Source organism: Lithobates pipiens, unplaced genomic scaffold (assembly GCF_037356315.1).
Source record: "Lithobates pipiens isolate NorthernLeopardFrog02 unplaced genomic scaffold, aLitPip1_a1.2 Scaffold_16, whole genome shotgun sequence".
Classification (NCBI taxonomy): domain Eukaryota; kingdom Metazoa; phylum Chordata; class Amphibia; order Anura; family Ranidae; genus Lithobates; species Lithobates pipiens.
The window spans coordinates 2,117,808-2,245,639 of record NW_027507748.1 but is presented as its reverse complement, the minus strand read 5'-3'; the positions used below and the strand labels follow the sequence as shown (position 1 = coordinate 2,245,639).

At 53.5% G+C, this 127,832-nt stretch overlaps 2 protein-coding genes across 3 annotated transcripts; both read right to left on the bottom strand.

The window, feature by feature from the left end:
• Positions 1-21,970: 21,970 nt before the first annotated feature.
• On the bottom strand, positions 21,971-80,313 carry TRAPPC10 (trafficking protein particle complex subunit 10). Its single transcript, XM_077479469.1, has 22 exons — positions 80,154-80,313; positions 69,554-69,635; positions 68,182-68,317; positions 59,933-60,129; positions 55,863-56,058; positions 53,652-53,763; positions 53,283-53,530; positions 52,942-53,203; positions 52,778-52,854; positions 52,608-52,699; positions 52,093-52,233; positions 48,572-48,684; positions 44,381-44,892; positions 43,988-44,129; positions 43,524-43,682; positions 43,105-43,310; positions 42,933-43,033; positions 42,090-42,207; positions 40,669-40,839; positions 28,041-28,218; positions 25,071-25,262; positions 21,971-23,602 (listed from the first exon to the last, which is right to left on the bottom strand). The coding sequence occupies exons 1-22, from the start codon at positions 80,227-80,229 to the stop codon at positions 23,364-23,366; spliced, it is 3,750 nt and encodes a 1,249-aa protein (XP_077335595.1). The 5' UTR covers positions 80,230-80,313; the 3' UTR covers positions 21,971-23,363.
• Positions 80,314-95,352: 15,039 nt separating this feature from the next.
• On the bottom strand, positions 95,353-126,175 carry AGPAT3 (1-acylglycerol-3-phosphate O-acyltransferase 3). 2 transcript variants are annotated; one of them, XM_077479468.1, is made up of 9 exons: positions 125,919-126,175; positions 106,332-106,563; positions 105,818-105,987; positions 104,850-105,011; positions 104,035-104,188; positions 103,139-103,241; positions 99,635-99,710; positions 97,429-97,627; positions 95,353-97,340 (listed from the first exon to the last, which is right to left on the bottom strand). In XM_077479468.1, exons 2-9 carry the CDS (start codon positions 106,507-106,509, stop codon positions 97,252-97,254), a joined length of 1,131 nt encoding a protein of 376 aa, XP_077335594.1. In that variant the 5' UTR covers positions 106,510-106,563; positions 125,919-126,175; the 3' UTR covers positions 95,353-97,251. The 2 variants fall into 2 exon arrangements, with proteins under 2 accessions (XP_077335594.1, XP_077335593.1); XM_077479467.1 differs by lacking the exon at positions 125,919-126,175 and adding an exon at positions 120,940-121,252.
• Positions 126,176-127,832: the final 1,657 nt, after the last annotated feature.

The window sequence follows — 127,832 nt, the reverse complement described above, 5'->3', positions numbered from 1 at the left end:
TGAGTTCCCGGGGTCTGTACATCCGCTGTGCCCATTATGAGGGGTTATGAGGGGTTCCCACCATCACTATGCTGAGTTCCCGGGTCTGTACACCCGCTGTGCCCATTATGAGGTGTTCCCACCATCCCTGTGCTGAGTTCCCGGGTCTGTACACCCGCTGTGCCCATTATGAGGGGTTCCCCCCATCCCTGTGCTGAGTTCTCGGGTCTGTACACCCGCTGTGCCCATTATGAGGGGTTCCCACCATCCCTGTGCCGAGTTCCCGGGTCTGTACACCCGCTGTGCCCATTATGAGGGGTTCCCACCATCCCTGTGCCGAGTTCCCGGGTCTGTACACCCGCTGTGCCCATTATGAGGGGTTCCCACCATCCCTGTGCTGAGTTACCGGGTCTGTACACCCGCTGTGCCCATTATGAGGGGTTCTCACCATCCCTGTGCCGAGTTCCCGGGTCTGTACACCCGCTGTGCCCATTATGAGGGGTTCCCACCATCCCTGTGCTGAGTTCCCGGGTCTGTACACCCGCTGTGCCCATTATGAGGGGTTCCCTCCATCCCTGTGCCGAGTTCCCGGGTCTGTACACCCGCTGTGCCCATTATGAGGGGTTCCCACCATCCCTGTGCCGAGTTCCCGGGTCTGTACACCCGCTGTGCCCATTATGAGGGGTTCCCATCATCCCTGTGCCGAGTTCCCGGGTCTGTACACCCGCTGTGCCCATTATGAGGGGTTCCCACCATCCCTGTGCTGAGTTCCCGGGTCTGTACACCCGCTGTGCCCATTATGAGGGGTTATGAGGGGTTCCCACCATCCCTGTGCCGAGTTCCCGGGGTCTGTACACCCGCTGTGCCCATTATGAGGGGTTCCCACCATCCCTGTGCTGAGTTCCCGGGGTCTGTACACCCGCTGTGCCCATTATGAGGGGTTCCCACCATCCCTGTGCTGAGTTCCCGGGTCTGTACACCCGCTGTGCCCATTATGAGGGGTTCCCACCATCCCTGTGCCGAGTTCCCGGGTCTGTACACCCGCTGTGCCCATTATGAGGGGTTCCCACCATCCCTGTGCTAAGTTCCTGAGTCTGTACACCCGCTGTACCCATTATGAGGGGTTCCCACCATCCCTGTGCTGAGTTCCCGGGTCTGTACACCCGCTGTGCCCATTATGAGGGGTTCCCTCCATCCCTGTGCCGAGTTCCCGGGTCTGTACACCCGCTGTGCCCATTATGAGGGGTTCCCACCATCCCTGTGCCGAGTTCCCGGGTCTGTACACCTGCTGTGCCCATTATGAGGGGTTCCCACCATCCCTGTGCCGAGTTCCCGGGTCTGTACACCCGCTGTGCCCATTATGAGGGGTTCCCATCATCCCTGTGCCGAGTTCCCGGGTCTGTACACCCGCTGTGCCCATTATGAGGGGTTCCCACCATCCCTGTGCTGAGTTCCCGGGTCTGTACACCCGCTGTGCCCATTATGAGGGGTTATGAGGGGTTCCCACCATCCCTGTGCCGAGTTCCCGGGGTCTGTACACCCGCTGTGCCCATTATGAGGGGTTCCCACCATCCCTGTGCTGAGTTCCCGGGGTCTGTACACCCGCTGTGCCCATTATGAGGGGTTCCCACCATCCCTGTGCTGAGTTCCCGGGTCTGTACACCCGCTGTGCCCATTATGAGGGGTTCCCACCATCCCTGTGCTGAGTTCCCGGGTCTGTACACCCGCTGTGCCCATTATGAGGGGTTCCCACCATCCCTGTGCTGAGTTCCCGGGTCTGTACACCCGCTGTGCCCAATATGAGGGGTTCCCTCCATCCCTGAGCTGAGTTCCCGGGTCTGTACACCCGCTGTGCCCATTATGAGGGGTTCCCACCATCCCTGTGCTGAGTTCCCGGGTCTGTACCCCCGCTGTGCCCATTATGAGGGGTTCCCTCCATCCCTGTGCTGAGTTCCCAGATCTGTACATCCGCTGTGCCCATTATGAGGGGTTCTCACCATCCCTGTGCCGAGTTCCCGGGTCTGTAGACCCGCTGTGCCCATTATGAGGGGTTCCCACCATCCCTGTGCCGAGTTCCCGGGTCTGTACACCCGCTGTGCCCATTATGAGGGGTTCCCACCATCCCTGTGCTGAGTTCCCGGGTCTGTACACCCGCTGTGCCCATTATGAGGGGTTCCCACCATCCCTGTGCTGAGTTCCCGGGTCTTTACACCCGCTGTGCCCATTATGAGGGGTTCCCACCATCCCTGTGCCGAGTTCCCGGGTATGTACACCCACTGTGCCCATTATGAGGGGTTCCCACCATCCCTGTGCTGAGTTCCCGGGTCTGTACACCCGCTGTGCCCATTATGAGGGGTTCCCACCATCCCTGTGCTGAGTTCCCGGGTCTGTACACCCGCTGTGCCCATTATGAGGGGTTCCCACCATCCCTGTGCTGAGTTCCCGGGTCTGTACACCCGCTGTGCCCATTATGAGGGGTTAATTTTGTTTTATTGAAAATCTTACAAACAACAACTTATATACAATAAAAACATAATAAATAAATAAAAACATATTTACAAAATAATTGAATATAATTATACAAACCAGAAAGAACAAGAACAAAATAAACAGTGCAAAAACAAATTGCGCACAACATAATCCCTATGGGAGAGCCAGACTAAGGAACATCACCGTCACCATGCATGTAGCCTTTTATCAAAATTGTATTTGATCTGAAAATCTAAGGGAGTGAAAGAAGAATACAAAGAAAGCCGCACACCACGAGATCAACAGGCAGCCGCTACAGAGTCCTGATATTCCTCCACGCCTTTATCCAGGCCTCCTGCTGCCACCGGTCTTTCTCAAGACCCCGAATCTTCCCAACCTCACCCAGAATGTTCTGCACCACCACTTCCACAGGGAGGATTTTACCCCGTAAGGATACCTGACACCGTGCACTCCACGTGAAATAACGGACTACTAAACTAACTAAAAAAAGTGTTTCCAAATCATAATCCCGACGAGTCTGGAAAGCCCCATACACCCACTCTGCATAACTCATATGGGGGAGGAAGGGTATACTCAGAGCCCTCCCCACCCTCTTGTACACCTCTATATTAAAAGGGCACTGAAGTAGAAAGTGATCCATGGACTCCACCACTCCTCCACACTCCACTCTCGGGCAGCCCCGATCACTCATGGAAAGAAACTTCAAGTTGCCCTTCACATATAGTTTTCCATGAAAGGCAAGCCAAGCCTGATCCCTAAATTTCATTGGGATTCTCTCCAAATTAATCAACCGCAAACCCACCCCCAAAACCAGGCTTGGGCAATCCCTCAAGGCCAGTGGCTCGCAAAAAACAGAGCTCATGATCCGCTTCTCAAGAAGTTTCCTTGGAAGAGATCTGACTTCTCCTGCCGTTACTTGCCACTGCCGAAGCATTTTCAAACACGGGGCAACATAAGCCGGGAGCTTATCATGCTTGACCCTCAGGCTTTTCACTGGCCCACCATTTTCCCAGTCTCGCAGAAAGGGCCTAAACCAGGACTGGAAAATACCAACCCACCCAGGCGGTCTCTCTGCCAACATGTTACCAAGATTGTACTTCACAAACATCAGAGAGAAAAAGACTACAGGGTTGATCATCCCTAGACCACCCTCCCGCCTAGAAAGGTAAGTCACATTCCTTTTGACAAGGTTTATTCTGTTCCCCCATAACAGCTGGAAGAAACAAGTATAGACCCTGGTATAGAGAGAAGCTGGCAAAACGCAAACAAAACTGACATATAGAAAAATCGGAATCAGGTAAGTCTTGATCAGATCAACCTTTTCCCTCAAGGAAAGCTGCCAACCTTTCCAGCTTGCCACCTTGGCATCGGCATTCTCCAGCCTGTTCACCCAATTTGCATGACCATAGTCACCTGGGCCAAATTCAATGCCTAGAACTCTAATTTTTTGCTGGGGCTCCGGGAAGTCATCCGGGAGAACAAAGCTCTCACCTTCCACGCCCATCCAGAAAGCTTCACACTTGTCCTGGTTGACCTTTGAACCTGATGCCTCTGAATACTGCGTTATCACTGAGACCACCTCCTGCGCCTCCCCAGTCCCAGAGACAAAAACAGAAACATCATCAGCATAGGCCACAACCTTCAAAGGAGGCTCACCAGCGATGCCCAAAGGTACCCCACACAATGGCCCATTCTCCAGCCTTCTGACGAAGGGGTCGATTGCAAATGCATATAACAGAGGACTCAATGGGCACCCCTGACGCACACCTGAGCCAACCACAAAGGGTTGCCCGACCCAACCATTAACTAGCGGAAAGCTTTCAGCCCCTTTGTACAAAATCTTGAGCCAATCAATGAAACCCCCCCCCAGGCCATATCTGCCAAGAAGGAGCCATAAGTACTCATGATTAACCCTATCAAAGGCCTTAGCCTGATCCAATGTCAGCAAAAATTTACCCCAACCAGCAGCCCTACAACGCTCCAAGGCCTCCCGGACGGCTAACACTGCTGAGAAAGTGCTTCTACCTTGGACCGAACAGTGCTGGTGGTGGGATAACAAACTGCCTGCCACTGGCGATAATCGCCAGAAAAAAATCTTTGCCAGTATCTTTCTATCGACATTAAGAAGGCTAATGGGGCGCCAATTCTCAATCATCGAAGGATCTTTACCCTTTGACAGAAGGATCACTGCAGATTGCCTCATGGAGGGAGGGAGAGAACCCTCATGCAAACAGCTATTAAAAACCTCCGCAAGGTAGGGAGCCAGGATCGTCTTAAAACATTTATAAAACTCAGCTGTCAACCCATCTGGCCCTGGCGTTTTCTTGATGGCCAGTTTATCAATAGCCTGGACTACCTCATCTGCAGTGATTTCATCTGTCAAATTCATCAAAGGAACATTACTCTCCAGTCCTGGTGTAGAGTCCAAAAAACCCAACATCCTTGTCCGATCAAGGTTCCTTCCTCCCAGGAGATCGGCATAGTATGACCTGACAACCTCCAGGATCCCTGACCTAGACTTCGTCAGAGAGCCCGTACTGTCCTTCAGGCCATGGACCGTCTTAACTGCTACGCTCTGTTTACAGTTCTGGTAAGGGTCAGGCGAATGGTATTTCCCGTAATCCCTCTCCTGAACCAAAGAGGCGTGCCGGTCATATTCATGTCTCCTAAGGAGGAGCTTCACCTCAGAGATCGCCCCAGAATCTCCTCCATTCGAAACAAGACGGTCAAGTTTCCTCCGCAAACGCTGGTAGGTGATATACTTATCTCGCTGCTTCTTTCTTCCTATGGCCTTGAAAAGCCTAACAGTCCGCTGTTTTACAAGCTCCCACCATTCTGACTTGCTGTTGCAAAAGTCTAGGATCGTTACCTGTGCTTGAAAAAAGTCCTCAAAGGATTGTCTTACTCTCTCGTCTTCCAGGAGGGCCGAATTCAATCTCCAGATACCCCTCCCCCTAGGTGGCATGTCTGAGGCATTCAGAGTCACAGATAGAATACAGTGATCAGAAAACTCCACTGCCCGACACACAGGTGCCGAAAAAGCAGAGTCTCCCTTTAAAAAAAACCTATCTATCCTACTCTGACTACTACCTCTCTGAAAAGTGAACCCCGTGCTGTCTGGGCAACGCTTAATGTGCGCATCTACCAGACCTGCTTCCCTAACTATCGCATTGAGAAAAAGGGTGTCATAGCCCAGCTTATCTCTGAAACCTCTCCTGTCTTTAGACCTAGTAATGGTGTTGAAATCACCTCCAAAGATAACCTGCTGGGCCGTAAAAAGAAAAGGCTTAATCTTTGTAAAGAGGCATTTCCTGTCCCACTTCGTCTGGGGACCATAGATGTTAATCAGGCGCAAGTCCTGCCCCCCTACAGAGACGTCCAAGACCATGCATCTCCCAATCTCTACCTCAATTACCCGCCGGCACGTTACCATACCAGAAAAAAGGACTGCAACCCCGCTGTAAGGCTCGGCCGCAAGAGACCAAAATGAGGGACCACGTCTCCACTCCTTCTTTGCCAGATGTATATCAGCCAGACTACTCAGATGGGTCTCTTGTAAAAACAAAATGTCAGCATCAAACTCGCTGAGCAAAAATAAGGCCATATGACGAGCGCTTACTGATCTCAAGCTGGCAACATTAATGGTTGCCACTTTTATCGGAGTGGGAACTGCCATTAGGGTAATTGAGGCAGACGTTTCTTAGCCTGACTACTCCCTCTGCCTGGAGAACCAGCACGCTTTGTTGCGCCCTGGCACTCATCATCCATGGAGGACGCTGAACTGAACGAGTCCCAATCATCATCATCATCATCGTCCGACAGGACCTTAAACTTATTTTCCAAAGGCAAAACTACAGGATTTAAGGGAACTGAACCCCTTTTTTTCCTTCTTTTGCCCCTCCTCCTCCTATCCTCCAACCACTCCATATCATCTTTGGATAAACCACAACCAGCCTCCCCACACCTATCCTCCCCTTCAACCCCCTCCCCCCCACTCTCCCTTCCCTTATCTACCACCAGGCCAGCCTCCCCACTATTTTCCCCACTCCTCTGGCCCCCACGATCTGCAATAGGAACCCTGCAGCGTCGGGGGAGGGGGACTGGCACCACACCTGATGCACCAGCCTCAGCACCTCTTGCTGCCTCTGCAATTTTAGAAGACACAGAAGGATTGGAAACAGAAGGATTGGACACATTCTTGGCAACTGAAACTTTACATACAGGCTGGGCGGACACAGACACATTGGGTACTGGCACAGACTGGGAGGACACAGACACATTGGGTACTGGCACAGACTGGGGAACCACAGACTGGGGAGACACGGACCCATTGGGTATGGGCACAGACTGGGGAGACACAGACACATTGGGTATTGGCACAGACTGGGGAGACACATTGGGTATGGGCACAGACTCCGATGGAATCACAGGCCCTCCAGCTGATGAGCTCTGTGCATCCTCCATGTCCAGACGGAAAAACTCCCTCATGAGCTCAGGCTTATTGTGCATTGCCTCAGGACACTGACTATAAGGATGTCCCACTGCATTGCACAGATTACATCTTATAATGTTACAATCCTTTGCCAAATGTCCTATACCCTGACACAGGGAGCACTTCATCACTGGACAGGAGGATGCAAGATGCCCTTTATCTCCACATTTATTGCAGAGCTTTGGCTGGCCCGGGTAGAAGATGGTCAGCCTGTCCCTCCCCAGGAAAGCTGAGGATGGCAGATGCTGGACGACATTATCAATAACCTTTAGTTTCAGCTGCACAGACCATCCCCCTGTCCATATTCCCCGATCGTCCAAAATCTTTCTCAGGGGGCTCAGGACGTCCCCATACCTCCTCAACCATACAGTCAGATCCCCTTGGGGTATAGATTCATTGCGCACAAGTATTGTCACCATCTTAATGAGGGGCTGGCGGGATATAAGTTTGGGGATGAGCCCTTTCCAGTCCGGCAGGCCCCTACACACGTGTTCAAACTTCTCCCAAAATATGTCCAGAGACTCGGGACGGATAAAGGACAAATCATATTCATAGGAACCTGCCGGACTGATCAGGGCGAAGATATCCGCAGGCCTAAACCCCATCTGCAGGATTTTATCCACCACCACCCTCCTATGTGGGGGGTTTCCATCGCCTTCCCATTTCAATTGTACAACATTCCTCCTTTTAAACAGGGAGAAAGATAAAACGTCCCCATGCTCCTTCCCTGCTTGTTCCCCCTTCCCAGATCCTGTGGCAGCAACACCAGCATAAGTTTTTCTTCCAGCTTTTGCAGTCTTGTCCTCAGATACATTCAAACCTGCTGGCAGAGAGTCTGAATCAGCTGGGATAGCAGTCTTCTGATTAGCAGGACCCACCCCCTCCCCCGAACACTCAGCTTCAATCCTGGGAGCCGTCACAGTCTTGGCTGCTGCAGACTCCTGGAGAGCTGTAGTACTACTGCTCCCAGCATCACCTCCACCATTCACAGGAATAGCCGCTGTGCCTGGTCCAGGCAAAGTCACTGTATTGTCCATGGACCTCTCTGCAGACTGAAGCTGACAGTTATTAGCAGATGTTATTGCTTGCTGTACATTGTCTATGGGTCTGGGCTGACTGTCTGCAGTACCACAACCCTCAGCAGGCCCATTGTTATTAAAGATCCCACCATCCTGCACACACACAGTACCTGCAGCTGCTCTCTCCACAGGAATAGGAACGGTGTCCATCTTCTCCTCACCTTCCTGGGGAGCTGAATCTGGACTGGCCTCCAGTTTGCTGATCAGATGCAGCATGTCAGAACCTTCATCCTCCGGCTCAGATGTTCCACATTGCTGGGGGGGGAAGGGGACAGAGGCCTCCGCCATTGAGGGCTCAGCAGGTGTCTGAGATGTTGAACAGCTGGGCTCATCCTCCGGGCCCACTTTCTCACTCTCTGCTTCCATCTCCTCGCTCTCCATGCAGGAAGAAGCTCCTTTCCTCATTTGATTAAATCGCTCCTCATTTTTATATTTTTCTTTAAAAGCTCCACTATTCTCCTTCAGAGAACTCACCAATTCCTTCTGCTTCCGCAGAGCTTGTTCCAGGTCCTTCAATTCAGGCCTTAGAGCCGGTCTCTTCTTACTGAAGACTTTGGCACAAATCTGCTTCTTCTTTTTAAATTCAGCTTTCAAAGCTCCCAACTTCTCCTCCTCCTTCTCAATCCGCTTCAGCGTTTCCACAATCCTCCGTCTAAAGGCAGACAGAGATTCATCCTTCCTTGGGCCAGGCCCAGAATCTTCCGCAGGTTGAGGCCTATCCAGGGGGCCCCCGCCAGGGTCCTCCCCAGGATCCAGCATCCTTCCTGGGGCAGAGGAGTAACTCTAGCCCCTGGTCTCTGGAAGCACAGGAGCAAAGGAACTAGCAACCTCTCACCTCGCTGTCAAGGAGAGGAATGGCAGTTTCCCACCATCCCTGTGCTGAGTTCCCGGGTCTGTACACCCGCTGTGCCCATTATGAGGGGTTCCCACCATCCCTGTGCTGAGTTCCTGGGTCTGTACACCCGCTGTGCCCATTATGAGGGGTTCTCACCATCCCTGTGCTGAGTTCCCGGGTCTGTACACCCGCTGTGCCCATTATGAGGGGTTCCCACCATCCCTGTGCTGAGTTCCCGGGTCTGTACACCCGCTGTGCCCATTATGAGGGGTTCCCACCATCCCTGTGCTGAGTTCCCGGGTCTGTACACCCGCTGTGCCCATTATGAGGGGTTCCCACCATCCCTGTGCTGAGTTCCCGGGTCTGTACACCCGCTGTGCCCATTATGAGGGGTTCCCACCATCCCTGTGCTGAGTTCCCGGGTCTGTACACCCACTGTGCCCATTATGAGGGGTTCCCACCATCCCTGTGCTGAGTTCCCGGGTCTGTACACCCGCTGTGCCCATTATGAAGGGTTCCCTCCATCCCTGAGCTGAGTTCCCGGGTCTGTACACCCGCTGTGCCCATTATGAGGGGTTCCCACCATCCCTGTGCTGAGTTCCCGGGTCTGTACACCCGCTGTGCCCATTATGAGGTCGTTCCCACCATCCCTGTGCTGAGTTCCCGGGTCTGTACGCCCGCTGTGCCCATTATGAGGGGTTCCCACCATCCCTGTGCTGAGTTCCCGGGTCTGTACACCCGCTGTGCCCATTATGAGGGGTTCCCACCATCCCTGAGCTGAGTTCCTGGGTCTGTACACCCGCTGTGCCCATTATGAGGGGTTCCCATCATCCCTGAGCTGAGTTCCCGGGTCTGTACACCCGCTGTGCCCATTATGAGGGGTTCTCACCATCCCTGTGCTGAGTTCCCAGGTCTGTACACCCGCTGTGCCCAATATGAGGGGTCCCACCATCCCTGAGCTGAGTTCCCGGGTCTGTACACCCGCTGTGCCCATTATGACGGGTTCCCATCATCCCTGTGCCGAGTTCCCGGGTCTGTACACCCGCTGTGCCCATTATGAGGGGTTCCCACCATCCCTGTGCCGAGTTCCCGGGTCTGTACACCCGCTGTGCCCATTATGAGGGGTTCCCACCATCCCTGTGCTGAGTTCCCGGGTCTGTACACCCGCTGTGCCCATTATGAGGGGTTCCCACCATCCCTGTGCTGAGTTCCCGGGTCTGTACACCCGCTGTGCCCATTATGAGGGGTTCCCATCATCCCTGTGCCGAGTTCCCGGGTCTGTACACCCGCTGTGCCCGTTATGAGGGGTTATGAGGGGTTCCCACCATCCCTGTGCTGAGTTCCCGGGGTCTGTACACCCGCTGTGCCCGTTATGAGGGGTTATGAGGGGTTCCCACCATCCCTGTGCTGAGTTCCCGGGGTCTGTACACCCGCTGTGCCCATTATGAGGGGTTCCCCCCATCCCTGTGCTGAGTTCTCGGGTCTGTACACCCGCTGTGCCCATTATGAGGGGTTCCCACCATCCCTGTGCCGAGTTCCCGGGTCTGTACACCCGCTGTGCCCATTATGAGGGGTTCCCACCATCCCTGTGCCGAGTTCCCGGGTCTGTACACCCGCTGTGCCCATTATGAGGGGTTCCCACCATCCCTGTGCTGAGTTACCGGGTCTGTACACCCGCTGTGCCCATTATGAGGGGTTCTCACCATCCCTGTGCCGAGTTCCCGGGTCTGTACACCCGCTGTGCCCATTATGAGGGGTTCCCACCATCCCTGTGCTGAGTTCCCGGGTCTGTACACCCGCTGTGCCCATTATGAGGGGTTCCCTCCATCCCTGTGCCGAGTTCCCGGGTCTGTACACCCGCTGTGCCCATTATGAGGGGTTCCCACCATCCCTGTGCCGAGTTCCCGGGTCTGTACACCCGCTGTGCCCATTATGAGGGGTTCCCATCATCCCTGTGCCGAGTTCCCGGGTCTGTACACCCGCTGTGCCCATTATGAGGGGTTCCCACCATCCCTGTGCTGAGTTCCCGGGTCTGTACACCCGCTGTGCCCATTATGAGGGGTTATGAGGGGTTCCCACCATCCCTGTGCCGAGTTCCCGGGGTCTGTACACCCGCTGTGCCCATTATGAGGGGTTCCCACCATCCCTGTGCTGAGTTTCCGGGGTCTGTACACCCGCTGTGCCCATTATGAGGGGTTCCCACCATCCCTGTGCTGAGTTCCTGGGTCTGTACACCCGCTGTGCCCATTATGAGGGGTTCCCACCATCCCTGTGCCGAGTTCCCGGGTCTGTACACCCGCTGTGCCCATTATGAAGGGTTCCCACCATCCCTGTGCTGAGTTACCGGGTCTGTACACCCGCTGTGCCCATTATGAGGGGTTCCCACCATCCCTGTGCTGAGTTCCCGGGTCTGTACACCCGCTGTGCCCATTATGAGGGGTTCCCTCCATCCCTGTGCCGAGTTCCCGGGTCTGTACACCCGCTGTGCCCATTATGAGGGGTTCCCACCATCCCTGTGCCGAGTTCCCGGGTCTGTACACCCGCTGTGCCCATTATGAGGGGTTCCCACCATCCCTGTGCTGAGTTCCCGGGTCTGTACACCCGCTGTGCCCATTATGAGGGGTTCCCACCATCCCTGTGCCGAGTTCCCGGGGTCTGTACACCCGCTGTGCCCATTATGAGGGGTTCCCACCATCCCTGTGCTGAGTTCCCGGGGTCTGTACACCCGCTGTGCCCATTATGAGGGGTTCCCTCCATCCCTGAGCTGAGTTCCCGGGTCTGTACACCCGCTGTGCCCATTATGAGGGGTACCCACCATCCCTGTGCTGAGTTCCCGGGTCTGTACACCCGCTGTGCCCATTATGAGGGGTTCCCTCCATCCCTGAGCTGAGTTCCCGGGTCTGTACACCCGCTGTGCCCATTATGAGGGGTTCCCACCATCCCTGAGCTGAGTTCCCGGGTCTGTACACTCGCTGTGCCCAATATGAGGGGTTCCCACCATCCCTGAGCTGAGTTCCCGGGTCTGTACACCCGCTGTGCCCATTATGAGGGGTTCCCACCATCCCTGAGCTGAGTTCCCGGGTCTGTACACTCGCTGTGCCCATTATGAGGGGTTCCCACCATCCCTGTGCTGAGTTCCCGGGTCTGTACACCCGCTGTGCCCATTATGAGGGGTTCCCATCATCCCTGTGCCGAGTTCCCGGGTCTGTACACCCGCTGTGCCCGTTATGAGGGGTTATGAGGGGTTCCCATCATCCCTGTGCTGAGTTCCCAGGTCTGTACACCCGCTGTGCCCGTTATGAGGGGTTCCCACCATCCCTGTGCTGAGTTCCCGGGGTCTGTACATCCGCTGTGCCCATTATGAGGGGTTCCCACCATCACTGTGCTGAGTTCCCGGGTCTGTACACCCGCTGTGCCCATTATGAGGTGTTCCCACCATCCCTGTGCTGAGTTCCCGGGTCTGTACACCCGCTGTGCCCATTATGAGGGGTTCCCACCATCCCTGTGCCGAGTTCCCGGGTCTGTACACCCGCTGTGCCCATTATGAGGGGTTCCCACCATCCCTGTGCTGAGTTCCCGGGTCTGTACACCCGCTGTGCCCATTATGAGGGGTTCCCACCATCCCTGTGCTGAGTTACCGGGTCTGTACACCCGCTGTGCCCATTATGAGGGGTTCCCCCCCATCCCTGTGCTGAGTTCTCGGGTCTGTACACCCGCTGTGCCCATTATGAGGGGTTCCCACCATCCCTGTGCCGAGTTCCCGGGTCTGTACACCCGCTGTGCCCATTATGAGGGGTTCCCACCATCCCTGTGCTGAGTTACCGGGTCAGTACACCCGCTGTGCCCATTATGAGAGGTTCCCACCATCCCTGTGCCGAGTTCCCAGGTCTGTACACCCGCTGTGCCCATTATGAGGGGTTCCCCCCCATCCCTGTGCTGAGTTCTCGGGTCTGTACACCCGCTGTGCCCATTATGAGGGGTTCCCACCATCCCTGTGCCGAGTTCCCAGGTCTGTACACCCGCTGTGCCCATTATGAGGGGTTCCCACCATCCCTGTGCTGAGTTCCCGGGTCTGTACACCCGCTGTGCCCATTATGAGGGGTTCCCTCCATCCCTGAGCTGAGTTCCCGGGTCTGTACACCCGCTGTGCCCATTATGAGGGGTTCCCACCATCCCTGTGCCGAGTTCCCGGGTCTGTACACCCGCTGTGCCCATTATGAGGGGTTCCCATCATCCCTGTGCCGAGTTCTCAGGTCTGTACACCCGCTGTGCCCATTATGAGGGGTTCCCACCATCCCTGTGCTGAGTTCCCGGGTCTGTACACCCGCTGTGCCCATTATGAGGGGTTCCCACCATCCCTGTGCCGAGTTCCCGGGTCTGTACACCCGCTGTGCCCATAATGAGGGGTTCCCACCATCCCTGTGCTGAGTTCCCGGGTCTGTACATCCGCTGTGCCCATTATGAGGGGTTCCCACCATCCCTGTGCCGAGTTCCCGGGTCTGTACACCCGCTGTGCCCATAATGAGGGGTTCCCACCATCCCTGTGCCGAGTTCCCGGGTCTGTACACCCGCTGTGCCCATTATGAGGGGTTCCCACCATCCCTGTGCTGAGTTCCCGGGTCTGTACACCCGCTGTGCCCATTATGAGGGGTTCCCATCATCCCTGTGCTGAGTTCCTGGGTCTGTACACCCGCTGTGCCCATTATGAGGGGTTCCCACCATCCCTGTGCTGAGTTCCCGGGTCTGTACACCCGCTGTGCCCATTATAAGGGGTTCCCATCATCCCTGTGCTGAGTTCCCGGGTCTGTACACCCGCTGTGCCCATTATGAGGGGTTCCCACCATCCCTGTGCTGAGTTCCTGGGTCTGTACACCCGCTGTGCCCATTATGAGGGGTTCCCACCATCCCTGTGCTGAGTTCCTGGGTCTGTACACCCGCTGTGCCCATTATGAGGAGTTCTCACCATCCCTGTGCTGAGTTCCCGGGTCTGTACACCCCCTGTGCCCATTATGAGGGGTTCCCACCATCCCTGTGCTGAGTTCCCGGGTCTGTACACCCGCTGTGCCCATTATGAGGAGTTCTCACCATCCCTGTGCCGAGTTCCCGGGGTCTGTACACCCGCTGTGCCCATTATGAGGGGTTCCCATCATCCCTGTGCCGAGTTCCCGGGGTCTGTACACCCGCTGTGCCCGTTATGAGGGGTTCCCACCATCCCTGTGCCGAGTTCCCGGGGTCTGTACACCCGCTGTGCCCATTATGAGGGGTTCCCCCCATCCCTGTGCTGAGTTCCCGGGGTCTGTACACCCGCTGTGCCCATTATGAGGGGTTCCCACCATCCCTGTGCTGAGTTCTCGGGTCTGTACACCCGCTGTGCCCATTATGAGGGGTTCTCACCATCCCTGTGCCGAGTTCCCGGGTCTGTACACCCGCTGTGCCCATTATGAGGGGTTCCCACCATCCCTGTGCTGAGTTACCGGGTCTGTACACCCGCTGTGCCCATTATGAGGGGTACCCACCATCCCTGTGCTGAGTTCCCGGGTCTGTACACCCGCTGTGCCCATTATGAGGGGTTCCCACCATCCCTGTGCTGAGTTCCCGGGTCAGTACACCCGCTGTGCCCATTATGAGGGGTACCCACCATCCCTGTGCTGAGTTCCCGGGTCTGTACACCCGCTGTGCCCATTATGAGGGTTCCCACCATCCCTGTGCCGAGTTCCCAGGGTCTGTACACCCGCTGTGCCCATTATGAGGGGTTCCCACCATCCCTGGGCTGAGTTCCCGGGTCTGTACACCCGCTGTGCCCATTATGAGGGGTTCCCACCATCCCTGTGCTGAGTTCCCGGGTCTGTACACCCGCTGTGCCCATTATGAGGGGTATCCACCATCCCTGTGCTGAGTTCCCGGGTCTGTACACCCGCTGTGCCCATTATGAGGGGTATCCACCATCCCTGTGCTGAGTTCCCGGGTCTGTACACCCGCTGTGCCCATTATGAGGGGTTCCCACCATCCCTGTGCCGAGTTCCCGGGTCTGTACACCCGCTGTGCCCATTATGAGGGGTTCCCATCATCCCTGTGCCGAGTTCCCGGGTCTGTACACCCGCTGTGCCCGTTATGAGGGGTTCTCACCATCCCTGTGCCGAGTTCCCGGGTCTGTACACCCGCTGTGCCCATTATGAGGGGTTCTCACCATCCCTGTGCTGAGTTCCCGGGTCTGTACACCCGCTGTGCCCATTATGAGGGGTTCCCACCATCCCTGTGCTGAGTTCCCGGGTCTGTACACCCGCTGTGTGCATTATGAGGGGTTCCCACCATCCCTGTGCTGAGTTCCCGGGTCTGTACACCCGCTGTGCCCATTATAAGGGGTTCCCATCATCCCTGTGCTGAGTTCCTGGGTCTGTACACCCGCTGTGCCCATTATGAGGGGTTCCCACCATCCCTGTGCTGAGTTCCCGGGTCTGTACACCCGCTGTGCCCATTATGAGGGGTTATGAGGGATTCCCACCATCCCTGTGCCGAGTTCCCGGGTCTGTACACCCGCTGTGCCCATTATGAGGGGTTATGAGGGATTCCCACCATCCCTGTGCTGAGTTCCCGGGTCTGTACACCCGCTGTGCCCATTATGAGGGGTTCCCACCATCCCTGTGCTGAGTTACCGGGTCTGTACACCCGCTGTGCCCATTATGAGGGGTTCCCTCCATCCCTGAGCTGAGTTCCCGGGTCTGTACACCCGCTGTGCCCATTATGAGGGGTTCCCACCATCCCTGTGCTGAGTTCCCGGGTCTGTACACCTGCTGTGCCCATTATGAGGGGTTCCCACCATCCCTGTGCTGAGTTCCCGGGTCTGTACACCCGCTGTGCCCATTATGAGAGGTTCCCACCATCCCTGTGCTGAGTTCCCGGGTCTGTACACCCGCTGTGCCCATTATGAGGGGTTCCCACCATCCCTGTGATGAGTTACCGGGTCTGTACACCTGCTGTGCCCATTATGAGGGGTTCCCACCATCCCTGTGCTGAGTTCCCGGGTCTGTACACCCGCTGTGCCCATTATGAGAGGTTCCCACCATCCCTGTGCTGAGTTCCCGGGTCTGTACACCCGCTGTGCCCATTATGAGGGGTTCCCACCATCCCTGTGCTGAGTTCCCGGGTCTGTACACCCGCTGTGCCCATTATGAGGGGTTCTCACCATCCCTGTGCGGAGTTCCCGGGTCTGTACACCTGCTGTGCCCATTATGAGGGGTTCCCACCATCCCTGTGCTGAGTTCCCGGGTCTGTACACCCGCTGTGCCCATTATGAGGGGTTCCCACCATCCCTGTGCTGAGTTCCCGGGTCTGTACACCCGCTGTGCCCATTATGAGGGGTTCCCACCATCCCTGTGCTGAGTTCCCGGGTCTGTACACCTGCTGTGCCCATTATGAGGGGTTCCCACCATCCCTGTGCTGAGTTACCGGGTCTGTACACCCGCTGTGCCCATTATGAGGGGTTCCCTCCATCCCTGAGCTGAGTTCCCGGGTCTGTACACCCGCTGTGCCCATTATGAGGGGTTCCCACCATCCCTGTGCTGAGTTCCCGGGTCTGTACACCCACTGTGCCCATTATGAGGGGTTCTCACCATCACTCCCCAGGTAGGGTCTTTACCTGTATTGTGGGGGTAGATAACTCCGCCCACATTCGTTTCTCAGAGCCTGGCACCCACTGCCCTTGTGCTATCTATATGGTGCCCAACAGCCTGCAGGCGGTATGTTGGGGGTAAAAATCCCAGGAGATTGTCAGATCCAGAAATACATCAGTCCCATCCGGTCATCTTGCCCCAGCGATCATCCCAAGGTCACAAATGAGATCACATCTCTTCCCCCACAAAATGATCTGATGTGTATTGTGTGATTTTAGGCACAGCCTCGCTGCCACTGATTGGATGATTAGATGATGACATAGAGGAGCCCTCTACAGTCCATGAAAAGAAATGCAGTCCTCATCTGTGGCATGCGTCGTAGAGAGCAGTGTAGAGCCGTCAAGCAGCCGGGTTCCCTGTGGGACACACGAGGCTGATGGCATCGGTGGGGAGAGAGGGGTGGTAACGCGTTTCGCATATGACGAGGGAGCCGCACATGTTCTGAAACGCATTACCGACCCTCTCTCCCCACTGACGCCATCAGCCTTGTGTGTCCCGCCATGAATACCGACTTCCCTGCTGCCTCCTCTCCAACACGTACGAGAACGCTTTACTTCTGCTGGACGGCTCTACGCTGCTCTCTACCACCGTCCCCGAGGACGGAGACCGGCCACCGATGAGGACTCCTCATTTTATAATGTTTTTTTAACGCTCACCAATCTTGTACGTGCTTTTAACCCTTTGTACACTTTATTAAATTTTGCATACTGCGCCTTTCTTTTTATATCTTCAGTTGCTTCTCCTCTAAGCAAAGTGCTGCCACAAGTGCCATTTCATCACTATCATCCCTCTGACCAGCTATCCACCAGAGCGCCCTTATCTCCTCCGTTTTATACCTCTGCAATCCGTGGGTGCCTCCTAACGCCCTCTACAATCCGTGGGCGCCTCCTAAAGCCCTCTGCAATCCACAGGTGCCTCCTAATGTCCTCTACAATCCATGGGCGCCTACTAAAGCCCTCTACAATCCCTGTGCGCCTCCTTACGTCCTCTACAATCCATGGGCGCCTCCTAACGCCCTCTGCAATCCGTGGGCACCTACTAAAGCCCTCTACAATCCCTGTGCACCTCCTAATGTCCTCTGCAATCCGTGGGCGCCTCCTCAAGTCCTCTGCAATCCGTGGGCGCCTCCTCAAGTCCTCTGCAATCCGTGGGCGCCTCCTCAAGTCCTCTGCAATCCGTGGGCGCCTCCTCAAGTCCTCTGCAATCCGTGGGCGCCTCCTAACGCCCTCTGCAATCCACGGGCGCCTCCTAACGCCCTCTGCAATCCACGGGCGCCTCCTAACGCCCTCTGCAATCCACGGGCGCCTCCTAACATCCTCTACAATCCATGGTTGCCTTCTAACGCCCTCTGCAATCCCGGGGCACCTCCTAACGCCCTCTGCAATCCACGGGCGCCCCCTAACACCCTCTGCAATCCCGGGGCGCCTCCTAACGCCCTCTGCAATCCCGGGGCACCTCCTAACGTCCTCTGCAATCCACGGGCGCCTCCTAACGTCCTCTGCAATCCACGGGCGCCCCCTAACACCCTCTGCAATCCCGGGGCGCCTCCTAACGCCCTCTGCAATCCCGGGGCACCTCCTAACGTCCTCTGCAATCCATGGGCACCTCCTAACGTCCTCTGCAATCCACGGGCGCCCCCTAACACCCTCTGCAATCCGTGGGCACCTACTAAAGCCCTCTACAATCCATGGGCGCCTACTAAAGCCCTCTACAATCCGTGGGCGCCTACTAAAGCCCTCTACAATCCCTGTGCGCCTCCTAATGTCCTCTGCAATCCACGGGCGCCTCCTAACGCCCTCTGCAATCCATGGGCGCCTCTTATTGTTCTCTGCAAACCCTGGGTGCCTCCTAATTCCCAGGTTCCTCCTAATTCCCGGGAGCCTCCTAAAGCCCTCTACAATCCCTGTGCGCCTCCTAACGTCCTCTACAATCCACGGGTGCCTTCTAACGCCCTCTGCAATCCCTGGGCGCCTCCTAACGCCCTCTGCAATCCGTGGGCGCCTCCTAAAGTCCTCTGCAATCCGTGGGCGCCTCCTAAAGTCCTCTGCAATCCGTGGGCGCCTCCTAAAGTCCTCTGCAATCCGTGGGCGCCTCCTAAAGTCCTCTGCAATCCGTGGGCGCCTCCTAAAGTCCTCTGCAATCCGTGGGCGCCTCCTAAAGTCCTCTGCAATCCACGGGCGCCTCCTAAAGTCCTCTGCAATCCACGGGCGCCTCCTAAAGTCCTCTGCAATCCACGGGCGCCTCCTAACGTCCTCTACAATCCATGGGTGCCTTCTAACGCCCTCTGCAATCCCGGGGCACCTCCTAACGTCCTCTGCAATCCATGGGCGCCTCCTAACGTCCTCTGCAATCCACGGGTGCCCCCTAACACCCTCTGCAATCCGTGGGCACCTACTAAAGCCCTCTACAATCCGTGGGCGCCTCCTAAAGCCCTCTACAATCCCTGTGCACCTAACGCCCTCTGCAATCCATGGGTGCCTCCTAACGCCCTCTGCAATCCACGGGCGCCTCCTAACGTCCTCTGCAATCCACGGGCGCCTCCTAACGTCCTCTGCAATCCACGGGCGCCTCCTAACGTTCTCTGCAATCCATGGGCACCTCTTCTTGTTCTCTGCAAACCCTGGGTGCCTCCTAATTCCCAGGTGCCTCCTAATTCCTGGGAGCCTCCTAACCCCCTCTGCAATCCATGGGCGCCTCCTAACGTCCTCTGCAATCCATGGGCGCCTCCTAACGTCCTCTGTAATCCATGGGCGCCTCCTAACGTCCTCTGCAATCCATGGGCGCCTCCTAACGTCCTCTGCAATCCATGGGCGCCTCTTAAGGTCCTCTGCAATCCATGGGCGCCTCCTAAGGTCCTCTGCAATCCATGGACGCCTCCTAACGTCCTCTGCAATCCATGGACGCCTCCTAACGTCCTCTGCAATCCATGGACGCCTCCTAACGTCCTCTGCAATCCATGGGCGCCTCCTAATTACCTTTTACAATTGATGGGAGCCTCTTAACGTCCTCTGCAATCCATGGGCGCCTCCTAACACCCTCTACAATCCCTGGGCGCCTAACGCCCTATGCAATCCCTGGGCGCCTCCTAACGTCCTCTGCAATCCATAGCGCGCCTCCTAACATCTTCTGCAATCCATGGGCGCCTCCTAACGTCCTCTGCAATCCATGGGCGCCTCCTAACGTCCTCTACAATCCCTGGGCGCCTCCTAACGTCCTCTGCAATCCATAGCGCGCCTCCTAACATCTTCTGCAATCCATGGGCGCCTCCTAACGTCCTCTGCAATCCATGGGTGTCTCCTAACGTCCTCTGCAATCCATAGCGCGCCTCCTACCGTCCTCTGCAATCCATAGCGCGCCTCCTAACATCTTCTGCAATCCATGGGCGCCTCCTAACGTCCTCTACAATCCATTGGCGCCTCCTAACGTCCTCTGCAATCCATAGCGCGCCTCCTAACGTCCTCTGCAATCCATAGCGCGCCTCCTAACGTCCTCTGCAATCCATGGGTGCCTCCTAACGTCCTCTGCAATCCATGGGCGCCGCCTAACGTCCTCTGCAATCCATGGGCGCCGCCTAACGTCCTCTGCAATCCATGGGCGCCTCTTATTGTTCTCTGCAAACCCTGGGTGCCTCCTAATTTCCGGGAGCCTCCTAACCCCCTCTGCAATCCATGGGCGCCTCCTAACGTCCTCTGCAATCCATGGGCGCCTCCTAACATCCTCTGCAATCCATGGGCGCCTCCTAACGTCCTCTGCAATCCATGGACGCCTCCTACCTTTTACAAATCATGGGAGCCTCCTAACCCCCTTTGCAATCCATGGGCGCCTCCTAATGCCCTCTACAATCCATGGGTAAATACTGCTTCCCTCTAAAATCCATTGGTGCTTGGAGATTGTTAAAGTACCATCGTTTGTTGCCACTCCATGAACACGGGCAATTTTAAAGTGTGACATGTTGGGTATCGATTTACTCCACGTAACATCATCTTTCACATTATATTAAAAAGAAAATTGGGCTAACTTAAATTTTTTTTTGCTTTTTTTTTTAAATTCACTAAAGTGTATTTTTTTTTAAAGAATTGCGTTTCAAAGACCACTGCGCAAATACCATGTGACATAAAATATTTCAATGACCGCCATTTTATTCTATAGGGTCCCTGCTAAAAAAAAAAAAAAAGATATATATATATATATATATATATATATTTAAAAAAAAATATATATAAATATATATATATTTGGGGGGTAATAAGTCATTTTGTAGCCAGAGATACCGATTTAAACTTGTAAACAAAGTTCCAGAAAGAGCCGGGGGGTCTTCATGTGATTAGTAGGGGCTCCGAAATGAAAAGCTCAGTGAGGTCCCATTCACTTGTGTGACTTGTCCTAGGACTTGGGACTGCAAAGTCACATGACAAGTCTCTCTCCCCCGCCCCCTCAAACGTGATTTTCAATGAGTACCGCCCATATCTTTGTGACTTCATAGTAGTCCTTGTACTACTTTGGTCCGACTTTCAGGTTGCACAAGTGTGAATGGGGCTTAAAAGAAGCATTTCATCAATTAGAGCAAAGATCTCCAAACGACGGCCCTCCAGCTGTTGCAGAACTACACGTCCCATGAGGCATTGAGAAAAAAAAAAAAAATACGTGACATTCACAGACAAGACTGGGCGTGATGGGACAAAACGCTGGATAGCCGCACACTGGAAAACAAAAAAAAGACTTGAAATCCCATCTTTAATTGAAGCGACGTGGGTCACATCAAAACAAAATAAAAAAAATCCACAGCAAAAGAATAACAGGGTACAGAAATAACGGACGCGTTTCGCACCGTAATCAGTGCTTACTCTGGGATTTTTCTTGATCTGGGAGCTATGAGTAAGCACTGATTACGGTGCGAAACGCGTCAGATATTTCTGTACCCTGTTATTCTTTTGCTGTGGATTTTTTTTGATGTGAGCCACGTTATTTTAATTAAAGATGGGATTTCAAGTCTTTCTCCAGTGTGCGGCTATCCAGAGTTTTGTCCTGCTTGTTTGGGGTGTGTGTGTGTGTGTGTGTGTGTGTGTGTGTGTGTGTGTGTGTGTGTGTGTGTGTGTAATGGTCAGCACCCGGGGCTCATCAATAGGAGACAGAGCTTCAGTCCTCGAGGATTACTTTGGAGCGGTGGTTCATCCTTTCTATGGGCATGATGGGAATTGTAGTTCCTGAACAACTGGAGGGCCGTAGTTTGTACACCCCTGGATTAGAGTAAAGCTGTAGAACGCTCGGCTCCTGGACATCCGATCCGGTGACCTCCAGCGGATAGAAGCCTTTCAGAGACACCAATGTCTGGAGACTTCGATAGGTCACCATACAGGAAGTGCGCACACAGAGACCCTTCCCCCCAGGAAACATGCGGTGCACAGACAGTAAAGACACAAAGCACGGTGGTAAAACACAATTTATTATTTCGGGGTACTCGGAATACTAGCGTCCACGTTCTCTTCAAGGTACAGTATACCAAAAAATAAATAGTGCTGTTACCTTAAAACCCCATCGTATGGCAGCGAGCGGCGCCCGGCCCGCTGAGAACCTGTCCCCTCCCCCCCTCCCATCGGTCTGATTTATAGAGGAGACCGGTAGAAGAGCTCGCCGTCCTCGTATAACCGCGGCACCATCTCTGGGAAGGACCCGAAGACTGGAGAACTGCACTCGTATAGCAGCAAGGAAACCTCCGGAGAGGTGAGCAGAGTAGTGTGTACAGCGCCCCCCGGGGGACCGATCCAACCAATCAGATACCATCTGCATAGAACCCGCAAGAATAGGAGACCACGCATGGAGCAGATGCCTCCGCCATTTTTAAAAATCATTTTTTAAAGGGACAACTCCATCGACACCCACCCCCCATGGCTCCTTACCTCTGTAAAAGGATCACATCCCACTGAGACCTCAGACTTGTGTGGGGCCATCCTGGGACACGGCTCTACTACAGAGCTAAAGAAAATGGGGGGGGACTTAGAGGAGTTGTCCTTCATAGAGAACCTATTTGTAGCCCATCCCCCCCCACTGCTTCTTATGTCTGTTATAACCCTGGTCTACTTCCTGTGTACAGTCGCCTTTCAGAGCTTACACATGTTAATGGCCTCCCCCCCTCCCCCAAACAAAGTGCTGAGGCCAGGTGATTGGCTGAAACCCTGGGAAGGAGTGGAGGACATCACATGGGCTCCCCCATATTTAGAAGTTCTGAGTATCTCCAATGATGAATATCAGCGGGTCGGGGGCGGAGCTTTCAATGCGCCCCCTGATTGGTTGAAATGACAGATTCTCTTTAAACCCAGAAGGTGCGGAGAAGGAGATGGACCAGGCCACTGACCAGACCTGGCTTCAGTCCAAGGCTTAGGTGTCTGACCAATCACAGACCTCAGAACTGTCACTCAGGAAAGGTGCGGGGCAAGTTCCTGAGATGCAGACGACACAGACCGTGGCGAAGTACAATCTGACATATGATGTGCGGTCCAGTATGACCCCCGATGGAGTATTGTGCTCTGGTGGTAGCGGTCAGCAGAGAGCATTGCCCAGCCCCCTCTCTGCTCAGCGTGGTTCCTCTCTCAGAACCGGGGCCATCACCAGAGGGAAGGGACCCAGCAGATAAGAACATGCAAGAGATGGACCTCCGCAGAGTACAGCGGCCAGAGAGGCGGGGATTGTCAATGTCTGGCGGAATATTGCACTATAGGAATCATGTCCGACCTCAGTCCAGACCCCCCCCCCCACACCCAATATATACATAATACAGGTTTGGCTCCTCCCACCCCCTTCCGCTACAGCCGGGCGCTGTGTCATGTGACATTGACCTCCAGCACATGGTCGTCCATACTGGGAATAACCAGGATCTGCTGCCCCATGCTGCTGTTGCTGATCTGCCCGGCGTGGAACGGTTGTAGCCGAGGCATGAGAAGTCCTTTCTGTTCTGATGAGGGGCCTAGGGGCCCCGGAGAGAGAGAGCTGCTGGGAGCCCGGCCACTAGGGGCCTCGCAGGGGTCTTCCACCGACACCGAGTCATTCTCCATCCAGCTATCTGCAGAAACACAAGATCAGAAGACAAATCACCAACCGGGCTCTTCTCCATCATGGAGGAAGAAAACCAAACCGGTCCAATGTGAAGACAGCAGAAAGACAAGAAATATCCGAAATCAATTAAGTACCCCAGATCAATCAATGAAATACCCCAAATCAAGAAAAATCCCAAATCAAGAAAAATCCCAAATCAAGAAAAATCCCAAATCAAGAAAAATCCCAAATCAAGAAAAATCCCAAATCAAGAAAAATCCCAAATCAAGAAAAATCCCAAATCAAGAAAAATCCCAAATCAAGAAATACCCCAAATCAAGAAATACCCCAGATCAAGAAATACCCCAGATCAAGAAATACCCCAGATCAAGAAATACCCCAGATCAAGAAATACCCCAGATCAAGAAATACCCCAGATCAAGAAATACCCCAAATCAAGAAATACCCCAAATCAAGAAATACCCCAAATCAAGAAATACCCCAGATCAAGAAATACCCCAGATCAAGAAATACCCCAGATCAAGAAATACCCCAGATCAATCAAGAAATATCCCAAATCAATAAAAATGACAGATCAATAAATCCCGCCACGCTTAGTAAACAGCCCCAATCACATCTCCCCGCTCAATAAAAGCTCAGAAACCTCCAAGTGTCACCAACCAGCTGAGGTTGGACAACCAGAAGGTAAGTTTCTTTAGGTTCTCTAAGAAGTCCACCATATGGAATGGAATGCCCCACCCCCAACACACACAAAGCTCCGCCTCCTGCATACTATCCTCAGCTCCATCAGATATCGGCCAGCCCCACCCACCATTAGACGCCATGTAGATATCTGCTGGCACTGGTCACCATCAGACACAAGGTGTAGATATTTGCCAGTCGCTCGGCCTATAGAATGTGCCGGTCCTTTCCGCCATTAGATGGCGTGCAGATATCGGCCCGCACCTCCAGCCTCAGCCGAGCATCTGCCGGTGTTCTGCCATATCGGGTCCGCCGTCTAGAAGTGTCCGCCCCGTACTGTGCAGGCGCAGCGCTTGTGCAGCACGGAGATTCGGAAAATCTCCGAAGATGAACGGCGCCTGCGCACTGATTCGAGGTGCGAGCCCCACCATCCACGTGGACATCGGGCTGCACATATTAGAGGGCCCCTCGCCACGCTTCGGGCTCCGCCTCGCTTGGCTCTTTTTATTCCTACTCTATGTCCACTTGGATGGTGGGGAGAGAACCTGGACTCATCTTCGGATATTTTCGGAATCTGCTGGTCATGTGTACTGCGCATGTGCACTACACGGGGGACACTATGCGACGGGGGACACTATGCGACGGGGGACACTATGTGACGGGGGACACCGGCAATATTTGTTCTCCACACAGGCCTCAATCCAACACCAGAACCATCAAGCTGGATTGTCTTCTCACCTCTCAGCGGTTGGCATAAGGAATGTATTGGTTGTGTGAGCGCAGGCGGTACTCACCGGAGTCCAGTTGCAGGGAGTGCGCGTGATGCGGAAGGTATCGGAAAAGCTGTACATCGGGGTACGGTAAGTGTCCAGCAAACAGGGGCATAACCTCCATCCGCACGGTGTGGCAGGCTCCTCGTCTGACCGGCATCATCACCACACCAGAACTCCGCCCACATACCGCCCAGTTACTTCCTCCATCCACCACTGAAAACAAAGTGTAAGCCATCAGTCACAGCCGTCTGTCCCCGCCCCCGAGATCACACAGCCATCCGTCCCCGCCCCCGAGATCACACAGCCATCCGTCCCCGCCCCCCGAGATCACACAGCCATCCGTCCCCGCCCCCGAGATCTCACAGCCATCCGTCCCCGCCCCCGAGATCTCACAGCCATCCGTCCCCGCCCCCGAGATCTCACAGCCATCCGTCCCCGCCCCCGAGATCTCACAGCCATCCGTCCCCGCCCCCGAGATCTCACAGCCATCCGTCCCCGCCCCCGAGATCTCACAGCCATCCGTCCCCGCCCCCGAGATCTCACAGCCATCCGTCCCCGCCCCCGAGATCTCACAGCCATCCGTCCCCGCCCCCGAGATCTCACAGCCATCCGTCCCCGCCCCCGAGATCTCACAGCCATCCGTCCCCGCCCCCGAGATCTCACAGCCATCCGTCCCCGCCCCCGAGATCACACAGCCATCCGTCCCCGCCCCCGAGATCACACAGCCATCCGTCCCCGCCCCCCGAGATCACACAGCCATCCGTCCCCGCCCCCGAGATCTCACAGCCATCCGTCCCCGCCCCCGAGATCTCACAGCCATCCGTCCCCGCCCCCGAGATCTCACAGCCATCCGTCCCCGCCCCCGAGATCTCACAGCCATCCGTCCCCGCCCCCGAGATCTCACAGCCATCCGTCCCCGCCCCCGAGATCTCACAGCCATCCGTCCCCGCCCCCGAGATCTCACAGCCATCCGTCCCCGCCCCCGAGATCTCACAGCCATCCGTCCCCGCCCCCGAGATCTCACAGCCATCCGTCCCCGCCCCCGAGATCTCACAGCCATCCGTCCCCGCCCCCGAGATCTCACAGCCATCCGTCCCCGCCCCCGAGATCTCACAGCCATCCGTCCCCTCCCCCGAGATCTCACAGCCATCCGTCCCCTCCCCCGAGATCTCACAGCCATCCGTCCCCTCCCCCGAGATCTCACAGCCATCCGTCCCCTCCCCCGAGATCTCACAGCCATCCGTCCCCGCCCCCGAGATCTCACAGCCATCCGTCCCCGCCCCCGAGATCTCACAGCCATCCGTCCCCGCCCCCGAGATCTCACAGCCATCCGTCCCCGCCCCCGAGATCTCACAGCCATCCGTCCCCGCCCCCGAGATCTCACAGCCATCCGTCCCCTCCCCCGAGATCTCACAGCCATCCGTCCCCTCCCCCGAGATCTCACAGCCATCCGTCCCCTCCCCCGAGATCTCACAGCCATCCGTCCCCGCCCCCGAGATCTCACAGCCATCCGTCCCCGCCCCCGAGATCTCACAGCCATCCGTCCCCGCCCCCGAGATCTCACAGCCATCCGTCCCCGCCCCCGAGATCTCACAGCCATCCGTCCCCGCCCCCGAGATCTCACAGCCATCCGTCCCCACCCACAAGATCTCACAGCCGTCTGTCCCCGCCCCCAAAATCCCACCACAGTCTGTCCCAACCCCGAGATCTCACATCAATCCGTCCCCGCCCCCGAGATCTCACAGCCATCTGTCCCCACCCCAGAGACTCCACAGCTGTCTGTCCCCACCTCCATATGCCCCCTCCCCCAAGACCCCCCATTCATCTGTCTCCCCCCCCCCCCCCCCCGAGACCCCACGGCCGTCTGTCCCCCCCCCGAAACCCCACGGCCGTCTGTCTCCCCCCCCCCGAAACCCCACGGCCGTCTGTCCCCTCCCCCCCGAAACCCCACGGCCGTCTGTCCCCTCCCCCTCGAGACCGTCTGTCCCCTCCCCCTCGAGACCCCACGGCCGTCTGTCCCCTCCCCCCCCCCCCGAGACCCCACGGCCGTCTGTCCACGCCCCCCAGCCACCTGTCCACGCCCCCAGCCGCCTGTCCACGCCCCCCAAGACCCCACGGCCGTCTGTCCATGCCCCCCCCCCCCCCCCGATACCCCATGGCCGTCTGTCCACACCCCTCGAGACCCCCACGGCCATCTGTCCACACCCCCCCCCCCCGAGACCCCACGGCCATCTGTCCACACCCCCCCCCCCGAGACCCCACGGCCATCTGTCCACACCCCCCCCCCCCCCCGAGACCCCACGGCCATCTGTCCACACCCCCCCCCCCCCGAGACCCCACGGCCATCTGTCCACACCCCCCCCCCCCCCCCCGAGACCCCACGGCCATCTGTCCACACACCCCCCCCCCCCCCGAGACCCCACGGCCATCTGTTCACGCCCCCCGAGACCCCCACGGACGTCTGTCCCCTCCCCCTCGAGACCCCACGGCCGTCTGTCCCCTCCCCCCCCCGGGACCCCACGACCGTCTGTCCCCTCCCCGAGACCCCACGGCCATCTGTCCACGCCCCCCCGGCCGTCTGTCCACGCCCCCCAGCCGCCTGTCCACGCCCCCCCCCCCCCGAGACCCCACGGCCACCTGTCCACACCCCCCCCCCCCCCGAGACCCCACGGCCACCTGTCCACACCCCCCCCCCCCCCCGAGACCCCACGGCCATCTGCCCACGCCCCCCGAGACCCCACGGCCATCTGCCCACGCCCCCCGAGACCCCACGGCCATCTGCCCACGCCCCCCGAGACCCCACGGCCATCTGCCCACGCCCCCCGAGACCCCACGGCCATCTGCCCACGCCCCCCGAGACCCCACGGCCATCTGCCCACGCCCCCCGAGATCCCACAGCCATCTGTCCAAGATCCCACAGCCATCTGTCCACGCCCCCAAGATCCCCCAGACATTTTTCCCCGCCCCCAAGCTCCAGGTAGATCGTCTTACCCTGGTAGAAGAGCTGAGTGCTGCTGTATCCCTCACATTCTGTCAGAGTCTCCTCCTTGTCACCCTCCAGATGGTCACAGAGACGAGTGATGCAAACTTCCAGCGAGCAAAGGGAACCCATCTTACAAAGGTCAGAATCTGCAGCCGGAGAGATTTCAGCACGCACCGTGTACAGCGTCTGGAAAGGAGGACATTGCGGTTATACCTGTCCATTAGGCAGAGAGGTCATGGGGGGAGGAGCACTCAATCATACAGCAGATGTAGAATTATGAAGACTGGGATTTTTGTACTTCTAAACCATTTCTCTGTGTTCATTGAGGGAAACAAACTCAGAGACTGTCGGGTTATACTGCTGCCTACAAGAGAATTTGGACACTGGCCAACAATTGTATTAGTGTAACCCTCACCAATCCAAGCACGCCATTCCCTCACCAATCCAAGCACGCCCAATCCCTCACCAATCCAAGCACGCCCAATCCCTCACCAATCCAACCACGCCCAATCCCTCACCAATCCAACCACGCCCAATCCCTCACCAATCCAACCACGCCCAATCCCTCACCAATCCAAGCACTCCCATTCCCTCCCCAATCCAAGCACGCCCATTCCCTCACCAATCCAAGCACGCCCATTCCCTCACCAATCCAAGCACGCCCATTCCCTCACCAATCCAACCACGCCCAACCCCTCACCAATCCAACCACGCCCAACCCCTCACCAATCCAACCACGCCCAATCCCTCACCAATCCAACCACGCCCAATCCCTCACCAATCCAACCACGCCCAATCCCTCACCAATCCAACCACGCCCAATCCCTCACCAATCCAAGCACGCCAATTCCCTCACCAATCCAAGCACGCCCAATCCCTCACCAATCCAAGCACGCCCAATCCCTCACCAATCCAAGCATGCCCAATCCCCTCACCAATTCAAACACGCCCAATCCCTCACCAATCCAAGCACGCCCAATCCCTCACCAATCCAAGCACGCCCAATCCCTCACCAATCCAAGCACGCCCAATCCCTCACCAATCCAAGCACGCCAATTCCCTCACCAATCCAAGCACGCCCAATCCCTCACCAATCCAAGCACGCCCAATCCCTCACCAATCCAAGCACGCCCAATCCCTCACCAATCCAAGCACGCCCAATCCCTCACCAATCCAAGCACGCCCAATCCCTCACCAATCCAAGCACGCCCAATCCCTCACCAATCCAAACACGCCAATTCCCTCACCAATCCAAGCACGCCAATTCCCTCACCAATCCAAGCACGCCAATTCCCACGCCATTCCCTCACCAATCCAAGCACGCCATTCCCTCGCCAATCCAAGCACGCCATTCCCTCGCCAATCCAAGCACGCCATTCCCTCGCCAATCCAAGCACGCCATTCCCTCGCCAATCCAAGCACGCCATTCCCTCGCCAATCCAAGCACGCCATTCCCTCGACAATCCAAGCACGCCATTCCCTCGACAATCCAAGCACGCCAATCCCTCACCAACCAAGCACGCCAATCCCTCACCGATCCAAGCATGCCACAGTTTTGTGGAAAAGTAGTATCAAAAGCATGATTACAGACACATAGGGGTGGGACTCGAGTCCCTTGATGGACTACAAGATATAGATTTTACATTGGTCACAAAAACAGGATTTTTTGTACTCGCCGTAAAATCCTTTTCTCTGTAATTCACTGACCGACACAGCTCCTCTCTGTAACAAAATGGGTTGTCAGCCCTATCACTGGAGATTACTAGGCAAAGTTGTAATACAATTCTTCAGAACTTTTAGTTTCGCCCAGGGGGCGGTCCCTAGACTACAACCCCCCACAGCCTGCCCTAGCAGACTCAGTAGGTCAACAAGCAGCATAATGTAAAGATAAAAAAGGAGGGGCGGTGCTTGTCGGTCGGTGAATTACAGAGAAAAGGATTTTACGGTGAGTACAAAAAATCCTATTTTCTCTTATATTCACCGACCGACACAGCTCCTCTCTGTAACTAAATGGGACGTCCCCAAGCAGCGCCAAACGAGGGGTGGGAAAAAACAGCATAAAAACTTCATCCACCATGGCAAGTGGGAACTAGTGAAACTAAACCCACAAAAAAAAAAAAAAAAAAAAAAAAACAGCAGTGTGAGAAAAAAACAACACCACCACATAACCGGGTATCCTTAACAGGAGTGACCCCCAAGACCGCAACCAATTGTGGAAGTAATGCAACAGTGCATTAACATAACAGTACTGCGTTTTTACTGAAAAAACAGGAAAAAATAAAAAATTAAATTTGCATATTTAATTGCAACTACACGGCCACCTGCAAAACTTTGCGGCCAAAACAGGTATCCGCCGATGCACCGACGTCTACCTTGTAGAACTAGGTAAACGTATGGACAGCCGACCAGGTCGCCGCCTTACACACCCGAGCGTCAGACGCCACTGAAACCACCTTCGGAAGAAAAGATGGTTGTGGACGCAACACCACCTTATCCCCGTGGATGACCAGATAAGGCGACTTGCAGGCCGCAAATTCCGAAAACCCTCCTGGTCGATGTGATGGCCACCAGAAAGACCACTTTCTGGGAAAGAGTCAACAGGGGAATCTCCCTAATATTTTCAAAAGGCAGTTTTTGAAGCGCCAACAATACCAGGTTCAAATCCTATGGGGGCAACGGTGGGCGCACCGAAGGGACTATATGTCGTACCCCCTGAACGAAGGTACCCACTAAGCGGTGCGATGCCAGGGGTCGTTAAAAAAAAAAAAAAAAAAAAAAAAAGCCAGCCAAGGCTGAGATTTGCCCCTTGATGGTGCTCAATGCCAATCTCTGGTCTACTCCTCGCTGGAGAAACAGCAGGATCCTCGCTATGGAAAAGGAACGCGGATGCCAACCTTTCTCCTCTCACATGGAGATGTAGGCCTTCCAGGTACGATGGTATATCTTCTGAGAAGAAGATTTCCGTGCCCTCAACATAGTCCCACAGACCCCGGTTCTTCAACACCTGGCTCTCAATAGCCATGCCGTTAAAGCCAGCGATGGTAAAGCAGGATGAAAAATTGGACTTTGAGATAGGAGGTCCTCCCGCAACGGCAGTCACCAGGGAGTGTCTGCCACCAGATGCACCAGATCTGTGTACCAGGGACGCTGAGGCCAATCTGGGGCAACCAGGATTACTGGGATCCCCTCGGCTTCCACACTGTGAAGCAGACGTGGCAACAATTTCAGTGGAGGAAAGGCGTAGATCAGCTGGTACTGATCCCACGGAGCCACCAGCACGTCTGCCCACGGATCTCTTGTCCTGGACACAAATTTTTGCACCTTTCCGATTGAGACGAGAGGCCAGTAGATCCACATCTGGTGTGCCCCACTTCAGGCACAGCCGCCTGAATATCTCCGGATGCAATGCCCATTCTCCTGGGTCCAGCATCTGTCGACTCAGATAGTCCGCCTGCCAGTTCTCCCCTCCCGGGATGTAAATGGCCGACAGGGCCGGTACGTGTCGCTCTGCCCACCGAAGTATGTGAGCAACCTCCAGAGCAGCGGCTGAGCTTCGTTCCACCTTGGTGATTTATGTACGCCACAGCCGTGGCGTTGTCAGACTGTATCCTGGTCGGGACGCCCTTGAAGACACGTCGACCACGTGTGGAGGCACAGCCTGATCGCTCTCAAATCGAGCAGATTGATCGGCAACTTGGATTCTTCCGTCGACCAGAGGCCCCGAGCTGACTGAATCCCCATCACTCCACCCCAGCCAGACAGACTGGCGTCCGTAGTGATCACCGTTCATTTCAGAGGAAGGAACAATTTTCCGGACTGAATCACCGGGGACCTCAACCACCAGATCAGTGGGTCTCTGACTGACTGGCTCACCTGGATCTGCCGATACAGGGACAACTGAGACTTGTCCCATGTTAACAAGATCTCCTTCTGCAGGACTCTGGTGTGGAACTGGGCATAAGGCACTGCCTCGAAGGACGATACCATGAGTCCAAGCACTTGCATGCAAAACCGGAGCAATGACCACTTGCGGTTCATCAGCAGTTTTACCACGGACCTAAGAGTCTGCAATTTGTCTGAGGGGAGAAAAACTCTCGCTTCCCTGGAGTCCACCAGTAAACCTAGGTACTCCAGACGCTGGGTCGGCACAATCACTGACTTTTTTAGGTTCAACAGCCACCCAAATTCTTGCAGGGTCTGCATGGTGATCGCCACATCCTCCTCTAATTCTGAGGCGGAAGCAGCTCTCAGGAGGAGATCGTCTAGGTAACCCACGTTCGCGATCCCACGTTGTCTCAGCAACGCCAATACTGGAGCCAGTACCTTGGTAGAGACTCGGGGGGCTGATGCCAGACCAAAAGGAAGAGCCACAAATTGGTAATGGGCTTCCCCGACTGCAAAAAGCAGAAACTTTTGATGCCAAAGTCATATGGGTATGTGCAGGTAGGCATCCTGAATGTCCAAGGAAGCCAGGGAGCCCCCTTGATGGATTGCAGCGACTACTGAGCGAACCGATTCCATTCTGAACCTCTGCACTTTTACAAAGTGATTGAGGGCTTTCAAGTCTAAGATCGGACGTACCCCTTCCTTCTTGGGAACCACAAACAGATTTGAGTAGAATCCCTGAAGCGTTCTGATTCCGGAACTGGTACAATCACCCCGCGATTCAGCAAGTCCCTTACCACCCCCAACAGGGCCTCCAGGCGAACCGGGTATACGTTTATGCTGGAGGGGAAGAATCTGTTTGGTGGCCGAGAGAGAAACTATCTTGTAGCCTGTGGAAATCAGATCGCAGACCCATTGGTCGGATAACCGGGAGGTCCATCGGGCTGCAAACTCCCGAAGGCGACCCCCCACCCGATATGTGAGTGGGGGCAAACCTTCATGCGGTAGCACTTTTATTCGCAGGCTTGCGGTTCCAGGGACATTTTTGACCGTCCGTTGGCATTCTGTTGGGCTGGGGACGTTTTGTCGAAGCATCGGGCAGACGAAAAAGCCGATTGTGAGCGCAAAAAGAGTGCCCTTGCCTGCGGCGTGGCTCCTTAGCCTTCCTGGCCTGTGAGAGTAGAGTACTCTTACCACCAGTGGCATTTTTAATAATGTCATCCAACGAAACTCCAAAGAGCCATTCACCAAAGGAAAGGAAGACCAGTTTTTTTTTGGATGCCTGGCCAGCAGACCAGCATTTTAGCCAAATCAGGCACCTCAGCACCACAGCTAACACTGAAGCCCTGGATAACAGGGGGAGAGTATCCAGGGCCGCGTCACAGACGTACTTAAGGCCTTGAACTAGTTGGTCTGCTAGTTCCACGCAGACAGGAGAAGCCTGTTGCTCTCCCAATTCGCGGTGCAAACGTTTTGCCCACTCAGTCAGGGTCTGCGACACCAGTGCGGATGCCAGTACAGGTCGCACGGCTGACCCCCACAACCATAAACAAGAAACGAGCCACTGCCTCAGCCTTCCTGTCCATGGGATCCTTGAATGCAGGAGTCCCCTCAACCGGGATCGTGGTTACTTTATTTAACCTGGATACTGGGGGAGTCCAGGACCGGAGGAGCCGACCATTGCTTGAGAAGACTTTCCTCAAAGGGGTAACGGCACCGCTATGTATTTGGGGACCGCAAGGGTCCGTTGCGGGCGACCCCATTCCCTGTAGATGAACTTGTCAAAATAAATCAGATACGGGAACACCTTAGGTGAACGTGCTGGCTTGCGGGACCCAAAAGGGACCAATACCTTTTTAACACCTTTCTTCCTACATACCGCCTCTATCTTGGCAACAATCAAATTGAGGACCGCCGTAAGGGTGTCCCGGTTGCAATTGCCTGGATTTCGGGGGAAAAAAAACACCAGTTTCTGAAGCCATGCTGACCCTACCCTGTCTGCCACCCGAAGGGGACTTAGGACAGTGACAGTCCCACCCTCCTGCTGCCGCTGACTGAGGGGTTCTAACCCGCTGGACTCACCGCCCTGAGCAGTTCTGCGCTGTATTACAGCAGTGCCTGCAGCTCCCCAGCGCTCCCAGAGGCAGAGGTACCAAAGCTGTGTCAGCGGCAGGCCGACAGCACAATCGGTGGCCGATCGGTGAGCGATCTGAAACACGTGTCCGGATTCACAGGAAAAACTTCCCAGCGCTCTGTGATGACCAAACAGGAAGCTGAAGGCACAGGGGCTGCTGCTAGAGCACAAAAAACACGGTTCGGCTACAAGAAAATTGCCACCAGTGTTCTAATAGAGAATCACCAGGAAAATGGCCGCTTGAAGCCAGAAGCATGTCTGACACTTGCCCACACTTAAAATGGCCGCCGGCCAGCGCCATGAGAGGCATAGAGAGAACATGTGGCAGCACAGCGCCGCACTAACACAGGGGCAGACCTCACAGGCATCCATCGGGACTAAGCTGCAGGACCCAGGCACCCCAGTACAGCTAAACCCCCAGGTAAGAGCCTAGGGCACACGCACACACCGCTCAGTCTCACAGCCCCCCCATGTGGGGGGGGGGGGGGGGGGGGGGAGGAGGGGAGTTGGGGACAGAGGAGAGAAGAGAGGGGGTGAGGGGGGGCCCCGGAATCGACCTCCCAGGGAATGCCCAGCCGCTCCACCCTGCCGAGACAGGGAGAGCTGTACTTACCAGTCCTGAAGAGCTGGGGGACATTCCATGGTAGTCAACTACTGTTCAGTACAGGGAAGACTATTGGCCCCGGCATACTGTGACGCAGACATCAGTAGCCCGGTCATATTTATGCCCCGGAGCAAAAAAGCTCACCGACCACCTCTGGAGCCGAGTTATGTCTTGGCCTGCCGAGCCGTAGCTGCGACCTGCACACGCTCGATGGCCGGACTGGGGAGACTACAAGGATAAGTGAACCAGCCTGTCACCCAGCCGGCTGTTGATAGAAGATCTCCGGATCATTTATCTCACGCAAAAAGCCAAGCTTCTGCATCAAAAAAACACGGACCTATGGGCCCAGAGGGTTCCTAGGTCTTATCTCCTTCACTAGGCAAAATAAAACGAAGTCTGCTGGGGCAGCTGTAGGGGTTGTAGACTAGAAGTTCTGAAGTGTTGTATAACAACTTTGCCTAGTAATCTCCAGTGATAGGGCTGACAAGCCATTTTGTTACAGAGAGGAGCTGTGTCGGTCGGTGAATATAAAGAGAAAATCCCATTTTCTTTATCGCTCATCGAAGGAAACAGGAATTCAGAGACTGCTGGGACATTGAAAAGCAGCCCAAAACCAGGGGTGAGCAAAGTAACTAAACACCAACAGGCCCAAAAAGAGAAAAATGGACAACCTGCAGCTCAATTTGCCACCTAGTTCCACATTATGGGTACCATCAAATATAACAAAGTGGGAACCAGTCTATAGGGAAGCAACAGCTGCAATGTAGACACACAAAGCAATCTCCTTCCTTATCAACTGGAGCTGGACAGAGATGTGAGAACGATGTTCTGTTTAAGATGAAAAAGCCCAAACTGCCTTAGGTAAGAAAGACGTTCTGGGTCCCAAATTGTGTAAACAAACCAGAGAGAGCTTTTTACAGGATAAGACCACAAGCTTAAGCACTGACCTGGCGCCACGAGGAACGCAACCTTCTCAGTAAGAGTGCAATATCCCTGGTAGGTTCCCAAAGGCAGTTTTTGCGGGCAGAGGAAACCAAACTGGGATCTAGAGCTGCAAATAACTATTCATTTGTCTGTCGACTAAACTAACGATTAGTCAACGACTATCCGATTATTTTTTATTTATTTTTTTAAATGAATCTTGTGGGTTTTTTTGATTAGCTAATTAATCCTTTGGACCTTACAAAATATAATAAGAAAAAATATAATATGATAAGTACATAAAAAAAAAAAAAAAAAAAAGTAAGAAGAGAATATAACTAGTACATACATATATACATACACTATATATATATATTATTATATTATTATTATTTATATATATATATATATACATATACACATACATATACGTATACACACACACACACACACACACACGTATGTACTTATATTCTTACCTTTTTTTATGTACTTATTTTTTGTAAAGTTAAGATAAAAGAATATAAAAAAAATAATTTAAATATATATATATATATATATATATATATATATATATATATATATATATATATATATATATATATATATATTATATTATATATATATTATAATATATATATATATATATATATATATATATTATAATATATATATATATATTATAATATATATATATATTATAATATATATATATATATATATATTATATATATATATATATATATATATATATATATATATATATATATATATATATATATATTTTTATATTCTTTTATCTTGACTTTATATTTTCTGTTCAGAATTTCATGAATGTTTATAATTTATTTTTTGCAATGCTCTCTTTTTAAGGGGGAGGGTGTGTGGGGACAGTGTCGGTATGGTTTTGTTATTATTTTTTTTATTATTTATTGCAATTTTTTATCAGCCCTGTTGGGGGGGCTATGGTGAGATATCGGGGGTCTTAGCAGAGCTCTGACATCTCCCATTTGAGACAGGGAAAGGGACTGGGGACAGAGATTCTCCGGTCCCTTTCTCTGCAGCACTGATAATGAATGGAGAGGAGACAGCGGCTTCTCTCCATTCATTAACTGAGACATGGTAATCACAGGAGGTTACGTTTCAGTTATGTGAATGGACAGTCGGTGGTCAATGACTCTGTCCATTCTGAAAACGAAGGAGCCGGGTTTACCGACTCCTACCTCTGTATCTCAGGATGGAGAGCGGAGGGGGACACAGAAGAGAGGGGGGCGGCGGCGGCACGGAGGGGGAGAAGAGAGAGGGGGGCGGTGGCACGGAAGGGGGAGAAGAGAGAGGGGGCGGCGGTACGGAAGGGGGAGAAGAGAGGGGGGGGCGGCAGCACCGCGGGGGAGAAGAGAGGGGGCGGCAGCATGGAGGGGGACAGATTCACGGAGGGGGAGAAGAGAGGGGGGCGGCGGCATGGAGGAGAGCGGGAGATACTGAGCACTGTGACGGGATGTATCTCGTGGAGAAATTCTTGCCTTGCACCATGTGAAGTACGTCTTTCATGTGTGATGATGGACCTTGTGGGGGGAGTAGACCTCCTAGATCTGAGCATCTGGGATCAGCCATTCGGAGATACTTCTGTCTTTTAAAATTTGAGATTGAACAGCCATGGCATTAAAGCCAGCAACCAAGAAGCTGAATGGCAAGTGCTCTCTACACAAGAACTGGACTTTGGAAGAGCCACAGTCCACCAGAAGCCTGATCAGATCCGAGTACCAGATACGTCTGGGCAAGTCCAGAGCTAAGAGGGTCATCAGAATGCCCTTCACCTCGATCCTTTGAAGCAGACGAGGAAAGGTATAAATGAGGGAAGTTCTGATCCCACAGAGCCACAAGAGATTCCACTGATACCACTAGAGGATTCCTGTACCTGCAGGCAAGCCTGTCCAATTTGCTGTTGAACCTGTAGGCCAGGAATTCCACATGCAGCATGTCCCTCTGGTGACACAAACTCTTGTAGGCCTCCAGGTGTAGGGACCAATCTATGGAGTCCAAGCACTGCCAGCTGAGGAAGGCTGCCAAATGTCCACGCCTGGACTGTAGACAGCATAAAAGGCTACGTTTTTACCAGAACAGGATCTGTATTACCTCTCTCACTGCGACCCGACTTTCAAACAAACTCCGCAATCAAATATGCTATTTTGGTGTAATTTAGGCCATAAAATCCTGCAGGACTGCAATGAAATCCTCTCAGGATGGACCGGAGGAGGCAGCTGCACCCAATGGAGTAAAGGAAGACTCCAAGCGTGGCATAAACTCTAGCAGGCTGTCATTGTCAGGCATCTCAGGGGGTACACTGGGGACAGCACCCTGTACAGCACGACTGTCCACATGTGTCTAGAGCTAGGCATGGTGCACCCCAAGACGGAATGCAACTTAGATCACGATGCAAGGCTAGGCCTCAAATACTCTCAAACTCAGCTGCTAGATAGCAAGATTAGGATCAGACAGCCGTAGGTGACCAGGTCACCACAGGCAGGCAGCAGAGATGAACTAAGGAAAGTTTCACATCAATTGCAAACAGCAGCAGCAGGAAGGTGGAGGGGAAGGAAGCAAGTGCACATATTACATCCGGTGTCAGTCCCTCGGGGGTTAACCTCTTCTTCATGAACCAAATATAAGGGAGAATTTCAAAATGGCGCTCTGCAATTGTGAGGTAGCTCCCAAAGCTTGGTCTGCATGACCTACTCAAAAAGTGAGTCTGCAGAGACAGGGTCACACTTGGGGTTAGGCCATGGTACATGGCCACAGTACACTACAGTCTGGAGCGCTCCACAATGCACAGCCCAGAGCTGTACAATGTCAAAGTACGGCACTCCAAAGTAAAGCTGAGGAAAGACCAATCCAAACAGCTGCCCATAGAGACCAGCTCCAGCATGGATGTAGTGAGGAATCTTTATTGAAGAAAAACATTGAAGAAACTATTCTGAAAAGATCTGTTGAAGTTTCTACAAACTGACACAAGGACACGGGCACAAGGACACGGGCACAAGGACACGGGCACAAGGACACAGGCACAAGGACACGGGCGCCATGGATGGACACAATGACACCATGGATGGACACCAGGGCACCATGGATGGACACAAGGACACGGGCACCATGGATGGACACAAGGACACGGGCACCATGGATGGACACAAGGACACGGGCACCATGGATGGACACAAGGACACGGGCACCATGGATGGACACAAGGACACGGGCACCATGGATGGACACAAGGACACGGGCACCATGGATGGACACAAGGACACGGGCACCATGGATGGACACAAGGACACGGGCACCATGGATGGACACAAGGACACGGGCACCATGGATGGACACAAGGACACGGGCACCATGGATGGACACAAGGACAGGGGCACCATGGATGGACACAAGGACACGGGCACCATGGATGGACACAAGGACAGGGGCACCATGGATGGACACAAGGACAGGGGCACCATGGATGGACACAAGGACAGGGGCACCATGGATGGACACAAGGACAGGGGCACCATGGATGGACACAAGGACAGGGGCACCATGGATGGACACAAGGACAGGGGCACCATGGATGGACACAAGGACAGGGGCACCATGGATGGACACAAGGACAGGGGCACCATGGATGGACACAAGGACAGGGGCACCATGGATGGACACAAGGACAGGGGCACCATGGATGGACACAAGGACAGGGGCACCATGGATGGACACAAGGACAGGGGCACCATGGATGGACACAAGGACAGGGGCACCATGGATGGACACAAGGACAGGGGCACCATGGATGGACACAAGGACAGGGGCACCATGGATGGACACAAGGACAGGGGCACCATGGATGGACACAAGGACAGGGGCACCATGGATGGACACAAGGACAGGGGCACCATGGATGGACACAAGGACAGGGGCACCATGGATGGACACAAGGACAGGGGCACCATGGATGGACACAAGGACAGGGGCACCATGGATGGACACAAGGACACGGGCACCATGGATGGACACAAGGACACGGGCACCATGGATGGACACAAGGACACGGGCACCATGGATGGACACAAGGACACGGGCACCATGGATGGACACAAGGACACGGGCACCATGGATGGACACAAGGACACGGGCACCATGGATGGACACAAGGACACGGGCACCATGGATGGACACAAGGACAGGGGCACCATGGATGGACACAAGGACAGGGGCACCATGGATGGACACAAGGACAGGGGCACCTTTCAAGACTGACAGATACTTAGTAGAATTTCATATTAACCAATATTTTATGTTATTCATATTATTATTATATAGTAGTGGTCTTATCAATATTATTCAAAATGTAAAGCAACAATTCTTCTTCTTTAATAATGTATACTACGTTTTCCATAGATTTAGAAAGATTTCATTTTAAATGTTGAACTTTATAGATAGCCTCTGCTTCTTTCTCATACTTTTTATAAGATAGTTCACTGGGTGAAAGTTCATTAGAATATATTGAAGTTATATAGAATTGTCTGAGACAGATAAGAAAACAGGTGGATAAAATAATGAGGTGGAATACGGGAAAGTTAAGTACAGAACATGAAGTTTAACAGGGTCAAACAAAGGTCTGTTTGTGCCCTCATTAAAACTGTTAAAATCCATACATATCGTGAGACATACAACACATCATAAATCTGTCACCCTTGAATTGAAGTCAAATCTTATGAAGATGAGGATGATAACACAGCTGGGTGCCAGACGGGCTCTACACGGGTGTCTTTAATTGGACAACAGCAATTATATATATATCCCTTTAATGAACATATAGGAATTCTGGGAATAATTAAGTTTATCTGGTTATAGAACTTTCACTTTGGTTAGGGAATAAGAACACCTATATCTAATATGCTTGCATAAGAAACTGTATAATTAAACCTGTAATGTTATCAGCTGTTAATAAACCTTGTTCGATACTTTACTGCTCTACTTCATATAAGCAGACCACACAATAATCTGCAGACCCCGGATAAAGGACAAACATGGCTGTATGAAGCCGACTCACATAAAAGTGCTCCAAGTGGAAGAGGTAGGGGAAGGGCTGGAGATCTGCACAGCTCTGGGGAAGAGGCAGGGGGTAGAAGCTGACTGAGAAGCTGCAAGGTAGAACCAGCGGCAGGTCCTTGTTCCACGTCACCTCCCACACGTAGAAGAGACATTGCTGACTCTGGATGTCCTGCATAAAAACACAAGATATGACAAAAAGTGAGAGCAGGCTGATGACCTTACAGGGGAGATGACTGGAGACCAGAAGATCAAGGGAATCTCCCCACGGGTGAAGTGGTGGAAGCATTTTATGGGGGAGTGGTGGTAATGGCTCTTGAGGAAAGTGAAGGTGACGGGAAGTCAGGGAGGTTATGTGAGACCTCTCTGGGTTAGAGGAGGTGATGTGAACAGGGCCGTCTTTAAGGCAGGGCAAAAGGGGCAGCTGCCCTGGGCCCTGTCATTGTTGTGAGGCCCAAAGCAGCTGCCTCATACTTGCCAACTATCCCAGTTTACATTCCCTTGTCCCTTGAGGTTTTAGTCCTGTGCTGCTCTACTAATGCTGCCCAGCTCTGCCCTATTGTTGTGTACAGGTGACTCACCTGCAGACCTGTGTTTACATGTAAATACTGGCATTCATATGTAAATAGCAGTGACATGCATATGCAAATAGCAGAGGCCAACTGCACTGATATGTAAATAAAGGCAGCATTCATAAGTATATCATGCCCCCCTGCACTTAGGAGAAGATGTGCTGTAACCTATAGCAACCAGTGAGCAGTATTACTCTACAGCAATCTCTAGCAGCCAATCAACAAGCAGAAATGTGCTGTAGCATCTAGCAACTAATCAGTGAGCCTTAAGGAGTGCTGTAACCTCTAGCAACCAGTCAGTAAGCAGTAATGATATGCTGTAACCTCTGGCAACGAATCGCAATCGCTGCCTGATCTGATACAGTAAACTGATTTTAAGTCTAGCTGCTATTTATTGTATGTCTCAGAGAAGGTGGAGAGCGAAATTGCATGGGGGGAGGGGGGCCCTAAGAAATCTTTTGCCCAGGGTCCAATCAATATTAAAGACGGCCCTGGATGTGAGTTTGAGGGAATGAAGTTAATGGAAGGCTAGGGGAACCTTTTAGAGTGAGAGAAAGTGACAGGAGACTGGTAGACCACTGTAGGGGAGAAATGGTGGAATGCTGGTAAACCACCCCGGAGGAGAAGAGGTGATGGAAGGCTGGTGGACCACTCCAGGGCATGGGAGGAGATAAGGGGTTGGTAGACCACTCCAGGGGAAAGGAGGTGACAGAAGGCTTGTAGGCCACTCCATGGATGAGGATGTGACAGGAGGCTGATAGACAACTCCAGGGGAGAGGAAGTAATTGAAGAAAAGGCGACACAAACATCTAAAAGGACACATAAAGGGGGGCCACAGTGCCATTATTACCTGGCTGTCTTGAGAGTGGAGGGGGAGGAACTGCAGATCCCAGGAAGAGGTGAGGCAACTATTCGATAATTGGAAGTTGAAGTCACAAATGTTCTCCACACGAATCTGGATAAATTTTCTGAAGGAACGGAGAGAGAGATCACAACACAGTAGATCCAAAAACATAATAGGGAGCAGCGTAAGGGACTTAGAATGGGGAGTCCAGTAGTAGGAACAGCTCACAAAGCGGGATAGATTGGACATGGAGGGCAGTGAGGCACAGAGGGGCAGGCAGCGGGGGTAGAGGCTGGGGGACAGCGGGGGTAGAGGCTGGGGGACCGCGGGGCTAGAGGCTGGGGGACCGCGGGGCTAGAGGCTGGGGGACCGCGGGGCTAGAGGCTGGGGGACCGCGGGGCTAGAGGCTGGGGGACCGCGGGGCTAGAGGCTGGGGGACCGCGGGGCTAGAGGCTGGGGGACCGCGGGGCTAGAGGCTGGGGGACCGCGGGGCTAGAGGCTGGGGGACCGCGGGGCTAGAGGCTGGGGGACCGCGGGGCTAGAGGCTGGGGGACCGCGGGGCTAGAGGCTGGGGGACCGCGGGGCTAGAGGCTGGGGGACCGCGGGGCTAGAGGCTGGGGGACCGCGGGGCTAGAGGCTGGGGGACCGCGGGGCTAGAGGCTGGAGGACCGCGGGGCTAGAGGCTGGAGGACCGCGGGGCTAGAGGCTGGAGGACAGCGGGGCTAGAGGCTGGAGGACAGCGGGGCTAGAGGCTGGAGGACAGCGGAGCTAGAGGCTGGAGGACAGCGGAGCTAGAGGCTGACCTCCCCCAGGAGGTGGGACACACCCTCACACTCCTGCACCGCTCACCTTGTTCCGGAGGACAGTAAGGCGTGCTGGGCTCTCAGCGGGAGGTGAAAGGTCAGACTGATGATGGTGGAATAGATGGACCACGGACAGTCCACAGACACCTTTGGAAAATAAAGAAGTGTCAGTGCCATTGAGGACTCCCGAGAGTTACGTGTAAGACGTTGTCACTCACCCGCTGCTCCGTAACGTTCCCCTGGGAGTCCTGCGCATCCTTTCCCCTACGCGGAACTTCGCCATTCAACAGACGTCCCGCTTCTGGTAACAGACACACCACGTCCAGCTCAAACTCCATGAGATGATAAGGGGGGGCTGGAGGGAGAGCGATGCTGGTCACTTTGTCCGATCGATGGATGGTCAGAGGACTTAATGACACATCACCTGGAAAGACAAAAGACAGACTGAGAGGTGAACAGGACTGTTCAGGATGATTACCCAATGTAATGGCAGATGGAGAGACACGCCCACCATGACCCGGAGAACCAAATCTGGAACAAGCGCTTCACTCCCATTGATCTATAAGATCACAGAAGGAAGGTCAGCAGTGGTACAGGCCACGCCCCCTGGGGGCCCCAACAGGACCGATATACTCACCATGACTGTTCTGGTAGATGGAGGCCTTGGTGTCCGGTGCCGGAATAATGGGCATCATATCGGCATTACTAAGCTGCAGGGTGTCCCCCTCCTTCACCCGATAATGTCCAGTTGTCACCGTAAACTTTAACTTTTGAGGAACCCCGGCCAGGAGGAAATCTACAGGGAGGAAAAGAGCAGTCAGTGAAAAATCCAGACACATGTATCTGTATGAGCAGACGGGTCACGTATGAACTGTGTGTGGGGGAGGGGACTATAGATTAGTACGAGGGGATAAGCAAGTAACAGAGGGACCTACCTCTGTCCGATATGTTATGATGAGGCAGATGCCATCTTTGTGGCAGAAGCGTGGGGGGAGTAAAATTTTCCAGACCGTGATGGAGGGGGGATGAAGGTGAAGATTCATTCTGCACCAACATTAATCATGGAAGATGGCGCAGCACTGGTGTACAAGGCTCACTTACCGCTCAATGGCTCCACCTTCAGTTGGGGCTCCTGAGAGTAGACGTCATATTGCACTATGGGGTAGACGTGCGGCAGGAGCAGCTGCACATTGCCAAACGACGCCGCCAGCTGGCGTAATGTGTAGGTGCCGGCCTCCTGCGCCTGGAGAGACAAGATTACAGTCAGCCCCCTCCCACATCCTGTGCCAGAGGAGCTTACACTCCAATGTCCCCTCCCCCACAGTCACACACTATTGTTATACATTTATATAGCTCTGACATATACCGCAGTGCTGTACAGGGATGACTGAGCCAATCACATCAGTCTCTGTAAGACCTGCCGATCCTCTTGGTTTCCTATCACACTGATTGGCCAGCCATGTCATGTGATCAGCATACAGTAGTCTACATTACCTGGGCTTGGAAGGTCAGGTGATTGACCCCGGGCTGCAGGGTGACCCGGCTACACTTGACAGTGTGTGCCCCATCGTCCAGGTTTAGGGTGGAGTGTCTGTCCATGGGGGAGGATGTGCTGGAGTCCTGCGCCCGCAGCAACATGTGCACATTTTTGCAGATGACCCCCGTGCTCACCAGCCCCCCCTCTGACGGGCTTTTTTCATGCATTTCTGCCAGTTCTAGTGCCGGCGGAGGGCCCGGAATTCCCAGTGCGCCTTCCGTCTGAAAGCGGACAGTGCCTCCGGCGGGCTTGTGGCGGGTCAGCCATTCTGCCGTTTTTCGGTAACTGTTCTTATCCAAACTATAATGAAGGTGTCCTGAGAGGTGATCCAGGTGGAAGGGTTCAGGCATCAGGCTGAGAAGGGTTAACTCCATACAAAGAGACCCGCCCACGTGAATCACCGCGTTGGGGGGATCAAACCGCAGCGATGTCAGCCGAGCAAACGAGCCAAACGGGAGGTTAAAGTGACCTGGAGAGGAGAGAAGAGCGTTAACATGGTGGACCAGGCACAATGTGACCAATGAAATGCATAGAGGTTTTGTGCACATCCTATTCTGGGCGGAGCCAACACACATTTTTTGTCAAATATGAACGATACCAAACTTTAATAAGCTAACATTTGCTCAAGCCTCCATCTTGGATCTGCTTTGCCTGCTGTAAAAAGAGCTCAATAGCTCAAGCTGCAAAATTAAATGCAGAAATGAGTCAGATAAGCAGCGACTCCTCAAACCCTCACCCCCCAAGCCACAACGCATCAAACCCTGCGACTCCATAACCCCTCGCCCCCCAAGCAGCGACTCCTCAAACCCTCGCCCCCAAGCAGCGACTCCATAACCCCTCGCCTCCAAGCAGCGACTCCATAACCCCTCGCCTCCAAGCAGCGATTCCATAACCCCTCGCCTCCCAAGCAGCGACTCCATAACCCCTCGCCTCCCAAGCAGCGACTCCATAACCCCTCGCCTCCCAAGCAGCGACTCCATAACCCCTCGCCCCCCAAGCAGCGACTCCATAACCCCTCGCCCCCCAAGCAGCGACTCCATAACCCCTCGCCCCCCAAGCAGCGACTCCTCAAACCCTCGCCCCCCAAGCAGCGACTCCTCAAACCCTCGCCCCCCAAGCAGCGACTCCATAACCCCTCGCCCCCCAAGCAGCGACTCCATAACCCCTCGCCCCCCAAGCAGCGACTCCATAACCCCTCGCCCCCCAAGCAGCGACTCCTCAAACCCTCGCCCCCCAAGCAGCGACTCCATAACCCTCGCCCCCCAAGCAGCGACTCCATAACCCTCGCCCCCCAAGCAGCGACTCCATAACCCTCGCCCCCCAAGCAGCGACTCCATAACCCTCGCCCCCCAAGCAGCGACTCCATAACCCTCGCCCCCCAAGCAGCGACTCCATAACCCTCGCCCCCCAAGCAGCGACTCCATAACCCTCGCCCCCCAAGCAGCGACTCCATAACCCTCGCCCCCCAAGCAGCGACTCCATAACCCTCGCCCCCCAAGCAGCGACTCCATAACCCTCGCCCCCCAAGCAGCGACTCCATAACCCTCGCCCCCCAAGCAGCGACTCCATAACCCTCGCCCCCCAAGCAGCGACTCCATAACCCTCGTCCCCCAAGCAGCGACTCCATAACCCTCGTCCCCCAAGCAGCGACTCCATAACCCTCGTCCCCCAAGCAGCGACTCCATAACCCTCGTCCCCCAAGCAGCGACTCCATAACCCTCGTCCCCCAAGCAGCGACTCCATAACCCTCGTCCCCCAAGCAGCGACTCCATAACCCTCGTCCCCCAAGCAGCGACTCCATAACCCTCGTCCCCCAAGCAGCGACTCCATAACCCTCGTCCCCCAAGCAGCGACTCCATAACCCTCGTCCCCCAAGCAGCGACTCCATAACCCTCGTCCCCCAAGCAGCGACTCCTCAAACCCTGCGAATCCTCAAACCCCCGTCCCCCAAGCAGCGACTCCTCAAACCCTCGTCCCCCAAGCAGCGACTCCTCAAACCCTCGCCCCCCAAGCAGCGACTCCTCAAACCCTCGCCCCCCAAGCAGCGACTCCTCAAACCCTCGCCCCCCAAGCAGCGACTCCTCAAACCCTCGCCCCCCAAGCAGCGACTCCTCAAACCCTCGCCCCCCAAGCAGCGACTCCTCAAACCCTCGCCCCCCAAGCAGCGACTCCTCAAACCCTCGCCCCCCAAGCAGCGACTCCTCAAACCCTCGCCCCCCAAGCAGCGACTCCTCAAACCCTCGCCCCCCAAGCAGCGACTCCTCAAACCCTCGCCCCCCAAGCAGCGACTCCTCAAACCCTCGCCCCCCAAGCAGCGACTCCTCAAACCCTCGCCCCCCAAGCAGCGACTCCTCAAACCCTCGCCCCCCAAGCAGCGACTCCTCAAACCCTCGCCCCCCAAGCAGCGACTCCTCAAACCCTCGCCCCCCAAGCAGCGACTCCATAACCCCTCGCCCCCCCAAGCAGCGACTCCATAACCCCTCGCCCCCCCCAAGCAGCGACTCCATAACCCCTCACCCCCCCAAGCAGCGACTCCATAACCCCTCACCCCCCAAGCAGCGACTCCATAACCCCTCGACCTCCAAGCAGCGACTCCATAACCCCTCGACCTCCAAGCAGCAACTCCATAACCCCTCGACCTCCAAGCAGCAACTCCATAACCCCTCGCCTCCAAGCAGCGACTCCATAACCCCTCGCCCCCAAGCAGCGACTCCATAACCCCTCGCCCCCAAGCAGCGACTCCATAACCCCTCGCCTCCAAGAAGCGACTCCATAACCCCTCGCCCCCAAGAAGCGACTCCATAGCCCCTCGCCCCCAAGCAGCGACTCCATAACCCCTCGCACCCAAGCAGTGACTCCATAACCCCTCGCCTCCAAGTAGCGACTCCATAACCCCTCGCCTCCCAGCAGCGACTCCTCCTGCTCTGGACACATTGGTCTGTAGGGTTTCTCTTTTTATTGGAGGTCCACATTTGATGTCCCCTACCTGCGACACAGGTTCTGGAACATCTTCGGGTGAAGAGACGACTCCTTGCTGCCAGCTGAGGAAATCTGCCTGCCAATTGCCTACTCTTTGAAAGTACATGGCTGACAAGGCCAGAACATAAAGTTTTGTTCAGGACGGAATCAGATCAACCCTCTTACCACAGCAAGACTTCTGGTTCTTCCCTGATGATTTATGTAAGACACTACTGTGGTGTTTTCGGAATCCCTGACCTGCATGTGAGATGGTCTAATGTTGCAGTGACAGACAAATTTCCCAAAGTTCATGAATGTTATTTAGGAGATTAGATTCCCTTGACAACCAAGAACGTGCTCAAAACTTCTCCCTAGAAGAAGGGCCTGCATCTATTATGAGGATCCTCCAAAAAAAGACCGGAAGGAATGACTTCCCCGTCTCCAGAGTCAGATTTCTGAGCCACCAAGCCAAGGACTACCCTGGTCCTCAGCAACAAAGAAATTGGTGTGTTCAGACTGAATCGATTTGCTCCACGAAGGCAGAATGTTGTGTTGCAGAAGTCTAGGAGGCTATCATCAGACCTGGAGCTCTCATGTAAAAATGGGGAGTTAGAGGACGCCAGGACTTATGAGTCTGAATCTGGGACTGAAGATTGTGAAGTGGAAGGCACACACTCAGGCCTGAGCTGTGTCCAGGATTAGACCAAGAGGGCTTGATGGATATTTACCAATCTGTACAGTGATACAGGAAGGATGCAGGGGAGAAAATGAGGGGCAAGGAAACTCCAGTTTGCAAAGGTTATCAAATCTCCATTGACTGCAAAACACTTCCCCCTATGTTATGGAGAGGGGGAGGTGTATATAGTCCTAACAACGCTGCTCCTCCTAGATACAGTATGGTTGTCACCCTTGGATAGGAATTGTGATCTTGGTACAATCACCAGGGAAAAAAAAAAAAAATCACCAAGGGCCTCCTTCCATCTCTAGGATCCCCCCCACCTAGAGGGCCCCCCTTAGCTCCCCTAACCTCCAGGCCACTATATCTCCAGGATCCCCCAACCACCAGGGTTCCCCCACCGTCAGGGTCCCATAACCTATAATGCCCATCCAGCTCAAAAATCCCTATAACCAGGGCCCCCAATGCCAAGGCCACCCCCCCCCGGGATCCCTCCACTTCTAGGACTCCCTACCTGCAGTGCTGGGGCGCTTCTCAGAAGACGTCAGGATTTCATGACAGTAGGTGACACGCTCGTCCTGAGACAGGTTGGTGTCAGCGGCCAGGAGGCTGCAGGTCTGAAGGTATCTGTAGGAGCGTTAAGGATGATGCGACTTCTTCAGTGGACTAAGGAACAGGAGATGGGACAGGCGAGTATTACTGATCTGAGGAAGTGGTGGTGGGACAGGCGAGTATTAATGATCTGAGGAAGGGGTGGTGGGACAGGAGAGCATTAATGATCTGAGGAAGGGGCGGTGGGACAGGCGAGTATTAATGATCTGAGGAAGGGGCGGTGGGACAGGCGAGTATTAATGATCTGAGGAAGGGGTGGTGGGACAGGCGAGTATTAATGATCTGAGGAAGGGGTGGTGGGACAGGCGAGTATTAATGATCTGAGGAAGGGGTGGTGGGACAGGCGAGTATTAATGATCTGAGGAAGGGGTGGTGGGACAGGCGTGTATTAATGATCTGAGGAAGGGGTGGTGGGACAGGAGAGTATTAATGATCTGAGGAAGGGGTGGTGGGACAGGCGAGTATTAATGATCTGAGGAAGGGGTGGTGGGACAGGCGAGTATTAATGATCTGAGGAAGGGGTGGTGGGACAGGCGAGTATTAATGATCTGAGGAAGGGGTGGTGGGACAGGCGAGTATTAATGATCTGAGGAAGGGGTGGTGGGACAGGCGAGTATTAATGATCTGAGGAAGGGGTGGTGGGACAGGCGAGTATTAATGATCTGAGGAAGGGGTGGTGGGACAGGCGAGTATTAATGATCTGAGGAAGGGGTGGTGGGACAGGCGAGTATTAATGATCTCAGGAAGGGGTGGTGGGACAGGCGAGTATTAATGATCTGAGGAAGGGGTGGTGGGACAGGCGAGTATTAATGATCTCAGGAAGGGGTGGTGGGACAGGCGAGTATTAATGATCCGAGGAAGGGGTGGTGGGACAGGCAAGTATTACTGATCTCAGGAAGGGGTGGTGGGACAGGCGAGTATTAATGATCTGAGGAAGGGGTGGTGGGACAGGCGAGTATTAATGATCCGAGGAACGGGTGGTGGGACAGGCAAGTATTACTGATCTCAGGAAGGGGTGGTGGGACAGGCGAGTATTACTGATCTCAGGAAGGGGTGGTGGGACAGGCGAGTATTACTGATCTCAGGAAGGGGTGGTGGGACAGGCGAGTATTAATGATCTGAGGAAGGGGTGGTGGGACAGGCGAGTATTAATGATCTGAGGAAGGGGTGGTGGGACAGGCGAGTATTACTGATCTCAGGAAGGGGTGGTGGGACAGGCGAGTATTCATGATCCGAGGAACGGGTGGTGGGACAGGCGAGTATTAATGATCTGAGGAAGGGGTGGTGGGACAGGCGAGTATTAATGATCCGAGGAACGGGTGGTGGGACAGGCGAGTATTAATGATCTGAGGAAGGGGTGGTGGGACAGGCGAGTATTAATGATCTGAGGAACGGGTGGTGGGACAGGCAAGTATTACTGATCTCAGGAAGGGGTGGTGGGACAGGCGAGTATTACTGATCTGAGGAAGGGGTGGTGGGACAGGCGAGTATTCATGATCCGAGGAACGGGTGGTGGGACAGGCGAGTATTAATGATCTGAGGAAGGGGTGGTGGGACAGGCGAGTATTAATGATCTGAGGAAGGGGTGGTGGGACAGGCGAGTATTAATGATCTGAGGAAGGGGTTGTGGGACAGGCGAGTATTAATGATCTGAGGAAGGGGTGGTGGGACAGGAGAGCATTAATGATCTGAGGAAGGGGCGGTGGGACAGGCGAGTATTAATGATCTGAGGAAGGGGCGGTGGGACAGGCGAGTATTAATGATCTGAGGAAGGGGTGGTGGGACAGGCGAGTATTAATGATCTGAGGAAGGGGTGGTGGGACAGGCGAGTATTAATGATCTGAGGAAGGGGTGGTGGGACAGGCGAGTATTAATGATCTGAGGAAGGGGTGGTGGGACAGGCGTGTATTAATGATCTGAGGAAGGGGTGGTGGGACAGGAGAGTATTAATGATCTGAGGAAGGGGTGGTGGGACAGGCGAGTATTAATGATCCGAGGAAGGGGTGGTGGGACAGGCGAGTATTAATGATCTGAGGAAGGGGTGGTGGGACAGGCGAGTATTAATGATCTGAGGAAGGGGTGGTGGGACAGGCGAGTATTAATGATCCGAGGAAGGGGTGGTGGGACAGGCGAGTATTAATGATCTGAGGAAGGGGTGGTGGGACAGGAGAGCATTAATGATCCGAGGAAGGGGTGGTGGGACAGGCGAGTATTAATGATCTGAGGAAGGGGTGGTGGGACAGGCGAGTATTAATGATCTGAGGAAGGGGTGGTGGGACAGGCGAGTATTAATGATCTGAGGAAGGGGTGGTGGGACAGGCGAGTATTAATGATCTGAGGAAGGGGTGGTGGGACAGGCGAGTATTAATGATCTGAGGAAGGGGTGGTGGGACAGGCGAGTATTAATGATCTGAGGAAGGGGTGGTGGGACAGGCGAGTATTAATGATCTCAGGAAGGGGTGGTGGGACAGGCGAGTATTAATGATCTGAGGAAGGGGTGGTGGGACAGGCGAGTATTAATGATCCGAGGAAGGGGTGGTGGGACAGGCAAGTATTACTGATCTCAGGAAGGGGTGGTGGGACAGGCGAGTATTACTGATCTCAGGAAGGGGTGGTGGGACAGGCGAGTATTACTGATCTCAGGAAGGGGTGGTGGGACAGGCGAGTATTAATGATCTGAGGAAGGGGTGGTGGGACAGGCGAGTATTAATGATCTGAGGAAGGGGTGGTGGGACAGGCGAGTATTACTGATCTCAGGAAGGGGTGGTGGGACAGGCGAGTATTCATGATCCGAGGAACGGGTGGTGGGACAGGCGAGTATTAATGATCTGAGGAAGGGGTGGTGGGACAGGCAAGTATTACTGATCTCAGGAAGGGGTGGTGGGACAGGCGAGTATTACTGATCTCAGGAAGGGGTGGTGGGACAGGCGAGTATTCATGAGCCGAGGAACGGGTGGTGGGACAGGCGAGTATTAATGATCTGAGGAAGGGGTGGTGGGACAGGCGAGTATTAATGATCTGAGGAACGGGTGGTGGGACAGGCGAGTATTAATGATCTGAGGAAGGGGTGGTGGGACAGGCGAGTATTAATGATCTGAGGAAGGGGTGGTGGGACAGGCGAGTATTAATGATCTGAGGAACGGGTGGTGGGACAGGCGAGTATTAATGATCTGAGGAAGGGGTGGTGGGACAGGCGAGTATTAATGATCTGAGGAAGGGGTGGTGGGACAGGTACTGAACACAATGCTGCTGTTATATATTAGTACCCACAGGGAGGAACGGGTTATCTTCTTGCACAGGGTGGCAGCACGTGGGGTGGTAGCTTGGATCTGAGGGACCTTACATGAAATAGGACCTCTCTCATCCTCATCCCCGGGTGACAGGGACTGGCAAAGAGGCTGAATGGGTGTTAGAGAAGGATACGGCTCAGTCTGTCCCAGCAGCTTCTGGCACTCTGCCAGTTGTTTCCTGGTGTGGGTGAGGGGCAGAGACCACCCCTCTGACTGGTACATCCGTAGCGCCCCCTGCAGGTAGGGCTCGGCTTTCTGTGGCAAGGATTTCCTCCTGGAGAGAGAAGAGAGAGATCAGATCACAGACCATAAAACAGCCCCATATACCTTCTCTGTGGGACCCCCATACAAAGAGTATACAGGGGACTGAGCAGAGAGATCAGATCACAGACTGCCCCCCTGTATACTCCCCCTCCATCTCTGTACCCTTCAACTGGGTGACCCTATACATAGAATATACAGAGAAAGAAGAGAGTCCGGGTACAAGTCAGGGACAACCCCAACCAACACTCTTATATTACACAGCTGTGTACTCTAAATGCCTCCTCTGGCATCATGTGATGGCACCCGAGGGGTGAAATATGTTATACACAGCTTTGTATCAGTTCTCCTTGCATTTGGTTTATTATGAACATTTGGAAGATTTACATGTAAAACTCGGCCAGATCCTTCCCCACCAGCTTGGCGGAGCGCGTTCTGCTGATGGTGTTGTACATCTGGATGGTGGCGTGGGCGAGCTCCTGCGGGCAAAGAGGGCGCAATCAGAAAGATGCAGAAATAGTCACACGATTTACCATCAGAGGACATGAACCACTCACCAGATAATGCTTCTCAAAGGCCTCCTCTGAGGACAGCGCCTCCTGCAGCTTCTTGTAAGGACTCTGCGCTGTATTGGCTGTGGGGGAGGGGAGACAACACTTAGTATATATCACATGTACAGAGCACAGGAAGCCTCACATCTATAGGCAACATTTATTCTCACCAGTCTCCGGCCTCTCCGCTCCCAGTCCAGCCAACAGGTCCACTGTCCTCTGAAGATCCTCCGAGCATGGACCACCTTCCGAGACCAGACCACACAGGGAGCCCAGAGACTGCAGCTTCTCCATGGCGTAGCTCCAGAGCCCCACGGTGTGGGAGATGTTGGCCTCAAGCTGAGGCCGCTCACAGCAGCCTTCTATCCTCTGCAGAACCTCCAGACAACTCAGGAAGACCCAGCAATCCAGAGCCCCCGGGGGGACAGAGACCTGCAGACAGGAAGGAGAACATAATGGTGGGATGGACCTCACACCTCCCTGAGCTTCAGCACTGGTGACATGGACTTACCTCCAGTAGGCGCAGCTCCTGAACGCAGTTATGAAGAAGCTCCAGGGCCCGGTTGGCCACCTCCCAGGGCCTCTGCAGGAAGAGGAGTAAAGTGCATTGCCGCGAGAACAAGTAGCTGCGTAATTCCAGGAGATTGGCTCTCCTCTTCTGGATCATATCCCTCTTCTCCATGTCTATGGGCTTCCGTAAGGACAGGCCATCCCAGCTCTGAACCGGCTGGCAAAACGAGCTCAGCCAATTGGCTCCATCTAGGTAAAACGGACAGGAGAACAAGGGAGGAGGTCAACGTGACAGACACAGAGGCTTTGCCAGCCAATCACATCTCCAATCAGCACCAAATCCACCTATTCTGCCCCCGACATCACTCACCGCCAGCTCCGAAGTTCAGCACATACTGCGAGAAGAGAGCGTCCAGCTCATCGTACTGAACCAACGCATCTTCAAACTGCTGCAACATTTCAAAGACAAAGGCCAGCTCCTCCTGAGACAATAAAAAGTCCAAGGTGATAGATGCTACAACCAACAGAAGTCAATGTGCAGCACAGGGAGGAGGGGAGGACCTGTGGTGCAGAGAACTGTATATATTCCTATGTGCAGCACAGGGAGGAGGGGAGGACCTGCGGTGTAGAGAACTGTATATATTCCTTTGTGCAGCACAGGGAGGAGGGGAGGACCTGCGGTGCAGAGAACTGTATATATTCCTATGTGCAGCACAGGGAGGAGGGGAGGACCCGCAGTGCAGAGAACTGTATATATTCCTATGTGCAGCACAGGGAGGAGGGGAGGACCTGCGGTGCAGAGAACTGTATATTTTCCTATGTGCAGCACAGGGAGGAGGGGGAGGACCTGCGGTGTAGAGAACTGTATATTTTCCTATGTGCAGCACAGGGAGGAGGCGAGGACCTGCAGTGTAGAGAAATGTATATTTTCCTATGTGCCGCACAGGGAGGAGGCGAGGACCTGCGGTGCAGAGAACTGTATATTTTCCTATGTACAGCACAGGGAGGAGGGGAGGACCTGCGGTGCAGAGAACTGTATATATTCCTATGTGCAGCACAGGGAGGAGGGGAGGACCTGCAGTGCAGAGAACTGTATATTTTCCTACGTGCAGCACAGGGAGGAGGCGAGGACCTGCGGTGTAGAGAACTGTATATTTTCCTAAGTGCAGCACAGGGAGGAGGGGAGGAACTGCGGTGCAGAGAACTGTATATTTCCCTATGTGCAGCACAGGGAGGAGGCGAGGACCTGCGGTGTAGAGAACTGTATATTTTCCTATGTACAGCACAGGGAGGAGGGGAGGACCTGCGGTGTAGAGAACTGTATATTTTCCTATGTACAGCACAGGGAGGAGGGGAGGACCTGCGGTGTAGAGAACTGTATATTTTCCTATGTACAGCACAGGGAGGAGGGGAGGACCTGCGGTGTAGAGAACTGTATATTTTCCTATGTACAGCACAGGGAGGAGGGGAGGACCTGCGGTGTAGAGAACTGTATATTTTCCTATGTACAGCACAGGGAGGAGGGGAGGACCTGCGGTGCAGAGAACTGTATATTTCCCTATGTGCAGCACAGGGAGGAGGCGAGGACCTGCGGTGTAGAGAACTGTATATTTTCCTATGTACAGCACAGGGAGGAGGGGAGGACCTGCGGTGTAGAGAACTGTATATTTTCCTATGTACAGCACAGGGAGGAGGGGAGGACCTGCGGTGTAGAGAACTGTATATTTTCCTATGTACAGCACAGGGAGGAGGGGAGGACCTGCGGTGTAGAGAACTGTATATTTTCCTATGTACAGCACAGGGAGGAGGGGAGGACCTGCGGTGCAGAGAACTGTATATTTTCCTATGTGCAGCACAGGGAGGAGGCGAGGACCTGCGGTGCAGAGAACTGTATATTTTCCTATGTGCAGCACAGGGAGGAGGGGAGGACCTGCGGTGCAGAGAACTGTATATTTTCCTATGTGCAGCACAGGGAGGAGGGGAGGACCTGCCGTGTAGAGAACTGTATATTTTCCTATGTGCAGCACAGGGAGGAGGGGAGGACCTGCCGTGTAGAGAACTGTATATTTTCCTATGTGCAGCACAGGGAGGAGGCGAGGACCTGCGGTGCAGAGAACTGTATATTTTCCTATGTACAGCACAGGGAGGAGGGGAGGACCTGCCGTGTAGAGAACTGTATATTTTCCTATGTGCAGCACAGGGAGGAGGGGAGGACCTGCGGTGTAGAGAACTGTATATTTTCCTATGTGCAGCACAGGGAGGAGACGAGGACCTGCGGTGCAGAGAACTGTATATTTTCCCATGTGCAGCACAGGGAGGAGGGCAGGACCTGCGGTGCAGAGAACTGTATATTTTCCTATGTGCAGCACAGGGAGGAGGGGAGGACCTGCGGTGCAGAGAACTGTATATTTTCCTATGTACAGCACAGTCTGGTGCAGGAAGGAACGCAGTGCCCTCTATAGGTGGAGACGGCTTTGTATAGGGAGATATAGATGATATAGGAGTCTGGAGTACGGAAGTAACCCTGTGTCCTCTATAGGAGGAGGAGATGTCATGTGATGTAGAGGGGCGGTACTTGTACCTGCACCATGAAATAGTCACAGAAGCTCCACCCCGGCTCGGTCCTCTTCTCTCGCAGAGTCCTCATCTCATCCTCAAAGTGTCCCAGGTTTCGGGTGAAGGACGTCAGCAGCAATGTGCGCAGTTTGGACAGGAAGAGAGACCAGGACTCCTGGGAGCGGGAAGTTTCCTTCAGGGGGTCCACCAGAACCATACACCTGAGGAGACAAAGAAATCCTTGTGTCCTCCTCCACAACTACCCACAGAGCTTCACCTCCCACCACACCTACCCACCAACCACAGAGCTTCACCTCCCACCACACCTACCCACCAACCACAGAGCTTCACCTCCCTCCACACCTACCCACCAACCACAGAGCTTCACCTCCCACCACACCTACCCACCAACCACAGAGCTTCACCTCCCTCCACACCTACCCACCAACCACAGAGCTCCACCTCCCTCCACACCTACCCACCAACCACAGAGCTTCACCTCCCACCACACCTACCCACCAACCACAGAGCTTCACCTCCCTACACACCTACCCACCAACCACAGAGCTTCACCTCTCACCACACCTACCCACCAACCACAGAGCTTCACCTCCCTCCACACCTACCCACCAACCACAGAGCTTCACCTCCCACCACACCTACCCACCAACCACAGAGCTTCACCTCCCTCCACACCTACCCACCAACCACAGAGCTTCACCTCCCTCCACACCTACCCACCAACCACAGAGCTTCACCTCCCTCCACACCTACCCACCAACCACAGAGCTTCACCTCCCTCCACACCTACCCACCAACCACAGAGCTTCACCTCTCACCACACCTACCCACCAACCACAGAGCTTCACCTCCCACCACACCTACCCACCAACCACAGAGCTCCACCTCCCTCCACACCTACCCACCAACCACAGAGCTTCACCTCCCTCCACACCTACCCACCAACCACAGAGCTTCACCTCCCTCCACACCTACCCACCAACCACAGAGCTTCACCTCCCACCACACCTACCCACCAACCACAGAGCTTCACCTCCCTCCACACCTACCCACCAACCACAGAGCTTCACCTCTCACCACACCTACCCACCAACCACAGAGCTTCACCTCCCACCACACCTACCCACCAACCACAGAGCTCCACCTCCCTCCACACCTACCCACCAACCACAGAGCTTCACCTCCCTCCACACCTACCCACCAACCACAGAGCTTCACCTCCCTCCACACCTACCCACCAACCACAGAGCTTCACCTCCCACCACACCTACCCACCAACCACAGAGCTTCACCTCCCTCCACACCTACCCACCAACCACAGAGCTTCACCTCTCACCACACCTACCCACCAACCACAGAGCTTCACCTCCCTCCACACCTACCCACCAACCACAGAGCTTCACCTCCCTCCACACCTACCCACCAACCACAGAGCTTCACCTCCCTCCACACCTACCCACCAACCACAGAGCTTCACCTCCCTCCACACCTACCCACCAACCACAGAGCTTCACCTCTCACCACACCTACCCACCAACCACAGAGCTTCACCTCCCACCACACCTACCCACCAACCACAGAGCTTCACCTCCCACCACACCTACCCACCAACCACAGAGCTTCACCTCCCACCACACCTACCCACCAACCACAGAGCTCCACCTCCCACCACACCTACCCACCAACCACAGAGCTCCACCTCCCTCCACACCTACCCACCAACCACAGAGCTTCCCCTCCCTCCACACCTACCCACCAACCACAGAGCTTCCCCTCCCTCCACACCTACCCACCAACCACAGAGCTTCACCTCCCACCACACCTACCCACCAACCACAGAGCTTCCCCTCCCTCCACACCTACCCACCAACCACAGAGCTTCACCTCCCTCCACACCTACCCACCAACCACAGAGCTTCACCTCCCACCACACCTACCCACCAACCACAGAGCTTCACCTCCCACCACACCTACCCACCAACCACAGAGCTTCACCTCCCACCACACCTACCCACCAACCACAGAGCTTCACCTCCCACCACACCTACCCACCAACCACAGAGCTTCACCTCCCACCACACCTACCCACCAACCACAGAGCTTCACCTCCCACCACACCTACCCACCAACCACAGAGCTTCACCTCTCACCACACCTACCCACCAACCACAGAGCTTCACCTCCCTCCACACCTACCTAGCAACCACAGAGCTTCACCTCCCTCCACACCGACCCACCAACCACAGAGCCTCACCTCCCTCCACACCGACCCACCAACCACAGAGCTTCACCTCCCACCACACCTACCCAGCAACCACAGAGCTTCACCTCCCACCACACCTACCCACCAACCACAGAGCTTCACCTCCCACCACACCTACCCTCCAACCACAGAGCTTCACCTCCCTACACATCTACCCACCAACCACAGAGCTTCACCTCCCTCCACACCTACCCACCAACCACAGAGCTTCACCTCCCACCACACCTACCCACCAACCACAGAGCTTCACCTCCCACCACACCTACCCACCAACCACAGAGCTTCACCTCTCACCACACCTACCCACCAACCACAGAGCTTCACCTCCCACCACACCTACCCACCAACCACAGAGCTTCACCTCCCACCACACCTACCCACCAACCACAGAGCTTCACCTCCCTCCACAACTACCCACCAACCACAGAGCTTCACCTCCCTCCACACCTACCCAGCAACCACAGAGCTTCACCTCCCTCCACACCTACCCACCAACCACAGAGCTTCACCTCCCACCACACCTACCCACCAACCACAGAGCTTCACCTCCCACCACACCTACCCACCAACCACAGAGCTTCACCTCCCTCCACACCTACCCACCAACCACAGAGCTTCACCTCCCACCACACATACCCACCAACCACAGAGCTTCACCTCCCACCACACCTACCCAGCAACCACAGAGCTTCACCTCCCTACACACCTACCCACCAACCACAGAGCTTCACCTCCCTCCACACCTACCCACCAACCACAGAGCTTCACCTCCCTCCACACCTACCCACCAACCACAGAGCTTCACCTCCCTCCACACCTACCCACCAACCACAGAGCTTCACCTCCCACCACACCTACCCACGAACCACAGAGCTTCACCTCCCTCCACACCTACCCACCAACCACAGAGCTTCACCTCCCTCCACACCTACCCACCAACCACAGAGCTTCACCTCCCTCCACACCTACCCACCAACCACAGAGCTTCACCTCCCACCACACCTACCCACCAACCACAGAGCTTCACCTCCCACCACACCTACCCACCAACCACAGAGCTTCACCTCCCACCACACCTACCCACCAACCACAGAGCTTCACCTCCCTCCACACCTACCCACCAACCACAGAGCTTCACCTCCCTCCACACCTACCCACCAACCACAGAGCTTCACCTCCCTCCACACCTACCCACCAACCACAGAGCTTCACCTCCCACCACACCTACCCACCAACCACAGAGCTTCACCTCCCTCCACACCTACCCACCAACCACAGAGCTTCACCTCCCACCACACCTACCCACCAACCACAGAGCCTCACCCCCCACTACACCTACCCACCAACCACAGAGCTTCACCTACTACCACAGAGCCTCATATAACACTCCTACCCACCAACCACAGAGCCTAATAAACCACACCTACCCAACCACAGAGCCTCATACACCACACCTACCCAACCACAGAGCCTCATACACCACACCTACCCAACCACAGACCCTCATATACCACTCCTACCCAATCACAAAGTCTCATTTATCACACCTACCAGCCAACCATAGAACTCCACCAACCAGACTTTCCCCTACCACATCTACCCACCAACCACAGAGCATCACCACACCTACCCACCAACCACAGAGCTTCACCTACCACACCTACCCTCCAACCACAGAGCTTCACCTACCATACCTACCCACCAACCACAGAGCTTCACCTACCATACCTACCCACCAACCACAGAGCTTCAAGCCTACCTCTCACCTAGCATAACCCTTAACCACTTATCCAGCAGGAATCTGCCCTCACCTGTCACTCTGCTTGTTACAGAAGTCACTACGGATCTTGTCGGCGATGGAGGTCCGCGGGAGGATGTTGGTTTTGTTCTTCTTCTTCGCTTCACTCTCAACAACCACAATCAGCCAGTCGGTGGAGCCGTGAGCCCGCAGAGCATTCTGCCACTTGGTGATGTCATCCTTGGTGGAGGCTTTATATACCTCTGTGTCCTGAGCAGTGGAGGTATCTTATTAGGGAACATTCTACGTACCGACCAATCTTCTACATATACATTTCATACAATCTAGAAATTTTATATATATATATATATATATATATATATATATATATATATATATATATATATATATATATATATATATATATATATATATATATATATATATATATATATATATATATATATATATTTCAGAGATCTTCCTATATACACACACACACACCTCACTGTATACAGAGTCAGAGATCTTCCTATATACCAATATACAGAACTCCTGAATATACACAGCTCACACCTCCTATATACCAGTATACAGACCTCCTGTATATACACAGCTCACACCTCCTATATACCAGTATACAGACCTCCTGTATATACACAGCTCACACCCCCCATACATCAGTAGACAGACCTTCTGTATATACACAGCTCACACCTTCTATACACCAGTATACAGACCTCCTGTATATACACAGCTCACATCTTCTATATACACACCAGTATACAGACCTCCTGTATATACACAGCTCACATCTCCTATATACACACCAGTATACAGACCTCCTGTATATACACAGCTCACACCTCCTATATACACCAGTATACAGACCTCCTCTATATACACAGCTCAAACCTCCTATATACACCAGTATACAGACCTCCTGTATATACACAGCTCACATCTCCTATATACCAGTATACAGACCTCCTGTATATACACAGCTCACACCTCCTATACACACACACACACACACACACACACACACCCCAGTATACAGACCTCCTCTATATACACAGCTCACACCTCCTATATACACCAGTATACAGACCTCCTCTATATACACAGCTCACACCTCCTATATACACACACCAGTATACAGACCTCCTGTATATACACAGCTCACACCTCCTATATACACCAGTATACAGACCTCCTCTATATACACAGCTCAAACCTCCTATATACACCAGTATACAGACCTCCTGTATATACACAGCTCAAACCTCCTATATACACCAGTATACAGACCTCCTGTATATACACAGCTCACATCTCCTATATACCAGTATACAGACCTCCTGTATATACACAGCTCACACCTCCTATATACACACACACACACACACACACACACACACACACACACACCCCAGTATACAGACCTCCTCTATATACACAGCTCACACCTCGTATATACACACCAGTATACAGACCTCCTCTATATACACAGCTCACACCTCCTATATACACCAGTATACAGACCTCCTGTATATACACAGCTCACACCTCCTATATACCAGTACACAGACCTCCTGTATATACACAGCTCACACCTCCTATATACACACACACACACACACACCCCAGTATACAGACCTCCTCTATATACACAGCTCACACCTCGTATATACACACCAGTATACAGACCTCCTCTATATACACAGCTCACACCTCCTATATACACCAGTATACAGACCTCCTGTATATACACAGCTCACATCTCCTATATACACACCAGTATACAGACCTCCTGTATATACACAGCTCACACCTCCTATATACACCAGTATACAGACCTCCTCTATATACACAGCTCAAACCTCCTATATACACCAGTATACAGACCTCCTGTATATACACAGCTCAAACCTCCTATATACACCAGTATACAGACCTCCTGTATATACACAGCTCACATCTCCTATATACCAGTATACAGACCTCCCGTATATACACAGCTCACACCTCCTATATACACACACACACACACACACACACACACACACACACACACACCCCAGTATACAGACCTCCTCTATATACACAGCTCACACCTCGTATATACACACCAGTATACAGACCTCCTCTATATACACAGCTCACACCTCCTATATACACACACCAGTATACAGACCTCCTGTATATACACAGCTCACACCTCCTATATACACCAGTATACAGACCTCCTCTATATACACAGCTCACACCTCCTATATACACCAGTATACAGACCTCCTGTATATACACAGCTCAAACCTCCTATATACACCAGTATACAGACCTCCTGTATATACACAGCTCACATCTCCTATATACCAGTATACAGACCTCCTGTATATACACAGCTCACACCTCCTATATACACACACACACACACACACACACACACACACACACACACACACCCCCCAGTATACAGACCTCCTCTATATACACAGCTCACACCTCGTATATACACACCAGTATACAGACCTCCTCTATATACACAGCTCACACCTCCTATATACACCAGTATACAGACCTCCTGTATATACACAGCTCACACCTCCTATATACCAGTACACAGACCTCCTGTATATACACAGCTCACACCTCCTATATACACACACACACACACACCCCAGTATACAGACCTCCTCTATATACACAGCTCACACCTCGTATATACACACCAGTATACAGACCTCCTCTATATACACAGCTCACACCTCCTATATACACCAGTATACAGACCTCCTGTATATACACAGCTCACACCTCCTATATACCAGTACACAGACCTCCTGTATATACACAGCTCACACCTCCTATATACACCAGTATACAGACCTCCTCTATATACATAGCTCACACCTCCTATATACACACCAGTATACAGACCTCCTCTATATACACAGCTCACACCTCCTATACACACACACACACACACACACACACACACCAGTATACAGACCTCCAGTATATACACAGCTCACACCTCCTATACACAGACCTCCTGTATATACACAGCTCACACCCCCTATATATAAGTATACAGACCTCCTGTATATACGCGGCTCTCCATACAGATCTCTGCCCAGTATGGAGGTATTAAGGACACAGTCTGCTCCTTTATACATGAAGTGACGCCAACGGTACGTCACTGCCAGATCCTGCATCCCCTCGCCCCTCCCCCCATCCTGACCTCACAGGAGACTCCTGACCCCCACGACCCAAACTGCGGGAATCCCAGAGACGCAGCCCACCCTGGTGTGGGAAACTCCGGAGCTCAGATACACAGAGATGCGATCTGCGTGGTTATATGCTGTGCACACAGATTACTGCTGGAGATTCATCCCGGTAGCCTCCATAAACGACATTACATGGTCTGACACCCAAACGATACATCGAAGGCATAGCACTGGGGGGGTCTCATGACTTGGCATGAAGACATAACCAAACAGGTCATGGTGAGGTGGGCTCATCAGAACCAAACACCCTCCAGTGATCATGGCGAGGCCCAGTACAGAGGATTCTTATACTGTATCAACACGTCCCACTTCCGCAACAAATCTGAAGAACAGAAGATTTCCTGGTTTTAGCATAGTGGGGGGGGAGTCATGTAAACCGTTCCTGAAAGGTCCCAACTAATCTGGACTTGTGGGGCGCCTTAGAACTGACAAAACTGCCATTCTTCTATTTTTGTGGGAATCTCATTTATTGGCCAGTTTTTTACATATTTCTACAGATGTGAAAATAACCAATAGCCAACCACTCCGATATTTGTATGGATGACATCTCTGGAGAGACCCAGGGTTCCACAGGATGGAGGACATCTACAGAGAGACCCATGGTTCCAAAAGGTGGGGTGCCATCTCTAGAGAGACCCAAGACAGCGCCAGATGGTAAACATTTCTGGAGAGACCCATAGTTCCGCAGAATGGAGGACATCTCCAGAGAGACCCATGATGCCCCGCAACGGATATCTCTAGACAGGAACCCATGATTCCTCAGTATGGATGACATCTCCAGAGAGACCCATGATGCCGCACAACGGATATCTCTAGACAGGAACCCATGATTCCTCAGTATGGATGACATCTCCAGAGAGACCCATGATGCCCCACAACGGATATCTCTAGACAGGAACCCATGATTCCTCAGTATGAATGACATCTCCAGAGAGACCCATGATGCCCCACAACAGATATCTCTAGACAGGAACCCATGATTCCTCAGTATGTATTACATCTCCAGAGAGACCCATGATGCCCCACAACGGATATCTCTAGACAGGAACCCATGATTCCTCAGTATGGATGACATCTCCAGAGAGACCCATGATGCCCCACAACGGATATCTCTAGACAGGAACCCATGATTCCTCAGTATGGATGACATCTCCAGAGAGACCCATGATGCCCCACAACGGATATCTCTAGACAGGAACCCATGATTCCTCAGTATGGATGACATCTCCAGAGAGACCCATGATGCCCCACAACGGATATCTCTAGACAGGAACCCATGATTCCTCAGTATGTATTACATCTCCAGAGAGACCCATGATGCCCCACAACGGATATCTCTAGACAGGAACCCATGATTCCTCAGTATGGATGACATCTCCAGAGAGACCCATGATGCCCCACAACGGATATCTCTAGACAGGAACCCATGATTCCTCAGTATGGATGACATCTCCAGAGAGACCCATGATGCCCCGCAACGGATATCTCTAGACAGGGACCCATGATTCCTCAGTATGGATGACATCTCCAGAGAGACCCATGATGCCCCACAACGGATATCTCTAGACAGGAACCCATGATTCCTCAGTATGGATGACATCTCCAGAGAGACCCATGATGCCCCGCAACGGATATCTCTAGACAGGAACCCATGATTCCTCAGTATGGATGACATCTCCAGAGAGACCCATGATGCCCCACAACGGATATCTCTAGACAGGAACCCATGATTCCTCAGTATGGATGACATCTCCAGAGAGACCCATGATGCCCCACAACGGATATCTCTAGACAGGAACCCATGATTCCTCAGTATGGATGACATCTCCAGAGAGACCCATGATACCCCACAAAGGATATCTCTAGACAGGAACCCATGATTCCTCAGTATGAATGACATCTCCAGAGAGACCCATGATGCCCCACAACGGATATCTCTAGACAGGAACCCATGATTCCTCAGTATGTATTACATCTCCAGAGAGACCCATGATGCCCCACAACGGATATCTCTAGACAGGAACCCATGATTCCTCAGTATGGATGACATCTCCAGAGAGACCCATGATGCCCCACAACGGATATCTCTAGACAGGAACCCATGATTCCTCAGTATGGATGACATCTCCAGAGAGACCCATGATGATGACATCTCTTGACAAGAACCTGTCATCTCACATGGATGGCATCTCCAGGGGGCATCGTGATTCCTCCAGACATCACAGAAGAACATGATGTCTCAGGGCAGATGTCATCTTTGAGACTCATGACTCCTCGAGACAGATGACTACTCCAGAGAGCCACATGGATTACTCAAGTCAGATGACATCTCCATAGAGACCTATGATTCCCACAGGATGGATGACATCTCTAGAGAGACCCAAGACAACACCATGATGGATGACAACTACTTATGATGATATCTCAGGACATAGGACATCGGCAGTGGGCTACTGTACATTCTCATGAACCGGCATGAACTGATAACTTCCCTTCTGCTAATTTTGTGGCAACCTCATTTGTTTGGCCAATTTTTGACATATTTCCACATAAGTGACAATAACCAAAAACAAGCAGATATTTGTAGAAACATCTCACAAACCATAAAGACCTCCTACCCGTGTTTCTACTAAATACATTGTAATATTTTCTATGGAGAAATCATCATTTTGGTTCTTTTAGCATCCAGTATGAAGACGCCTTACTGCCCATATGTGAAAGTCTGATGGACGTTTCAATGTACAATGACAAAACAGGTATGAGTAGGACCTCAGTGTAGAATATATACATGGGTGATTAACAGTGTCCAGCAGAAGATATTCTCTTCCATGATACATACCACATGGATGTGTAGTATTGTATACTTGTATCAATGTCCTGCTACTTACTGTGCAACCACAAATTACTCCACAACATTTCTGGAGACACCTATGATTTCTCAGGACACATCACTGGAAAGAACCGTGATATCTACCGTAATTATGTATGATATTCCTAGAGAGTCCCATGTCGTCTCAGGATGGACAACATCTCTGGGAGGGACACATTCCTCAGGATGGAGTACATCTCCAGAGAGACCCCCGATTCCTCAGGACAGATGAATCCCCAGAGAGACTCCCGATTCCTCAGGATGGATGACGTCTCCAGAGAGACTCCCGATTCCTCAGGACGGATGACGTCTCCAGAGAGACCCCCGATTCCTCAGGACGGATGACGTCTCCAGAGAGACCCCCGATTCCTCAGGACGGATGACGTCTCCAGAGAGACTCCCGATTCCTCAGGACGGATGACGTCTCCAGAGAGACTCCCGATTCCTCAGGACGGATGACGTCTCCAGAGAGACTCCCGATTCCTCAGGACGGATGACGTCTCCAGAGAGACTCCCGATTCCTCAGGACGGATGACGTCTCCAGAGAGACTCCCGATTCCTCAGGACGGATGACGTCTCCAGAGAGACTCCCGATTCCTCAGGACGGATGACGTCTCCAGAGAGACTCCCGATTCCTCAGGATGGATGACGTCTCCAGAGAGACTCCCGATTCCTCAGGATGGATGACGTCTCCAGAGAGACTCCCGATTCCTCAGGATGGATGACGTCTCCAAAGAGACTCCCGATTCCTCAGGATGGATGACGTCTCCAAAGAGACTCCCGATTCCTCAGGATGGATGACGTCTCCAGAGAGACTCCCGATTCCTCAGGATGGATGACGTCTCCAGAGAGACTCCCGATTCCTCAGGATGGATGACGTCTCCAGAGAGACTCCCGATTCCTCAGGACGGATGACGTCTCCAGAGAGACCCCCGATTCCTCAGGACGGATGACGTCTCCAGAGAGACTCCCGATTCCTCAGGACGGATGACGTCTCCAAAGAGACTCCCGATTCCTCAGGATGGAGGACGTCTCCAGAGAGACTCCCGATTCCTCAGGATGGAGGACGTCTCCAGAGAGACTCCCGATTCCTCAGGATGGAGGACGTCTCCAGAGAGACTCCCGATTCCTCAGGATGGAGGACGTCTCCAGAGAGACTCCCGATTCCTCAGGATGGAGGACGTCTCCAGAGAGACTCCCGATTCCTCAGGATGGATGACATCTCCAGAGAGACTCCCGATTCCTCAGGATGGATGACATCTTGAGAAGAGATCACAATTACTCCAGTGAGATAACATCACCAAGGAGCCTCACGATGCCTCAGGATGGATGTTATCTGTGGAGAGATTCACGACACCTCAATATAAATGATTACTCCAGAGAGATTCATAAAGCCTCAGGACAGATGACATCTCCAGAGAGACCCACAACTAGGCAAGACAAATTACATCTTCAGAAAGACTCATAACGTATCAGGACAGATGACATCTCCAGAGTAGCCCACAAGGCCTCAGGACAGATGATATCTCTGGAGAGACTCTTGATGCCCATGGACAGATGACATATCTGGAGAGAGACTCTTGATGCCCATGGACAGATGACATATCTGGAGAGAGACTCTTGATGCCCATGGACAGATGACATATCTGGAGAGAGACTCTTGATGCCCATGGACAGATGACATATCTGGAGAGAGACTCTTGATGCCCATGGACAGATGACATATCTGGAGAGAGACTCTTGATGCCCATGGACAGATGATATCTCTGGAGAGACTCTTGATGCCCATGGACAGATGATATCTCTGGAGAGACTCTTGATGCCCATGGACAGATGATATCTCTGGAGAGACTCTTGATGCCCATGGACAGATGATATCTCTGGAGAGACTCTTGATGCCCATGGACAGATGATATCTCTGGAGAGACTCTTGATGCCCATGGACAGATGATATCTCTGCAGACACTCCCGATGCCTGAGAAAAGAGGACATCGCCACATAGTCTCCCGATGCCCGAGGGCAGATTATATCTCCTGAGAACCCCGATGTCCCAGAACAGATGACATCCCTATACCACTATATATGATGAGTGATGTTAAACATGTAGCTCCCTCTGTCATTTGCCCTACAACACTCATGCTGCACCCCATCATGACTTACACAACATTCAGTCCAGTAGATGTGTAGAAAAGGAAAGGTGAGCAGCGCTTTGTTTCCCTCCTTCGGAAGAAGCTCCTCCTTAAACTGGACAAAATTTGACTCTAGGTGGATCATCTTTGGAGCACGTCCATATGACCTGGAGAAAAAATAAAAATGGTGAGAAGATCTGAGCAAAGAGATTTAGTCTCTTTTAGATTTAATTGTGGAGATGGGGGAGGGAAGATGGCATACAAGAGAGGGACCCAGCGTGGGACAGCGAGAGCAGAGGGGGGGGGGACCCCAGCGCGGGACAGCGAGAACAGAGGGAGGGGGGACCCCAGCACGGGACAGCGAGAGCAGAGGGGGGGGGACCCCAGCGCGGGACAGCGAGAACAGAGGGGGGGGGACCCCAGCGCGGGACAGCGAGAACAGAGGGGGGGGGACCCCAGCGCGGGACAGCGAGAACAGAGGGGGGGGGACCCCAGCGCGGGACAGCGAGAACAGAGGGGGGGGGACCCCAGCGCGGGACAGCGAGAACAGAGGGGGGGGACCCCAGCGCGGGACAGCGAGAACAGAGGGGGGGGACCCCAGAGCGGGACAGCGAGAACAGAGGGGGGGGACCCCAGCGCGGGACAGCGAGAGCAGAGGGGGGGGACCCCAGCGCGGGACAGCGAGAGCAGAGGGGGGGGACCCCAGCGCGGGACAGCGAGAGCAGAGGGTGGGAGGACCCCAGCGCGGGACAGCGAGAGCAGAGGGGGGGGACCCCAGCGCGGGACAGCGAGAGCAGAGGGGGGGGACCCCAGCGCGGGACAGCGAGAGCAGAGGGGGGGGACCCCAGCGCGGGACAGCGAGAGCAGAGGGGGGGGACCCCAGCGCGGGACAGCGAGAGCAGAGGGGGGGACCCCAGCGCGGGACAGCGAGAGCAGAGGGGGGGGACCCCAGCGCGGGACAGCGAGAGCAGAGGGGGGGGACCCCAGCGCGGGACAGCGAGAGCAGAGGGGGGGGACCCCAGCGCGGGACAGCGAGAGCAGAGGGGGGGGACCCCAGCGCGGGACAGCGAGAGCAGAGGGGGGGACCCCAGCGCGGGACAGCGAGAGCAGAGGGGGGGGACCCCAGCGCGGGACAGCGAGAGCAGAGGGGGGACCCCAGCGCAGGACAGCGAGAGCAGAGGGGGGGGACCCTAGCGCGGGACAGCGAGAGCAGAGGGGGGGGACCCCAGCGCGGGACAGCGAGAGCAGAGGGGGGGGGGACCCCAGCGCGGGACAGCGAGAGCAGGGGGGGAGCCCAGCGCGGGACAGCGGTCTGTGTATCAGAGATAAAGCAACAGGTAACCAGCAGACCTCTCCACCCACAGAGGACATGGTGATGTAGCAGTTCAGTAGGGGGCGCTCACCTCCTCCATTCCATCGGCTCTCGGGGCAGTTGCTGGGTCAGGGTGGAATAAACGGAGGTGAACAAGCTCTGGTCTCCGGCACCTGCAGAGTGAGATGAGAATTGATATTATTATACAGGATTTATATGGCGCCAACAGTTTGCGCAACATTAGACATCATGAGGGCAGACAGACAGTTGAGTTACAATACAAATCAATACAGGAGGAATCAGAAAGCCCTGATCCTGAGAGCTTACAATCTAAGGGGGGGGGGGGGGGTTAAGTGATGGAAAAAGGTAATAACTGTGGGGGGTGGGCTGATGGAGAAAATAAAAGTACAGTTCTTGGGGTTCGGTGTACAGATAGGCCTCTCTGGAGAGAGGAGAAGATAGTGACACAGATTGGGGCAGGGAATTCCAGAGGATGAGAGAGGCTTTGGAGAAGTCCTAGACAAGGGATCTAGATTGGCAGAGAGGGGTGGAAGTCAATGGAGGGATTGGCAGAGAGGGGTGGAGGACACTGAGTGGAGGGATCGGCAGAGAGGGGTGGCGGACACTGTACAGAGGCCAGTGGGGGGATTGGTAGAGAGGGGTGGAGGAGGGATTGGTAGAGAGGGGTGGAGGACACTGAATGGAGACCAGTGGAGGGATTGGTAGAGAGGGGTGGAGGACACTGAATGGAGGTCAGTGGAGGGATTGGTAGAGAGGGGTGGAGGACATTGAATGGAGGTCAGTGGAGAGATTGGTAGAGAGGGGTGGAGGACACAGAATGGAGACCAGTGGAGGGATTGGTAGAGAGGGGTGGAGGACACAGAATGGAGGTCAGTGGAGGGATTGGTGGAGAGGGGTGGAAGACACTGAATGGAGGTCAGTGGAGGGATTGGTAGAGAGGGGTGGAGGACACTGAATGGAGGTCAGTGGAGGGATTGGTGGAGAGGGGTGGAAGACACTGAATGGAGGTCAGTGGAGGGATTGGTGGAGAGGGGTGGAAGACACTGAATGGAGGTCAGTGGAGGGATTGGTAGAGAGGGGTGGAGGACACTGAATGGAGACCAGTGGAGGGATTGGTAGAGAGGGGTGGAGGACACTGAATGGAGGTCAGTGGAGGGATTGGTAGAGAGGGGTGGAGGACACTGAATGGAGACCAGTGGAGGGATTGGTAGAGAGGGGTGGAGGACACTGAATGGAGGTCAGTGGAGGGATTGGTAGAGAGGGGTGGAGGACACTGAATGGAGGTCAGTGGAGGGATTGGTGGAGAGGGATGGAGGACACTGAATGGAGACCAGTGGAGGGATTGGTAGAGAGGGGTGGAGGACACTGAATGGAGGTCAGTGGAGGGATTGGTAGAGAGGGGTGGAGGACACTGAATGGAGACCAGTGGAGGGATTGGTAGAGAGGGGTGGAGGACACTGAATGGAGGTCAGTGGAGGGATTGGTAGAGAGGGGTGGAGGACACTGAATGGAGGTCAGTGGAGGGATTGGTAGAGAGGGGTGGAGGACACTGAATGGAGGTCAGTGGAGGGATTGGTAGAGAGGGGTGGAGGACACTGAATGGAGACCAGTGGAAGGATTGGTGGAGAGGGATGGAGGACACTGAATGGAGGTCAGTGGAGGGATTGGTGGAGAGGGATGGAGGACACTGAATGGAGGTCAGTGGAGGGATTGGTGGAGAGGGATGGAGGACACTGAATGGAGGTCAGTGGAGGGATTGGTGGAGAGGGATGGAGGACACTGAATGGAGGTCAGTGGAGGGATTGGTGGAGAGGGATGGAGGACACTGAATGGAGGTCAGTGGAGGGATTGGTGGAGAGGGATGGAGGACACTGAATGGAGGTCAGTGGAGGGATTGGTGGAGAGGGATGGAGGACAATGAGCGGTTTGTAAGGTGGATGAATCTGACAGCAGTATTCATGATGGACTGAAGGGGGGAGGAGCCTATGTAAAGGTAAACCAATGAGAAGGGGGTTGCAGTAGTTGAGGTGACAGATGACCAGGGCGTGATTTAGTTCTTCTGTGGTTCCAATAGTTAGGAAGGGGCGTATTGCGGAGATGTTGCGGGGATTGGGGCGTATTGCGGGGATGTTGCGGGGACAAGCTCGGACAGTGAGTGGATGTGGAGTGAACAGGGGAGAGATGTTGCGGGGATGTTGTGGGGATTGGGGCGGGGATTGGGGCGGGGATTGGGGTGACAAGCTCGGACAGTGAGTGGATGTGGAGTGAACAGGGGAGAGTTCAGAGTCCAGGATTACACCTAGCATTGTGGGGGGGATGGGTTGATGGTTGTGCCAGTGAGAGAGAAGTCGGGGAAGAGGAAGTATTATGCTCTGGATAGTAGAACGATGGATGTCGGGGTTGTCAGCGTAGAAATGATATTGGAAGCGATCAGCTGACCCAGGCAGGAGGTGTAGATGGGGAATAGTAGAGGTCCAAGTAGAGAACCTCGGGGGACCCGATGAAGAAAGGAAGAGAAGAGGATGGTGTAGAATTGTAAGTGACACTGAAGGTGCGATGGGATAGGTAGGATGGGATCCAGTGAAGTCACATAGAACAAAGGAGTGGAGGTTTTGGTTTTTTTTTGAGGAGGGGGATGGGCAATTGTATTAAAAGGCAGCGGAGAGATCCAGGAGTAGCAGTACAGAATCCTGTCAATGGGTTGTAGCCATTACTAAGTCGTTTGTGAGTTTTAGGAGAGCAGTTTCTGTGGAGTGTTGAGGGTGAAGTGCAGACTGAAAGTGGCTGTAATCCTTTACAAACCACTTACACCTACAGGTAAGCCTAGATTAAGGCCTAGATTAAGGCTTACCTGTAGGTCCAGGAAATATCTCCTTAACCTACACGGTTTAGGAGATATTTACTTAAAAAAAAAAAAAAAAAAAAAGACAGTTACAGCTGTCTATGGCGCATGTGCCATAGACAGCGGCACACAGGCGCACTATTGCCGTTAGTGGCGGTTCACGTGCGCATGCGCGGGAGCGACGTCATCACTGCTCCGGCACTGTGAGTGGCTGGAGCAGCGATACCCAGAAGAAGATGGAGGCTCCGGACTACAGGGGACAGCAGTGACTTCACTGGCTCCTGTGTCAGGTAACTGACACATAATGGGCTACGATGCAATGCAATGCGATGAGATGAGATGCATAGTAGTCCATTATGCTTCACCTTTGTAGGGCGACAAAGAGGAAGTAACACCCATCAGGGTATACTTCCTCTTGAAGGGGTTCAGTTCCAGAAGGTCGTTCTCAGCGAGGTGGTCACTCAGAGAGTTGTAGACCAGACGTTCAAGGAGTTTGGATGAGAAGGAGAGCAAGCAGATGGGACGTAGGCTAAGATTGGCGAGGTCCAGTGAGGGCTTTTTAAGTATGGGGGTGACTAGTGGATGTTTTAGAGAGGTGCGGAAGATGCCAGAAGAGAGATTGAAGATGTGAGTAGAGAGTGTAGGATAGAATCGGAGGGTGACTGCAGTATTTGAGTAGGAACAGAGTCCAGGTGGATTTTAGGGAAAGGTATATAGTAGGTGGGTTAAATAAGGTAAGTAATGATTGCACCTGTGGACATGGGCTGTTGGGTGGGGGAGATACCCGTCTAGCGGAGATCTCCTTATGAATTGTATCTTCTGTATGAAGTGATTGGAGATCTCCTGGGAAGTGAGTTAGTGAGTGGAAGACAAAGTAGAGCAGTGATTCTCAACCAGGGTTCCTCCAGAGGTTGTAGGGGTTCCTTCAGCCTCTCAGATAAGTTCCCACTCACACCATTGATTTTTTTAGCTCTCTGTAAGGAGGTAATTCTTCCTGAAGACCACAAGTGTGAGGACCATTCTTCTCACTGACCACAAGTGTGAGGACCATTCTTCCCACTGACCACAAGTGTAAGGACCCTTCTTCCCACTGACCACAAGTGTAAGGACCCTTCTTCCCACTGACCACAAGTGTAAGGACCATTCTTCCCACTGACCACAAGTGTAAGGACCATTCTTCCCAATGACCACAAGTGTAAGGACCATTCTTCCCAATGGCCACAAGTGTAAGGACCATTCTTCCCAATGACCACAAGTGTAAGGACCATTCTTCCCAATGACCACAAGTGTGAGGACCATTCTTCCCACTGACCACAAGTGTGAGGACCATTCTTCCCACTGACCACAAGTGTAAGGACCATTCTTCCCAATGACCACAAGTGTAAGGACCATTCTTCCCAAAGACCACAAGTGTAAGGACCATTCTTCCCAATGACCACAAGTGTGAGGACCATTCTTCCCAATGACCACAAGTGTGAGGACCGTTCTTCCCACTGACCACAAGTGTGAGGACCGTTCTTCCCACTGACCACAAGTGTGAGGACCGTTCTTCCCAATGACCACAAGTGTGAGGACCGTTCTTCCCAATGACCACAAGTGTGAGGACCGTTCTTCCCAATGACCACAAGTGTGAGGACCGTTCTTCCCAATGACCACAAGTGTGAGGACCGTTCTTCCCAATGACCACAAGTGTGAGGACCGTTCTTCCCAATGACCACAAGTGTGAGGACCGTTCTTCCCAATGACCACAAGTGTGAGGACCGTTCTTCCCAATGACCACAAGTGTGAGGACCGTTCTTCCCAATGACCACAAGTGTAAGGACCGTTCTTCCCAATGACCACAAGTGTAAGGACCATTCTTCCCACTGACCACAAGTGTAAGGACCATTCTTCCCACTGACCACAAGTGTAAGGACCATTCTTCCCAATGACCACAAGTGTAAGGACCATTCTTCCCACTGACCACAAGTGTGAGGACCATTCTTCCCACTGACCACAAGTGTGAGGACCATTCTTCCCACTGACCACAAGTGTAAGGACCATTCTTCCCAATGACCACAAGTGTAAGGACCATTCTTCCCAATGACCACAAGTGTAAGGACCATTCTTCCCAATGACCACAAGTGTAAGGACCGTTCTTCCCAATGACCACAAGTGTGAGGACCATTCTTCCCAATGACCACAAGTGTGAGGACCATTCTTCCCAATGACCACAAGTGTAAGGACCGTTCTTCCCAATGACCACAAGTGTAAGGAGCATTCTTCCCACTGACCACAAGTGTGAGGACCATTGTTCCCAATGACCACAAGTGTGAGGACCATTCTTCCCAATGACCACAAGTGTAAGGACCGTTCTTCCCAATGACCACAAGTGTAAGGACCATTCTTCCCAATGACCACAAGTGTAAGGAGCATTCTTCCCACTGACCACAAGTGTAAGGACCATTCTTCCCACTGACCACAAGTGTGAGGACCGTTCTTCCCAATGACCACAAGTGTAAGGACCATTCTTCCCAATGACCACAAGTGTAAGGACCATTCTTCCCAATGACCACAAGTGTGAGGACCATTCTTCCCAATGACCACAAGTGTGAGAACCATTCTTCCCAATGACCACAAGTGTAAGGACCATTCTTCCCACTGACCACAAGTGTAAGGACCATTCTTCCCAATGACCACAAGTGTAAGGACCATTCTTCCCACTGACCACAAGTGTGAGGACCGTTCTTCCCAATGACCACAAGTGTAAGGACCATTCTTCCCAATGACCACAAGTATAAGGACCATTCTTCCCAATGACCACAAGTGTAAGGACCATTCTTCCCAATGACCACAAGTGTAAGGACCATTCTTCCCAATGACCACAAGTGTAAGGACCATTCTTCCCAATGACCACAAGTATAAGGACCATTCTTCCCAATGACCACAAGTGTAAGGACCATTCTTCCCAATGACCACAAGTGTGAGGACCATTCTTCCCAATGACCACAAGTGTGAGGACCATTCTTCCCAATGACCACAAGTGTGAGGACCATTCTTCCCAATGACCACAAGTGTGAGGACCATTCTTCCCAATGACCACAAGTGTGAGGACCATTCTTCCCACTGACCACAAGTGTGAGGACCATTCTTCCCAATGACCACAAGTGTAAGGACCATTCTTCCCACTGACCACAAGTGTGAGGACCGTTCTTCCCAATGACCATCACACTAATGTATCATGAGTTGTAGATTTCTAATTATTAGCAGGGGGTTCCCAGACACCGGAGAACTATTTCAAGGGTTCCTCTGTGTTGAAAAGGTTGAGAAAGGCTGAAGTAGAGAGTTGAAGATAGAGAAGAGGGGACGGGAAGGGGTTAACGAGAGGGATAAAATAGGTCAGTGAGGAGGCAGGAATTGTATTTCTGGGGGGCAGATTAATATTGGTGGAAGTCTTCTGGGGACTTAGAGTTATGTCAACGTTTTCTGAACCTTCTGGTGTCATCTGTTTGCCAGGGTTGTAGGGGGGGTCAGGGGCCTGATTCTGTGTGTAGTGAGGGGGGGGGGGGGGGCAAGCTTGTCTAGGGCGGAGGACAGGAATCTATTGTAGATAGAAGTGGCTAGGTTGGGGCAGGACAAGGGGTGAGGTGCAGAGTAGAGAAGGGTTGAAGGGGCGAAGGTTTCTACAGGTGATTGTTAGGTGACTGGAGGGAGAGGAGGTGAAAGAGTCAAACAAGGTGGTGATCAGAGAGAGGGAAGGGATCGTTGGAGAAGTTGTACCAAAACACAGGAGGTCGGAGAATACAAGGTCAAGAGTGTTGTCATCTGATCAAGTAAAAGTGTGTGACCATCGCCTGACCCCATCGTGTGTCAATCGTCTGACCCCATCGTCTGACCCACCGTCTGACCCACGGTGTATCAATCGTCTGACCCCATCGTGTACCCCACCGTCGACCCCCATCGTGTGTCAATTGCTTCAGATCAAAGGAGGAGATCAGACTGATGAGTAGTAACAGGAACGTTGGTATTAGCGAGGATGTTGACGTCACCAAGAATGATGGTTGGGGTTTCAGAAGAGAGAACGTAGGGTAGTCAGGCACAGAAGCCATCAAGGAAAGTTACCGATCCAGGCGGCTGATCGATCATAGCAATTCTTAAAGAGACTGGAGAAAAGGGACACACATAATGTGCCCCCAAATGAAGGGAGTGTCAGAGAGGGAGGAGGGTGAAGAACCTGGAAGGTGCTATGCAGGGATAGAAAGATTTGGGGGAGCGAGTCCAGAGAAGGCCACCATGGCAGAGGGAAGCAGGAGAAGCGGTGTCGGGTTCATGAAGACAGGTTTCAGTAACGGCGAGTAGATGGAAAGGAGTTGGCGATTGGGAGGGTGTGGAGGGAGGAGAGTTTGTTACAGACAGAGAGCGGCATTCCAGAGGATGCAGGAGGAGGGGAGGCTGGTTTTGGGAAGCAGAGGAATAGACAATAAATTGTGTGGATTGAGGAGGGTGTGGGGGGATGGGAGTGTTGGGTACTGGTAAATGATGGAGATCCGGGGATCTCATTGTACTCTGTGTATGTATGTGTATATATGGACCGCCAGAACCACTAACACAAACACAGGACCAGTCCACGGACCGCCAGAACCAGCGACACGCGAGCAGTCCACGGACCGCCAGAACCAGCGACACGCGAGCAGTCCACGGACCGCCAGAACCAGCGACACGCGAGCAGTCCACGGACCGCCAGAACCAGCGACACGCGAGCAGTCCACGGACCGCCAGAACCAGCGACACGCGACCAGTCCACGGACCGCCAGAACCAGCGACACGCGACCAGTCCGCGGACCGCCAGAACCAGCGACACGCAAGCAGTCCATGGACCGCCAGAACCAGCGACACGCGACCAGTCCGCGGACCGCCAGAACCAGCGACACAGGACCCCCATATATATTGGGGGGGGAATACTTATGACAGGTGACTATATATATATATATATATATATATATATATATATATATATATATATATATATATATATATATATATATATATGGGGGGAGAGAGAATTGTATATACTGATAGGTGGGGGGAGGGAGGGTCTATAAAACTGCACAGGTGATATGTATATTGGGGGAGGAAGGGTATATATTGGGGGAGTGGGGTATATAGAAGATCACAGGTGCTGATGGGTTTGTTCTCCATGGTGAACAGTATATTGGGGGGGAGGGGTGTATATAGAATATGGGGGGGAGGGGAGTATATAGAATATTGGGGGAGAGGGGTGTATATATAGAATATTGGGGGGGGAGGGGTGTATATAGAATATTGGGGGAGGGGGTGTATATAGAATATTGGGGGGAGGGGTGTATATAGAATATTGGGGGGAGGGGTGTATATAGAATATTGGGGGAGGGGGTGTATATAGAATATTGGGGGGAGGGGTGTATATAGAATATTGGGGGGAGGGGTGTATATAGAATATTGGGGGGAGGGGTGTATATAGAATATTGGGGGAGGGGTGTATATAGAATATTGGGGGGAGGGGTGTATATAGAATATTGGGGGGAGGGGTGTATATACTGACAGGTGGGGGGAGGGGTGTATACAGTTTATTGGGGGGAGGGGTATATATACTGACAGGCGGGGAGGGGTGTATATAGAATATTGGGGGAGGGGTGTATATACTGACAGGTGGGGGGAGGGGTGTATACAGTTTATTGGGGGGAGGGGTATATATACTGACAGGTGGGGGAGGGGTGTATATACTGAAAGGCGGGGGAGGGGTGTATATACTGACAGGTGGGGGGAGGGGGGTGTATACAGTATATTGGGGGGAGGGGGTATATATACTGACAGGTGGGGGAGGGGGTGTATATAGTATATTGGGGGAGGGGTGTATATAATGACAGGTGGGGGGAGGGGGTGCTTACAGTATATTGGGGGGAGGGGGGTATGTATTAGTGGGGGAAGGGGGTGTATACAGTATATTGGGGGAGGGGGGTATGTATTGGTGGGACGAGGGGGGTGTATACAGTATATTGGGGGGGAGGGTGTATATACTGACAGGTGGGGGGAGGGGGTGTATACAGTATATTGGGGGAGGGGTGTATATACTGACAGGTGGGGGGAGGGGGGTGTATATAGTATATTGGGGGGAGGGGGGTGTATACAGTATATTGGGGGGAGGGGGGTGTATACTGACAGGTGGGGGGAGGGGGTGTATACAGTATATTGGGGGGAGGGGGTGTATATACTGACAGGTGGGGGGAGGGGGTGTATATAGTATATTGGGGGGAGGGGGGTGTATACAGTATATTGGGGGGAGGGTGTATATACTGACAGGCAGGGGGAGGGGGTGTATACAGTATATTGGGGGAGGGGGGTATATACACTGACAGGTGGGGGGAGGGGGGTGTATACAGTATATTGGGGGGAGGGGGGTGTATACTGACAGGTGGGGGGAGGGGGTGTATACAGTATATTGGGGGGAGGGGGTGTATATACTGACAGGTGGGGGAGGGGGTGTATATAGTATATTGGGGGGAGGGGGGTGTATACAGTATATTGGGGGGAGGGTGTATATACTGACAGGCAGGGGGAGGGGGTGTATACAGTATATTGGGGGGAGGGGGGTATATACACTGACAGGTGGGGGGAGGGGGTGTATACAGTATATTGGGGGGAGGGGGGTGTATACAGTATATTGGGGGGAGAGGGGTATATACACTGACAGGTGGGGGGAGGGGGTGTATACAGTATATTGGGGGGAGGGGGGTGTATACAGTATATTGGGGAGAGGGGGGTGTATACAGTATATTGGGGAGAGGGGGTATATATATACTGACAGGTGGGGGGAGGGGGGTGTATATAGTATATTGGGGGAGGGGGGGTGTATACAGTATATTGGGGGGAGGGGGGTATATACACTGACAGGTGGGGGGAGGGGTGTATACAGTATATTGGGGGGAGGGGGGGGTGTATACAGTATATTGGGGGGAGGGGGGTATATATACTGACAGGTGGGGGAGGGGGGTGTATACAGTATATTGGGGGGAGGGGGGTGTATACAGTATATTGGGGGGAGGGGGGGTGTATACAGTATATTGGGGGGAGGGGGGGTATATATACTGACAGGTGGGGGAGGGGGGTGTATACAGTATATTGGGGGGAGGGGGGGTGTATACAGTATATTGGGGGGAGGGGGTATATATACTGACAGGTGGGGGAGGGGGTGTATACAGTATATTGGGGAGAGGGGGTATATATACTGACAGGTGGGGGAGGGGGGTGTGTACAGTATATTGGGGGGAGGGGGGTGTATACAGTATATTGGGGGGAGGGGGGTGTATACAGTATATTGGGGAGAGGGGGTATATATATACTGACAGGTGGGGGGAGGGGGTGTATATAGTATATTGGGGGAGGGGGGGTGTATACAGTATATTGGGGGGAGGGGGTGTATACAGTATATTGGGGGGAGGGGGGGTGTATACAGTATATTGGGGGGAGGGGGGTATATATACTGACAGGTGGGGGAGGGGGGTGTATACAGTATATTGGGGGGAGGGGGGGTGTATACAGTATATTGGGGGGAGGGGGGTATATATACTGACAGGTGGGGGAGGGGGTGTATATAGTATATTGGGGAGAGGGGGTATATATACTGACAGGTGGGGGAGGGGGTGTATATAGTATATTGGGGGGAGGGGTGTATACAGTATATTGGGGGAGGGGGTGTATACAGTATATTGGGGGGAGGGGTGTATACAGTATATTGGGGGGAGGGGGTGTATATACTGACAGGTGGGGGGAGGTGGGTGTATACAGTATATTGGGGGGAGGGTAGGCTCACAGGTGACGATGGGTTTGTTCTCCATGGTGTACAGCACTCCCGGGTCTCCGGCTTCCCCGGGCTCCGCCCCTTCCATGGGCCCCTCCGGTCACCGCTCCATCCTGGGCCCTCGGCTGCCGCGCACTCACTTCCGGCTTCCTCCTGACCCCGACTTCCGGCTTCGGCGCCGCCTCCTCATTGGTCAGAGGACTGGAGGCGTGTGCCTGGACGGCTGAATTTTGATTAGTGGAGACGTCATGACGTTGACGCACTGTGGGAGTGAACGAGGCCGCCATGTTTGTTTTGGGCAGCCCGATATATGGCTGCAATGGGCACCTCAGACAGTCCACAGAGCTCCTCCCCTCCATACACCCCTCAGCCTGTTACCATGGCAACACTAGGAGGTTAGATTGGTATAATGGAGAACCCCAATCATTCCCTGTGTGTGAGGATACTGAGCCATGGGGGTCCACAGAGGGGCCCGGGACCCCGACACTCATCTCCTCTGTACAGGGGAGGACCCAACCTACCAATAAAAAGGATTATATATTCCCCATTTACACCTGTCCACAGAACCAACCAATCAGATTCCAATCTCTCCACCATGGCCAAGACCACCGAGCGTCCAACGTTCCCCTTCACTTCCCCTGAGGACCCCCCATCCATGGGGTCCATCATTCTACCGCACATCCCTTCCCCCGATAAAGACTAACATCCCCACCCTGAGGATCAACATTCCCCTTCATATCCCCTGAGGACCCCCCACCCAACTCAGACCCCCCATCCAGGGTCCATCATTCCACCGCACGTCCCTTCCCCCGATAAAGACTAACATCCCCACCCTGAGGATCAACATTCCCCTTCATATCCCCTGAGGACCCCCCACCCAACTCAGACCCCCCCATCCAGGGTCCATCATTCCACCGCACGTCCCTTCCCCCGATAAAGACTAACATCCCCACCCTGAGGATCAACATTCCCCTTCATATCCCCTGAGGACCCCCCACCCAACTTAGACCCCCCCATCCATGGGGTCCATCATTCCACCGCACGTCCCTTCCCCCGATAAAGACTAACATCCCCACCCTGAGGATCAACATTCCCCTTCATATCCCCTGAGGACCCCCCACCCAACTTAGACCCCCCCATCCATGGGGTCCATCATTCCACCGCACGTCCCTTCCCCCGATAAAGACTAACATCCCCACCCTGAGGATCAACATTCCCCTTCATATCCCCTGAGGACCCCCCACCCAACTTAGACCCCCCCATCCATGGGGTCCATCATTCCACCGCACGTCCCTTCCCCCGATAAAGACTAACATCCCCACCCTGAGGATCAACATTCCCCTTCATATCCCCTGAGGACCCCCCACCCAACTTAGACCCCCCCATCCATGGGGTCCATCATTCCACCGCACGTCCCTTCCCCCGATAAAGACTAACATCCCCACCCTGAGGATCAACATTCCCCTTCATATCCCCTGAGGACCCCCCACCCAACTTAGACCCCCCCATCCATGGGGTCCATCATTCCACCGCACGTCCCTTCCCCCGATAAAGACTAACATCCCCACCCTGAGGATCAACATTCCCCTTCATATCCCCTGAGGACCCCCCACCCAACTTAGACCCCCCCATCCATGGGGTCCATCATTCCACCGCACATCCCTGCCCCCGACAAAGACTAACATCCCCACCCCGAGGACCAACATTCCCCTTCATATCCCCTGAGGACCAACGTTCCCCTTCATATCCCCTGAGGACCAACGTTCCCCTTCATATCCCCTGAGGACCCCCCATCCATGGGGTCCATCATTCTACCGCACATCCCTTCCCCCGATAAAGACTAACATCCCCACCCTGAGGACCAACATTCCCCTTCATATCCCCTGAGGACCCCCCACCCAACTCAGACCCCCCCCATGCATGGGATCCATCATTCCACTGCACGTCCCTGCCCCCGACAAAGACTAACATCCCCACCCCTAACAACTCAGAATCCCCACCCCGAGGACCAACGTTCCCCTTCATATCCCCTGAGGACCCCCCACCCAACTCAGACCCCCCCATCCATGGGGTCCATCATTCCACCGCACGTCCCTGCCCCCGACAAAGACTAACATCCCCACCCCAAGGACCAACATTCCCCTTCATATCCCCTGAGGACTCCCCACCCAACTCAGACCCCCCCCATCCGGGGTCCATCATTCCACCGCACATCCCTGCCCCCGACAAAGACTAACATCCCCACCCCTAACAACTCAGAATCCCCACCCCGAGGACCAACATTCCCCTTCATATCCCCTGAGGACTCCCCACCCAACTCAGACCCCCCCCATCCGGGGTCCATCATTCCACCGCACGTCCCTTCCCCCGACAAAGACTAACATCCCTGCCCCTAACAACTCAGAATCCCCACCCCGAGGACCAACATTCCCCTTCATATCCCCTGAGGACCCCCCCACCCAACTCAGACCCCCCCATCCATGGGGTCCATCATTCCACCGCACGTCCCTTCCCCCGATAAAGACTAACATCCCCACCCTGAGGATCAACATTCCCCTTCATATCCCCTGAGGACCCCCCACCCAACTCAGACCCCCCATCCATGGGGTCCATCATTCCACCGCACATCCCTGCCCCCGACAAAGACTAACATCCCCACCCCTAACAACTCAGAATCCCCACCCTGAGGACCAACATTCCCCTTCATATCCCCTGAGGACCCCCCACCCAACTCAGACCCCCCCCCATCCGGGGTCCATCATTCCACTGCACATCCCTGCCCCCGACAAAGACTAACATCCCCACCCCGAGGACCAACATTCCCCTTCATATCCCCTGAGGACCCCCCACCCAACTCAGACCCCCCATCCATGGGGTCCATCATTCTACCGCACATCCCTGCCCCCGACAAAGACTAACATCCCCACCCTGAGGACCAACATTCCCCTTCATATCCCCTGAGGACCCCCCACCCAACTCAGACCCCCCATCCATGGGGTCCATCATTCCACCGCACATCCCTGCCCCCGACAAAGACTAACATCCCCACCCCTAACAACTCAGAATCCCCACCCTGAGGACCAACATTCCCCTTCATATCCCCTGAGGACCCCCCACCCAACTCAGACCCCCCCCCATCCGGGGTCCATCATTCCACTGCACATCCCTGCCCCCGACAAAGACTAACATCCCCACCCCTAACAACTCAGAATCCCCACCCCGAGGACCAACATTCCCTTTCATATCCCCTGAGGACCCCCCACCCAACTCAGACCCCCCCATCCATGGGGTCCATCATTCCACTGCATGTCCCTGCCCCCGATAAAGACTAACATCCCCACCCCGAGGACCAACATGGACCAACATTCCCCTTCATATCCCCTGAGGACCCCCCACCCAACTCAGACCCCCCATCCATGGGGTCCATCATTCCACCGCACATCCCTGCCCCCGACAAAGACTAACATCCCCGCCCTGAGGACCAACATTCCCCTTCATATCCCCTGAGGACCCCCCACCCAACTCAGACCCCCCATCCATGGGGTCCATCATTCCACCGCACATCCCCTCCTCCATTGCTCTTATTCCAATTTATAACCCCCAGGAACCAACTGCTCACCTCACACTCCACATTTCCAGGGATGAACATTCCACCTCACACCCTCCGCCCCTGAGGGGCAATTATTTTACTTTACATACCCCACCCCCAGGAACCATCATTCCACTTCCCTGCCCCCAAGAAACAACCATTTCGTTCACACTCCCCACCCCCGGGACCAACGACACAATTTACACCCCCACCGCCAGGAACCAACTCAATTCCCACTCCCTTTCCTGGGGGCCAGCAGCTCACATACCAATCACTCTACCCCCCCCCCATCCCCTATCCCTAGGGTAGGAGAAGTGTGGTGCCTTTACACTCCCCCGGCTCCCAGAGGAGAACAGAGCATGGTATTCATCACAGACACGTTTCTGGGCTCAAACTGGGGCAGTCTATGCAGTGGAAGGGAGGAGCCTGGAGCTGTGTTTTAATTGGTCAATGGGGGGGGATTTAGGGGTATTAGCTGTAGAAGTTGCAAAGTGTAAAAAAAAAAGAGAACCTGTGTGCCCCTGAAACGCGTCAGTGATTGCTCTTCTAGTGTCTTACATGGAGTGCTGGCCTCTCTTCATGTCTCTAGAGGATCCTCCTCTTTCCATGCACCCCGAAAGTCTGGTGAGAGGCATGTGTGCGGGGGATGGATAGATCTTTCATGACCAACTGCCACTTTATACCCCCAACCTTGTGACTGACCACCTACTTTACTAACCTCCATCCCCGGGACTGACCACCTACTTTACTAACCTCCATCCCCGGGACTGACCACCTACTTTACTAACCTCCATCCTCAGGACTGGCCACCTACTTCGCCTCCTCTGTCCCTTTAACTCATCAGCCAATTCACATTCTCCATCCCCCAGACTGGCAACCCACTTCGCACCCTCCGTCCCTCGGACTGGCCACCCACTTCGCACCCTCCATCCCTGGGACTGGCCACCCATTACACACCCGCCATCCCCAAGACTGGCCACCCCCATTGCACCCTCCGTTCCCAGGACTGGACACCCACTTCGCACCCTCCGTCCCCGGGACTGGCCACCCATTTCACACCCTCCGTTCCTGGGACTGGCCACCCATTGCAAACCCGCCATCCCCGGGACTGGCCTCCCACATTGCACCCTCTGTCCCTGGGACTGGCCACCCACTTCACACCCTCTGTCCCAGGGACTGGCCACCCACTTCACACCCTCCGTCCCCGGGACTGGCCACCCACTTTACACCCTCCGTCCCCGAGACTGGCCACCCACTTCACACCCTCTGTCCCCGGGACTGGCCACCCACTTCACACCCTCTGTCCCCGGGACTGGCCACCCACTTCACACCCTCCGTCCCCGGGACTGGCCACCCACTTCGCACCCTCCGCCCCAGGGACTGGCCACCCACTTCGCACCCTCCGTCCCTGGGACTGGCCACCCACTTCGCACCCTCCGTCCCTGGGACTGGCCACCCACTTCGCACCCTCCGCCCCAGGGACTGGCCACCCACTTCTCACCCTCCGTCCCTGGGACTGGCCACCCACTTCTCACCCTCTGTCCCTGGGACTGGCCACCCATTACACACCCGCCATCCCCAGGACTGCCCACCCCCATTGCACTCTCTGTCCCAGGGATTGGCCACCCACTTCACACCCTCCGTCCCTGGGACTGGCCGCCCACTTTACACCCTCCGTCCCCGGGACTGGCCACCTACTTCGCACCCTCTGTCCTGGGACTGGCCACCCACTTCATACCCTCCGTCCCCGGGACTGGACACCCACTTTGCACCCTCCGTCCCCGGGACTGGCCACCTACTTCGCACCCTCCGTCCCCGGGACTGGCCACCCCTTTCACACCCTACGTCCCTGGGACTGGCCACCCACTTCACACCCTCCGTCCCCGGGACTGGCCACCTACTTCGCACCCTCCGTCCCCGGGACTGGCCATCCATTTCACACCCTCCATCCCTGGGACTGGCCACCCATTTCGCACCCTCCGTCCCCGGGATTGGCCACCCACTTTACACCCTCCGTCCCTGGGACTGGCCGCCCACTTTACACCCTCCGTCCCCGGGACTGGCCACCTACTTCGCACCCTCTGTCCTGGGACTGGCCACCCACTTCATACCCTCCGTCCCCGGGACTGGACACCCACTTTGCACCCTCCGTCCCCGGGACTGGCCACCTACTTCGCACCCTCCGTCCCCGGGACTGGCCACCCCTTTCACACCCTACGTCCCTGGGACTGGCCACCCACTTCACACCCTCCGTCCCCGGGACTGGCCACCTACTTCGCACCCTCCGTCCCCGGGACTGGCCATCCATTTCACACCCTCCATCCCTGGGACTGGCCACCCATTTCGCACCCTCCGTCCCCGGGACTGGCCACCCACTTCGCACCTTCCGTCCCCGGGACTGGCCACCCATTTTACACCCTCCGTCCCCGGGACTGGCCACCCATTTTACACCCTCCGTCCCCGGGACTGGCCAGCCACTTCACACCCTCTGTCCCTGGGACTGGCCACCCATTTCACACCCTCCGTCCCCGGGACTGGCCACCCAATTTCTTACCCTCTGTCCTGGGACTGGCCACCCACTTCCTACCCTCTGTCCCTGGGACTGGCCACCCACTTCATACCCTCCGTCCCTGGGACTGGCCACCCATTTCACACCTGCCATCCCCAGGACTGGCCACCCACATTGCACCCTCTGTCCCTGGGACTGGCCACCCACATTGCACCCTCTGTCCCTGGGACTGGCCACCCACTTTACACCCTCCGTCCCTGGGACTGGCCACCCACTTTACACCCTCTGTCCCTGGGACTGGCAACCCACTTCACACCCTCCGTCCCCGGGACTGGCCACCCACTTCACACCCTCCGTCCCCGGGACTGGCCACCCACTTCGCACCCTCTGTCCTGGGACTGGCCACCCACTTAATACCCTCCGTCCCTGGGACTGGCCACCCATTTCACACCTGCCATCCCCGGGACTGGCCACCCACATTGCACCCTCTGTCCCTGGGACTGGCCACCCACATTGCACCCTCTGTCCCTGGGACTGGCCACCCACTTCACACCCTCCGTCCCCGGGACTGGCCACCCACTTCACACCCTCCGTCCCCGGGACTGGCCACCCACTTCACACCCTCCGTCCCCGGGACTGGCCACCCACTTCACACCCTCCATCCCCAGGACTGATTAGGCAAATCACACTCTCCCTGGACAACCACTCAACTGATACTTGCAGGACTGGCCACCCACTGTACACCATCCATTCCCGGTACAGATCAGTCAATTTGCACTCTCCCTGCATGACTATTCAATTCTCACATCCCACTTCTGGGACTGGCCACCCACTTCACAGCCTCTATTCTTAGAAGTTATCACCCAATTGACACACCCAACTTTTGGCTCTGGCCACCCACTTTACATCAAGAGATCAAAGTCTTTACCAAGTAACTATAGACCTGTTAGTTTAACTTCTATAGTTGGGAAGATACTGGAGAGATTACTAAAAGACCACATAGACGAGTTCTTGCTGTAAAATAATCTGGTATACTTGGACAGGAGAGGCTGTGGACATGGTATACTTGGACAGGAGAGGCTGTGGACGTGGTATACTTGGACAGAGAGGTGGCTGTGGACGTGGTATACTTGGACAGGAGAGGCTGTGGACGTGGTATACTCGGACAGAAAGGTGGCTGTGGACGTGGTATACTTGGACAGGAGAGGCTGTGGACGTGGTATACTTGGACAGAAGGGTGGCTGTGGACTTGGTATACTTGGACAGAGAGGTGGCTGTGGACTTGATATACTTGGACAGAGAGGTGGCTGTGGACGTGGTATAATTGGACAGGAGAGGCTGTGGACTTGGTATACTTGGACAGAAGGGTGGCTGTGGACTTGGTATACTTGGACAGAGGGGTGGCTGTGGCCGTGGTATACTTGGACAGGAGAGGCTGTGGATGTGGTATACTTGGGACAGAGGGATGGCTGTGGACACGGTCTACTTGGACAGAGGGGTGCCGGTGGACGTGGTATACTTGGACAGAGGGGTGGCTGTGGACGTGGTATACTTGGACAGGGGGGTGGCGGTGGACGTGGTATACTTGGACAGAAGGGTGGCTGTGGACTTGGTATACTTGGACAGAGAGGTGGCTGTGGACTTGATATACTTGGACAGAGGGGTAGCTGTGGACATGGTATACTTGGACAGGAGAGGCTGTGGACTTGGTATACTTGGACAGAAGGGTGGCTGTGGACTTGGTATACTTGGACAGAGGGGTGGCTGTGGCCGTGGTATACTTGGACAGGAGAGGCTGTGGATGTGGTATACTTGGGACAGAGGGATGGCTGTGGACACGGTCTACTTGGACAGAGGGGTGCCGGTGGACGTGGTATACTTGGACAGAGGGGTGGATGTGGACGTGGTATACTTGGACAGAGGGGTGGATGTGGATGTGGTATACTTGGACTTGGACTTCATACCCTCCGTCCCTGGGACTGGCCACCCATTTCACACCTGCCATCCCCAGGACTGGCCACCCACATTGCACCCTCTGTCCCTGGGACTGGCCACCCACATTGCACCCTCTGTCCCTGGGACTGGCCACCCACTTTACACCCTCCGTCCCTGGGACTGGCCACCCACTTTACACCCTCTGTCCCTGGGACTGGCAACCCACTTCACACCCTCCGTCCCCGGGACTGGCCACCCACTTCACACCCTCCGTCCCCGGGACTGGCCACCCACTTCGCACCCTCTGTCCTGGGACTGGCCACCCACTTAATACCCTCCGTCCCTGGGACTGGCCACCCATTTCACACCTGCCATCCCCGGGACTGGCCACCCACATTGCACCCTCTGTCCCTGGGACTGGCCACCCACATTGCACCCTCTGTCCCTGGGACTGGCCACCCACTTCACACCCTCCGTCCCCGGGACTGGCCACCCACTTCACACCCTCCGTCCCCGGGACTGGCCACCCACTTCACACCCTCCGTCCCCGGGACTGGCCACCCACTTCACACCCTCCATCCCCAGGACTGATTAGGCAAATCACACTCTCCCTGGACAACCACTCAACTGATACTTGCAGGACTGGCCACCCACTGTACACCATCCATTCCCGGTACAGATCAGTCAATTTGCACTCTCCCTGCATGACTATTCAATTCTCACATCCCACTTCTGGGACTGGCCACCCACTTCACAGCCTCTATTCTTAGAAGTTATCACCCAATTGACACACCCAACTTTTGGCTCTGGCCACCCACTTTACATCAAGAGATCAAAGTCTTTACCAAGTAACTATAGACCTGTTAGTTTAACTTCTATAGTTGGGAAGATACTGGAGAGATTACTAAAAGACCACATAGACGAGTTCTTGCTGTAAAATAATATTTTAAGCAACAGACAGCATGGATTCATGAAAGACAGAAGTTTTCAGACAAACCTGAATTCTTTTTATGAGGGGTGGCGGTGGATGTGATATACTTGGACAGAGAGGTGGCGGTGGACATGGTATACTTGGACAGGAGAGGCTGTGGACGTGGTATACTTGGACAGGAGAGGCTGTGGACGTGGTATACTTGGACAGGAGAGGCTTTGGACATGGTATACTTGGACAGGAGAGGCTGTGGACATGGTATACTTGGACAGGAGAGGCTGTGGACATGGTATACTTGGACAGGAGAGGCTGTGGACGTGGTATACTTGGACAGGAGAGGCTGTGGACGTGGTATACTTGGACAGGAGAGGCTGTGGACGTGGTATACTTGGACAGAGAGGTGGCTGTGGACGTGGTATACTTGGACAGGAGAGGCTGTGGATGTGGTATACTTGGACAGGAGAGGCTGTGGTATACTTGGACAGGAGAGGCTGTGGACGTGGTATACTTGGACAGGAGAGGCTGTGGACGTGGTATACTTGGACAGAGAGGTGGCTGTGGACATGGTATACTTGGACAGAGGGGTGGCTGTGGACGTGGTATACTTGGGCAGGAGAGGCTGTGGACGTGGTATACTTGGACAGGAGAGGCTGTGGTACACTTGGACAGGAGAGGCTGTGGACATGGTATACTTGGACAGGAGAGGCTGTGGACATGGTATACTTGGACAGGAGAGGCTGTGGACATGGTATACTTGGACAGGAGAGGCTGTGGACATGGTATACTTGGGACAGGAGAGGCTGTGGACGTGGTATACTTGGACAGAGAGGTGGCTGTGGACGTGGTATACTTGGACAGGAGAGGCTGTGGACGTGGTATACTTGGACAGGAGAGGCTGTGGACATGGTATACTTGGACAGGAGAGGCTGTGGACGTGGTATACTTGGACAGAGAGGTGGCTGTGGACATGGTATACTTGGACAGGAGAGGCTGTGGACGTGGTATACTCGGACAGAAAGGTGGCTGTGGACGTGGTATACTTGGACAGGAGAGGCTGTGGACGTGGTATACTTGGACAGAAGGGTGGCTGTGGACTTGGTATACTTGGACAGAGAGGTGGCTGTGGACTTGATATACTTGGACAGAGAGGTGGCTGTGGACGTGGTATAATTGGACAGGAGAGGCTGTGGACTTGGTATACTTGGACAGAAGGGTGGCTGTGGACTTGGTATACTTGGACAGAGGGGTGGCTGTGGCCGTGGTATACTTGGACAGGAGAGGCTGTGGATGTGGTATACTTGGGACAGAGGGATGGCTGTGGACACGGTCTACTTGGACAGAGGGGTGCCGGTGGACGTGGTATACTTGGACAGAGGGGTGGCTGTGGACGTGGTATACTTGGACAGGGGGGTGGCGGTGGACGTGGTATACTTGGACAGAAGGGTGGCTGTGGACTTGGTATACTTGGACAGAGAGGTGGCTGTGGACTTGATATACTTGGACAGAGGGGTAGCTGTGGACATGGTATACTTGGACAGGAGAGGCTGTGGACTTGGTATACTTGGACAGAAGGGTGGCTGTGGACTTGGTATACTTGGACAGAGGGGTGGCTGTGGCCGTGGTATACTTGGACAGGAGAGGCTGTGGATGTGGTATACTTGGGACAGAGGGATGGCTGTGGACACGGTCTACTTGGACAGAGGGGTGCCGGTGGACGTGGTATACTTGGACAGAGGGGTGGATGTGGACGTGGTATACTTGGACAGAGGGGTGGATGTGGATGTGGTATACTTGGACAGAGGGGTGGATGTGGTATACTTGGACAGAAAGGTGGCTGTGGACGTGGTATACTTGGACAGGAGAGGCTGTGGACGTGTTATACTTGGACAGGAGAGGCTGTGGACATGGTATACTTGGACAGAAGGGTGGCTGTGGACGTGGTATACTTGGACAGGAGAGGCTGTGGACGTGGTATACTTGGGACAGAGGGATGGCTGTGGACACGGTCTACTTGGACAGAGGGGTGGATGTGGACGTGGTATACTTGGACAGGAGAGGCTGTGGACGTGGTATACTTGGGACAGAGGGATGGCTGTGGACACGGTCTACTTGGACAGAGGGGTGGATGTGGACGTGGTATACTTGGACAGAGGGGTGGATGTGGTATACTTGGACAGAGGGGTGGATGTGGTATACTTGGACAGAGGGGTGGCTGTGGACGTGGTATACTTGGACAGGAGAGGCTGTAGACGTGGTATACTTGGGACAGAGGGATGGCTGTGGACTTGGTATACTTGGACAGAGGGGTGGATGTGGACGTGGTATACTTGGGACAGAGGGGTGGATGTGGACGTGGTATATTTGGGACAGAGGGGTGGATGTGGACGTGGTATATTTGGGACAGAGGGGTGGATGTGGACGTGGTATACTTGGGACAGAGGGGTGGATGTGGACGTGGTATATTTGGGACAGAGGGGTGGATGTGGACGTGGTATATTTGGGACAGAGGGGTGGATGTGGACGTGGTATATTTGGGACAGAGGGGTGGATGTGGACGTGGTATACTTGGACAGAGGGGTGGATGTGGTATTCTTGGACAGAGGGGTGGATGTGGTATACTTGGACAGAGAGGTGCCGGTGGATGTGGTATACTTGGGACAGAGGGGTGGCGGTAGACGTGGTATACTTGGGACAGAGGGGTGGCGGTGGACGTGGTATACTTGGATACAGTTCCCCACACACAGCTCATGTGTAAGGTAAAGTCTACAAGTTTGGAAATATCAGTTTGTATATGGATTGAAAACTGGCTAAAAGACAGAATTCAGAGAGTCGTGGTTAATGATTCTTACTCTGAATGGTGTAAGGTTATCAGTGGTGTACCCCAAGGTTCAGTGCTGGGACCCCTACTTTTTAATATCTTTATAAATGATATGGGGTCTGGGATCAGAAGTAACATTTCTGTCTTTGCAGATGACACCGAGCTATGCGGGGGAATAACCTCCTTACAGGACGTCTCCAATTTACATTCACATCTTTCATCTCCTTACATTGGAAAATGTTCTCAGCTCCTTCCAGGCATGAAGTTGCTTAGCTGATCGATCACCAGATTCAGCCAGTGCCGGTTTCCTCGGCTGGATTTCTTGTGTATGGTGAAATGTTATTTCCGGGGCCTGGGAGAAACAAAGTGTATTCTGACATTCAGCCCGACGTCTTATTTTCCTAAGGCAGCGTTTCCCAACTCCAGTTGTCAAGGCGCCGCACCAGGTCATGTTTTCAGGTTTTCCCCTCAGATGAGAAGAGCTGCGGTCATCACTACCGATCAAATCCCCTGTGCACAATAATGGAGGAGCCTGAAAACATCACCTGTTGGGGGCCCCTTGAGGACTGGAGTTCAGAAACATCAGTAACCACGTGCATTCCAACTTGTTTCCATTATGGCCGGAATCTTTCAAACCTTTTCCGATTCCGGCCACTCGGGTCAGGGACCTGGGTGTCATCTTTGACTTTAGGTTGAACTTGTGCCCTCGAAGTAAATCAGGTGGTGAGTTCACGCCACTTCTACCCGAGACTGAGGGCGACTTTTCGCTATATCGCAGATTCTGATAAGATCACCATGGTCAATGCCGTTATCAGCAGACGATTGGGTTGCTGTAATGCCCTATATTTGGGTATGCCTGCTTGTACCATTTACAAGCTCCAGTTGAGCAAGGTTACTGACAGGTGTTGGCCGCCATGACCACATCACTCCACCACTCAGAGCCCTGCATTGGCTGCCCCTGAAGGAACGGGTTCTCTTTAAAACTGGATCTCTTGTCCATAAGGCACTGCATGGGCGTGGCCCAGAGTCTCCGAAGGAAAAATGTGTCAAGTATGTGCCGACCCGATCCTTGAGATCGGCAAACTTGGCCATACTGAAGATTGCAAAATGTAGAAAGAAAACATGCGGTGGGAGAACGAGTGACGTACAAGGAGCTGGATTTTGGAACTCCTTGCCTCCGAGACTTGAGAATTACTACTTTTTGAAAGAAACCAAAAACCGTACTTTTTGTACAAGCTTTTGGAGGCACCTCATTTTTAAATTGGGGTGTGATGGACGGACTCTCTGGCTTTCATTCTGTATCTTGCTGTGCTGGTTGGTTGGTTGGTTCTCTTAAGGTCTTTTAATGTCAATGTTGTGCATCGAAGGCCTTTGGGTAAGACTGCATAGGTTAAGCACTTTAATAAATAAAATAAACATTGTTCTAAGGATCGATCTGCAATACATCACGATCAGGCCGATTGGTAACATTGGAGTTTGTTTTACCGCAGCTCATGACCTCAGATCTCCCGGGAACACTGCCCTCGTCTTCTGGTCCTAGGCCGCTAAAACCAGATCTATAGTGCAACCTCAGTGAATATATTGGATCTGGTTCCAGACACTATTCCCTCTGAGCGCGCGCGCGCACACACACACACACACACACACACACACACACCTCCAGCCACAATTTCCTCCCAACCAATCCAACCTCCACCCACTACTCCACCACCCAAATCCAGCCATAATCTACAACCTCTACCCAAATTCTCCAGTCACAATCCACCCCCCACAATCTCCATCCAAATGCAGCCACAGTCCACAGTCCCCCTACTACTCCAGGGTCTCACACTCCCCAACTACTCCACAATTTCAACTCAACCAAATCAAGCCTCTATCCACTCCACGGTCTACAACCAAATCAAGCCTCTATCCACTCCACGGTCTACACCCAAATCCAACCACAATCCACGCCTCAACCACTCCACGGTCTACACCCAAATCCAACCACAATCCACACCTCAACCACACCACGGTCTACACCCAAATCCAACCACAATCCACACCTCAACCACACCACGGTCTACACCCAAATCCAACCACAATCCACACCTCAACCACACCACGGTCTACACCCAAATCCAACCACAATCCACACCTCAACCCCTCCATGGTCTACACCCAAATCCAGCCACAACCCACACCACGGTCTACACCCAAATCCAGCCACAACCCACACCACGGTCTACACCCAAATCCAGCCATACCCCACACCACGGTCTACACCCAAATCCAGCCATACCCCACACCACGGTCTACACCCAAATCCAGCCATACCCCACACCACGGTCTACACCCAAATCCAGCCATACCCCACACCACGGTCTACACCCAAATCCAGCCATACCCCACACCACGGTCTACACCCAAATCCAGCCATACCCCACACCACAGTCTACACCCAAATCCAGCCATACCCCACACCACGGTCTACACCCAAATCCAGCCATACCCCACACCACGGTCTACACCCAAATCCAGCCATACCCCACACCACGGTCTACACCCAAATCCAGCCATACCCCACACCACGGTCTACACCCAAATCCAGCCATACCCCACACCACGGTCTACACCCAAATCCAGCCATTCCCCACACCACGGTCTACACCCAAATCCAGCCATACCCCCCACACCACGGTCTACACCCAAATCCAGCCATACCCCACACCATGGTCTACACCCAAATCCAGCCATACCCCACACCATGGTCTACACCCAAATCCAGCCATAACCCACACCTCAACCACACCATGGTCTACACCCAAATCCAGCCATAACCCACACGCAGCCTCCACTCAAGTCCAGCCCCCAGCAACACCACCAATCACTTCACAACCTCTACACAAGTCCGGTGTCCATTCACATCCCAACAACTCTCTAGCCTCCAGCCAGGTCTGACCACAATTCCCATCCCAACCACTCTGCAGCCACCACTCTCCCTTTCCCCAACACTCTTAAGCCTCCATCTACACCCCAACAATGATGCAGCCTCCATCCACACCCCAACCTGCACCCAAGTGTAATCCCCATCCACACCCCAAAAACTTCATGACCTCTACTCAATTCAGCCTCCACTCCCCCCCCCCCCCCCACCCCCCAGTCTCCATCCGAGTCCAGCCACTTATCCTCAACCCAAATCCTGCCCCCATCTACTTCACAACCTTGACTCAAATCTGGCCTCCATCCACACACCGACAAAGCAGCCTCCACCCACATCTGGCCCCAATCCACAGCACCAGTACTTCTCAGGCTCCATCTGAATCCAGTCCCCCACTCCCCCTCACTCAGCAGCCTCCATGCAAACTGTGCCCCCACCCCCCCCCCCTCCTCCTCCAGTTACCCCTCTGCCTCCATGTAATGAAATAAACAGCCAAAACACCAGCATGATCACTCTTCAATTCATCTCTTTATTTGTACTCCTAGTTTCTCTGTAAAGGAAAGGGGTGATCAGACAGGCAGCAACATGATAGCAATCTACAGTGTTCACACAGAGCAAGCCTTCTCAGTGTACGGCCTTGGTGAGGAGTGCAGACAGCAGTGACTACATGTCACATCCATGACTGGGTGTCACTCCCACACGTGTGAACACACAGGATTAGCCCCTACATGCAGTATCTCCTCCCTAGGGGATGATATGTCTGTTAATATGTTAAACGCATGGGACCGTCTCTGGTCGGTACATGCTAGTGAAATGTTAGGACCTATTCACTAATCCCTGGCAGAGGCAGCCACACGGACTGCACATCAGTAACAATAGGGGGCGGCGATGAGTCTCCCAGAACCCACGACACCTGGAATGCCCTTCCTGAGACGGCCAGTAGTGGTGGCGGGAGGTGAGGGGGGGGGGAGGAGCCAGAGGTATAAAATATAGACTCCCCACAGCATCGTGAATGGAGTCCGGCTGAAAAAATAAAATAAAAAATAAAACACTGGAGGGGTGGATGTGCATGATAGAAACATTCACAGCAGCTGCTGGTTTGTCCCAGGCTGCAAAGCATTGTGGGTAATGCAGAACCGTGTTCAGACAGTAGCTGTGACTCCGTGCTGGAACGTCCCGGGGGCCGGCTCAGATTACCTGCATATGAGAGTCACGGGGACCCTCCATGGAGGATTGGACAGGAGGAAGACCTGGTAAAAAGGTGCAGAGAGAAGGGGAGGAAAATACAGAGAGGGGGGGTGCCGGCTCTGGAAACAGATGGGGAGAACGCAGACCAGGAGGGACAGGTTCTGATCAAGGAGGAGAATACAGACAAGGAGAGACAGTACAGACTCTCTGCAAAGAGAATACAGATATAGGGATTGGGGGAGCATAGTTGATCAGGTAGGAGAATACAGATATAGGGATCAGGGGGACATAATTGATCAGGAAGGAGAATACAGATATAGGGATCAGGGGGACAGAGCCAATCAGGAAGGAGAATACAGATATAGGGATCAGGGGGACAGAGCCAATCAGGAAGGAGAATACAGATATAGGGATGGGGGGACATAATTGATTGCGAAGGAGAATACAGAAAAGGAATGGGCAGTGCCGACACTCCCTGGAACGGGAATACAGATCTGCAGAAGAGGGGCAGCACTGACTATGTGTGACAGATGAAGCTCCGGTAGGTAGAGCCACTGACATACAGTAGGGCATAACACAGATCAGGAGTAGAACAGGCTCAGAGGGAGGGGGGGGGGGGGGGAGAACAAAGGAGGGGGCAATCCTAATCCAGAAAGAGGCCAAGTATTGGGGAAAATCAATAGCATAGGTAATACAGATCCTTTGAGGGGGCAGGATGGAGAGGAGGGCAGAGATTAGAGAGTCATATACATTTTGTGGTATGGAGGAGTAAAATGGAGAAGGGGGGGGGGGGAGGGGATAATACAGATCCAGCAGCAGAGTGCCCCAGGGGGTAATACAGATCCAGTGATGGGGGCAGGAATGACAGTTGGGGGGGGGGGGAATGTAACGCCTGTAGTGTAGTGGGGTGATATGAGAGTAGGGGGGTAACACAGATCCAGCAGCAGATTGTACCAGGGGGTAATACAGATCCAGTGACGGGGACAGGATGGAGCAGAGGGCGGAGATTAGGGGGTAACACAGCCTGTGGTGTTGCAGAGCGAGCAGTACGCTGGGTTTCTCGCACACAAAAAAAAAAAGAAATGGCAGATTCCTATTGGCTGGTTGTGCCGCTCCCTGACGAATGGCCAGAAAGGCATTTCCTCCCCCCTTAGTTCACATTAGTAAGAAATAAATCCAGAGAAAGTCCATAATGCCTCTTTAGTGCATGCCGCCTGCAGCTAATCCATCTTCTTCACCTCGCTGTTACCATAGCTGGACCCTCGCTCTATCTGCGTCACCCCAATTAGACGCCGGACAGCAAACGAAGCTGAGGGAGAAGAACACAAGCTGGTTAGACGAGGCCGAGGTGATCGGGAAGCATAAAAACCATCATAAAGGCACAACTATCTCCTTACCTGTCCACATGAAGCCCAGGAAGGACAGGATCAAGAGGGGGGAACCACTGGCAAAGATACCAATTGCAAACGAGATTAGAGGGGAGAGGAGGAGGGTGGCCCAGAACAGGAAATTTAGGAGGGTCCATGGCCGGCGGTAGGATATAATCTGGGGGCCTGGGAAGGTGCCCTCTTGGAAATACCGTTCCTGTAGAGCATCCTACAAATGAGGGAGAGAGAAAAATAAATGTAATCCACAACCCGAGGACAATCACCAACATACATGTAAAAGTCAGAGCGATCCAGGTTTACAAGACCTGCTAAACATGGATAACCTCTGCCTGATGACCATCTCCTGAAAACCCACCATGGACCCATCTCCTGAAAACCCACCATGGACTGGTTGGTTCTGCATGAACCCATCTCCTGAAAACCCACCATGGACTGGTTGGTTCTGCATGAACCCATCTCCTGAAAACCCACCATGGACTGGTTGGTTCTGCATGAACCCATCTCCTGAAAACCCACCATGGACTGGCTGCTTCTGCATGAACCCATCTCCTGAAAACCCACCATGGACTGGTTGGTTCTGCATGAACCCATCTCCTGAAAACCCACCATGGACTGGCTGCTTCTGCATGAACCCATCTCCTGAAAACCCACCATGGACTGGTTGGTTCTGCATGAACCCATCTCCTGAAAACCCACCATGGACTGGTTGGTTCTGCATGAACCCATCTCCTGAAAACCCACCATGGACTGGCTGCTTCTGCATGAACCCATCTCCGGAAAACCCACCATGGACTGGTTGGTTCTGCATGGACCCATCTCCTGAAAACCCACCATGGACTGGCTGCTTCTGCATGAACCCATCTCCTGAAAACCCACCATGGACTGGTTGGTTCTGCATGAACCCATCTCCTGAAAACCCACCATGGACTGGCTGCTTCTGCATGAACCCATCTCCTGAAAATCCACCATGGACTGGCTGCTTCTGCATGAACCCATCTCCTGAAAACCCACCATGGACTGGTTGGTTCTGCATGAACCCATCTCCTGAAAACCCACCATGGACTGGTTGGTTCTGCATGAACCCATCTCCTGAAAACCCACCATGGACTGGCTGCTTCTGCATGAACCCATCTCCTGAAAACCCACCATGGACTGGTTGGTTCTGCATGGACCCATCTCCTGAAAACCCACCATGGACTGGCTGCTTCTGCATGAACCCATCTCCTGAAAATCCACCATGGACTGGCTGCTTCTGCATGAACCCATCTCCTGAAAACCCACCATGGACTGGCTGCTTCTGCATGAACCCCTCTCCTGAAAACCCACCATGGACTGGTTGCTTCTGCATGAACCCATCTCCTGAAAACCCACCATGGACTGGTTGCTTCTGCATGGATCAATTGCTACACAAGTCCGTCTGCTGTAGAGATCGGAATCTAGGAAATCTACACCAAACACCATCTCACATCGTGTAAATAGCGGATACCCAATGGAGGTTTGGGTCATGGTAAAGGTTCAAGGACCACTCTACACCTAATAACCTTCACAGCTATGCGAGTCTGAAGGACTTTATAAGTCTGTCACCCTCTAGATCATTGCTCTGCGTCAGTTTCCCTCATTCTCAGGAACAGTAGGTTGCTCAAACCCCTCCCTTTTGGATTCCCAAGATTCAATCTCAAGAAAAACACCACTTAAGCTATAGAGGTCTGTGGACTTTGAAATGCTCAGTGACATACGTCTTTGGTCTTCCAATGATAACGTCACAGAGGATGTAGCAAAACAAATAACCGTTGCCACAAGGTGGTCATTCCCATGATTCTTAGCTCACAGGTGTCTCCTGGGGGGTCTTAAACCTTGCCCAGAAGATACAAAAAGATTGAGAAAAACAGAAAGCGCCACATCCATGGAATTATACTGGGGGTCTTCATGTACAGAGTGCCTGTATATCATACTGGAGAGAACGGGATGCTCCATGATGACCATCATATCCACTGCAAAGCCTCAGCATCTTTACTCCCAGAAAACCAAAAATAAAAGGCTCTAAAGAGCCGATTCATCAGATTATTATTTCAGTGATAACAGAACTTCAACACCTCCCTTAATGAGCTGTAACATCTCATCTCCACCCTCATCTCCACATTATCTTAAATCTAGATTATAACACTCCCTCATCCTCCGCCATCTGTCAGCTAAGCCCAGGAGATGCATGGCTTACCTTTTCCTGGTAGAGCTTGTGGAGCCAGTTTGCCGCTTCCTTCTCATCTTCAGGTATCTCTTCCAGAGGGAAACGCCTAAGCAAGAGAGAATGAAAGGGTCAGAGGACAGAGAGAAGAAGAATGAAAGGGCCAACAGGGGACAGAGAGAAGAACGAAAGGGTCAGTAGAGGACAGAGATGAGGAGGAGGAGGAGGAGGAGGAGGAGGAGGAGGAGGAGGAGGAGGAGGACAGAGATGAGAAGGAGAAGGAGGAAAGGGTCAGTAGAGGACAGAGATGAGAAGGAGGAGGAGAAGGAGGAAAGGGTCAGTAGAGGACAGAGATGAGAAGGAGGGAAGGGTCGAGGACAGACGAGAAGGAGGAGAAGGAAAGGGTCAGCAGAGGACAGAGACGAGAAGGAGGAAAGGGTCAGTAGAGGACAGAGATGAGAAGGAGAAGGAGGAAAGGGTCAGTAGAGGACAGAGATGAGAAGGAGGAGGAGAAGGAGGAAAGGGTCAGTAGAGGACAGAGATGAGAAGGAGGGAAGGGTCGAGGACAGACGAGAAGGAGGAGAAGGAAAGGGTCAGCAGAGGACAGAGACGAGAAGGAGGAAAGGGTCAGTAGAGGACAGAGATGAGAAGGAGAAGGAGGAAAGGGTCAGTAGAGGACAGAGATGAGAAGGAGGGAAGGGTCGAGGACAGACGAGAAGGAGAAGGAGGAGAAGGAAAGGGTCAGCAGAGGACAGAGACGAGAAGGAGGAAAGGGTCAGTAGAGGACAGAGATGAGAAGGAGAAGGAGGAAAGGGTCGAGGACAGACGAGAAGGAGGAGAAGGAAAGGGTCAGCAGAGGACAGAGACGAGAAGGAGAAAAGGGTCAGTAGAGGACAGAGGAGAAGGAGAAGGAGGAGAAGGAAAGGGTCAGAGGACAGAGATGAGAAGGAGGAGGAGAAGGAGGAAAGGGTCAGTAGAGGACAGACGAGAAGGAGAAGGAGGAAAGGGTCAGTAGAGAACAGAGAAGGAGAAGGAGAAGGAGAAGGAGGAAAGGGTCAGTAGAGGACAGACGAGAAGGAGAAGGAGGAAAGGGTCAGTAGAGGACAGACGAGAAGGAGAAGGAGGAGAAGGAAAGGGTCAGCAGAAGACAGAGACGAGAAGGAGAAAAGGGTCAGTAGAGGACAGAGATGAGAAGGAGAAGGAAAGGGTCAGTAGAGGACAGAGATGAGAAGGAGGAGGAGAAGGAGAAGAAGGAAAGGGTCAGTAGAGGACAGAGACGAGAAGGAGGAGGAGAAGAAGGAGGAAAGGGTCGAGGACAGAGAAGGAGGAAAGGGTCGAGGACAGACGAGAAGGAGAAGGAGGAGAAGGAAAGGGTCAGCAGAGGACAGAGACGAGAAGGAGAAAAGGGTCAGCAGAGGACAGAGAAGGAGAAGGAGGAGGAGGAAAGGGTCAGTAGAGGAGCGAGATGAGAAGGAGGAAAGGGTCAGTAGAGGACAGAGACGGAGAAGGAGGAGGAGGAAAGGGTCAGTAGAGGAGCGAGATGAGAAGGAGAAGGAGGAAAGGGTCAGTAGAGGACAGACGAGAAGGAGAAGGAGGAAAGGGTCAGCAGAGGACAGAGAAGGAGAAGGAGGAAAGGGTCAGTAGAGGAGCGAGATGAGAAGGAGGAAAGGGTCAGTAGAGGAGCGAGATGAGAAGGAGGAAAGGGTCAGTAGAGGACAGAGAAGGAGAAAAGGGTCAGTAGAGGAGCGAGATGAGAAGGAGGAGGAGGAAAGGGTCAGTAGAGGAGCGAGACGAGAAGGAGGAGGAGGAAAGGGTCAGTAGAGGAGCGAGACGAGAAGGAGAAGGAGGAAAGGGTCAGTAGAGGACAGACGAGAAGGAGAAGGAGGAAAGGGTCAGCAGAGGACAGAGAAGGAGAAGGAGGAAAGGGTCAGCAGAGGACAGAGAAGGAGAAGGAGGAAAGGGTCAGTAGAGGAGCGAGATGAGAAGGAGGAAAGGGTCAGTAGAGGACAGAGAAGGAGAAAAGGGTCAGTAGAGGAGCGAGATGAGAAGGAGGAGGAGGAAAGGGTCAGTAGAGGAGCGAGACGAGAAGGAGAAGGAGGAAAGGGTCAGTAGAGGACAGACGAGAAGGAGAAGGAGAAGGAGGAAAGGGTCAGTAGAGGACAGACGAGAAGGAGAAGGAGAAGGAGGAAAGGGTCAGTAGAGGACAGACGAGAAGGAGAAGGAGAAGGAGGAAAGGGTCAGTAGAGGACAGACGAGAAGGAGAAGGAGGAAGAAAGGGTCAGTAGAGGACAGACGAGAAGGAGAAGGAGGAAGAAAGGGTCAGTAGAGGACAGACGAGAAGGAGAAGGAGGAAGAAAGGGTCAGTAGAGGACAGACGAGAAGGAGAAGGAGGAAGAAAGGGTCAGTAGAGGACAGACGAGAAGGAGAAGGAGGAAGAAAGGGTCAGTAGAGGACAGACGAGAAGGAGAAGGAGGAAGAAAGGGTCAGTAGAGGACAGAGAAGGAGAAGGAGAAGGAGGAGGAGGAGGAAAGGGTCAGTAGAGGAGTGAGACGAGAAGGAGAAGGAGGAAAGGGTCAGTAGAGGACAGAGATGAGAAGGAGGGAAGGGTCAGTAGAGGACAGAGAAGGAGAAGGAGGAGGAGGAGGAGGAGGAGGAGGAGGAGGAGGAGGAGGAGGAGGAGGAAAGGGTCAGTAGAGGAGTGAGACGAGAAGGAGAAGGAGGAAAGGGTCAGTAGAGGACAGACGAGAAGGAGGAAAGGGTCAGTAGAGGACAGACGAGAAGGAGAAGGAGGAAAGGGTCAGAGGACAGAGAGAAGAAGAACGAAAGGGTCAGCAGAGGGAGAACAATGAAAAATGAAAGGTCAGAGAAGGACAGAGGAACAGATCATCGGAAGACAGACAGACAAGTTCAGTGAAGAAAGACAGAACAGAGATGAAAATAAAATAAATAAAAATAAAGGGGGGGGTGTCAAAGTAGGACAAAATAGAAGAAAAAAAAAAAAAAAAAGGTCAATGGAGGACAGAAAGAATGCAGGTCAGGAGGATAGACAAATAAAAAAGTGTGTCTGTCAACAAATAGACAAACTGAAGAACAGGGACCCAACTGATACACTAAAGCAGGGATCCTCAAACTACGGCCCTCCAGCTGTTGTGAAACTACACATCCCATGAGGCATTGTAAAACTCTGATATTCACAGACATGACTAGGCATGATGGGAATTGTAGTTCCCCGAACTGGAGGGCCGTAGTTTGAAGACCCCTGCACTAAAATATGGAAGTCTGAGGTGGACAGACAGGAGAGTGGAGGTCAGAGAAGGATAGAGAGATGAACAAATGTCAGGCAGAAGAGAGATCAAATAAAAAACAAACAAAAAAAAAAAAAACCTAGAGAAGAACATACAGCGGAACAGAGATCAGAAGGAATAAAACAAAAACTGATCATCAGAGAACAGAGGAGGTCAGAAGAGAAGGAAGGTCAGTGTTAAGAAGAATGGAGGACAGCCCTGAGGTGAGGGACTTTTCATGGAGACCACAGACCTCACACACATGTCCGCTTCATATTTTTTCCCGTACAAAATTCCCAGCAAGGACGGATTCTTGTTCCCCCGGAAGTTTAGCGTCACGTCATAAACAGCTGAGACTGCAAGAGAAGAAGGTTGGCAAAACAAATGATGAATGACTGGAGGTGACCTCAGCCGAATGCAGACAGATATCTCTGTTCAGTCAGCTCAAGTGTCACACATTCTATTGTATGCACTGGTGTTTATCAGACAGACATACGGCATAATGCTCCATGAAGGCCAACATATTCCCCCTTGAAGCCAAGGAGATGGACGTGATGCTTCATGAAGACCACCCTATCCACTGAAGCCCAAGAGATGGACGTGATGCTCCATGAAGGCCACCACCACCCCCCCCCCCCCCCCCCCCGAAGCCAAGGAGATTGACATGATGCTTTATTAAGGCCACTATAACCACCGAAGCCCAGGAGAGAATGACATCCAACAATGGGGGGTTTCAGACCGTGAAATGGGGTGAGAGGCGGTAGTCTTATGAGGGAAGAAGTGCTGATGCCATCTTTTCTGGCCAACATCTCAGACCTCTGTCCTGACAATAAGAGCTTACAGCATCACCCTTATGTGAGTTAGGGAGCAGTGAGAACTAAAAGGATTATAGCCGCAAGTGGGCGGTTCCTACATAGGAGCTGAACCACACTGAAAAGTAGGCATTGTCTGCACAGGAACAACATTGGCCCCGACAGTATCCCAAAGACCGACTCAAATGTTGGTACGTATTTAGGGGTGAGCAATACCAAATCATTACTGGGGGGAGGAATAAGAGACCATCGGAGGTGGCTCCATTGACTCACTTAATGGCAAGACACACACACTGGTACAAAATACGAGATAGGAGTGCGGTATTATCAGGGTTACCTGTTCCTCGGAGGCACTGGACCGCAGTGGTGAATCCTCGGGTTCTGGGCAGGAGGTGATATTTCAGACGAGCCAGACCTTTCTTATCTGCCACCTCCATGCTGATTTTATGCTTGGTCTCTGTGAAGCGTGTCCCCTCACAGTACAACAAGAACTGAGGACAAAAAGGAGAGATTGAGGAGGACATTCCTTGTCTCATAGGACTCCACAATCACCAATCCCATTCAAGCCTTCCATGGAAAGCAAAAGATGCAAAGAGAACATCTGCATCTGATTGGTGGTTGGGAGCAAAAAATAAATAAGATCTTAAGTGGCACACCCGTATACCACAGCCGTATACCACATAATAAGATCATATAACAGATTCAGGAGGAATTAACCCATTTATCCTCTTATTGTAGAACTTTCTAATGGTTCACCACCACTACACACCTCACACTGTCCTCAGATGGACGTCTCCAAACTATTGTACTCCTAGGTCCTCAGATGGTCCTCTCCCCTCTAGTGTCCACTTCACATGTCCTCAGGTGGCCCCCCCCCCCCCCCCGCTAGAGGTTCTCCTTCACCAGCTCCCCAATAACACCCCAAATCTGCCTAACAAGGCATTTCCAGCAAAGTAAAAGGCCATTACAGACCTCGGACAGCTGATCCAGGAGATAGAAGACCCAGATCTGATATCTATTGTCCAATCACTGATGAGACCTTTTCTCTGCGCTTCCCTCATACCAATCACATGACGAGGAGAAGACCACCCAACATCTCCCCCCCCACCATGCAAAACGTCCCCCGTTCACATGGAGTATGCCCGCACTCACCCACATGTATTCTGGGTAGTCCCGCAGGTCGTGCAGACCCTGAAGCACCGTGTCTCGGTCCTCTTCCCACTTGCGTTTACAGAATACAATTTCCAGGAAGTACCACGTCCAGCCAATGAGAGGAACCATTAGAAGCTCTTTCTTCGCAAGAACTTTCGAGCTCTGGAGAGTTCACAGGGGGGGGGGGAGAGAGAGAGAGCGAGAGAGAGAGAGAGAGAGAGGGGGGAGAGAGCGAGAGCGAGAGCGAGAAGAGAGGAGAGAGGAGAGACCATGAAAACATAATACTCAATTACAGGTGTCGTCACACAGACCGGTCGGGGGGGGGGCTGGGAAAGAGATCCTCACATGGACTGGTCCGGGGAGATGGGGGAGAAGAGATCGTCACACAGACCAGTCCGGGGAGGGGGGGGGGGGGGGGGAGAAGAAGAGATCGTCACACAGACCAGTCCGGAGAGGGGGGGGGGAGAGAAGAGATCGTCACACAGACCAGTCCAGGGAGGGGAGGGAGAAGAGATCGTCACACAGACCAGTCCAGGGAGGGGGGGAGGGAGAAGAGATCGTCACACAGACCAGTCCAGGGAGGGGGGGGGGGGGGGAGGGAGAAGAGATCGTCACACAGACCGGTCTGGGGAGGGGGGGGGGGGGGGAGAAGAGATCGTCACACAGACCGGTCTGGGGAGGGGGGGGGGGGGGGAGAAGAGATCGTCACACAGACTGGTCCGGGGAGAGGGGGGGTGGGGGAGAAGAGATCATCACACAGACCAGTCCAGGGAGGGGGGGGGAGAAGAGATCATCACACAGACCGGTCCGGAGGGTGAGGGGGGAGGAATAATGAGCCGAGATCAGGCCACAGAGTTGCAGAAGGTGTCTCCAGCTGTGGACGGAGGGTCTGCTTATTTATAAGGGGGAACCATCCAGGCAGGTTGAAGGCTGTAAGTGACCGGGCTGCAGATTATCAGTGTACTTACTCCCAACACTCCAAAGCGTTCACACATGGTCCAGCCACATAGGAAGTCTATTTCAAAGTTGTGATTGAGAATGATAATGACGTGCTCCTTCCCGAAGTGATCCACCGTCTCCTGGTCAGTGAAGAGGGTACACTGCGTGCCGGACCACCACTCCAACAGCATCACCAGCTCTGCATGAGAGAAGGCGGGGTCAGGTCTGATCCATGTACAATCCCTCCATACATTCCCCAATCTAGATCTATGTAGAGGGCTCACTGCAGTCTCCCCGCTCCCCAGTGACACTGTCCACCCCTACCCCCCCTCCCCAGTGACACTGTCCGCCGCCCCCCCCCCCCCCCAAGTCACACTGTCCACCGCTCTACCCCCCCCAGTCACACTGTCCCCCGCGCCCCAGTGACACTGTCCGCCGCTACCCCCTCCTCCCCAGTGACACTGTCTCCAGTCACACTGTCCCCCGCTCTCTCCAGTCACACTGTCCCCCGCTCTCTCCAGTCACACTGTCCCCCGCACTTACGACTCCACAGAGAGTAGGCTAGCCGGCAGTTGATGCGTCGGTACAGCTGCTTGTTGACGCCCCATAGTGGGAGGGTGCAGAGCTGCAGGAAGTTGATGACGAGACCGCTTATCACAAAGACAAATCCAATGAGCAGATGGGCCACAAACTGCGTCTTCAGGAACCCCCAGACCCCCATTCTGCACTGAGCATCTAGTGCCGCTTACACGGGCCCTCGCTCAGCGCCACCGTCCTGTGTGGAGAGGAGAGAGAAAGAGAGGAGAGGAGTGAGTATATTGCAGGGGCATACAGCGAGGTAAGGAAGTCTGAGGTCTTATCGGTGAAATCCAGTAAAACCAATACCACTAAAACCTACAGAGTGGGGGCGTGGCCTGGACCGGCATGGTGGGAGGAGCACTAAACGGGAGCTCCGCTTGCTGCACAACATCCTTGTCTTATCCTGGGGCTGATATCACTCACGATAGACACTATTCCGGATCGCGCACTGCCCGGCAGCCGGGGAGAACATGTCGCCTCCAAAAACAAAGCAAGATGCCTCCGCAAAGCTGGCGAGATTTTGGCACATGGAGAGGGAGGCCACGGAAGATGGCGCCGGCTCCCGCTCCACTACAGACCCGGATGCCAGGGTACTGGAAGCAATCTCAGATTGCAAGAGTGCTTTAATAGGCAAGCTTGGAGGAGGTTAAGATCGATGTCTCCCTCCTTCGGCAGGACATGCAGAGACTCAGAGCGAGAGACGGAGGCGGAAACCCGCATCAGCCACGTGGAGGACGAGGTACCGCCATTACAGGTCACCACAGAGCGCATACAACATCAGCTCACCGCAGTATTGGCAAAGCAAGACGACATGGAAAACCGCCTCTGCAGATGCAATCTACAGTTCGTTGGTTTGCCCGAGGGTGAGGAAGGATCTGACCCCACCCCCTCCTTCCTACAGAACCTGCTCATCACTGCTTTTGGCCACACAGTTTTCTACAACTTTTGTGGTGGAGAGGGCGCACTGGCTTGCTACCAAACCCCCAGGAGCACCACCGAGAACATCGCCAAAAATGTTGAACTTCCGCGACCGGGACGTGGTCTTCCGTCTCAGACTGAAGGACAACATCCCCTACAAGAACAAGGAGATCAGGGTGTTCCCAGACTTCTCGGCGGATGTACGGAAGAGAGGAGCCCACTTCAACGAGGCCAAGCGCCAACTGAGGATCCGCCATTACGCCTATGCCATGCTGTTCCCGGCCAGGCTTCGGGTGGCCGGGGACGACAGGGCACACTTTGACATGCCTAAAGCGGTCTTTGCCTGGTTGGAAAATGGAGCGGCTCCCGCAAGAGAACCCGCTTTAAGCTCTGCTACCGGGATCGGAGACAGACTGGCCCGCTGTGAGGCAACAGTGTTGGGGACTCACCGGGGAGTAGACTACATGTGGGGCCGAGGTTCATCCCACTCCAGGTACTATCCGTTCATCCTCGCCACTGTTTTACCCCCCACCTCCCACCAGCTGAATCCTAAAGCCCCTTTGCCCCGGATGCCCCCCTCTTCCCCTTTAATCCTGGATTTCCCTCTGGCTGGCTGCAGTGTGCCTCCGGACATTGAGACTTAACTGCAGCCCCACAAGACTGACTGCACCAGCAATTTACGGCCCGTTATGACACCCGGGATAAGTGCCCATTCCCGATTATCCTACCTCATTCCCCGTCATGGTTATCCCATCCGCTTAAACCCGAGGGGGGCGCTACCCTCACACGGGTGTCTGATTTACAGCGAGTAATCGCCCCATTAGAGTTAAAGACTATTGCGAGCCTACTTGGCTTTAAGAATGTTTGCAATGTAACTGTTCTGCTACAAAAGAGGGTTTCCCTGCTCTGACCGACCCTGGCATGTCATGGTCGCTTTTGCTCGGCAGCGCTATGCGGCCGGTCAGATCAGTGCGTTCACAACAGTCGTGTTTATTGTTATGGTAAAGTATTGGTGTTCTAGACAGCAAGATGAAAGCAGCGTTGGGTGGACAGAAGGGAAAAGCACTATGAAGTACTACTGTATGTTGGCAGATGGCTGGGACTTGCACACTGACCGGTATGTCTAATCTAAATTGCATCACTTGGATGGGGGGGGGGGGGGAATCAGGGCCAGACCGAAGCGAGGGGCGGTCCTATCATATTTGAAAAAGCAAAGGACGGATGTTATGGTGCTGGTGGAGACCCATCTGACAGGCCAACTGGTGCCAACGCTCAAGAAACCATGGGTGGGTTGGGTGTACCAGGCCACATACACCAACTCTAGAGGGGTGGCTACCCTAGTAGCCAAGACGGCACAATTTACCCCATTGCTAATTAAAATCAGACCCCCCAGGGTAGATACTTGTTTTTACATGCTAGGATATATGGCCTGGAATGATTAATTATGGCCTTTTATGTACCCCCACTCTCTTTCAATTTGCGGCCCTGACAGAGGGGTTGCAGTTTATGTCTCAGTTCCCCTCTGTCCCTGTAATATGGCTGGAGGACTTTAACAACGTAATCAGCAAGGACCTTGACCGACTCACGATGCCCCCCAACCCTCCACAACCCTACACGCACTGGATTTGGTAGGTTTCTCTCAGACCTTGCCTTGGTGGACAAATGGCGGCACCGAAACCCTTCAAACAGACAATACTCATGCTTCTCTGCTACACACAACACCATGTCACGCATCGATTACACATTTGTGTCTCATACCCTCCTTCCCAGAGTGGGTACCGTCGGTTTTAACCCCCTGGTTGTTGGACCATGCCTCCTACTGGATTGGGCTCAGGCTGGGTGCGACCCCCTACATCTGAAAAATTAACCCATTCTGGCTGGGAGTGGTCCCGGGTATAGAGGGAGCGGGGGACGAGTGGGAGTTCTTTCTTCAGAACAGCAGAAACACTGCACCACTTGAACTGGTATGGGACTCCAAGTCTCATGCCCATTTCTACCTGTCCCAATACATCTCCAGATACCGTAAAACTGTCGCGGGTAGTGGAGCAGGCAGAGAGGTCTCTGGCGGACACGAAACATGAGTTGGCCGACAATCTCTCTCCCTCTGCGGAGGACAGGCTAAAACTGCAATCCAGGCTGGTGAGTAATCTGCACTTCGAAAATATTTTTAATGTTAGGCAAAGGTCATACGAGTGTGGTGAGCGCTCGGGACGGTTGTTGGCTTATCTGGCCCATTTGGACCATAAGCCTCCGGTGGTGGTCTCCCTCCGCTCGGGGTCGCTCTATCTGATCCCGTTCAGGTAGCTGGAGAATTCCGGTCCTTCTATGCAGCCCTATACTTGTCGGTGGCTGGGGGCCCTGACGGGGAAATAGCCACACTGTTCAGTGGCATTGACCTGCCAGTCCTCACGCAATCCCAGGTGGAGATGCTGGAGGCCCCACTTACCACAGACGAGATACTAAAAAGGCAATGTCCTTACTCAACCTCTCTAAGCCCCCGTACACACGGGTCGGACATTCTGCCAACCAAATCCGACGGATTGTGTCCGAAACAGTTGCATACACACGGTCGGACAAAGTTGTCGAAAAATCCGATCATTCAGAACGTGATGAGGTAATTTCGTTACAACGGGACTACATTCAGGCTAGTAGCCAATAGCTTTGATGTAGGAATTTGATCTGAGCATGCGTGGCACTTTGATCGGAATTCTCTACACATGATCGGAGTATGTCCTATCGGACCAGTTTGTCAGAAAATATTTCCAACAAGTTGGAAAATTTGGTCCGACAGAATCAGTCCAATGCAGACCACACACAGTCGGACACATTCCGACGGATTCCCTGACCGTGTGTACGGGGCCTAAGGCGCCCGGGTCTGACAGTCTTCCCTTCAAATTTCATACCAAATACATGGAGACCATGGTTCCCAAACCCCATGAATTATATTCGTACATATTTGAGTCTGAGACCCTGCCCCCCTTCCATGAGCGAAGCCTATATTGTGCGCATTCCCAAACCGGGCAAAAATCCAGAACTCCCGAGTCCTACCGTCCAATCTCCCTGCTCCAACTCGATATATCAAGATCCCGGCCGAGACTCTCTCGTTACGCTTGAACACAGTGATTTCCACATTAAACCCGATTTGATCGGGGTGTATTATGCCTGCCAAAAACACAGCTTACAATTCAAGGAGACTCCACATGAGCATCCAGGCGCAACATGACCAAACGGGCTCCAGGGCGGTGGTGTCCCTAGACGCCGCTAAAGCATTCGACTCAGTTGAGTGGAGGTACTTGTGGAAATGATTGTCAAGTTTTGGTTTCGGACCACGCTTTATTAAGTGGATCCGTCTCCTTTGCCAGAACCCTTGTGCCAGGATCTTGGTTAATGGACGGGTCTCGGAGCCATTTTCCCCTTTCAAGGGGTAGGCGTCAGGGGTTCCCTTTATCCCCACACTACTGTACGCTCATGCTGTAGAGCCCTTGGCGACTGCCATCAGAGCCCACCCGGGAATTCAGGGTTTGCAGCGTGGAGATCTAGAGGATAGGCCTCTATAGGGATGATATGCTGCTCTACCTTGCTGACAAAGGCCCCGTCCCTCCAGGCTGCCCTTGAAACCATCCAGTCTTTTGGCACATACTCTGGACTGCGGATCAATTGGGATAAGTCCCAGATAATCCCTATTGATACAAGACCCCCCACAGCACTGCAGGCCTCCTCCTCGCTTCTTAGAGAGTGAGCACCATGAAATACCTGGGCGTCACGATTACCCATTCCGTAGAAGACTTTGTTAAACTAAACATCAAGCCCCTCATTGCAAATATGAAGACTAGAACCCAGACGTGGGCCAAACTAACCCTGGAGATAACGGGGAGGATTAACTCAATTAAAATGATCCTACTTGCTGGATTCTTGTATGTCCTTTGGCATGCCCCCCCATTTACCTGCCCCTCAGAATCTTCAAATCAATTGAGGCTCTCCTTAACTCCTTTGTCTGGGGTACCAACCGCCACAAGTTATCACGGCAATCACTGAAAAACCCCACTGAGCTGGGTGGCACGTCCCTGCCCGACTTCAACCTTTGCTACCTAGCGGCCCAACTCTCTCACCTATATCACCTGGACAAACATGACAGGGACCGGTACCTGACATCAATGTGATCCTCCCACACTCAAGGCATCACCCACCCCTTTCAAATTACCCTCTGATGGAGGGGAGCTGGGGGATAGGAAGGGGCTACTGTACCACCATTGCAGGGTCTGGGAGGTAGTGAAACGCAAGTTAAACCTCCCACGCACACACCCCTCTATGACAAACAACGCCCTGAGAGAGCTGCAGGGGCTACCTGACAAAGATATGGCTTAAATGGGGGGGTGAGATACCTGTCTGACGTATACTAAGAGGGCATACTGAAATCCTTCCAACAACTCTAGGGGTTTGATCGCCCCAATTTTATGCATTTCCGTTACCTCCAGCTCCGACACAGCGGACCGCCCCGTCACTCAAGAGACATTTCCAACACCTTGTTGTATCTATGCTATAAGGATTATCGAGTCTCCATTTTGTTATACTGTATTCCATTTTGTTATACTGTATTCCATCTTCAAACTCTGTATGACCAAGCTAGAATTCTAACTGCTAAGACATAGATGCTTGCTATCTGGGAAATATGCTGTTCTTAGAATGCCCTTGGCCGCAAGAGTTTGTGCAAAGAAAGCCAGACTTACGGTCATCTCGCATTCCCTTAACTGCGTCTGTGACCTAGAACGTCTGGATCACAGGCTACTAGCACAATGTTGATGAATATTGTAGTCTCACTCTTATCTCGTGTGAAGGTTAATGATGTGCTTAGCCATGAAGACACGATTTCTGCTTATTCTGCTTGTTCTGTCAATAAATCTGTTACTAGGAAAAGTTTGGTGTATAGCTACGAGGGTATCCCTGATTGGCTCCTCCACAGGGCGCTGCCCCTATTGTCTCAGCATATAACCTGTTGTATTCAAAACATTAAATGTAATCATTATTCACATACATCTCGTGTATGAGTCTTGGTTATCTCACCGGTGAAAGGGACTCCCAAGTACATCCAGACCACGGCCTAGGCAAGATAGGAAGAGGGAAATCGAGCACCTAACAGAGCAAGGACCTACCTTTACATATGCCACCAAGAATGAAGGCCAAAAGGGTCCAACCCGCTACTAGCAAGGGGGGAGGGGATCTAATAAAGGGGGTCCAATCCGTTACTAGCGGGGGGGGGGGGGGAATCTAATAAACTGGGTCGAACCCGCTACTAGCAAAAGGGACCTAATAAGGTGGTGGCTGAGTCCATGTTGAAGTGTTTGTAAATCCTCAAGGGTTGCTTTGCATTCTATGCATTAAAGTGGTTGTAAACCCTTACAACACACTTTGACCTACAGGTGAGCCTAGATTAAGGCCTAGATTAAGGCTCACCTGTAGGTCCAAGAAATAGATATTTGCCGAAAGACAGGCACCACTGTCTACGGGGCATGCCCCGTAGACAGCGGCGCACAGGTGCACTGAGCGCGGCACCCCGTCAATGGCGATATGCCACGCGTGGCAGCTCCCGTGCGCATGCGCGGGAGTGATGTCACCGCGGCTTCGCCGAATCACAGCTGCAGAGCAGCAAGACCCACTGAGAAGATGGATGCGTCGGACTACAGGGGACAGCAGTGACTTCGCTGGCTCCTGTGTCAGGTAAGTGGCACATAATGGGCTACTATGCGATGCGCTGCGATGCACAGTAGTCCATTATGCTTTACCTTTGCAGGGAATGAAAGAGGAAGTAAACCCAGTGTTTACTTCCTCTTTAAGGTGAAAACCCATCTGTGCTGCAGCTCCCCCCACCCCCTTTTCCTTACCTGAGCCTGACCCAGCAATGTGCAGAGGTTCAAGCCACTGTCTCCTCATTGGACAGATTGATATCAGCAGGAGCCATTGGCTCCTGCTGTTTTCAATCAAAACCTGTGACTTGAGAGCAGGGCTGAGTCCTACTGTCAATCTGGCCCCTATAGAAATCAGCTTTCTGTGGGGGCTTCCAAAGGAGGGGCCTGGAGTGCAGGCGGGGGACCCCAGAAGAAGAGGATCGGGGCTGCTCTGTGCAAAACCATTACACAGAGCAGGAATAGGCATGTTTGTTATTTAAAAAAAAAAAAAAAAAAAGGGAACGTTTACAATCACTTTCAAATGACAAAGTAATACATGTATAGGGAGCTGTGCAGGGAGTGTGATATGGGAAGAGGAGGGGGCAGATACTGTGTGTGAGGGGCATCCAACACCGATAGGAGGGACGTTGGTATGCGAGATGCTGGGTGGTTTGATGGTATTGTGGTTGGTATGAAGATATGATGGGTGGTACAATTGTATTATATGGTAGGTATGGTATTATGGTTAGTATGGCGTTGGTGAAGATATGACAGTTGGTATTACGGTGGGTGGTATGATTGGCATTATGGTATGATGGGTGGTATGGGGGGGGGGGGGGGGGGTGGAGTGGTATGATGCGTGGTAGGATTGTATACTGTAGGAAGGAATGATAAATATGATCGGTGGTATGATGGATAGTATGGTATGATGGATAGGATGGCATGATGGATAGTATGATGCACGTATGGTGGGTGGAGTGGTATGAGATATGATGGGTGCTATGGTGGGTGGAGTGGTATGATGGTTGGTGGTACGAGGATATGATGGGTGGTATGGTGGGTGGAGTGGTACGAGGATATGATGGGTGGAGTGGTACGAGGATATGATGGGTGGTATGGTGGGTGGAGTGGTATGATGGTTGGTGGTATGAGGATATGTTGAGTGGAGTGGTATGGTGGGTGGAGTGGTACGAGGATATGATGGGTGGTATGGTGGGTAGAGTGGTACGAGGATATGATGGGTGGTATGGTGGGTGGAGTGGTATGAGGATATGATGGGTGGTATGGTGGGTGGAGTGGTATGAGGATATGATGGGTGGTATGGTGGGTGGAGTGGTATGAGGATATGATGGGTGGTATGGTGGGTAGAGTGGTACGAGGATATGATGGCTGGTATGGTGGGTGGAGTGGTACGAGGATATGATGGGTGGTATGGTGGGTGGAGTGGTACGAGGATATGATGGGTGGTATGGTGGGTGGAGTGGTACGAGGATATGATGGGTGGTATGGTGGGTGGAGTGGTACGAGGATATGATGGGTGGTATGATGGGTGGAGTGGTACGAGGATATGATGGGTGGTATGGTGGGTGGAGTGGTACGAGGATATGATGGGTGGTATGGTGGGTGGAGTGGTATGAGGATATGATGGGTGGTATGGTGGGTGGAGTGGTACGAGGATATGATGGGTGGTACGATGGCTGGTATTATGGTACGAGGATATGATGGGTGGTATGGTGGGTGGAGTGGTACGAGGATATGATGGGTGGTATGGTGGGTGGAGTGGTACGAGGATATGATGGGTAGTATGGTGGGTGGAGTGGTACGAGGATATGATGGGTGGTATGGTACGATGGCTGGTATTATGGTACAAGGATATGATGGGTGGTATGGTGGGTGGAGTGGTACGAGGATATGATGGGTGGTATGGTGGGTGGAGTGGTACGAGGATATGATGGGTGGTATGGTGGGTGGAGTGGTACGAGGATATGATGGGTGGTATGGTGGGTGGAGTGGTACGAGGATATGATGGGTGGTACGATGGCTGGTATTATGGTACGAGGATATGATGGGTGGTATGGTGGGTGGAGTGGTATGAGGATATGATGGGTGGTATGGTGGGTGGAGTGGTACGAGGATATGATGGGTGGTATGGTGGGTGGAGTGGTACGAGGATATGATGGGTGGTATGGTGGGTGGAGTGGTACGAGGATATGATGGGTGGTATGGTGGGTGGAGTGGTACGAGGATATGATGGGTGGTATGGTGGGTGGAGTGGTATGAGGATATGATGGGTGGTATGGTGGGTGGAGTGGTACGATGATATGATGGGTGGTATGGTGGGTGGAGTGGTATGAGGATATGATGGGTGGTATGGTGGGTGGAGTGGTACGAGGATATGATGGGTGGTATGGTGGGTGGAGTGGTATGAGGATATGATGGGTGGTATGGTGGGTGGAGTGGTACGAGGATATGATGGGTGGTATGGTGGGTGGAGTGGTATGAGGATATGATGGGTGGTATGGTGGGTGGAGTGGTACGAGGATATGATGGGTGGTATGAGGATATGATGGGTGGTATGGTGGGTGGAGTGGTACGAGGATATGATGGGTGGTATGGTGGGTGGAGTGGTATGAGGATATGATGGGTGGTATGGTGGGTAGAGTGGTATGAGGATATGATGGGTGGTATGGTGGGTAGAGTGGTATGAGGATATGATGGGTGGTATGGTGGGTGGAGTGGTATGAGGATATGATGGGTGGTATGGTGGGTGGAGTGGTATGAGGATATGATGGGTGGTATGGTGGGTAGAGTGGTATGAGGATATGATGGGTGGTATGGTGGGTGGAGTGGTACGATGGCTGGTATTATGGTACGAGGATATGATGGGTGGTAGGATTGTATACAGTAGGTTGGATAGTATGGCTTGATCGTATGGTGGGTGGTATGATGGTTGATGGTATTGTGGGTGGTATGAGGATATGATGGGTGGAGTGGTATGAGGATATGATGGGTGGTATGATGGTTGGTGGTACGAGGATATGATGGGTGGTATGGTGGGTGGAGTGGTATGAGGATATGATGGGTGGTATGGTGGGTGGAGTGGTACGAGGATATGATGGGTGGTATGGTGGGTGGAGAGGTACGAGGATATGATGGGTGGTATGGTGGGTGGAGTGGTATGAGGATATGATGGGTGGTATGGTGGGTGGAGTGGTACGAGGATATGATGGGTGGTATGGTGGGTGGAGTGGTATGAGGATATGATGGGTGGTATGGTGGGTAGAGTGGTATGAGGATATGATGGGTGGTATGGTGGGTGGAGTGGTACGATGGCTGGTATTATGGTACGAGGATATGATGGGTGGTATGGTGGGTAGAGTGGTATGAGGATATGATGGTGGTATGGTGGGTGGAGTGGTACGATGGCTGGTATTATGGTACGAGGATATGATGGGTGGTAGGATTGTATACAGTAGGTTGGATAGTATGGCTTGATCGTATGATGGTTGATGGTATTGTGGGTGGTATTAGGATATGATGGGTGGAGTGGTATGAGGATATGATGGGTGGTATGATGGTTGGTGGTACGAGGATATGATGGGTGGTATGGTGGGTGGAGTGGTATGAGGATATGATGGGTGGTATGGTGGGTGGAGTGGTACGAGGATATGATGGGTGGTATGGTGGGTGGAGTGGTATGAGGATATGATGGGTGGTATGGTGGGTGGAGTGGTACGAGGATATGATGGGTGGTATGGTGGGTGGAGTGGTACGAGGATATGATGGGTGGTATGGTGGGTGGAGTGGTACGAGGATATGATGGGTGGTATGGTGGGTGGAGTGGTACGAGGATATGATGGGTGGTATGGTGGGTGGAGTGGTATGAGGATATGATGGGTGGTATGGTGGGTGGAGTGGTACGATGGCTGGTATTATGGTACGAGGATATGATGGGTGGTATGGTGGGTGGAGAGGTACGAGGATATGATGGGTGGTATGGTGGGTGGAGAGGTACGAGGATATGATGGGTGGTATGGTGGGTGGAGAGGTACGAGGATATGATGGGTGGTATGGTGGGTGGAGTGGTACGAGGATATGATGGGCGGTATGGTGGGTGGAGAGGTACGAGGATATGATGGGTGGTATGGTGGGTGGAGTGGTACGAGGATATGATGGGTGGTATGGTGGGTAGAGTGGTATGAGGATATGATGGTGGTATGGTGGGTGGAGTGGTACGATGGCTGGTATTATGGTACGAGGATATGATGGGTGGTATGGTGGGTAGAGTGGTATGAGGATATGATGGTGGTATGGTGGGTGGAGTGGTACGAGGATATGATGGGTGGTATGGTGGGTGGAGTGGTATGAGGATATGATGGGTGGTATGGTGGGTGGAGTGGTACGATGGCTGGTATTATGGTACGAGGATATGATGGGTGGTATGGTGGGTGGAGAGGTACGAGGATATGATGGGTGGTATGGTGGGTGGAGAGGTACGAGGCAATGATGGGTGGTATGGTGGGTGGAGTGGTACGAGGATATGATGGGCGGTATGGTGGGTGGAGTGGTACGAGGATATGATGGGTGGTATGGTGGGTGGAGAGGTATGATGGCTGGTGGTACGAGGATATGATGGGTGGTATGGTGGGTGGAGTGGTACGAGGATATGATGGGTGGTATGGTGGGTAGAGTGGTATGAGGATATGATGGTGGTATGGTGGGTGGAGTGGTACGATGGCTGGTATTATGGTACGAGGATATGATGGGTGGTATGGTGGGTGGAGTGGTATGAGGATATGATGGGTGGTATGGTGGGTGGAGTGGTACGATGGCTGGTATTATGGTACGAGGATATGATGGGTGGTATGGTGGGTGGAGAGGTACGAGGATATGATGGGTGGTATGGTGGGTGGAGAGGTACGAGGCAATGATGGGTGGTATGGTGGGTGGAGTGGTACGAGGATATGATGGGCGGTATGGTGGGTGGAGTGGTACGAGGATATGATGGGTGGTATGGTGGGTGGAGAGGTATGATGGCTGGTGGTACGAGGATATGATGGGTGGTATGGTGGGTGGAGTGGTACGAGGATATGATGGGTGGTATGGTGGGTAGAGTGGTATGAGGATATGATGGTGGTATGGTGGGTGGAGTGGTACGATGGCTGGTATTATGGTACGAGGATATGATGGGTGGTAGGATTGTATACAGTAGGTTGGATAGTATGGCTTGATCGTATGGTGGGTGGTATGATGGTTGATGGTATTGTGGGTGGTATGATGGCATGGCTCTATAAAGGGTGTTACGATGGTGTAATAGTTGGTAAGGTGATATGGGTGACATGTTGAATGATATGTTGCACTAGATTACCAAAAGTATTGGGACACCTGCCTTTACACACATGAACTTTAATGGCAGTCTTAATCCATAGGGCTCAATATTGAGTTGGCCCACCCTGGCTCTCCCCAAGGTTTAGGAGGGTGTCTATAGGAAGGTTTTACCATTCTTCCAGAAGCACATATGTGAGGTCAGGCACTGATGTGGATGAGAAGGCCTGGCTCGCACTCTCCACTCCAATTCATCCCCAAGGTGTTCTATCGGGTTGAGGTCAGGACTCTGGGGTGGAGGAACTTGACTGTCCTGCACAAACTCCCTCATCCATGTCTTTATGGGCCTTGCTTTGTGCACTGGTCCAAACCATTTGGTGGAGGGGGGGGGGGGGGGATTATGGTGTGGGGGTTGTTTTTCAGGGGTTGGTCTTGGCCCCTTAGAAGGGAACTCTTAAGGCGTCAGCATACCAAGACATTTTGGACAATTTCATGCTCCCAACTTCGTGGGAACAGCCCCTTCCTGTTCCAAGCAAGGTCCATAAAGACATGGAGGAGCGACTTTGAAGTGGAGGAACTTGACTGGCCTGCACAGAGTCCTGACCTCACCCCGATAGAACACCTTTGGGATGAATTAGAGAGGAGACCGCGAACCAGGCCTTCTCATCAAACATCAGTGCCTGACCTCACAAATGCCCTTCTGGAAGAATGGTGAAACGTCGCCATAGACACCCTCCTAAACCTTGTGGACGGCCTTCCCAGAAGAGTTGAAGCTGTTATAGCAGAAAAGGGCGGAGCCAACTCAATATTGAACCCTCCGGACTAAGACTGGAATGCCATTAAAGTTCATGTGTGTGTAAAGGCAGGTGTCCCAATACTTTTGGTAATATAGTGTAGTATGATGGATGGTATGGTGGGTGTTCTGATGATATGATGGTGTGATGTCGGATAAGGTGATCTAATGGGTGGAATTATAGGATTGGTGGTATGGTGATATAATGGGCGGTATGGTTGGTGGCCAGTACAATGGGTGGTATGATAGAATGGGTGGTATGGTAGATGGTATTATGGGTTGAATTATAGGATTGGTGGTATGGTGATATAATGGATGGTATGGTTGGTGGCCAGTACAATGGGTGGTATGGTTGGTGGCCAGTACAATGGGTGGTATGGTTGGTGGCCAGTACAATGGGTGGTATGGTTGGTGGCCAGTACAATGGGTGGTATGATAAATGGGTGGTATGGTAGATGGTATTATGGGTGGAATTATAGGATGGGTGGTATGGTGAGATAATGGGTGGTATGGTTGGTGGCCAGTACAATGGGTGGTATGGTTGGTGGCCAGTACAATGGGTGGTATGGTTGGTGGCCAGTACAATGGGTGGTATGGTACAATGGGTGGTATGGTGGAGGGTATTATGGGTGGAATCATAGGATTGGTGGTATGGTGAGACAATGGATGGTACGGTTGGTGGCCAGTACAATGGGTGGTATGGTGAGATAATGGATGGTATGGTTGGTGGCATGATACAATGGATGGTATGGTTGGTGGCCAGTACAATGGATGGTATGGTTGGTGGCCAGTACAATGGATGGTATGGTTGGTGGCCAGTACAATGGATGGTATGGTTGGTGGCCAGTACAATTGGTGGTATGATACAATGGGTGGTATGGTGGAGGGTATTATGGGTGGAATCATAGGATTGGTGGTATGGTGATATAATGGGTGGTATGGTTGGTGGCCAGTACAATGGGTGGTATGGTTGGTGGCCAGTACAATGGGTGGTATGGTTGGTGGCCAGTACAATGGGTGGTATGGTACAATGGGTGGTATGGTGGAGGGTATTATGGGTGGAATCATAGGATTGGTGGTATGGTGAGACAATGGATGGTACGGTTGGTGGCCAGTACAATGGGTGGTATGGTGAGATAATGGATGGTATGGTTGGTGGCATGATACAATGGATGGTATGGTTGGTGGCCAGTACAATGGATGGTATGGTTGGTGGCCAGTACAATTGGTGGTATGATACAATGGGTGGTATGGTGGAGGGTATTATGGGTGGAATCATAGGATTGGTGGTATGGTGATATAATGGGTGGTATGGTTGGTGGCCAGTACAATGGGTGGTATGGTTGGTGGCCAGTACAATGGGTGGTATGATACAATGGGTGGTATGATAGGATTGGTGGCCAGTACAAATCGGTGGTATGATACAATGGGTGGTATGATGGAGGGTATTATGGGTGGAATTATAGGATTGGTGGTATAGTGAGATAATGGATGGTATGGTTGGTGGCATGATACAATGGATGGTATGGTTGGTGGCCAGTACAATGGATGGTATGGTTGGTGGCCAGTACAATGGATGGTATGGTTGGTGGCCAGTACAATCGGTGGTATGATACAATGGGTGGTATGGTGGAGGGCATTATGGGTGGTATACAGGGATTTTAGGAAGTCTTTATAAGAATATTCGGCTAGAGCAATTACCAAGGTGATGATCAGAACCACGCACACAGATTGGGTGAAGGGGGAGGGGTGGCACAGGGTTCTGGGCCGATGATGGGTCATTCCACACACTTTAAATCAGTAAGACCAGACCAGAGACAAACCCGCCTCACAAGAGAAATAACAGCAACATACGCAGAGCGCATCCACTCACCAGTACAGGTAATATGCCAGAGCCAGGGTGAAGAGCGTGGCACACACCCCAGAGAACAGGCAGACGGCGGACTGATTGGCCATCACGCGGGCCGGTGATGAATGCCGAAGGAGCACCAGAGGAGAAGATTCACCTTCCGAGGACTCAGCGCCGGACACCTTCCTGGACCTCCATTCCTCAGACGGACCTTCTACCCTCTGGATCACCACCGCGGGCCAGAGCACCCGGGATGGATGCCCCCCACTGATCCTCTCTATGGGTGGGCTCTCCTGCCCGGTGTCTCTGCCGTTATTGGGGTGACCTCTCTCCTCCACCGAGAGACGTGTAGATGTGACAGATGAGATGATCACTAAACCCAGAAAGAGGATTAGAGATTGGAGGAAAGAACTGCTGGGTCAGCAAAATTCAGAAACGAGGGCGGGACACCCCGTCCCCGGCACCCACCGCCGTACCCCAATATACAAATCAGTCCCCCGAGGACTACAGAACCCCCCCCCAACCAGAGAAGATAGAAGGTGGGAGGAGAAACCAGAGCGGAGACAAAGGGGTTAATGTTCAGGAGAGACTTAAATCTGATAATCAGATTAATGAACACAAACACTGGAGGGCTTGTTCTGCCGGGGGAGGGGGGACGCCGAGCACGCCACAACCACCGACACGCATTACCTGGGACGCCGAGCACGCCACAACCACCGACACGCATTACCTGGGACGCAGAGCACGCCACAACCACCGACACGCATTACCCGGGACGGAGAGCACACCACAACCACCGACACGCATTACCCGGGACGCCGAGCACGCCACAACCACCGACACGCAGAGCACGCCACAACCACCGACACGCATTACCCGGGACGCCGAGCACGCCACAACCACCGACACGCATTACCCGGGACGCCGAGCACGCCACAACCACCGACACGCAGAGCACGCCACAACCACCGACACGCATACCGGGACGCCGAGCACGCCACAACCACCGACACGCATTACCCGGGACGCCGAGCACGCCACAACCACCGACACGCATTACCCGGGACGCCGAGCACGCCACAACCACCGACACGCATTACCCGGGACGCCGAGCACGCCACAACCACCGACACGCATTACCCGGGACGCAGAGCACGCCACAACCACCGACACGCATTACCCGGGACGCAGAGCACGCCACAACCACCGACACGCATTACCTGGGACGCCGAGCACGCCACAACCACCGACACGCATTACCCGGGACGCAGAGCACGCCACAACCACCGACACGCATTACCCGGGACGCAGAGCACGCCACAACCACCGACACGCATTACCTGGGACGCAGAGCACGCCACAACCACTGACACGCATTACCTGGGACGCAGAGCACGCCACAACCACCCACAGGCGTCACCCGGGACGCAGAGCACGCCACAACCACCCACAGGGTTTCACCTGGGACGCCGAGCACGCCACAACCACCCACAGGCGTCACCTGGAACATCAAGCATGCCACAACCGACACACGTCACCTGGGACACAGAGCATGCCCCAACCGACACACGTCACCTGGGACGCCGAGCATGCCACAACCACTGACATGCGTCACCCGGGACACCGAGCACACCACAACCGACACATGTCACTCGAGATGCTGAGCATGCCACAACCACTGACGCGCATCACGCCACAAGTCACCCCAGTGGCGTGATCCCCACATCCCACTATATTTAAAATAATTAGTTTGTCAGTTTGATTACTAAGAGGACAAACTCCGAGAGGTTATCTAGATATGTACTGTAATGGGGGGGGGGGGGGTGTGACGAGGGTCACACACAGGACACACGGGGGGTCTCACTGTGACGAGGGTCACACACACAGGACACACGGGGGGTCTCACTGTGACGAGGGTCACACACACAGGACACACGGGGGGTCTCACTGTGACGAGGGTCACACACACAGGACACACGGGGGGGGGGGGTCTCACTGTGACGAGGGTCACACACACAGGACACACGGGGGGTCTCACTGTGACGAGGGTCACACACACAGGACACACGGGGGGGGGGGGGGTCTCACTGTGACGAGGGTCACACACACACAGGACACACGGGGGGGTCTCACTGACGAGGGTCACACACACAGGACACACGGGGGGGGGGGTCTCACTGTGATGAGGGTCACACACACAGGACACACGGGGGGGGGGGTCTCACTGTGACGAGGGTCACACACACAGGACACACGGGGGGGGGGGGGGGGTCTCACTGTGACGAGGGTCACACACACAGGACACACGGGGGGGGGGGGGGTCTCACTGTGACGAGGGTCACACACACAGGACACACGGGGGGGGGGGGGGTCTCACTGTGACGAGGGTCACACACACAGGACACACGGGGGGGGTCTCACTGACGAGGGTCACACACACAGGACACACGGGGGGGGTCTCACTGACGAGGGTCACACACACAGGACACACGGGGGGGGGGGGGGGGTGTCTCACTGTGACGAGGGTCACACACACAGGACACACGGGGGGGGGTCTCACTGTGACTAGGGTCACACACACAGGACACACGGGGGGGGGGGGGGGTCTCACTGTGACGAGGGTCACACACACAGGACACACGGGGGGGGTCTCACTGTGACGAGGGTCACACACACAGGACACACGGGGGGGGGGGGTCTCACTGTGACGAGGGTCACACACACAGGACACACGGGGGGGGGGGGTCTCACTGTGACGAGGGTCACACACACAGGACACACGGGGGGGGGGTCTCACTGTGACGAGGGTCACACACACAGGACACACGGGGGGGGGGTCTCACTGTGACGAGGGTCACACACACAGGACACATGGGGGGGGTCTCACTGTGACGAGGGTCACACACACAGGACACACGGGGGGGGTCTCACTGTGACGAGGGTCACACACACAGGACACACGGGGGGGGGGGGGTCTTACTGTGACGAGGGTCACACACCGGACACACGGGGGGGGTCTCACTGTGACGAGGGTTACACACACAGGACACACGGAGGGGTCTCACTGTGACGAGGGTCACACACACAGGACACGGGGGGGTCTCACTGTGACGAGGGTCACACACACAGGACACGGGGGGGGGTCTCACTGTGACGAGGGTCACACACACAGGACACACGGGGGGGGGTGTCACTGTGACGAGGGTCACACACACAGGACACACGTGGGGGGGGGTCTCACTGACGAGGGTCACACACACACAGGACACACGGAGGGGTCTCACTGTGACGAGGGTCACACACACAGGACACGGGGGGGGGGTCTCACTGTGATGAGGGTCACACACACAGGACACACGGGGGGGGGGGGTCTCACTGTGACGAGGGTCACACACAGGACACACGGGGGGGGGGTCTCACTGTGACGAGGGTTACACACACAGGACACACGGAGGGTCTCACTGTGACGAGGGTCACACACACAGGACACGGGGGGGTCTCACTGTGACGAGGGTCACACACACAGGACACGGGGGGGGTCTCACTGTGACGAGGGTCACACACACAGGACACACGGGGGGGGTGTCACTGTGACGAGGGTCAAACACACAGGACACACGGGGGGGGGTCTCACTGTGACGAGGGGTCACACACACAGGACACACGTGGGGGGGGTCTCACTGTGATGAGGGTCACACACACAGGATACACGGGGGGTCTCACTGTGATGAGGGTCACACACACAGGACACGGGGGGGGGGGGGTCTCACTGTGATGAGGGTCACACACACAGGATACACGGGGGGGTCTCCCTGTGACGAGGGTCACACACACAGGATACACGGGGGGGTCTCCCTGTGACGAGGGTCACACACACAGGACACACGGGGGGGTCTCCTGTGACGAGGGTCACACACACAGGACACACGGGGGGGGTCTCCCTGTGACGAGGGTCACACACACAGGACACACGGGGGGGTCTCCCTGTGACGAGGGTCACACACACAGGACACACGGGGGGGTCTCCCTGTGACGAGGGTCACACACACAGGACACACGGGGGGGTCTCCCCTGTGACGAGGGTCACACACACAGGACACACGGGGGGGTCTCCCTGTGACGAGGGTCACACACACAGGACACACGGGGGGGTCTCCCTGTGACGAGGGTCACACACAGGACACACGGGGGGGTCTCCCTGTGACGAGGGTCACACACACAGGACACACGGGGGGGTCTCCCTGTGACGAGGGTCACACACACAGGACACACGGGGGGGTCTCCCTGTGACGAGGGTCACACACACAGGACACACGGGGGGGTCTCCCTGTGACGAGGGTCACACACAGGACACACGGGGGGGGGGGGGGTCTCCCTGTGACGAGGGTCACACACAGGACACACGGGGGGGGGTCTCCCTGTGACGAGGGTCACACACAGGACACACGGGGGGGTCTCACTGTGACGAGGGTCACACACACACAGGACACACGGGGGGGTCTTGCAAATTTTTACTCAAAAATTTATCAGGAACGTCTTTCAGACAGGTGATCAGGGTTGGTAAAACAGGGTGGCCGAGTCTCAGTTTTACCGCCCCCAGCCCTCACACTCTGGATGGGTTTGGTCACATTACGGTGCTCTGCGACATTCTTAACACTGGGTGCCCAGCTCGTCACACTTGCCCCTTTGAGTTCAGTGGAGAGGTGCTACAACTGGGCACGATGCACATGACTGCAGGGCAAAAGTGGGGCTTCATAGAGTTAAATCAGGTGGTGAGGAGGCAAATGCCCTCTGAAAAGTGATCAAAGCCCTTAAGGTAACATTTCTCTATTAAAATTCTGGCAAACCAGAAAAACAGGAGAGTGCAGAAAACGATCGGCTCGGGGGAATTGCGGCCACAGACAGAATTCCGATCACCAAATAGCAGAGATCACCCACAAGTACCTCCAGGGGGCATCACCTCTGACCCATGACAGACACTCCCTCCCCCAATATAACGATACCTTCCATTCCATCTCAGATGGGTCTCATCACTTCTGACCGGCTTTTACCAATTTCCAAGACTCGGCTTAAAAGGAAAACCTTCACCATGTAGACGGCTTCTCTCCCGAGGCTGCTGTGAGCTGCACAGTGCTGGACTGACAATTACACCAGGACAGGGTTGCTGCCGATTCTGCTCTGGTGGACAAAGGCAACCTGTAAAAATCAGGAAGAGTGGCGGACCTGAAGAGCTCCGCAGAGTGAAGACACATCCAAAGGGGAAAGAGAGCACACCGCGATAGAATAGACGCGCTCCAAGGTCAGTCCAAAGTCTACGTGTATAGATCATGCATGGCACATACATGAGGTCAACATGGAGGCCGGGCAAAGATTTACAGAAACATCAGATAAAAAAAAAACCCCGACTTTCAGAACATCCTGGCATTCCAAGAAAGATTGTTGCCGTCTCATGGGAAGACGCCGAGGTGTTCATCCGATACAAGTCGTATCTCCTCTGCAATATGGGGACCTCAACCAACTCAAGGAATCCGATCATTACCACCCCGTATTATTCATCTGCGGGACACCCTGAAATCTGGGCAAATAAGGCCTACAAAAAGTCAAAGGTCTCAGAACACCCCTGTGATGCCCATTCGATGGCTTCTACTCCCAAAGGCAGGACCACAGATGACCGCTGTGTGCCCCAGGGAACGACAGCTAGATCAGTCCTTGGTCCATGTGTGGACACCAGGCTTGATGATTGGGGAGTGTACTCTCCAGACCTGGACACAAAGACCCCACCCACTGGCATTAATAGCTCCAGTAGGAGGGCAGTGAGGTTGGGTCCACAGAAGTGAGTTTATTGGAAACCCGTGGAGACCGGACCTTTAGGAAGTGCTCATGGCTGTTTATTATGAACGCATGTAGTTGGGTTTTCCAGGCAGTAGTAACATTTGTTTTCATGGTCGCTGGTTCCGATTGGTGTTTATGGAGACATTCGATGAGGTCATGTAGGAGAGCCATCCATGGGCTCCGCTGTATATGGATGTTCCATTGAATGCATAGGAGTTAAAATGCTCTAGGCCAGAAAGTGACGGCAAAGGTGCATGCCCCGTAGCATTTCCATCATATGACCCAGCCTAGATCTAATGATGGCACCACAGAACATCTCCTATCAGAGTCCATCATATGACCCAGCCTAAATCTAATGATGGCACCAGAGAACATCTCCCATCATAGAGAACCATCACATGACCCAGCCCAGATCTACTTATGACACAAGAGAAAATCTATCCTAGAGATTCTTCAAATGACCCGGCCTAGATCCAATGATGGCACCACAGAACATCTATCAGAGGTCCATGACATGACCCAGCCTGGATCTAATGATGGCACCAGAGAACATCTATCAGAGGTCCATCACATGACCCAGCCTGGATCTAATGATGGCACCAGAGAACATCTATCAGAGGTCCATCATATGACTCAGCCTAGATCTAATGATGGCACCAGAGAACATCTCCTATCAGAGGTCCATCACGTGACCCAGCCTAGATCTAATGATGGCACCAGAGAACATCTCCTATCAGAGGTCCATCACGTGACCCAGCCTAGATCTAATGATGGCACCAGAGAACATCTATCATAGAGAACCATCACATGACCCAGCCCAGATCTACTTATGACACAAGAGAAAATCTATCCTAGAGATTCTTTAAATAACCCGGCCTAGATCCAATGATGGCACCACAGAACATCTATCAGAGGTCCATTATATGACCCAGCCTAGATCTAATGATGGCACCACAGAACATCTATCAGAGGTCCATTATATGACCCAGCCTGGATCTAAAGGCTGTACCAGAGAACATTTATTATAGAGGTTCATCACATGACCCCACTTAGATCTAAAGATGGCACCAGAGAACGTCAGAACA

Bases quoted from the DNA above. Each gene is read 5' to 3' on its own strand.
- TRAPPC10 (XM_077479469.1), bottom strand. From the start codon at position 80,229: ATGGAAGGGGCGGAGCCCGGGGAAGCCGGAGACCCGGGAGTGCTGTAC. The intron at 43,034-43,104 runs GTGAGTGACAAC...TATTTTCCAAAG, and splicing joins GGAACGTTACGGAGCAGCGG to GTGTCTGTGGACTGTCCGTG. The intron at 40,840-42,089 runs GTAATAATGGCA...GTTTTTATGCAG, and splicing joins TCCACTCTCAAGACAGCCAG to GACATCCAGAGTCAGCAATG.
- AGPAT3 (XM_077479468.1), bottom strand. From the start codon at position 106,509: ATGGGGGTCTGGGGGTTCCTGAAGACGCAGTTTGTGGCCCATCTGCTC. The intron at 105,988-106,331 runs GTAAGTGCGGGG...TCTCTCATGCAG, and splicing joins AGCCTACTCTCTGTGGAGTC to AGCTGGTGATGCTGTTGGAG. The intron at 99,711-103,138 runs GTCTGTGGTCTC...TCTCTTGCTTAG, and splicing joins GAAGCGGACATGTGTGTGAG to GCGTTTCCCTCTGGAAGAGA.